The following is a 144,179-nucleotide window of genomic DNA, read 5'->3' as shown; positions in this document are numbered from 1 at the left end:
CTAGGCATCCATCACAAATCAAGGTCGGCCATTGATTCTGAGTTCTGAACGATGTCCGCTAGAGCTTTAAGAAAAGTCCTCAATCAACAAGAATCAGCTAACAATCTTAACAACGATTTGTCGGACGTTGATGAATCCGAATCTCCCCCTGATTCACCTCAACCCTTTTCTAATCCCTTCGATCTCCTCAACGACCAAGACCAACAAGAACAGGTTCGTTTAATTCAATGGATGTTTTTAGTTCTTTATCCTATCTACAATAGTTAAATTTGTATTATTATTATTATTATTTGGTGATTAATTTTTGGTGTAGTAAGTATTTGTTCTGTTTTAAAATCTTTTGAATTGAATAGATAGGGTTCTTGTGTGATATATTAAGAATATCAAGTTTATTAGTAATAGCACTTGCTATAATATTATTATTTTCTAGTAATATTAGTTTTATAAATTACTTGTTCTTCTGTCTTAATTAAGGACTCTGCCCAGCTCAAATTTGGACGGATAAACCCTAGAAAACTGTGGTTAAATATTATGGAGTATAAAGTGAACAAGAAGAATAATCACTTGTTGGGCCGAAGGACTTCACTCACCAAGTCGGGTAGGGTCGGGTAGGGCCGGTTAGAGTCATTAATCAGTTCTACTATGTGTGACTAATCTAATCTAATTATTATTGGATTATGATAGATAATGTAAATGAGTTGATTTGTATTTATCTAGAATAGATTTAGAGTCTTGGTATGATTATAATTAGTTAATTACCGAGTTATGGTTATAAAAATGCATCGAGCCTATGATGTGGTTAAATATGATGTAATTGAGGTTTTGAGTTATTTTTCTTGTTTGGAGAGCTTATTCCAAGATTTTTTTTTCTGTGTTTTCGGTTTGTGTTCATCGGTTTGAGACTTGAGAAATTACAAGATTTCATATAAGAATCATGTTCTTAGTAATTGTGTATTTCAAGTTATAATTTTTTTTCAAGTTTCAGATCATATTTACTCAGGGAACAAGCTAAAGCATGTTTATTTAAGTTTATTAAGATTTGGATGAGTGTTGATCAAGAAAGTGTGACATAAAGATATGCCTTGGAGAAAAGGGCTAAATAATACGATTTTAGCTGGTTTTCTTATTTGATTTTATTTGGTTTCATTATATTGTTTAAAGAACATATCTGGAGAATTATCGTTCTGTTTTATGAGTTCACAAATTTGGAGATGTTCTCGTTTTTTGTTCGTCTTTACGCTTGTGTTGATGCTAACATTCTTGAGTTCTTTATCAACAACTGTGTGCCTTTTCTCTTAGTTTTTATTATCAAAGTATCAAGATTTACAATAATCCACTCTAGTTACACATTTAAGGTTCTTCATTACTTCATACATAGTGGTCGATAGCGAATAGCGACAAGGCACTGATAAGATCCGATTCTAATTAATGGCAATATAAATTGGAATTGAAATTGATAGGAAGAAGATGATCCAATCGGATCTTATAGACTCGATAACAAACTCCGAAGAGTTCCAGGGCTACGCCCTCTCTCTGTAAATAGAGCCTAACAAACTTACGCCTTTTCTTATCCCCCTCCCCAAGTAATTACTGACTCATACTTATACTATATTATTTGCACTTACCCCCCTCCTACAATAGACAATTAACATTTAGACTAGAAACTAGAACATGATTCCTATCAGGCACCTATAGGCTACGTAGCGAATAGCGACCGCTATTTTATAAATAGCGATACACTAGAAAAAGAATTTTGAAAATTTTTATATGTATATATCAAAATACTCTTGTATATGTGCTATTTTACATGTATATTTAACAAAAACCTATAAATCCAGCTATTTTATAGCTATATCTAATTGCTATTTACATAAAAAAAAACCTAACTGTCACTATTCACGCTATTGGTCGCTATGACCCACATAGCGACACTTGGTCGCATCGCTACATAGCGCGCTATAGCGGTCGCTATAGCCGCTATTGACAACTATGACTTCATATTATTTATCATTGAACTTGTATGTTACAAGAAGGAATTTGTCACATCTTGTTTGAACTTTTTTTCAACATATGTATTGTTTGTTCATGCTATTATATAATCAATATCCATTGCAGGAAAGTGAGCCGAGTGATGTTGAAACATCCTCTACAGTGAAAAAAGAAGACGATGATGATAAGAAAAACACTGCTACCAATGCCGCACCGTCAAATAAAAAATCAAAGAAAAAGAAAAAGAAGAAAAACAAAACAAAGGAGTTATCTTCAAATACAGACGACGCGGACTCGTTAGATTCTATATTGAACGATTTATCTTTTGGAGTTGATTTATCCGGTGGTCGACATCAGCCTTCAAATGGGAAACCGGAAAATGTAAATGGTGCAGGGAAAAGATGCACGACAAACATACTGCAAGTGGATCCAAAATTTCTTAGTGCAGATAACGAGTTAAGGAGAATATTCGGGTCAAAAGTAGTTAATTCGTTTGAAAAAAGTAATCGAGCGGGAAGTTCTAGACAACTGGGTCGTCCGAGGAGACGTGTAATTCAAAAATATAAAAAAACAATTATTATATCTCCTTCGGATCATTGGCCTCGATGGGATGGATCTCTATCCATGGAGCTACTTGAAAACAAAAATGGATGCAATTATTTCAGGCAAGTTTTATTTGTTAGAGTAAAATGCCATTTTCGTCCCCAAGGTTTGGCCAGTTTTTGCGACTTTCATCCAAAGGTTTGTTTTTCCACTTCTGGATCCAAACGGTTTAAAATCTTGCCGTTTTCATCCGGCTCGTTAACTCCATCCATTTTTCTCCGTTAAGTCAGGGCCCAGGGGTATTTCCATCTTTTTTGCTAGCTTAAAGGGCAATTTAGTCTTTTTCAGGGGTATTCGGTCTTTCTACATAAAGTGAAAAAGATCTGAGTTGCCCTTTAAGTTAGCAAAAAAGACGGAAATACCTCTGACTTAACGAAGAAAAATGGATGGATTTAACGAGCCGAATGAAAATGCCAAGATTTCAACCTTTTGGATTTAGATGCGGAAAAACAAACCTTTGAACAAACGTCGCAAAACTGGCCAAACCTTAGACGAAATTGCATTTTACTCTTTTTGGTATATCCATAATTTCATTGGTACATATTTCTGTAATCTGACCTTTTGTTTCGGTGCCAACGTGTCATTTCAAATAGATATGTGCATTCATCTACCTACAGCCTGGCTCAACAACAATTTGAAGCTGCCAAATCATCGCACGATCTTAATACCATAGCAAGTATTCTGCTACGCTATCCGTATCATATAGATTCACTCATAACTCTAGCCGAATATTTTAAATTTTCTGGTGAACTTCAAATGTCGGCAGATTCAACCGCAAAAGCTCTATATGCATTAGAATGTGCATGGCACCCTTTATTCACCCCGTTACAGGGTAACTGTCAACTGAAATACGAACACGACACAAATAAACCGTTTTTCACTACCCTTTTTGCTCACATGAAGAACATGGATAGACGTGGTTGCCATCGCTCTGCGCTCGAACTCTGCAAGTTATTAATCTCTCTTGATTCAGATGATCCGATGGGTGCTTTATTTTGCGTTGATTATTTCGCGTTAAGATCCGAGGAGTATAAATGGTTAGAAAGGTTTTCCGAAGAATATAATAGCGATAATTCTATGTGGTTATATCCAAACTTTTCGTATTCTCTTGCGATTTGTCGGTTTTATCTTGAACGTGAAGAACGTTTGAAAGAAACAGAAACGAAGGCGACTTCAAGTGATCTTATGAAACAGGCTTTAATGCTTCACCCTTCGGTTGTAAAGAAGTTGGTGGTCAAAGCTCCGTTGAAAGAACAGGTATGGTCAAAGATAGTCAACCATAGGTTTTTCGGAAAAGATGAAACGGGAAGTGAATCGTTGGATCATTTGATTAATATATACGTGGAGAAGAGTTATATCATATGGAGACTCCCCGAGCTGCATAACTTTTTAAAAGATACAGCGTTATCAGTAATCGAAAAGATGGAAATTAATCAAAGTGAAGCTCGGGATTGGGCATGTGTGAGAGAAGAAGCATTCGCATCCAATAAGAACGAGTGAGTTACGACTTATGAGTATACATTCTTCATTCTTGATTATGAATGCTACATTAAAAAAAATATGTTTGATGATTATGATTGTTTTTACAGGTATTCACACTTGATGGTGTCTGATTTTTCGGATTCAACACCGACCATCCCACCAGAAAATTTGCAAAATTTTATGGTGGATCCAAGGTTGTTAGAAATGCATAATAATGACGGTAACCATAACCAAGAAAACGGTGATGGTGTTGTACGTCTTGAGGTTACAGACCAAAATGCGTTGGCGGTTTTGTTAGAGGCTATGATGCCATGGGTTGATTATGAAACAGGAGAAGGAGACGACATGCCGCAAGATAATGAAGATTAAACTTCATGAGAGTTGGAAGTGGATGGTGTTATATTTCCTTTGATGAGATGGTTTTCATTTTTGAGGTGAATAATCAGATTTTTTATGTCAATTGGAAGATGTTGATGAGGATTGTTATTTGTTACTTAACAATTTGTTGGTGGTTACTTGCATTTAGAAGATGGTATTTATAATTTGTTTGATTGTTAGTTAGTTATGTGATGATTTGATCGCTTATTGTTGTTTGGATAAATAAACCAAACAAATTTAGACCATAAATAACTAAACCACTCAAAAGGTGATGCCACGTCAGCTCCACATAGGCTAAAGTATCAATTAACTATGGTGCAGTGGTTTATCTAAAAAATAAATATAGAAAAAAATAAAAAGAAATAAGAAAAAGCTTGATTGGTTGAAGCACCCCCTTGGCCCCACGCCTTTACCTTTTGTGCTGGCCAGTCCAATGGCGGAAGCACTAGACCTGGCGGTCGGGTCGGATCGGGTTGGGTTGGGTCATGGGTCAAAACGGGTTGGGGTCAAAGTGGGTTCGGGTCAAAACGGGTCAATTATAAAAAATGGTTGTTTTGGTTCGGGTCGAAACGGGTCCGGGTCGGAACGGGTCCGGGTCAGAACGGGTTCGGGTCAAAGTGGGTTCGGGTCAAAACGGGTCAATTATAAAAAAGGGTTGTTTTGGTTCGGGTCGAAACGGGTCCGGGTCAGAACGGGTCCGGGTCGGAACGGGTCTGGGTCAGAACGGGTTTCGGGTCGGGTCAGGTTTTGCTTTTTTTTTTTTTTTTTTGCAATATAACTTTGGTGTTTAAACGGCTCGTAAATACTGTTATTACATGCTTAGTTGCTTAGTTGTTATACAGATTTCATTTGATTTCAAAACCATTCTATAGGCCTATACGGTGCAATTCCATTATAGGTCTATACATATGCGTTGTGTTCGATGATTTAATTGTTCACAGTTGACTGTGCAATACTTAGTTCAATTGATTTCACAACAATTCACATTTTCCTACAATTACAAGTTGCAAAACTGAAATGAAACGAAACGAAACAAAAAAAATTTGAAAATATTGAAACCGTGTCGGCCTGAAACCCGTTGCGATCCGAAACCCGTCGCGATCCGAAACCCGTCCTGTGCGGAAACTCGTGTCGGCCTAAAACCCGTTGCAATCCGAAACCTGTCCCGTGTGGAAACTCATGTTGGCCTAAAACCTGTCCCGTGCGGAAACTCGTGTCGGCCTAAAACCCGTTGCGATCTGAAACCCGTGTCGACCTAAAACCTGTTGCGATCCGAAACCTGTGTTGAAATGTGTTTATTTTCAATTTAAATGTCAAACATATAACTCATATTAATATTTTCTAATGCATATTTTTTTATGAATGGACTTGTTATGATGTGGGCTGCTGGAGTGTTGTGGACTCATGATCGTGTTGGGCTGGACTCGTTGCTATTTTGGGCTTATTATATTCTTGAGGAGTTGATGGGCTAAAAGGGCTGATGGATTTATGGCTGTCTATGACCTGATGTTGCTGTTGCTATATAAAGGCTCATTGTGTTCAATTCTCTGGACTCTCCTCAAGTGGCGACTTAGAATTTTGTCTATCTGAGAATCTTGTTGATTCTCTGGTATGGTGAGTCTGTTTGGTCATTGGAGAAGATCATCGTGATAGTGATCTTCTGAGAGTATAGAGAGTTGTGTTCGTCTTAGATCATGTTATGTATTTTCTTGTTCAGAATATTCAAGGGTTAACAATCTTTGGTTTGGGTATTTCTGTATTGTGTCTGTTTGATACCATATTTTTGACAACCTGTCCCGTGCGGAAGCTTGTGTCGGCCTAAAACCCGTCCCGTGCCGAATCCCGTGTCGGCCTAAAACCCGTTGCGATCCGAAATCCGTCCCGTGCGGAAACTCGTGTCGGCCTAAAACCCGTTGCGATCCGAAATCCGTCCCGTGCGAAAACTCGTGTCGGCCTAAAACTCGTTGCGATCCGAAATCCGTCCTGTGTGGAAACTCGTGTCGGCCTAAACCCGTCCCGTGCGGAAACTCATGTCGGCCTAAAACCCGTTGCGATCCGAAACCCATCCCGTGCGGAAACCCGTGTCGGCCCGAACCCGATCCGAACCGACCCGTTCCGATCCAAAACCCGCCGTGTGCCAAAACCCGTCTCGGTCCGAAACTCAATTCGAACTGATACCGTTCCGATCCAAAACTTATTTCGTGCCGTAACCCGTCTTGTGTGGATACTTGTGCCGGCCCGAAACCCATTCTGATCCGAAATCTAACCCGTTTCTTTAAGGTGCTAACCCACATCGACCCATTTCTTTAAAGTTGTCGACCCGCTTTGACCCGAAAATAACAAGATGAAATTTCAATTGACCCGTTGTGACCCGTTTAGTTAAAATATCTTACCCAAACTAACCCATATAATTTTAAAAACAACCCAAACTAACCCACTTGAAAGCCTTTGGGTCAAGATTGCCACCTCTAGGAAGCACCATTAGCGCCCCCATCTCACTTGGCCGTAATGGAATAACAATGAATGACTAAAATGATGGGGGTAACGCTGAGGCAATGGCGCCTCCACTTAGAGAGCAAAAAAAAAACATGTAGAATCATATAGATACTATATTTGTCCATGTGTTAACACTCGATCGGCTCTCAAATCTTAGCATTTCGGGTATATGGTACTTGGGATCATCAACATACTTACCTTAGCTAGTATGCTGTAATCGGGTCATAAACTCTTTTTATCTTTGATTGAGTCGTCAACGCCAATCATGTACCAATTGCATATTTCTTAACACAGTCTTTATTTTATGAAGATTCAAAAACAACACAACTAGTCTTTTCATCTCAAACTTGTCTAGAAGTTCACGACATCAAACGCGAAATAAGCATGGGCGGATCTTAGTGGAGCTGTGGCAGGGCCACGGCCCTGGCAAGTTTTTCGGCCGTAGTGCTAATTTTCCGCATTTCGATCGAAATTTTGTATATATACTATGTTCGGCCCTGGCAAATTTTTCGGCCGTAGTGCTAATTTTAGTGTCCGTGTCTTCTGGCCCTGGCAGGTTTAACGGGCAAGATCCGCCAGCCACTGGAAATAAGATCGAAAAAAGCAACATCAAGGAACTAAATGAAATGAAAAAACATCCAAATCTTCACCCTCACTTCAAACCTAAGCTGAAACAAAGTGAATCTGATATCTTCGCGTTCGTAAGAAAATAATCCTGCAATTCGCTTGATCCATTCTTTAGAGAGACATCACTGCCTTGAATCTCCGATCCCTTTAACTGATGCTTCCAGCATTTTATAGGTTTAGTTACACAATAACTCGGGTTTTCTTCTTCTTCCGCTTCACTCATATCATTGTATACAAGCTGCAGGCCAGTTTTGTAACGTAAAAAGTGAGATGATTTTATGTATGCCAAAACCACAATTGACTAACAACTAAAGATCAACTAATTAAAAGAGAGAATCAAATAATGAGAATGTGGTACCTTTATAATCATTTGCAGCTGCGAATGAGGACCAGATGATACATGTACTGTCTTTGGAAGAGGTGAAAGCCATAGCAAGGCCTCCACCAGATCTCTGTCAATCTTCTCTAGTGATTTTATTTGTATCTCCAAGTGTTGCAGATCATATAAAGGTGATACTAATCTCTCTCTGTGTAATTCAGGTATCACCACTTCCTAGTTCATGATCATACACACACAAAAATAAACGTTATTAGCTACAAGACTTCATAAATTTACCCCTTTTAAGTATCAAACAAGTTGATTGTGATATTAGTTATATTATTAACAAGAGTAACCTTTAATTATTCATCTAGATTAATCAAAATAACACCTAAACTTCATAACCACTATCATGATATAAAATCAACTGGTGATAAAATTTTAGAGAAATTGGCTGGCGCATACAAACTTTTTACAGTCAAGGAAAAAGAAAATAATAACTGGTTTTCTCATCATTATACCTTTAAATAAAATATTTCGCTCGTGAGCTAGTCCGGCTCACTAAAAGTATAAACCGAGGCGCGTTTAAATGAGCTTGAGCCTAATAAAACTTGTTTAGCAAACGAGTCCAAGATACAGGACTTATTGAGCTCATGGTAGGCTTGCGAGCTTAAACAAGTCTATGGTACGGTTATATATGTAACATTTATTTTAAACATTAGATATATATTTAATATTTGGGCCATCTTCTCCGGTGAATTCCTTTGGTCCGCATGCCTTGAACTGTTTAAAGCTAAAAACAGCCTTGGTAGCATCTTTGGGAGCTTCAGTTCTCGACTCCTCGGATGATTTGCTGACGTTTTCATAGACATCGCTCACAGCCTTAGCTACTTGTTTGGCGATGATAGCAGGAAGACATCCGTCTCTCTTTTCTTGGCGGGTAAGTGGGGTTCGGTGTCTGGATGACGACATGGTTGCAACAGACATCGTCGTAGGTCTCAGACACATCAAAATCGAATCTCACCTCACACGTCTACTACTTACTAAAGCTCAGGAACACGTCGAAACACGTATTACATAAACAGATAGGCACATAACCATAGATTCACGTAGTCACAGAAGCACATAAGCACGTAGGCACGTAGGGCACAGAGACACATAAACACAGAAGCACATACACATTTAATCACAGAGGCAGTCAGAATACAGAAACCTATCATTCAAAGCTCGCGTGTCGATCGCGTACAATATATCGAATAGTTATAGCATATCGAGTAGTATGGCATGTCGAGTATAGTATATTATAAGCGTATATCGCAGCATAATTTCGTCTAGGTTTGCAGCGACTTGTTAGCGTATTGAGATAGAAGAGCAACGCGAGTCGTGTGTGTCGATCGAAGTGATAGCAAAATCGAAAAATTTTCTAAAATTTTTAAACATGTAAACAGATAAATACACATAACACGCATAAAATCGACAAATCATCAGAGTCAGCAGTTGCGGGCTCAGAATCGAAACACATAAAAATCGAGAAATAGATTGTCTGCGGCTATTAGACATCGACTACCCAAAGCGATTCGACTATTCTCAATAGATTTGTCGTCACATTTCGACTTTCGGGATCGTGTTTCCGCCTCGATTCTTGGGCATTCAGCACGTATTCCCTAGGTCATACTCATGAGTTCAGGTCGTTGGAGTCCGTCGAGGCCTTGGTGAGATAAATAAAAGTCGGAACAAGTTGTCAAGGTTAGGGTTTCACCCCTAGCTTAGCAACTTCTTCCTTGTTTTATTGAAGTTGAGGGGATTATTCATCAAAATATGGATTTCACTCCTGATTTGGTATAATCTCCCGTTGAACAAGCCTTCGTTATTGAAAAAGCGTAATGAAGAGATTATTGATAAGTTGATAAAACACCATTGATCCAGCAATTTAGTCGAGAGTTTGCGGTTTTCACACCTAATCTTGACTAAATCGCTTTCTCATTATTGAAAATTCAAGTGCGGTGATGATGAGAATTAGCAGGATATATAGCACATAAGCTTGGTCTGTTGGTTCCTAACTATAGTCTAGGTCTCTAAGACTTCGACCCGGACTAGGTCGAGTCTAGCCTAATTCCCTATAGCTATGGCTCTAATACCAATCTGTCACACCCCAACCGATGGCGGAATCATCGGGGCATGGCACTGAGTGAAACAAATTGTCCAGAAGTTTCCATAACAACTATTATTACTATTCAATTTATATAATACGTCCCATACCGTACCTCAAATAGCAAACAAATTATTACAGATAACATCTAGTCAAATATTTTGTTCCGACAACTCAGATTTAAATATAAATATTGTTTATCTATGTCTAGAGACTCGATCTGCAAGATCTACAGACAACTATTAGAATGATTAGTAAGTCGGCTCAAGCTTCGTTTCTATCGGTTTTGAAGGCATTGAGTGTAAAATAGTTGAAAGAAAGTTGGAAAACCATCTTTCAATCCTTTTTACCGTGTAAATGTTTAGATCTATCACAGATCTTTGTTTGTTTATGTGGAAAATCGGCTAGATCCAAGTGATTCTTGGTGGATTGAAGTCAAACATGAAGTTCTTCAAGAACACCATGATGACATCATCCTAGAACACTTAAATCTTGATGATTTCACGGGTAGAAATCAAGATTTGAAAGATAGAAAGGTGTAGGAGTGCGTGTAGATCAAGAAAGTACAAGATTTAGGATGAAATCTTACCGGAATCGAGAGAAATCTGAGAAAAGGATGAGAGCACGAGCTGGTCGGTCAGAGCTTTCCAAAAGTGGTAAGTATGACAATGACAGGGGTATTTATAGGCTGCCAAATGAGGAAAGGGCTGGCCGATCGGCCAAGCATCCCGATCGGACAGCAGTCCGATCGGCTGGGCTGTTCGATCGGCTGAGAGCCTGATCGTTCAGCTGCCTGATTCGAGTGTTCGGTGCGACGATTTTTGATATTTCGATTTCGATTGCGATTGATGAGAATACGATAGAGTTTCCTATTCAAATTACTTTTAATCCCAACCACTATATCTAACATACAATCATCTATATCTCGCGCTATCTCTTTTCTACCCATTATCATGATTCGATTTCGATTGAGCTTCGAGTTCCGATTCGATTGTTCACCACATATAACGTAAATAAACATGCACAAGTAACACATAAGGCACACACACGTGTATATTAACACCAAAATTCGCGTAATTCGAGTCTCGAGTTCGAAGATGACTAGATTAGTTCGATTATTGATTAATTGACTTTATCGCATTGTTACTTCCTATCATTCACAGTCGTAAAGCGGTTCGCGTCGATAAATAAACTTCGATTAATTCGATTCTAATTAATTACTCCACATAATACAACTAACGTAAAAACCTAAAATAGACTAACTACGGTCAAAGGAGTCAATCTTGACTTTGACTTTGACTTTCGGTAACACGGGGTGTTACAGCCTCCCCTTGTTTAGGGAATTGCGTCCCGAAATTAGGCTGAAAGCTGCACAACACCGTGAATCACGTTTGAGAACTTTCTCTCTCTAGACTTCATTTGAACAACTGCGGGTACTTTGCCTTCATGTCGCTTTCGAGTTCCCAAGTGAACTCTGCGCCTCGTTTGCCTTCCCATCGGACTTTCTCAATAGGAATACGCGAGCGCCTGAGTTGCTTGGTTTGGCGATCCATGATTTCGACAGGCTTCTCCACGAAGTGTAGCGTTTCGTTTATTTGATGGTCGTCGAGAGGTACAATCAGATCATGCTCAGCCAGGCATTTTCGAAGGTTTGACACATGGAAAGTCGGGTGGACGTTACTAAGTTCCTCCGGTAGTTCGAGTCTGTAGGTGACTTTTCCGATCCTTTATAGAATCTTAAAAGGCCCAACATATCGAGGCGCTAGTTTCCCTTTCTTGCCGAATCTGACCACACCCTTCCAAGGTGATACCTTTATGAGTACGTAGTCGCCAACGTCAAATTCAAGGGGCTTGCGTCGTTTATCGGCATAACTTTTCTGTCTATCCCGAGCTTTCAACAAGTTGTCTCGGATTTGGAGGACTTTGCCAGTCGTTTCTTGTAATAGCTCAGGACTGGTTAATTGCGAATGACCGATCTCGTGCCACACAATAGGCGATCGACATCTTCTTCCATATAGGGCCTCGAATGGTGCCATCTGGATGCTGGTATGATAATTGTTGTTGTACGAGAATTCGACTAACGGCAGGTATGTATTCCAGTTGCCACCAAAGTCTATGACACATGCACGGAGCATGTCTTCAAGAGTACGGATCGTTCTTTCAGTCTGTTCGTCGGTTTGAGGATGGAATGCGGTACTTAAGTTAAGCGACGTACCAAGAGCTGCTTGAAATGTTTCCCACAATCGCGAGGTAAACCGAGCGTCGCGGTCAGAAATAATGTCACGAGGCGTACCATGATTACAGATGATCTCGTCGGTGTAGATTCGGGTTAATCGCTCTACCTTGTAGTCTTCTCGTATCGGCAAAAAGTGGGCTGATTTGGTCAAACGATCAACGACAACCCAAATGCTGTCGTGACCTGATGACGTGGGCGGAAGTTTGGTTATGAAATCCAAAGCTATACTCTCCCACTTCCATATGGGGATTGGTGGTTGTTCGAGTAAGCCAGAGGGTCTTTGATGTTCAGCCTTGACCCTTGCACAAGTCAGGCATCTTCCGACATAGAGAGCGATATCCCTTTTCATACCCGGCCACCAGTACTTGTAGCGAAGATCCTGGTACATTTTATCGGCACCGGAATGAATAGAATACCGAGATTTGTGGGCTTCGTCCATTAAAATCTTTCGCAATTCGGTCCGCTTAGGGATCCAAATTCGGTCCAGAAAATAGAAGATCCCATTCGATTTGCTTACAAGCTGAGCTCCATCGTGATAGATTCTCTCCTTCTTCAAGGTGCGTTCATTAAAACAAGCATGTTAGGCTTCGCGGATGAGGGTTTCGAGATCGTGTTGGGCTTGGGTATTACGAATACTGAGCAAATAACTCCGTCTGCTGAGCGCGTCGGCAACGACATTTGCCTTGCCAGGGTGATAACGAATCTCACAGTCGTAATCGCTGAAGAGTTCTACCCATCGACGTTGACGCATATTGAGTTCTTTTTGATTAAAGATGTGTTGTAAACTCATGTGATCGGTGAAGATCATACACTAGGTACCATACAGGTAGTGTCGCCAAATCTTTAATGCAAAAACAACCGCGCCTAGCTCGAGGTCATGGGTTGTATAGTTCTTCTCGTGGATTTTGAGCTGTCGAGAAGCGTAAGCTATAACCTTGTCTCGTTGCATGAGAACACAACCAAGACCAAGGTTGGAAGCATCACAGTAGACAATGAAACCGTCGTTCCCATCGGGCAATGTAAGAACAAGAGCACTGCAAAGCTTATGCTTGAGGGTTTGGAAAGCAGACTCTTGTTCGATTCCCCAAACAAAAGACCTGTCTTTATGCGTAAGAGCGGTAAGCGGCACAGCGATCTTTGAGAATCCTTCGATAAATTGTCGATAATAGCCCGCTAATCCGAGAAATGAACGGACTTCAGACGGGTTCTTTGGCGTAATCCAGCTCTTAGCTGCTTCAATCTTCGCAAGGTCAACATGGATACCTTGACTATTCACGATGTGACCCAGAAACTGAACCTCCTCCAGCCAGAATTCACACTTGGAGAACTTGGCATAGAGTCGATTCCTTTGGAGTAACTCGAGAACCAAACGTAGATGTTGCGTGTGTTCGGCTTTCGATCTGGAATAGATCAAGACATCGTCGATGAACACGATGATGAAACGGTCGAGATAAGGCTTACACACGCGATTCATCAGATCCATGAAAACCGCGGGTGCGCTGGTTAAACCAAAAGGCATAACAACGAACTCATAGTGGCCGTAACGAGTGCGAAAAGCGGTCTTGGGTATATCTTCTTCCTGAATGCGCAATTGATGGTAGCCTGAGCGTAGATTGATCTTTGAGAAACACGTAGCACCTTGTAGCTGGTCAAACAAATCGTCGATGCGGGGTAGGGGATAACGGTTCTTGATGGTTAACTTATTCAATTCCCGGTAGTCGATACACATCCTGAACGACCCATCCTTATTTTTAACGAAGAGGACTGGTGCGCCCCAAGGAGAGGTGCTCGGGCGAATAAAACCTTTTTCAAGTAATTCCTGGAGTTGGTTTGAGAGTTCCCGCATTTCGGATGGCGCGAGTCGATAAGGGGCTTTGGCTACGGGGTTAGCTCCAGGAATGAGGTCAATACGGAAGTCGATATCACGACTTGGCGGTAGTCCAGGAAGATCATCAGGGAACACCTGAGGAAATTCACGAACCATGGGAACGTCTTTAACTTCTGTCTTCCTTTTCTTTTCCTTCTCCGCCACTACAATGTTAGCCAAGAAAGCTCTGTATTCCTTACGGAGATACTTTCTAGCTTGGACACACGACATGAGCTTGAGACCTTTCGAAGCAGTTTCACCATAGACACACAATAAATCACCATTCGCGAGCGAGAATCGAATCTTCTTGTCGAAGCACACAACTTCAGCATGGTTTTCGCGAAGAAAGTCCATGCCTACTATGATGTCAAAACTTCCGAGCTGCATCGGAATGAGGTCGATTGGAAAAATGTGATTGTTGAGCTCGAGGGTACAATCACGAAGAACAGAATTAACGACGACAGTTCTTCCAGTAGCGACTTCAACTTCGAATAACGAGGGGAGATAAGAGCGCTTACGACTAAGGAGCTTCTCGAATTTAAACGACACAAAGCAGTTATCGGCTCCAGTATCAAACAAACATGACGCATAAATACCATTCACAAGGAACGTACCATTAACCACGTTGTTGTCAGCCTAGGCTTAACGAGCATTGATGTTGGAGGTTCTGGCGCGTGCTGCTTGTTGCTGCTGCTGAGGCTGTTGCTACTGCTGCTGGGGCTCTTGCTTCACAACCCTGTTCGGGCACATGTTTGCAAAATGATTAGGATCACCACATGCAAAGCAGACTCGAGCATTGATCACGGGTGCCTGATGTCACACCCCTAATTTTTCCACGTGTCACCGGTGGGCCCGGTGGGGAGTATAGTGACGTAGTTAATATCATCATAGTCAAACAACACAATATTTAAATGCACAGCGGAAGCAAAAGATAAATATATTACAAACCGATATAAAGTAATATCAAGTATTACAAACGGGATGTAAAGGGTCCACAGGCGGATCAAAAAAACAACTTAAATATTGTTCAACAGACTTTAGGCGCCTAGAACTTGCAAGATTCCTTATTAACGCCCTGAGCAGCTTCCAGCCTATTACGTACTTGTACCTGTCACTTAGACTTTGGAAAATACGTCAGTTTTCACTGGTAAATACACTCAACTGGCTCATTTGAAAAGAGTTTATGAAAATTGGTTTAGGCGCACAAGGCACAAAACTATTTTGACACTTGATTAAGATGCACAAGGCAAGATTAATCTTTTATACTTGGGACAAACTATATCTCATGTTATCAGTTTTACATAACTTGCTCTACATACGGGGCCCGGTTCTATGCCGGTTCAAGATTAACCGACACACCACTATTCCCTTATTGGGAATCCCTTATTGGGTATAATCAATTAATAAGCATATAGCATCTGTCAGGTGTATGCCTACACCCCGTGCTTAGGTCGTGGCCATTGCATTTAATGAGTCAAGGATATCCAGGACACGGTCGCATTAACCCCCAATGTTTCAGTCAAGAAATACGAATTAAAAACAGGTTATTTGGATTTCCCGACTCATTGGTCTTCAAATCCCATACCTGACCATGCGGTATTTATATTACCGTATCCCAAGCCCGTAATAGGGGAAATAAGTTAAGAGTATTTACCTGAGCTAGCTCCTGTCTTAAATAGCAAGAATTATAATAACTCAGCCGTATTTACTTAAGTAAGCGTAGGTACAATTTACCGGAAGGCTCTAGTCTGGAATGATGGTATAAATAACCAATTAGAATACTAACGGGTCTTCATTTAAGCCTAAGCTTAGGCCGGTTAGTTTTAAGGATGATACGGTTCAAGCGCACGATTAAGCGAAGACCGGATAGAATGTGATTTAGACCCGACAAGTTTGAATACTTGTATAATATGGGTATACTAAACACATTCTGGATTTTGAGACAAAAATGATAACGTTTGACCCGTTTCGGTCAATTTATGCAAACTAGTTACATAAACCGAACCGAATGCTAAAAGAGCGTTACGGGTATCCAAAAGAGTCATATGCAAGTTCCCTGAGATAATATGCTTTAAATATGATATAATATCAGTAAGTTATGTTCTATTATGCCCCGGATGAATTTAAACTCAATTTATGCCTTATAAGGGCATTTTGGTCATTTAAGAGATTATAAAAGAGTTAAATTGGAAATCTGAGTTACAGGTCTGATTTATACAGTATATATACTTAATTTGACATATTATAACAGTAGGGTATGACCCGTTTATGAAACTTATCATTTAAAATCAAACTATGCACCGTAGGGGTATTTTGGTAATTTCACAAGGGCTAAAAATGTCAAAACTGGAAACCTGAGCTCAAAAACTTATACTTACTGTTATTATATAAAAATATGCTAAATACTTCAGTAGGTATAGATCTTATATGCTTAATATGGTTATAGTACATACTATGCGTTAAAAACGCTTAGAAAGGCGATTTAGAGCCGTTTCCGGGTTTTTAAAAGAAAGCTGAGATTTTTATATTTCCAGAGTGCTCAAAATAATTTATTTAACAAAAAAAATCAGTAGAAAAAGGTTTGGGGTCAAAAGGATTTATAAAACTCATTTTACGGCTTAAAAGGTCAAAACCGGTATTAACCGAATCAAGCTTAGAGACCTATGATACGATCAGCCAAAAATTAAATAAAAATCTTCAAAAATCCCAAAATATTATATAACATCAGTGGGTAAAAAGTTTTATATCAAAAAGTGGCCTTAAATAGGTTATACGCTAAATGCGCCGTTTATTTAACATAAAGCTATAGTTTTACGATATCGGACATAACTCGAAATCTGGACCTCCAACTGATATCAAATTTTCGGTGCAAGTTTATAAATCAGTAATAAAGGTTTCTACTCTTTCACTTTTCCAAAAATCACGTTTTATAGCAAAAAGGGCAAAATAGTCAACTTTAAGCATAAATCGGAAACATGCATATGAATCGGTTAAGCATGGACTCAAGATGTAAAATTCCAGAGAGATAAACATAAATATAAAAATTGGTCCAAAATAAGCTCTAATGCAGATCTCAAACATGCATGCACGGATCCGAATCGAGAGTCAAAGAAAAAGTCATTTTAGGAGACTTTCGGTTCTGATCCGGGTTCAAACTGAAAATTTGTCGAGTTGATCATGATGAAACATGTTCTTACATTATTTACAAAGTTATTTTGATGATCAAACAGGTTGCATGCGATCTACACTGTTAATTATGCTAAATTTTGCAAAAACCCATTCTGTTGACTTTTTAAGAAAAGCTTTGACTCGTCAATCATCATGCTTAGAGTGGGAATCTGAAAATACCCTTTTGAGGGTTTGTTACCCATATGAATACCAACTATTAACAAGATTCAATTGGACTTAGAACCGATCAATTCGTGACCAATTCTAGAAGTCAACAAAAGTCAATTATTAGTGTTCTAGGCTAAAATAGATCAAGACAAGGATCAATACATAAAGGAGCACTTACAATCACTGAGTGAACGATCAAAGAACACCAGAAAGACCCAAGATGGTTGTGCAAATCAGATTGGAACATGTTTGGGTGTTTGAAGTTGCAAAAAAATGTTGCAACTAATGGAAAGAACATGCATCTATAGGATCCTTGGAACGAATTAGATGTTGCCAGGTGTTAAACCACTTATAAAATTCTGTGGGCTGCCCCTAGTATCGATTTTGTGGGATTAGAAAGCAGCTTGTACATGAAAACAGCAAGAACCAGGCTGTTAACAGCTGGTTCTGCATCAGATCAGCCTACGCGGCCCGCGTATGGGGGTCAGCAGACTTCACGCGGCCCGCCTGCAGGTCTACACCAACAAAACAACTTTCTGAAGTTACAGAATCAGTCCCTGTGAGCCTTTAAAGTCACTTTAGGCACGTTTAAGGCCCGTTAACCTCATATACAGGCCCCACTATGATGTTTAAACTTAGGAGACATGAAACATGTTCAAAAACATGTCGGATGTCGGTTCGTTTGGCCGTACGGTTACGATATGCGTCGAATTACGACGAAACACGGACGGATGCTAAAAACGAACCAAACGACGCGACGAAAGGAATTTTATCAAGGCGATCACTAAAATAAAATATTTTAGTGCTTACATAAATTTTTGGGGGTCCGGAGATGTTCAGATTGTGGGATATGCGCGAAAATGCAAACTTGTGCACTTTTTGACACTTTTAGTCCCTGCATGACCTTAAAGTTTATTTTTGCGCACCAGACACCTCTAAGCCTGAATATAAGCTAAAGAAATGATAATTAGGGCATGTTTAACTCATGGACACTTTCCGGAAGGTCCGCTACCATACGAATCGACATACTTTTACAGTTGGACGCAAATAGTCCTTAAATTGCGCAAAGTAGCGCGAAATGCCGTTTAATGTTATTCAAGCCTTCCATGACCCATATTTATCCTTACCAAGCATATACTTAAATATTAATACGCTCTCGCTCGCTTAGACGGTCGCCGAAAGGCATAGATTCAAAAGTTGACGTTTTAGGCCCCTCTATTGCGCAAACTTGCGCATTACAACATTTAATAGCATTGAAGCCTCATCTAATCCATATTAAGCATTCTTGAAAGTATTATTAAACATCACGATGCTTCGGGTTCGTTAAAAGGTCATTCAGAGGTATAATTAAACATATTGACACTTTTAGCCCCTCTAACTTGCAAAGTTGCGCGTAACTTTACTTATAGGCATAAAAACCTTAGATGGCCATCATTTGGCATCCCCGAGAGTATAATTAAATATTATTAAGCTCCCGGTTTGTTAGGAGGTCACTCAGAGGTAAGAATTAACATGTTGACGCTTTTAACCCCTTTATTGCGAAATCTTTCGATTAATTACGCAAACGACTACACTTATTCATCAAGTGGCACGTTTGTGAATATAACCATCGTGAGAGGTTATTTGGAAACTTATTTTAGGTATGCTAACACTTCCAGCCCTTTTATTATCAAAGTTTTTCGACTTTTCGAAAAATTAGTCCCTTAAATTCAACATTGGACTTTATTAGGGTTTATTACACGTGTCAATATATCACTGGACGTGATTTTACGAGGTGTTACATCCTCACCCCCTTAAAAGAAATCTCGACCTCGAGATTTGCTAAAATGCTGGAAGTACCTTTTGTCACATAACGGACTTAACTTCTATAGCATATCTGGAGTCTCTCTAAGCTCCCAATCTGACCTCTATATAATAGGTTCATGTATCCTTTTTGAGGTTTCTCATCCTGGCGATCCGCATCCGATACAGGCTTATCTTTATATCACAAGTCTGCCCACCGTTATGTGATAGTGCTTCTTGACTTGTTGGCGAAACATATCCTTTAATCCTTAGGGTGTAATACATTGCGAGCTCCACCAAGTTCCTTAAATAGGTTTTAGCTTATAAGTTGTTTGATCTTGATACATTCGATTCCTTCGAATGATTTCATATATTCAGAGCTTAACTAGTCTGATAATTTAACAAACTGGTACACCTTTCAGGGTGATACCTTTTGTTGAACTCTATTCCTTAACAAGAACTTAGGAGGGTTGTTACTTTTATTAAATCTTGATTTTCTGCCGAATACTGGCAACTTACAGAAAATTAGGGATTCGCATGATCTTATTCGTTGCTTCCAATGCAACTTTCAGATCCTGATAAGTGGACTTCCCAAAGCCTCGTTCATCCAACGGATGTTTTAATATTTCATTTACACAAGGTTTCCAAAGGGGCCACCTCGATACCTATATAGCAACTATTATGGAAAAGCTTATCTTAAGGTGATATGGTTATTCCAACCACTGCTTGACTAATCTCGAAGAATAGTTGTTCCTTACAGCTAGTCGAATAAATCGACGATCCTGGCAGAAATTGGGGATTCCTAGTTATTGTCTAAATAGGGTTGCGGTAATCAATGCATAAGCAAGATGAACCGTCTTTCTTATTTACTAAAAATCGGAGTTCTTAGAACTTTGAATTTTGGCTTTACGAAACCTTATCTAAAACTTATTGATTTGGCTCTTAGTTTTTCCTATTTCGCTGGTAATAACAGATATAAGATTCTTACAATATCTGCAGCCCTAAGCGGGATGTTTGTCCTAACATCCTCTTGCCTCTCAGAAATGGTAACTCTTATAAAGAAGCTAATTATGACACATAGAGATGTCAGAGATTTCCGCATTCTCAGGCTTTGGCTCATCCATCGCTGTCGGTGTCAGATAAATGACACATTCCCTTTACCATTGCAAAGATGCCCTAAGTAGAGATACTTATAAGGACATTTTTATATTGGATATCTTCTTTGAATACTACTAGTCGACTTTAGTACAATATGACCATTGGGATATCTTCGGGGATCCCATGCATTAAACCTCCATACTGATCAGGCATGGAAGCAATCTATGGGACACACTAGGATACACAAATCCTCATATGGTACTCTTATCAAACATAGTTTGGCATTCGCAGACGATAGAAAACAATGAGAAAAATAATAAAATAAAATAAATAATATATATTGTCGTACTCTTTCTGGGGAAGAGTACTCCAGATTCTTATGAAAGGATTATCTCCGAGGATGGGAGAGAGGTCATTAAAGATTCCATTGGTAAATTATACCTCATATTTAATATATGGAGTCCTTATGAATGTAATCCAGAGTCTGTTAAGCTTATGGTTTGCTAAAGGTTTATTATCCCTTGCATCAATGTAAAAATACTTGGCAGTCACTATCAATGCTAAATGGTAAAGGACGTACCTAATGCTATTATCGATGTGCACTGTCTCAGGTATTCAACCGGTAGTCCAGTCGGTTCCTTTCTTATCCTTTCCAGACCTAGCTGTTCCTTTCTTGGCAGCCTTAGGGCAATTAGTACTGATGTGCCCCTTTTCACCACAGCTGAAACAGTTTGCATCCTTCATGTCCCTACATTCGTGGGACTGGTGGCCAGCTCTTTTACAGATGCCACATAGCTTTATCTTTTGGTTTAATCGACACTGCCCCCAACGTCTTCTTTTGCAGGTTTTGCATGTAGGCTTTTTGTTGGAATCCTGTTGGTTATTGTTGAGCTTGGATTTGCTCTTCTTAGGATTCTGAGAGTTATCCTCCTCCCTTTGTCTTTTGTCATTAGTTTCATTCATGAACGACTTTTGTCTCACTATATCTAGAGTGAGAGACAAGGATAGATCTACAGCTGATCTGTAGTTGATTGGCCTTGAAGCCTTAACATCCCCTTTTATTTCTGGTGCCAAACCACCGATGAAACGCGCAATACGTTTTGGTTCCGGGGTAATTAAATAGGGTACCAGTCTAGATAGGGAGTTGAAGTCGGTAACATATTGCTGACAATTTAGGTTTTTCATTGTGAGAGTCAGAAAATCTGTCTCCACCTTTTCCACTTCGCGTTGTGGACAGTAGTTCTCTTTGATAAGGTCCACAAACTTGGACCATCCCATAAGGTATAGGGGAATTTTCCCCGTGGACTGCATCATGGCCCTCCACCATACAAGAGCCTCTCCCTTAAAAGATTGTGAAACAAATTTTACTACGTCCTTATCAGCACAATCGCTGATGTCCACCACCGTTTCCATTTCCTCAAGCCATTCCATAGCATCAATTGCCCCTTTTTCGCCATTGAAATCTCTGGGTTTGCATGAGACGAAATATTTGTAGGTGCACCCGCCCTCAGTTGAACGGGGCTTATCATAGAGTACTAACTCCTGAGGTTCGCTCTTTTCATCTGAAGAGTGAACGGAGCTCTCCTTACGAGCTGATGTATGCGTTTCCGTGTGGATCCTTGAGTGAGTGACACTCGGTTCCTTTTTGTTCTCAAGGACCTTATCCACAACTTCACTAATTGCTGCGCTAATCAAGGCCTGAAGAGTAGTGCCATTAACATTTATATTTATATTTGCATCCTTGTTTTTAGCCGCCGTATTGCTGTGTGCTTCGTCGGAAACCTCCATTCTGGAGCTTTGGTACTAACACCAAAAATAACATATGCTTAGATGCAAGTTATTATGGAATCATCGTAATGGATGATTTATAAGGTCATGGTATTACTAAACCATAATGGCTGTTAGGTTTATAACTTCCTTATAGTATGCTACTAGAAAGTATGTCAATTATATTTAGCCTAGGTCAAAAAGGACCATCAATTGTGTTTATGGTTTGGACCGAGTCCAATACCTTTTGACTGGGGATCACAATGTCACAACTGTCCTTGTCATAACGACAATCTTTAGATAGTTGGAAGGCTTGTCATGAAGGACATTAATAATCATAGGCCCGAAGGCCTTGTCACAAAGGACATACAAAATATGGCACTTAAGGAATTAATATATAAGCTGCAATCTTATTGGATCAGAGATCTTAAGGTTCGAACATAGTTCTTCACCTTTGGACAGATAGTCAGAGACTACAACCGTCATCTTTTGGAAGATAATTTATTTTGCCACAAAGGCTAGTCAATGTACATCATTCTGACTAACTAGATGATTGTGAGCCCCAGAGGAGTCAGCCGTGGTGAAGCTTTGAAGGCTAACTAACCATGTAATAATAATTGTTTAATTATACAACGAATTGTCGAACGTGGCGATTAAATAGTCATGGTGTAACTCAACCATATGGACCAATAGATAGTATTAAATTTATTTGATTATGCTTGGCCTAGGTTTTTAGATAAACCATCTTTGGAGTTTGAACGGAATATAATCCTTCATATTTATTAGACAGGGGACATACGTCACGACTGTCAATGTCGTACCGACACTTTATATAGCACAAAGGCTTGTTCCAAAGGACCTTTTTTTTTTTTTAATGGCACAGACGCCTTGTCACTAGGGAAGTTTTAAAACATAATCAATGATTCCTTTGGATTGGAAAATTCCATAACTCATTGTTTTGACAAGAAGTTATGAAATAAAACTATCTTTTTCATGTATGCGTCTTCGCCCGTAGGTATACATCCCAGGTGGGTGTTTAGATGTGTACATTATGTTCGACGTTTATTAGCCATAATTCCGCGATTATATAGGCTAATTAAGGGGTTTGGAAGTTCCTAATATAGAGATGACAAGCGTGATTTTATCGCATCACTGTTGTCGGGAGTGTTAACACGTTTTCAAGTGTTAATCAGGATCTGAATCTCTTCTAAACAGGTTTTACCATCTTAGCAAGGTCTTCAATGACATTCAAGCTAGGTCAAACCTTTTAAGATTCTTTTTTAATACATACACTTAACAGAAAAGGAATAATATTTATTTTATTCAGGATTTTTATCGTGAATCCTAATTTATAAGTTAGTAATAGCACAAATGGCCTAGTCGAGTAGACAAGTTTAATTTATAAGTCATGATTTCTGAGAATCGAGGCATTACAATTTATCCTAGTTATAAAACATTACGGATATTAAGGTGGCACAAAGGCCTAGTCACAAGGACATTTATAAATTATAAGCTAGGATTTCAGAGAATCAAAGCCTTGAGGTTTGAACTTAGTTCATTACCTTTTTCTGACAGGGAGTCATAGCTACCACTGTATTTTGGCTCATGTAGAAATGAGCAGGGCCCGTAGGCACTATATTACCACGTATGGTTAAAATATATCATCTTAATTGATGATGTAAACCCAGGATTCAGAGATCATTAAACTGGGTTAGGAATCTTTTGAAGAATCCTTAATAACGTGTGTGATTTCCAACGAATCACATCTGCCGAGAGTGTTAACATGTTTTCAGATGTTAACTGGGATACGAATCTTTTAAACAGGTCTTACCATTTGGCCAGGTCTTTATAATGACACTCAGGCTAGGTTTCACTCTTAAGATTCTTTTAATATTTATCGCAGAACAATTTCTAAATTGAACTGTTTATAGGGATCTGAATCTAAATTGAGGAACTGCCATCTTGGCCGGTCTTAGTATGACACGAGGCTAGGTCTTGTCCTTTTTAGATTTTTCCATTTTATTATAATGGTAGATCTTATAACAGAATTGTTATTTTAATTTACTTCATATATTATATTCATATATAATGATATAAATGAAATTTAGATAAAACATCCCAATGGTTTTTAAAAGAGGTATAGAATTGCCCTAAAAGAGACTTAAAAGAAATGATGTTGTCCTCAAAGGGACCAAAAGATAAATATCGTTATAAAGACTTTTAAGGAAACGATCTTCAGTAAAAGGAGTCTCTTCTTCATTTTTGTTCTGAATGTCCTCTCCTTGGTCGTACGTTAATCCTGGTCGCGGTACGAAGCCCAGCATTTCAAGGCTCCAGACGTGGAGAATTTCTATTACGGCTTCTTTGCTTGGCGACATATCCAACAAAAATTTGGAAGCAAAAATTCTAGATTAGGATTGAGAATATTCCTAAGTTAAGTCTAGACTCAGAAGGTCAAGGAATGTGCTATTGTGTCATTGAGATTAAACACTAAGGGCTAGTGTTTAATTCACTCAATGTTGGCTCTGATACCAACCTGTCACACCCCCAATTTTTCCACGTGTCACCGGTGGGCCCGGTGGGGAGTATAGTGACGTAGTTAATATCATCATAGTCAAACAACACAATATTTAAATGCACAGCGGAAGCAAAAGATAAATATATTACAAACCGATATAAAGTAATATCAAGTATTACAAACGGGATGTAAAGGGTCCACAGGCGGATAAAAAAAAACTTAAATATTGTTCAACAGACTTTAGGCGCCTAGAACTTGCAAGATTCCTTATTAACGCCCTGAGCAGCTTCCAGCCTATTACGTACTTGTACCTGTCACTTAGACTTTGGAAAATACGTCAGTTTTCACTGGTAAATACACTCAACTGACTCATTTGAAAAGAGTTTATGAAAATTGGTTTAGGCGCACAAGGCACAAAACTATTTTGACACTTGATTAAGATGCACAAGGCAAGATTAATCTTTTATACTTGGGACAAACTATATCTCATGTTATCAGTTTTACATAACTTGCTCTACATACGGGGCCCGGTTCTATGCCGGTTCAAGATTAACCGACACACCACTATTCCCTTATTGGGAATCCCTTATTGGGTATAATCAATTAATAAGCATATAGCATCTGTCAGGTGTATGCCTACACCCCGTGCTTAGGTCGTGGCCATTGCATTTAATGAGTCAAGGATATCCAGGACACGGTCGCATTAACCCCCAATGTTTCAGTCAAGCAATACGAATTAAAAACAGGTTATTTGGATTTCCCGACTCATTGGTCTTCAAATCCCATACCTGACCATGCGGTATTTATATTGCCGTATCCCAAGCCCGTAATAGGGGAAATAAGTTAAGAGTATTTACCTGAGCTAGCTCCTGTCTTAAATAGCAAGAATTATAATAACTCAGCCGTATTTACTTAAGTAAGCATAGGTACAATTTACCGGAAGGCTCTAGTCTGGAATGATGGTATAAATAACCAATTAGAATACTAACGGGTCTTCATTTAAGCCTAAGCTTAGGCCGGTTAGTTTTAAGGATGATACGGTTCAAGCGCACGATTAAGCGAAGACCGGATAGAATGTGATTTAGACCCGACAAGTTTGAATACTTGTATAATATGGGTATACTAAACACATTCTGGATTTTGAGACAAAAATGATAACGTTTGACCCGTTTCGGTCAATTTATGCAAATTACATAAACCGAACCGAACGCTAAAAGAGCGTTACGGGTATCCAAAAGAGTCATATGCAAGTTCCCTGAGATAATATGCTTTAAATATGATATAATATCAGTAAGTTATGTTCTATTATGCCCCGGATGAATTTAAACTCAATTTATGCCTTATAAGGGCATTTTGGTCATTTAAGAGATTATAAAAGAGTTAAATTGGAAATCTGAGTTACAGGTCTGATTTATACAGTATATATACTTAATTTGACATATTATAACAGTAGGGTATGACCCGTTTATGAAACTTATCATTTAAAATCAAACTATGCACCGTAGGGGTATTTTGGTAATTTCACAAGGGCTAAAAATGTCAAAACTGGAAACCTGAGCTCAAAAACTTATACTTACTGTTATTATATAAAAATATGCTAAATACTTCAGTAGGTATAGATCTTATATGCTTAATATGGTTATAGTACATACTATGCGTTAAAAACGCTTAGAAAGGCGATTTAGAGCCGTTTCCGGGTTTTTAAAAGAAAGCTGAGATTTTTATATTTCCAGAGTGCTCAAAATAATTTATTTAACAAATAAAATCAGTAGAAAAAGGTTTGGGGTCAAAAGGGTTTATAAAACTCATTTTACGGCTTAAAAGGTCAAAACCGGTATTAACCGAATCAAGCTTAGAGACCTATGATACGATCAGCCAAAAATTAAATAAAAATCTTTAAAAATCCCAAAATATTATATAACATCAGTGGGTAAAAAGTTTTATATCAAAAAGTGGCCTTAAATAGGTTATACGCTAAATGCGCCGTTTATTTAACATAAAGCTATAGTTTTACGATATCGGACATAACTCGAAATCTGGACCTCCAACTGATATCGAATTTTCGGTGCAAGTTTATAAATCAGTAATAAAGGTTTCTACTCTTTCACTTTTCCAAAAATCACGTTTTATAGCAAAAAGGGCAAAATAGTCAACTTTAAGCATAAATCGGAAACATGCATATGAATCGGTTAAGCATGGACTCAAGATGTAAAATTCCAGAGAGTTAAACATAAATATAAAAATTGGTCCAAAATAAGCTCTAATGCAGATCTCAAACATGCATGCACGGATCCGAATCGAGAGTCAAAGAAAAGTCATTTTAGGAGACTTTCGGTTCTGATCCGGGTTCAAACTGAAAATTTGTCGAGTTGATCATGATGAAACATGTTCTTACATTATTTACAAAGTTATTTTGATGATCAAACAGGTTGCATGCGATCTACACTGTTAATTATGCTAAATTTTGCAAAAACCCATTCTGTTGACTTTTTAAGAAAAGCTTTGACTCGTCAATCATCATGCTTAGAGTGGGAATCTGAAAATACCCTTTTGAGGGTTTGTTACCCATATGAATACCAACTATTAACAAGATTCAATTGGACTTAGAACCGATCAATTCGTGACCAATTCTAGAAGTCAACAAAAGTCAATTATTAGTGTTCTAGGCTAAAATAGATCAAGACAAGGATCAATACATAAAGGAGCACTTACAATCACTGAGTGAACGATCAAAGAACACCAGAAAGACCCAAGATGGTTGTGCAAATCAGATTGGAACATGTTTGGGTGTTTGAAGTTGCAAAAAAATGTTGCAACTAATGGAAAGAACATGCATCTATAGGATCCTTGGAACGAATTAGATGTTGCCAGGTGTTAAACCACTTATAAAATTCTGTGGGCTGCCCCTAGTATCGATTTTGTGGGATTAGAAAGCAGCTTGTACATGAAAACAGCAAGAACCAGGCTGTTAACAGCTGGTTCTGCATCAGATCAGCCTACGCGGCCCGCGTATGGGGGTCAGCAGACTTCACGCGGCCCGCCTGCAGGTCTACACCAACAAAACAACTTTCTGAAGTTACAGAATCAGTCCCTGTGAGCCTTTAAAGTCACTTTAGGCACGTTTAAGGCCCGTTAACCTCATATACAGGCCCCACTATGATGTTTAAACTTAGGAGACATGAAACATGTTCAAAAACATGTCGGATGTCGGTTCGTTTGGCCGTACGGTTACGATATGCGTCGAATTACGACGAAACACGGACGGATGCTAAAAACGAACCAAACGACGCGACGAAAGGAATTTTATCAAGGCGATCACTAAAATAAAATATTTTAGTGCTTACATAAATTTTTGGGGGTCCGGAGATGTTCAGATTGTGGGATATGCGCGAAAATGCAAACTTGTGCACTTTTTGACACTTTTAGTCCCTGCATGACCTTAAAGTTTATTTTTGCGCACCAGACACCTCTAAGCCTGAATATAAGCTAAAGAAATGATAATTAGGGCATGTTTAACTCATGGACACTTTCCGGAAGGTCCGCTACCATACGAATCGACATACTTTTACAGTTGGACGCAAATAGTCCTTAAATTGCGCAAAGTAGCGCGAAATGCCGTTTAATGTTATTCAAGCCTTCCATGACCCATATTTATCCTTACCAAGCATATACTTAAAAATTAATACGCTCTCGCTCGCTTAGACGGTCGCCGAAAGGCATAGATTCAAAAGTTGACGCTTTAGGCCCCTCTATTGCGCAAACTTGCGCATTACAACATTTAATAGCATTGAAGCCTCATCTAATCCATATTAAGCATTCTTGAAAGTATTATTAAACATCACGATGCTTCGGGTTCGCTAAAAGGTCATTCAGAGGTATAATTAAACATATTGACACTTTTAGCCCCTCTAACTTGCAAAGTTGCGCGTAACTTTACTTATAGGCATAAAAACCTTAGATGGCCATCATTTGGCATCCCCGAGAGTATAATTAAATATTATTAAGCTCCCGGTTTGTTAGGAGGTCACTCAGAGGTAAGAATTAACATGTTGACGCTTTTAACCCCTTTATTGCGAAATCTTTCGATTAATTACGCAAACGACTACACTTATTCATCAAGTGGCACGTTTGTGAATATAACCATCGTGAGAGGTTATTTGGAAACTTATTTTAGGTATGCTAACACTTCCAGCCCTTTTATTATCAAAGTTTTTCGACTTTTCGAAAAATTAGTCCCTTAAATTCAACATTGGACTTTATTAGGGTTTATTACACGTGTCAATATATCACTGGACGTGATTTTACGAGGTGTTACACCTGAGCTGCTTGTTGGCCTTGCGGGGCTGGGAGTAGAGCTTGATGAGCAGTGGCTTGAACTGGGGCTTGACGAGGACCATAGCGACAATTCACAGTGAAGTGACCGTACAAATTGCAATGAGCGCAGAAACGACAGGCAAGACCCACCGGATGATGATATGAGCACGTCGGGCAGAGCGGGTGGGGACCTGTGTAAGCACGCTTTGCTGGCGGCGCTTGAGTAACTGGTGCTGGTTGATGATGAGACTGTTGCTGAGCCGGTACGGCTTGCAGAGGAGCAGCAGTGGTAGTGACAGCACAGTTCTTGTTGTTGGAGCTGCTGTTGTTGTTGTACTTCTTCCTGCGGCGTGATGACTTTGATGGTTGAGCAGTGGCGGTTTTGGCGGTCGATGCAGTGGTGGCTTGATGCAGAGACTTGGAGGGCTTATCCTAGAAACCAGCTTTTACTCGCTTGTCGTTGATCTCGTCGGCAAGCAAGTAAGTCTCTTCAATTGATGAGGTCTTCGGGGCGTGAACAAAATCGGCAACACAATCGGGTAGAGCTCGAATGTACTTCTTGATGGCCATGTCTGACGTCTTGACTTGATCGGGACAAATGATGTTGAGCTGTTTAAAGCACGCAGTTAGGGCTGCGTTATCTCCATCCTTCTGCTTAATGTTCCAAAACTCGTCCTCCAGCTTTTGGCGTTCATGGGAAGGGCAGAATTCATCCATCATAATGGTTTTAAGCTCTTTCCATGTCAGCTCATAAGCTGCATCATTCCCGCGTTTGTTTCGCTCGGTCGTCCACCAGTCTAGAGCTCGGGACTGGAAGACGCCGGTTGCGTTTAGGGTACGGAGATTTTCTGGACAACCGCTTTGGTGCAGATGACTTCGATGGAATCAAACCATTGAAACATAGCTGTTGGGTCATCTTCTCCGGTGAATTCCGTTGGTCCACATGCCTTGAACTGTTTAAAGCTAAAAACAGTCTTGGTAGCATCTTTGGGAGCTTCAGTTCTCGACTCCTCGGATGATTTGCTGACGTTTTCATAGACATCGCTCACAGCCTTAGCTACTTGTTTGGCGATGATAGCAGGAAGACGTCCGTCTCTCTTTTCTTGGCGGGTAAGTGGGGTTCGGTGTCTGGATGACGACATGGTCTGCAACAGACATCGTTGTAGGTCTCAGACACATCAAAATCGAATCTCACCTCACACGTCTACCACTTACTAAAGCTCGGGAACACGTCGAAACACGTATTACATAAACATATAGGCACATAACCATAGATACACGTAGTCACAGAAGCACATAAGCACGTAGGCACGTAGAGCACAGAGACACATAAACACAGAAGCACATACACATTTAATCACAGAGGCAGTCAGAATACAGAAACCTATCATTCAAAGCTCGCCTGTCGATCGCGTACAATATATCGAATAGTTATAGCATATCGAGTAGTATGGCATGTCGAGTATAGTATAAGCGTATATCGCAGCATAATTTCGTCTAGGTTTGCAGCGACTTGTTAGCGTATTGAGATAGAAGAGCAACGCGAGTCGTGTGTGTCGATCGAAGTGATAGCAAAATCGAAAAATTTTCCAAAATTTTTAAACATGTAAACAGATAAATACACCTAACACGCATAAAATCACAAATCATCAGAGTCAGCAGTTGCGGGCTCAGAATCGAAACACATAAAAATCGAGAAATAGATTGTCTGCGGCTATTAGACATCGACTACCCAAAGCGATTCGACTATTCTCAATAGACTTGTCGTCACATTTCGACTTTCGGGATCGTGTTTCCGCCTCGATTCTTGGGCATTCAGCACGTATTCCCTAAGTCATACTCATGAGTTCAGGTCGTTGGAGTCCGTCGAGGCCTTGGTGAGATAAATAAAAGTCGGAACAAGTTATCAAGGTTAGGGTTTCACCCCTAGCTTAGCAACTTCTTCCTTGTTTTATTAAAGTTGAGGAGATTATTCATCAAAATATGGATTTCACTCCTGATTTGGTATAATCTCCCGTTGAACAAGCGTTCGTTATTGAAAAAACATAATGAAGAGATTATTGATAAGTTGATAAAACAGCATTGATCCAGCAATTTAGTCGAGAGTTTGCGGTTTTCACACCTAATCTTGACTAAATCGCCTTCTCTTTATTGAAAATTCGAGTGCGGTGATGATGAGAATTAGCAGGATATATAGCACATAAGCTTGGTCTGTTGGTTCCTAACTACAGTCTAGGTCTCTAAGACTTCGACCCGGACTAGGTCGAGTCTAGCCTAATTCCCTGTAGCTATGGCTCTAATACCAATCTGTCACACCCCAACCGATGGCGGAATCATCGGGGCATGGCACTAAGCGAAACAAATTGTCCATAAGTTTCCATAGCAACTATTATTACTATTCAATTTATATAATACGTCCCATACCGTACCTCAAATAGCAAACAAATTATTACAGATAACATCTAGTCAAATATTTTGTTCCGACAACTCAGATTTAAATATAAATATTGTTTATCTATGTCTAGAGACTCGATCTGCAAGATCTACAGACAACTATGCTCTAAACTCTTATTCTAGTTTCGCCTTCCTAGCAGATAAGCATCTTAAACACCTGTCACATACGTTAAAATAAAGTCAATACATATAATGTAAAGGTGAGCATACAAGTTTGATAATAGCATATAGAGTTCGAAATAGTTTACGCATAACCAGCACGTACACAGAGGAAAACGAAGCATGTTAATTATCGACATGGATCTATCGATACCAATGACTGCGGGTTGATTGCCCGAGGCAGTTCGCAATACATGATTACCACCGTAATCCATGCAAGTAATTGTCCTTAACAACCCCCGTGTGAACGGGTGCTGAGTCCAAACTATAGTACTATCGTCGTTAAGGCAGGTAGACAGCATTCCACGTGTAAACATAACAACAAGCATTCATTTAGTCACGTAATACATGCGGTAACGGTTAGCGTTTAAAGTAATGGAGTAGTGTGTTCGATTGTGATTTAGAATAGGTAACGTATGTAACACCCAAAAGTGCTAAAGCAAAAAGGGTTCGAGTATACTCACAGTGATTGATGGATTGAAGGGAGCACTTGAGAGTAGGGTTAGCCTGAATAGTTCGATGGCATAATGATAAGCAACGCGTAAAACGGAAAACAAGTGTTGGAGGGTCGGACAGTATGGTCGATCGGACGGTAGTCCGATCGGACGGCTGGCCGTTCGATTAGACAGTCCGTTCGGACAGTTGTCCGGTCGGTCGATAGGCCGATCGGATGGCTGTTCGAGTGGATTGTTTCTTCCTTTGAGAAGAACGTGTTTGTGTATGATAGTTTGACTTTTGAAGTTTTCGTTGTAGCATTTGAAAACATTGAAGTACCTTTACCTTTCAGGTCGGTCGATCGAACGGTCGTTCGTTTGGCCGGCTATCCGATCGGTTAGGTACTTCAGTAAATAGGTTCTCAGCAGGATGTCACTGGATCGGACGGCTGTTCGATCGGGTGGCACTCCAAGTGCATTGAACATGTTGAAAATCGACTAAGTGTTGAAGTATAGTATCTCATGATCCGAAGAGTAATCCAATCGGAAGGAAGTTCAATCGAACAACAGTTCGTTCAATACTAGACTTCAATGAACTGTTCAAGTGTGGGACCATGTGTTAGCCGATCGGCTGGCCTGGTCGATCGGCTGACTGTCCGATCTGCTAGCTGTCCGTTCGGACAGTCAGTCCGGATCGGTCAGCATCCTGACTTGATCCGCCTGTTCGTCTAACACTTGGCTGTTCTGATTTGTTTGACGTTATATCGAGGCATTTTGACAACGAGTTGAACCATGGACCCTCGTTCTTACTTGTTTCTCCTGATCGGACAAGAATCACCCAAATCCGTCCGGTGAACTGTTCGGGACGGAGTTTAATGTTTAACCCGAAGTCGGTTAACCTCATGGATAGAATCTAAATCTTGAACCGTACAACTACTAGAATGATTAGTAAGTCGGCTCAAGCTTCGTTTCTATCGGTTTTGAAGGCATTGAGTGTAAAATAGTTGAAAGAAAGTTGGAAAACCATCTTTCAATCCTTTTTACCGTGTAAATGTTTAGATCTATCACAGATCTTTGTTTGTTTATGTGGAAAATCGGCTAGATCCAAGTGATTCTTGGTGGATTGAAGTCAAACATGAAGTTCTTCAAGAACACCATGATGACATCATCCTAGAACACTTAAATCTTAATGATTTCACGGGTAGAAATCAAGATTTGAAAGATAGAAAGGTGTAGGAGTGCGTGTAGATCAAGAAAGTACAAGATTTAGGATGAAATCTTACCGGAATCGAGAGAAATCTGAGAAAAGGATGAGAGCATGAGCTGGTCGGTCAGAGCTTTCCAAAAGTGGCAAGTATGACAATGACAGGGGTATTTATAGGCTGCCAAAAGAGGAAAGGGCTGGCCGATCGGACAACCTGTCCGATCGGACAGCAGTCTGTCCGATCGGCTGGGCTGTTCGATCGGCTGAGAGCCTGATCGTTCGGCTGCCTGATTCGAGTGTTTGGTGTGACGATTTTTGATATTTCGATTTCGATTGCGATTGATGAGAATACAATAGAGTTTCCTATTCAAATTACTTTTAATCCCAACCACTATATCTAACATACAATCATCTATATCTCGTGCTATCTCTTTTCTACCCATTATCATGATTCGATTTCGATTGAGTTCGATTGAGCTTCGAGTTCCGATTCGATTGTTCACCACATATAACGTAAATAAACATGCACAAGTAACACATAAGGCACACACACACGTATATTAACACCAAAATTCGCGTAATTCGAGTCTCGAGTTCGATGATGATTAGATTAGTTTGATTATTGATTAATTGACTTTTTCGCATTGTTACTTCCTTTCATTCACAGTCGTAAAGCGGTCCGCGTCGATAAATAAACTTTGATTAATTCGATTATAATTAATTACTACACATAATACAACTAACGTAAAAACATAAAATAAACTAACTACAGCCAAAGGAGTCAATCTTGACTTTGACTTTGACTTTCGGTAACACGGGGTGTTACAGGCTCGGCTCGGTAAGAAAGTGAGCCTAGCTCGGCTCAGCTCGGTTTGACTCGATGGTAGTTCGGCTTGTCTTAACTGGGATTATTTTACTTGTAATTATATTTTATTTTTATATACATTTTATTATAATATATTACAAAACCTAATTATTATTTACATTATTAAGAATTCTAATTTGATATCTACGACATAGTTGAAAATTGATTACAAATCTAATGAAGTAATATTGTATTTTGTTGAAATTTAAAACTTATTTTTTGTAGTTGAACTTGATTTTGGTTTGTAATGTATTAGGTTGAGCTTATTTTTTATATGCTCTTTTGAATTATTAAATAATATTTTAGACTACTAATTTTGAGAGCTATATATTAATTTTTTTAAATCGAGCTAAACTAAGTCGAGTCGAGCCAGCACGGTTTAAAACCAAGCCGATCCCGAGCTTAGATTTTCAGCTCGGTTTTAAATTCAAGCCGAGCCAGCTCGCTTTATAATAGGGGTGTGAACGAGCCGAGCCCGAGCCCGACTAGGCTCGAGCTCGGCTCGTTATGTTTTAATGAAGCTCGAGCTCGAGCTCGGTTCGGTTCGAGCCTACTTCTCTGAGCTCGAGCTCGGCTCGCGAGTAAAACCCAAAGCTCGAGCTCGGCTCAACTCGGCTCGAGCTATTTCGAGAACAACCTCAAATGAGCTAAAAGCTCGGCTCGAGCTCGTTTCAACAACGACTAAGCGAGCCAAAGCTCGGTTCGAGCTCGGCTCACCAATGTTATCATCATCATTATGTATACTATATTATAATGCATGAGGGAGGGGCATTTTAAGATACCCAAAAAATAAGAACTTTTCCCCCTCTTTATTTATAGAATGACCCCTAAAATGAGGGTAGTTTGGTCTTTTAAATATTATCTATTTTTTAGCCCCTAAAATTATTACACTTAAATCCTTAAGGTTTTAACAAAATTATAGATAATTAGTTACAATTCACTCATCCATAACAAACTAATCATTCTTTTACGTATTATTGACATATCTTCTAAACTATACTGTTTAAAAAAATCCAAAGATAGCATGACGACCTACACATTTTTGTCGACGTTTCGGTAGTTGTCTTGTTAAATATCGACGCACAAATTAAAAGGTACAAGTCGATTATGCGTTAATATACAAGTTATTAATACTTGTGATCTAATGTGCCTAATCTACAAAGATAGGCTCCATCTATGCAAACAAAAACAAAAGGAATTAAAAGTATCGTAACATAAAATGAAGATATTTTCTGTCACATTTTATTTTATTAAACTGCCTAATATCTATACTTAGATATCTTATAAAAACTTAAAACTAACCACAACAAACTTCCTAAATAAAGGGGTGAAAAATCTAAAATTAAACCCTAATGCACTTCTATAGTTACTACTATAAATATAGACGAACACTCCTATATCTATTGCTAAACAAAGTTAAAAAAATGGATCCAGATCTGAATTCAATTGTTGCGAAAGGTAAGTTTGTTATATCGCAGCAGTGAATATTTTTTTTTCTTTTATTTACTTTTATGTGAATGTTAACTTATTTGATTTTTCAGATTCAGTTGCATGCTGAACATGCTAATTTAAACAACACATTTATCAAACAAGCTTCTAAGGTATTGATTTTGCTGGTTTTTAAGTATTATTTTTGCGTATATCTTTCATATTAAAATGTTCGTTATGTTATTATATGTGTGTTTTATTGCAGGATGATGGTGATAAAAGTATTGATATTATTTCTTATGGTGCAATGTTTAGTCCATACAAGTTTAATCTTCAATGTGAATTTAGTGAAGATGTAATTTTAAGGTTTATTTAATCTTTTTTTAACTTTTGTATTTAATTTTTGTCATTCATAGGGATCAGAAGTTTGAGACTCAAAGAAAGAGACCCAAGAGACTCTCTTAATGGAAATGGAGTGAGATTATTAATTTAGACGATTCTGAGGACAATGACAAATAAGAGGAATTAGAAGATATTGCCGACTCAAGCACAAACCAGAGAACCCGATTAAAAATACATCGAGTGTCAATTCAGAAGCGAAACAGATTTCATGCAGTCTAATATGAAATCTATCAAGTGTTTTTATATTATTTTTTTCATTTTCAGTTGTTATGTTTGACCTAGACGTATGAATAAAGTTTATTTTATATTTGAACCTTATCTTTGGTGTTCATATAATGCAGTTATTAACCATACTAATAAAGTTCAAAATAAAGTTAATATCCTAAATTTACAAGTCAACTGAACTTATATAAGTTAATATCCTAACGTTGAAATAAATAGATATTGCAGTTAGATATAGTCAAGCTGAAATTATAAAATATTGCAGTTATTCTTGGATATTAATCTAATAATTTGCATTTCTTAATTAAAAAGTAATAAAGTAATAAACTTTAAAGCTAAACTAAAAAACTGAACTTACTATGATATAAAGTTAATAAAAATTAATTATTTTATAAACTTTTTTATAACAAGTAATATAAATAAAATACTCCAGAAAATTACAATTTTTACTAGATAAATTCTAAACTGGGTTGCAAATTTTTAGGAATTATAAGTTCAACTATATTGTTATAGATAATATTAGTCAGTTCTAAAAGAATTATTTACCAACTTGACTAGATACATAGTAGTAGATTGTGTTGCATATTTTTAGGGATTATTAGTTAAAAGTAGACTCATATATATATAAGATTAGTTAGGAACTAAAAATTGAACTTAATATGATATAAAGTTAATAAAGATATAAACTCTTGTCATCCTATTTTTTTATAAAAACAGTTATTGAAATTTTATAAAAATATAAATTTTTATATTTGTAAAAAACCAAAATTTAACAATTTAAGTTAAAGCTCTAAAACGTACTTACGAGTCAAATACTATTTTTTATTTTTATAAAAACAAAAATTTTAAACTTAAAGTTTATTGGATGGGTACTATGTGGATATTTATAAAAAGTTATGAACTTTAAAGAATAAAATTATACCCTATAATTTAACCAATAAAATAAACAAACTTTACAATTATAACAACTTATCTTTTATTTTTTGTCTTTTGATTATTAATTTTTATAAAAAAACATTATTTTTTGTCTTTTGATTATTGATTTTTATAAAAAAAGCAAAACTTTTACATATGTGTAAACTTATGACATATATCCACCACAATAATGTTATCATAAATATTATACTATACGAATAAGAAAACTACCAGAAACGACCACAATGCAAAGTGTCGCCCCCGCCGCATCGCGCAGGTACCCTGCTAGTTATATTATATATAAAAAAAAACTAAAATTTTGTTTAGGCTCGTTTGGGCTCGCGAGCCTAAACGAGCTTTGTATTTCAGGCTCGAGCTCGGGCTCGATAACTAAACGAGCTCTATTTCAGGCTCGAGCTCGGGCTCGGGCTCGTTAAGGCTCGACTCGTTCAAGCTTTTAACTGAGCCGATCACGAGTAGCTCTCGAACCTCTGGGCTTGTTTACACCCCTAGTTTATAATCAAGCCAAGCCCAAGCTTGTCGTGACTCAGCTCATGAACAACCCTAAATTAGATAATATAAATTTGTTTTATGCTAAAGACCATCCACAACAGTCATGTGGGTGTAAAAAAAATGTTGTTACTTCAGCGTCACCTAGGCATGTAGGAGGGACATTCACACTCATTTGGTTGCTTGATGGGTTGTAGTGACCATATAAGTACTATGTAAAGATTGTGTATTAATTACTTTTTAAGTTTTTTTTGGGTAAAGAATTACTTTTTAAGTTGAAATATACTTATTAATTATTTTACCACACTCACTCCCAACAATATTATCATTTTAACCAAGTTTCTTGAGGCCGCACTCATGCCCAACCCACCTGGTCATGCCACTCCCACGCTCACCCGATGCGGTGTTCCAAGCCCATATCACCCATGTGAAGTGCCTCACACCCACTTTTCTATTACACATGGCCTAAAGTTTATTATTTTTTTCTACTTAAAATTAATATTAGAGAGGATAAATACAAATTTTCTGATATAACATTTCCCTAATATTATTTTGTTAAAAGACACTTAATCTAATTGAATGTGTATATATCAAGATAAGTCCTGTCCGATATTATTTTATCTTTATTTAAAGTGTACTTTTATTCATAAATCAAAACAAGAGCATATTGACATGTTATATATATGTATACCAGTTGCATATTTCTTGCCATAGTCTATTATAAAGATTCATGAACAATATAACTAGTCTTTAATCTCAAACCAGTCTAAAATCACATCAAATGGAAAATAACATGTTCAAATCTTCAACAACATAGCTAGTCTTAAATCTCAAACCAGCCTAAAATTACATCAAATGGAAAATAACATGTTCCAATCTTCAAGGATCCAAATGAAATGATAGAACATCCAAATGCATCAGTAAACTGAAATAACATGGTCACGTCTTCAGTTCCTCACCCTCACTTCAAACCTAAACTGAAACAATCAAATCTGCTATCTTTGCATTTGTAAGAAAATATTTCTGCAACTCGTTTGATCCATTCTTGAGAGAGACATCACTGCTTTGAATCTCCAACCTCTTTAAGTGATGCTTCCAGCATTTTATAGGTCTAGTTGCACAACACGGGTTTCCATCTTCTTCCCCTTCAATATAATGGTTGTACACAAACTGCAGGTTTTGTAAGGAAAAAAATGATGTCAGTTTTATGTACCAAAAAAATGGCATTTGTAATTTGTTTAAACAAAATAACCATTTGTTAAAATTTTTGGATGCTTGTAGTATCTTTTCTCTCAAACAAACCAACAACCGTTTCATAAACGCGACCGATTGAGTTTATCTCAATGTTGTTAGTCATGCTTAGAGAGGGGACAAAAGATTAAAAAAAAATTAAGTTTATGCTTTTAATCGGTTCCTCCACCAGTTCTTTTAAATTAAGCACTTGACCAACTTTACAGGTTATTATAAACTTACTATAAAATTTGTGCTTTAGCAAAACCACAATTAACTTACAACTAATGATCAACTAAAAGAGAGAACCAAATAATGAGAATATGGTACCTTTATTTGCAGCCGTGAGCGAGAAGAAGATACATGTAGAGTGTTTGGAAGAGGCGAAAGCCATAGCAAGCCATCCACTAGATCTCCATCAATCTTGTCTAAAAATTTTATTTGTACCTCCAAGTGTTGCAAACCAAATAATGGTGAAAGTAATCTCTCCCTGTGTAATTCAGGCATCATCATTTCCTAATCATCCATGATCATACACACAAAAAAAAAAAAAAAAAAAAAAACTTCATTAGCCACTTGAGGTATCAAACAAGTTAACTGTAATATTTTTTTTATTGATAAAGGAGTGCTTTTTGTTTTAAAGTTCAAGATATCCAAAATAATTTGTATCTTCTACAGTAACAAAATTTAGGCATTTTATTAAAAAAATGATTAAGTGTTTCTGTAAAATGTTACATAATGTTGCTATGGCCAACATAATATTTCATCCCCTCCCTACCCCATATAAACTATGTAAACTGATCATCACTTTTACCATTTTTCATATACAATCAGCTCATAATCAAAATAGTAATGGATGGGTGGCCTAGATTCACTTTTAAAACATGTGGAGATCAAGAAATGTTAAAAACTTTATGCTTACAACTTTGGACAAATTATCTAAATCTCTACATTTGTATTACTTCTATGCATTTAGATAACTTGTGAAATTGCACTTGTGTTGTATTGCAAAGAAGAAAAAAAAGAGTATACCTTGGGGTAGTTGCAAATCAATCTCAAAGCTTTGCAGTGACCAAAGAACGAAAGCATATTCCGCCATTTACAAAATGACGCATTGTCGTAAGTAGTCCATTGGATCATAGAGAGGGTTGCGATACAACTACCTCGAGTAACCATCTTGCCAAACTCTATCACATTCCCATGATACATGAAAGAAATCAATTGTGGTGTGTCGATATCCGCCTCTTCCAAGCCATTGCAGCTACATAATTCCAAAATCTGAATCTTTTCATGCCAAACCTTAATCTTCTTTAATGAATTACAACGCTTGAGCCTTAATCTCTCAAGGCGAGTCATCTTAGCAAGTTGGGACTCTAACCATTGATCAGTAACCATCTTGTCGCGTTCCATATTATTAGCATTCCCATATCGATACGTGAATGAAATCAATTGTGGTGTATGGATCTCGGCTTCTACCAAGCTAAGGCAGCTACATAACTCCAAAATCAGAAGCTTTTCATGAATAACTTTTATCCTCCTTAATGTGTTACAAGCTTTAAGCTTTAATCTCTCAAGACGGGTCATTCTAGCAAGTTGGGTCTCTAACCATTGATCAGTAACTAAGGCTGCACCCTTTAGTGAGAGATCTTTGATACATTTTGAAGCCAAGAAAGTAATGTTGCAAGGCATACCTCCATGAGCCGATTCAATCCCTTCATACGCAAAAGATTCAAGGGATGTCGCTCTAACTTCAATAGAAGTTAGTGCATGACAATGGCGAAACTCAACTCTTACTAGTTTGTCATTACAAATCCTAATGTGTCCAATGTCTTGACATCTATTGAGAACAAAGGTTTTAAGTTCACTTAAAGTATAGACATGTTCTTCAATCCAATAGCCCCCATTCACCACATTGTTTAACGACAAATACTTGATATTTCGACACTTCAAAACATCAATGTCACAAGGCTTAGGGTCTCTCTTATCTGAAGAGAAGAAGAACGAACGAAGATTCGGACCGTCTATCTTAATGCACTTAACATCACAAGAATGTAGCTCAATTTCCCTTAGGGTTTTGCTCGAAAACTCGGCGTCTTTTAGAATCACACATGATTTTAATAACACAGTAGTTAACGAAGGACAGACTTTAATCAGGCCACATAAATCTAAATGTAACCCTTTTAACCTCAAAACATGTAATGTTTTGGAAGCAAACATATCCGGCAACACATAATCAGCAAACCCTAAATTAAGTTCCATACATGTAACACCATTCTTAAGAACCATCAAGATTGCTGTATCAAATCTACTATCAACCGATATCAATTCAAAATTGGCATTGACCCTAAATTCAGATAAAACGGCATTGATTTCACGTTGCCTAATCGAGTTAAGAACATGTTGGATGAAATCTTTTGTCATGGAGGCCAACGTACCGTGATATGTTCTAGCAAACCTTTTTTGATCGAATTCGATTACCGGATACGAACCCCAAAGAGCGAAGAATTTCTTGGACAAGATGGAAAGCCTTGTGACATCTGTTGTTGTGAGGAAAGACATGATGTGGTGGACGATGGGTTCGGGTAGATCGGATATATTAATCGGATCCATTGTTCGTAATCTCTTTTTTGTCATATGATCGTAGCAAAGAGCGTCGTCACCTTGTTGTTTGTAGTATGGGAAGAAGAACCCTCGATGCTTGTGCGAATGAAGTAGTACCTCGATTTGTTGGTGTTGGGCTTTTAGGTCATGGGAAAATATATATGTATATATGGTGAGATTGCAGCCCGAATCTTTATCAAATTCAGATCCCGGTTGTTGATAATCAAATAAAATATTAGGTTAAATTAGATGATATATTTTGATTTTCCTTGGGCACAAAGTATTTAGATTTATTTTCAGAATATATTTTATTTTATCTTGAATACTTGCCCTAAAATCAAATGTATCTTTTTTGCTTATGCAATGGAAAATAATAATAATAATAATAATAATAATAATAATAATAATAATAATAATAATAATAATAATAATAATAATAATAATAATAATAATAATAATAGACCAGCCAAATTTTACAAAAACTTAAACGTTATACTTTTTTGTTTTATAAAAAATGAACTTGTACTTTTTCATCCCTCAAGTATACAGAAGAGTGAGAATCCGCCAAGACGCGAGGTGGATCAATCTTCGGACAAAAAAAATGATGGCCTAACATTTTATTGGCGACCCATGGGACCAAAACAAAAAAATTGACGGAGTTAACCCAATGGACCAAAATGGCAACGCTTGAAACTATTTAAACTAAAATGGCAACGTTTCAAACCTTTAGACTAAAGTGGCAAAATGGACCAAACCACAACCATTCATTAGACCACCTGGTGGCACCCCCGCCACCTAAGCCCCTATAGCGCCCCACACCCCATTTCGTAGGCGCCAAAGGTGGCGCCATTGATGAATCGTTGGCAAACTAACGGCCGCTAACAGCTCTTTTTGGTGGGGCCATCTCATATTATATTGTTGTACAACCATAAGATCTAAAAAAATTACTTTTAATTTTTAATATTCACACTATATATATCCTATCATTTTTACCTAAATCATACCATTTTTACCATCTATTATCAATAATTTTTATACAAACTATCCGTATCACATAATGTTCCCAACAACCAAAACGCATGAGACTACAACAATCCGGTTTGAGGTAATTTTGCAAACAACGAGCATAAGATTTGCAACTGTGTATAAATTCAATGTGTGAGCTGTTGATGCTTGTACTTCTTGCATTTTGTTTGGTTTATAGGTTATTATGAATTTTGTGTTGAAAGATTGTTAAATTGTGTTAGGTAGAAAACCATATGCTTAATTTCATGTCGTGTGATTGCCGAACATTGTGCAAAAACAAATTAAAAACACTTATTATGTAGAACTCAAGGTGAAATTGTTAATTTTCCTATTTTTACTTGGTAACCGGGAATTGTTAGCATCCGGTATAATTTTTAGGCAGTTTTTTCTGTCTTACTGTCATGACGTTTAAAGAAAATTGGGGAGCTTGAAATTTTTGTTCATGTTAAGTTGTTTTTGTTTTTTTGACGTTTTTCAGGTTTCTATGTTCACCCAACTTCACGTAACTGTAACTTTTTATTTTTTATATCATGAGTAATACATAATTTTAGTTATAAGAGCTATTTAGAGATTTATATAACCTAGTTAATAATGGTACATTGGTTCCCGTTTATTTATTTGACTTTATAAATTAAACTATGTTAGAACCTTATGTATTACACGGATTGAATAAATATAATTGTATTTATATACTAAATAATAAAACAATATATATTTAAAAACTCCGCTTATTGGACGGATTGAATAAATGTAATTTTATATATTAAATAAGAAAAAAGTTAATATACTTTATAACCCCGTGTATTGTACGAGTTGAATAATTGTAATTTTATATATCAAATAATAAATGTAAAGTGGAGAGTTCAAATGAGAAGAAATTTTTTCTAAGAAGAAAAAATAAGAAATTTCAACCAATAAGAATGCTTTATTTTACTTCATTTAATATAAGTATTTAATGTTACTATAAAGGTACATTGGTAAATCTACATAGATCATTAATTTCTAGTCTTCCTCTTTAATAGCTAACTAAATTAAATTTTTTGTAACTTATCTTCAAAATATATATTTTTTTCAAAAAAATAAAATAAAATAATTTAAAGTGTAGGATAAATCACGAGTTGTGTAGGATAAATTACGAGTTGTGTAGGATAAATTTCAACGTGTAGGATGAATTTCGAAATATGTAAGATAACTTTTGATATGTGTAGGCAAAAAAAGTTGGTGTGGAGGATACTAGTCTTTATGACTAATTAATTAGTCAAAAAATGATAATAAATGAGATAAGTGAAAAAACTATTTAATGTTTTACAAAATTACCCTTTACTCTTTTTCTTCTCAATTAAATTTTCTTCTCAAATGAACCTTCCCCTAAAGGTAAATTGGATTAAATAATCCCAGTTTTCTCGATTTGGCTGATAATAATCCCAACTCAGTTATTGGCCGATAATAATCCGAACTGGTCCACTTTTGGCCGATGATAGTCCGCCGTTAAATATAACTTAACGAAGTTAAGCTTTTTTCCGAATTACAAACTGATGTTTTATGGATTTTGATCAGAACAAGGATATGAGTCGATTTATGTAAAACTTACCTCGAAACGTGTAACACCTCAAAACCCGAATGTCTATATTGTCGTATGATCATATAGGACACATCATGAAATAAGCAACTAGGCTATTTAACCTAGTTAAATGGGTAGTCAAAACTATTAAATGACGAAAGTTTGTGCCAATTATGTTTTAGTGGCTAACACAAGGGACTAAAGTGGGTTAAAATGAAAGTTGAATTAATATATGGAAATTTCACACACACAAACACACACTTCGTGTGTTCTAGAACGAGCAGGATCTCCATGGGAGCCAAAACCCTAACTTTCATCTAATCCATCAAATTGAAAGGCTAAACGAAGCTCAAATTCAAAACCGATCATGAATTAATGATCACTTTCACAGGGGAATCATAAGGTATGTCTTAAAACCTAGATTGGTGATCTTGCACGAAGTGGGTTAAGTTCTAATCCGTGAATTGGTATGAAATTGAGTATGAGCATGTGTTAGAATCATCATATAGAATGTGGATTATGCATGGTTTGGGTTAATTTGATGTTTAGATGTGAAACCCATTAGTTATAGCAAGAATGCTGACTTGAATCATCATCCATGTCTAATTCTTGTTGAGTGTTGATTGTATTATGTGGGCATGATGAATTTTGTTAGGTGAATTGAAATAAATATGGTGTTGATATGCTTGATGTTTATGTATGAATGATATATGCTAATTAGTAGGAGGATTGGATGAATTATGTATGAAATAAGAAGAATATGCATAAATTAGTTATACATTATGCTTAGGAGGTAGTATGCACACTAAGAATATGATGAAATTATGAGGTAATTGAGATTAGATCACTTGTAAAAGATTAACAAAGTAGTTATGAAGTGGGTTTTTGTATAATATGATGAAAATGATGATATGCTCATGTTAATGATGTTTGAAGTCTTATATGTGTGTGAATGTTTTAAGAATTTCGGCTAGGATTTGATAGATTAGCATGTTATAAGATCGAATGATAAACTCGACATAAGATCCGTAAGATGGAAGGGGTCGCGATGAATGATAAATAAGCTAACTATCTTGCGAATTATATATAATAGTTTGACGCTTGACAAGCTATGCGGAAGTTTGGGAAAGAAGCGGGTCAAACGGAACATATACGCATGGGAAGCATATTTGGATACAAGGTAAGTAAAGCTTACACCCTTTTTGTAGAATATATATTCATTATTTAGATTAAGAGCATGGTAAGTTATTATATGAAGAATGATGATTCGACAAGTTTTGATACGGGTCGGAACATGTGACTATGTTAAGAAACTAAGTACGGGGATTGAAAGGGGTAAAAAGGGTATTACGGTAATTTTGATTATGAGTTAACGAAGAAATAAGTTACAAGGAGGAAATAATGAATTATTACAACCCCATAAGGATGAAATGGTCCTTTTGGCCAAACCGGCTAAATGGTGGAGATATCACCATTTGGCGATATTGACTAATGGTTGTTTTGTTAAGTATTATGAATTCACAGGATGAATAGCGAAAGGATTTGTATTGCTATTAACTAACAATTTAGTGGATGAAGTACTAAAACGGGTCATAGCTTTGACCCGAGCCAGGTACGTGCGATTAGAGTTGTAGTTAAGTCGTATGATTGGTTAAATATGCAATGAAGTCCTTTGTTGTAAAGGTTGGAACAAAGTTGACTAAAACGCCCTTGGTGGGTATGTCGGGCAAACGATCTTCAAAATTGTTTAGGAACAAGTTGTTTGATTTAGTAAAATGTTTTGGTCAAGTATGAAAGTGAAGAGTATGTTTTTCGGTAAGTCATAGACCATTTAATGCGCAAATACCCATAACGGGTCAAAATAAGCTTTTGAGCGAAAATGGGTTAAGAGGATGCAAGATATCCGATAATTTAATCTTTTATGGTAGACAACGTTGAAATTATAAGGTTCATGAGATATTGAGGTCAAATAAACAGATAATTTTGATAAATGCATGAACGGGTCAAAACTTTGTAAAAAGGTAATAAGTCGAAAGCTTGAAAGTCTAAAATTTTGTTAATCCGGATGTTGGATGTTAACTCCATGTGATGGAGAATTAAATTACGATCGCGTAGGAAAAAGAATCAAACGGATCAAAAACGAGAGAGTTGTGCTCGTTTTCGTAAAATTGGGTTGTGCTGGGAATATGCAGCAACAGCTGCAAACATTCTGATCATAATGGGGGTCGCGCGACGCGACGGCGAAGGCAAGTGGCCGTCACGCGACGCGACGGGCTCCAGATTTTAGAAAAAAAATTATTTTAATTGTAAATGCAATGCGAACCCGTTAAGACCATTTTTAAACGCTTATATACTAAGTATGATTAATTTATTTCATGTTTTAGGAAAGATAGGTACGTATGTGTGTATGTATTTACGCAAATAGGAACATATGGGCGAATGCACGTATGTAGACATGTATGAACATATGTACGTATGTAGGTACGTGTGTATGTATGTATTTATGCAAGTAGGTATATACGAGCGTATGCAAGTATGTAGTCATGTATGAAGGTATGTACGTATGTAAATATGTGAGTGTGCACGTATGCAATCAGGTATGCATGGATTTGCAAGTTTTCAATACTATACAGTATTGACGTTATTAATAAGTGTGCCTTGCGAATAAGTGTAACGGAGGTACATTAAAGAAGTCTCACCAGGAATCATATACTCAAATGGAATGCTTAATTGACTAATTGTAAAGAGATTAAAGGAATGAAACGTAAAACGAGGATGAATCTTGTTCATGTTTGTAATGTGTGCTAATGTATGTGGTGAGTGCAGGTAGTGCGAATCAAGGAGGATCATCACGAGGAGTAGAATCGAAGATCGGGTCATAGGATATATTGTACGGGAACGGTTGCGTATGTAATATAATAAACATAAGTTATGTTTTTATCTAGTAAATGAGTCGATCGATGAATTTATGTAAAAGAATTATTTTGGAAATGAACTTCTAGTAAGTCAAAACGTTTATAATGAAAGAAATTTTTATGGTACGAAATTCTGCTGCGACTTTTGGTCAAATACGAATTAGGGCCTTACAAATCGATTTTAAAACGGCTTGATTTTTGTTAATTAGAAGTTTAAACACTCGAATTGAAGCACTGTTTTCGTCGTTTGGGGCAGTATTTCGAGGTAAATTTTACATCAATCAACTTGTATCCTTGTTCTAATCAAAAGCCCTAAAACATCAGTTTGTAATTCGGAAAAAAAAAAACTTAACTCAATTAAGCTATATTTAACGCAGACTATTATCGGCCAAAAGTGGACCAGTTCGGATTATTATCAGCCAATAACTGAGTTGGGATTATTATCGGCCAAATTGAGAAAGCTGGGATTATTTAAATCCAAATTGCCAATAATAAAAAAAATGTATCCCTAAAAATCATGTGTATTACACGAGTTGAATAAATGTAATTTGTATAGTAAATAATAAAACGTTATATCATTAAAAACCATGTGTATTACATGGGTTGAATAAATCTAATTTTATATATCAAGTAAAAATTATAAATTTAAATACTAACGGATATACTCGATACGTGATGGATAGGGTAATTGCGGATATGGTTATTGAAAAGAAGATACATTATTCAATAAGCAAACAAAACATGCATTTGAGTGATAAAATGTTGATACCGATTCCGACAATTTGATTTATGAATTATGTAATTAAATCGATATCATTTTTTTAATAATGAAATAAAAATAAATAAATATTAATACAAAGTTTGGTTTTCGTGATAAATAATTTGCTTTATTTAAAGATATTTTAAATTAACAATTTAAATTTAAGAATAATATTTTATTTAAAAAATAGAAGGATATTGTTTGAATTCAAAGAGGATAAGATTTAATATTAATTAATTAATTATTTATTTATTTAATATAAGATAAATAGAAATTATTTAATATAAGATAAATAGAAAAAAGATGCGGAAATGTCTCTAATGGATGACACATGTTGTACATTGATTGATTTCTTTTAAGAATGAATCAAATGCCGAGGTGCACAAAATAACCAGTTATTAACCGAAATCGTAACCGTTCAATGATCTGTTTAGGAATAACCGGTTAGTGGTTATATTTAACCGTAGATTGGTAACCAGTTATAAGTATTTAGCATAGGAACCTGTTATTAACCGGTTTTTTTAACCGATAGACCGGTTAACCGAAAAAAAATGAAAAATAAAATAATGAAAAATAATCGGTTAACAATCGAAAATAGCCGGTTGATTAACCGAACCGGTTAAAGTAATTAACCGGACCAATTAAAAAATAATCGGTTAAAATCAAAAAGTCAAATTAACCGGTTATTAAAATTAACGGGTTTGTGCACCTCTGGTCAAATCAAATGGGTTGTGAGCTTGGGCCGTTAGAATTAAAAGAGACATGAATCCATGATGGCTGCAGCCCATAACACAAAACAGCCCAGGATATAATAATAAGAAGAAATTAAAAGAAAAAGGGGGCAGTTTCTAGGTGACCCGGAAACCCGATATCGACCCATATGTGACATCTCTGCTCTGCCCCTGTTAAATCGTCTGAATCCACGGGCAGATATACGGGCAGCCGTTGAGAAACTCATAGATTCCAATCGAAGGTAACAATTTTGATCCTCTGTTAGTTAGTTGTAGTGATTCTTTATGTATATGATTAGATTATGAGTATTGCCCTGATATTCTTGGATTATTCAAGGCCAACTTGAACATTAATAATCGAGCAAATAAATTTGATCTTCTTCAATATACATACACATTATAAGAGATTTGGTGTTTTTATGCGTATCTAACTGTTTAACCATCCGTTATTACTACTTGAACATTCACGGTTGAAGGAGCGTAAAATGAATGGTCGATTCTCGCTAGGTATCTTTTGATTTTCTAACTGTTGTGTTAAGTGAGATGTGTATGCTGTTGTTTGCTGATGATATGTTTTTGATTGATTGAGTACATTGTGGGTTGATTGTTGGCTTAAATGGCGGTGGTTTTGAGGTTTAATTTAGGTTTTAATGGAGGAGATTGTTGATGTTAATCTATTTTTGCTTTTTAGATGCCTAAGTAGCTAGCTGTACATGCATGATTGTCTTGTTATCCCTTGTTTTTTTTAAACCAACCCGACCTGACCTGACCCGAAACCCGTTCTGACCCGGACCCCTTTCAACCTGAACCCAAACAGCCCTTTCTTAATCGGCCTGTTTTGACCCGACCCGACATCTTGTTAGATACATTGTAGGTTATCAGCATAGAAACCAATGCTCTTCTATAGTCTTTGTTCTTTTTCGTCTAAGTATGATCTAACTGATGTCGGTTGACAATGCAGCTGATGTGGCAGGTGGCAATACATTAAGAGGCACAAAACGACCATCTCTTGTCACACACACCAAATAAAGAAACCATGGAACACCCAAACCAAGAAAAACCACTAAAGTCGACAGAAAAACATACCCATCTCCAAAATCCACATCGACATGTCATCAAAGATCTCGTATGGTTCTCTCTCATCGCTACATTTTTCAAACTTCTCCTGATCCCAGCTTATCACAGCACGGATTTCGAGGTCCACCGTAACTGGCTAGCCCTCACCCACACCTTACCATTATCTCAATGGTACACCGATGAGACCAGCCCATGGACCCTTGATTACCCACCTTTCTTCGCTTATTTCGAGCGTTTTCTCGCCCTTTTCGCATCTCTCGTGGACCCCACCATCACCGACCTCTACAATGGCCTAAATTACAAGGCTCCTTCGGTCATCATATTCCAGAGGCTCAGTGTAATAGCGTCAGATACAACATTAATTTACTCAGTTTACAACTTGACTAAGAACATGGAACTAAAGAAGCGATTTTTGATCTGGATTTTGGTTGTTTGGTCACCTGGGTTGTTGATTGTGGATCACGTGCATTTTCAGTACAACGGGTTTCTGTTAGGGATTTTATTGATTTCGTTGGGGGCGCTTCAAAACGGGAATGACTTGTTTGGTGGGTTCGTTTTTGCAGTTTTGTTGTGTTTTAAACATTTGTTCGCGGTGGCGGGACCCGTTTATTTTGTGTATTTGTTTCGGCATTATTGTCGTGGCGGGATTGTAAAAGGTTTTGGCAAGTTGGTCACTATGGGAACGGTGGTAGTTGGTGTTTTCATGGCGGCTTATGGACCATTTGCATATTATGGACAGGTAAAATATCTATATTTTGTCATAGTAAAGTTTCACGTATTTGTGATCATTTCGGTTCCTAGAATCGTTACTGTTTTTGTTATATGTTAACGTATTTTCATGGAGATGATAACATATTTATATAACCTTAAAATCAAAGGTTGGACCCATTCTACCCCCAAGCTTTCATACAATGTCAAAAGTAACCCTTTAACATTCTAAAAGTCATTTTGACCCCCCTCAAGTTTCTAAAGTTTTGAGTTTACCCTAAAACTAATTTCTTACGTTTTTATTTTATGTACGTGTCGATAAAAATTCGAGTTCGTCTATGCTATAACGATGTACGTTTTGACGTAAATTTTCTTTGGAAACAAATGGGGTCAAATATAATACATTTTCATTGAGGGTATAGATTTGAATTGAGTTACTATACGTTTTGATATAAATTTAGTTCGGAAACGAGTCGGGTCAATTGTAACCTTTACTTTATCACACCGCGTACGACGCCACCGCACATGTTTATTTTATGTACATTTTTAGTTGGTCTATGTTTCGACATAAATTTTATTTGGAAACAAGCCGGGTCAAATATAATACATTTTCATTCAATGGTATGAGTTTGGACTACTCTACATTTCAACGTAAACTTAGTTCTAAAATGAGTCGGGTTAATTGTATTCTATAATTTATCACGTTGCGTATGGCGCTTCCGCAACGTATTAAATTTTAGGATAGTGTTTCACTAATTGATTAATAATATAATGTCTTATGTGTTTGTAGATACAAGAAGTTCTGAGGCGCATGTTTCCTTTTGGTAGGGGACTTTGCCACGCGTATTGGGCTCCGAATTTCTGGGTGTTTTACATACTCGCCGATAAAGCACTTGCATCCGTACTTTCAAAATTAGGGTTCCATATCCAACCACCAACCGCTTCATTCACCGGTGGGCTAGTTGGGGATTCTTCTCCGTTTGCCATACTACCTACGGTATTATTACCTTGTGGAAACGTCTTCCATGTATAAAGATGTTTAACAAAATGCATCATAGAATTAATTGTGAATTATGATATGCAGATCACACCTTCAGTCACGTTCGCCATGGTCCTGCTTGCCATATCTCCTTGTCTTGTCAAGGCGTGGAGAAATCCCGACCCGAAGATGATTGTTAGACAGGTGGCGTATGCATACACATGCGGTTTTTTGTTCGGATGGCATGTGCATGAGAAGGCGTCACTTCACTTTTTAATTCCCCTTGCAGTCGTTGCAGTAGAAAGCATCGAGGATGCACGCCATTACTTCATATTATCTATAGGTATGGTTTTCGAAGCCTTGCTCAATATTTATAGAGTAAAACACGGATGGTCTCTGTGGTTTACCAAAATTTTGGATTTGGTCTCTAGCTTTCCAAAGGTACATAGATGGTCTCTGTGGTTTGCACTTTGTGATGCATTTAGTCCCTAGCCAACAAATCTAAAGGTTTCAGCATGTCCAAGTTAGGGACTAAATGCGTTACAAAGTGCAAACCACAGGGACCATGGCAAAGTTGAGGACTAAATGCGTTACAAAGTACAAACCACAGGGACCATCTGTGTACTTTTGGAAAGCTAGGGACCAAATCCAAAATTTTGGTAAACCACGGGGACCATCCATGTATATTACTCATATTTATATTTTTAAGTGGGTTTTAACTTAATTTAGTTTTTGTTTGGGTGCAGTTTCTGTGTACTCATTGTTCCCTCTTCTCTATGAAGCTCAAGAATACCCGATAAAAGTGACCTTACTTCTTTTACACGTTGCTTTAATGTGGTTCGGGTTTTCTGAATCAGGGTCCGTTTCAAAAAATGGCGGTCTTGTTAATAGATGGATAGTAAGGATGTATTTGGTTGGTTTTGTGGTTGTGGAGGCATGGGGACAGTTTCTTCATCCTTTGGTTTTCGGTGATAGGTTTCCGTTTTTACCCCTCATGATGATCTCATTTTACTGTGCATTAGGGATGATGTACTCTTGGATTTGGCAACTTAGATGTATTGTTAGGTCTCCTTGATGGTGACAATATAAAACTTTATTAACAGGGAAAATACAGGTTACAGAGAGACGAGACGAGTATGGTTCCATATAATTGGACTATCATTTTGTGTTGTGATATTGCTAATTTTATTTAACCCTTATGAGATATAATTGTTGTTATATTGGAGTTTTGTTTTTCTATTTGTGCTAAAGTATATGCTGATTTTCTTTAATTTTCAAATTCTAGTATTTCTCATAAATGTGTCCATTTTGTATGCAAGTATTTTGGCAATAAAATATATAAGCTGGATGCATCAGTGTACAGGTGGACGTGTAGTCGAAACTTGTTGCAATAGCGAAGTTAGACGCATTGTACCAACGGTAGATGTACTGTTGTAATTGAGCTAGACATACACTCACATTACCGAGCTTTGAACGGTCATTGTTCTTGTCTTAGCGATACTTGTGATTAGTAGAGTAGTATCTCCGAATTCAGTAGACAATTAGTGGCACTGGCATCTGTTGACGGTTTCTGGCCTAACGGGATATTATAACTAAGTTATGCTTTCTATACCAAAATTTGTAAGTTTGCATGTGTGATTATTGTGTTTTTGAATCAAAATAATCAACTGATTTGTGTATAGTAAAGTTTTTATATGATAATAAAAATTGTGTTTTTTGTATGAAAGAACGGTTCTCTTATAGTCGTATGTCTTTATTGGGTTTGTGTATAATTGTATAAAACAAGTGGGCGGGTCTGGTTGTGTAAGAGGTCTAGATAGGCTGGTTTAAAAAAAACAAGCCGTATAGATTCCTGTCAAGTGTCAACACTGACTGGATCATAGTGGTGGGTGGTAGCATGGACGACAAACAGCAGGTGGTAGGTGTGGTGGCAATGGAGGTGACGACGTTGATGATGTAGCTGACAACCAGTTGTGGTGGTAAAACAAGTATACATGTCCATATATTTTATTGCAACACATTTTTCAGTTGGATGTCCATAAGAATTCTAGCCGCAGAAGACAGGTCAAAAGCAACTAGCGGGTCGGCACTACTTTGCTGCCCAAGATCTTTGATGAACACGCTATAAATAAACAATAATCGACACTTTGATTTCTGAATAATGATTGTATGTAATCCTAAACTTGAAACATCGTGACTCCTAGTGAACCGACATGTCGATTCATACATATTGAATTTCCAACTTTATTGTTGACACACACAACCCTTAGACTTCACATAATTATTTAATAGACTTTTAGCTAGGTCTTGTCCTTTTTAGATTTTGCCATTTTATCACAATGGTAGATCTTATAATAGGAATGTTATTTTAAATCTAACAATCCCTTTAAAATTTTAAACAAGTACATGGTTGCCCTAGACGGGACTTCTAACCGAAATGATTTACCCATGCAAAGGTCAATCAGAAAAATAATAAGAAAATAAATAAAGGACAAAATAAAACAAAATAGAATTTGTCCTATGTTCTTGTCTAGACTCGAGAATGTGCAATTGTGTAACTGAGATTAAACACAAAAGGCTAGTGTTTAATTCACTCACTGTTAGCTCTGATACCAACCTGTCACACCCCTATTTTCCACATGTCACCGGTGGGCCCGGTGGGGAGTATCGTGACGTAATTGATATCATCATAGTCAAACAACACAACATATAAATGCACAGCGGAAGCAAAAGATAGATTTATTTCAACTGAATGAATTGTAATGTTTAAGTATCACAAAACAGTCGAAACAGATCCACAGGCGAATCAAATAAAAAGGAAACTGTTCAACAGACTTTGACATCTAAAGCTTGCGAGACTTGAGTAATGATGCCTGGAGTAGCCAGCCTATTTCGTCTAGTACCTGCACTTAGCCCTTTTGGAAAATACGTCAGTTTGCACTGAGCATAACTCTTAATCTAGACCTCAAACTGATGCGGTTTATTTACTTAAAAGCTTCTTAATTACGCTAATGAGCATAACTCTTAATCTAGACCTCAAACTGATGTCAAATTCTAGGGACAAGTTTATAAATCAGTAGTGAAGGTTTCTATTCTTTCACTTTATCAAAAATCATGTTTTAAGGTCAAAAGGGCATAATAGTCAACATTTAAGCATTTAACGGAATCATGCATATGAATTGGATAACCAATGAACCAAGTTGTATAATCACAGAGGGTTATACTTATAGGTAACTTGGTCCTATTAAAGCTCTAAGGCATTCCTAATTCATGCTCAAACGGGTCATAACTGAAAGTCAAAGCATAAGTCAAACTATGCGACTTTCGGTCCCGAACCGAGTTTAAACTGAAAATTGTCGAGTTGAACATGTTTAGACATGTTCTTATTTTAATTACCAAGTTATATGAGTGTCAAAACAGGTTTCATAGCTTACACATCGATAATTCTGTGTTTATTTACAAAATAGCTTCCTGTTGACTTTTTGAAACTAAGTTTGACTCGACAATTGACCTAGTTAGAGTGGGAACCAGAGGGTGCCCTTTTAAGGGTTTAAGGCCCACATAATTACCAACTCATAGGTACTTTCATAATGAAAATTGACTGGAGTAATTAAGATTAATGACGAAGTCAAACCTTAATTATGACGGTTTGACTTTTAGGAATATAAGCTAATTAAAATGAGTAAGCAGGGATTAAGGCTCTTACTTAGGGTCCTTGCTATCTTTTCTACACTTCCAAGTCTTCTCCTAAAGCCAGGTAGCTCCAGAAACCAAGTTATGAAGTTGCAAGTGAATGAGCACTTGAACAATGAACTTCATGCCCCTTTTATAGGTTTCTTAGATCATTAAGATCATGCCAAGCAAGTCTATAGATGTTATGGGTTCATTCCAAGTATCCCTAGGTCCTTCAAAACCATCAAACAAGCTCCATGTATGAAAAACCATGTTTCTAAGTCGGTTAAACCGGCTGTACAGGCAGCTGTGAAGAAATTCTGCATCTGGCAGTGCCAGGCGGCCCGCGTAAGGAACCTGCCTGGGCTTACGCGCCCCGCGTGGCTGTTCTGATCCGGTTACAAAGTTTCAAATATTGCATCTTTAGTCCCTGGTCATTCTAAACTTATTTTTAACATGGTTTCTTGCACTATAAACCCCCAAACTTGACTTTTAAGGACCCCAAGTTATAAACCAACTTTGTTAAGTCCCCGGTAATTCAAATGTTCACCGAAAAGTCTTGAATTTCAACGTTGACGCTTTTAACCCCTCGTATACGAATATTGTCATAACTTTCTCATATTTAATCGAAACCTTGTGAAATTTTTATCACACATTCTCGTGAGTATAATTTATCATTACAAAGCTTCGGGTCTGCTAAAAGATCACTCAGAGGTATACTTTAAACATGTTGACACATTTAGCCCCTGTAGTTTGTAATTCCTCACTTTCTTTCACAATTAGCTTCGTATGATCCATGATTTATTCGTTTAAGGGTATATACATCATGTAGGGTTATTGAAAGACATATTTACTCATCATTGACATTTTGAATCCTTTCACACACATAGGTTCCCTGTTTGTCAACTTTAGTCCCTCTAATTCATTCCTTTACACGTTTTAAGTCCATGACACGTGTCGATATAATATTGGACATGAATTTTCGAGGTGTTACATCCTCACCCCCTTAAAACAAATCTCGCCCTCGAGATTTACTGAAATAAATGAGGGTACTTCTCTTTCATTGTGGATTCTAACTCCCACGTGTATTTGGGACCTCTACGGGCATCCCATTTGACCTTTACAATAGGTACATACTTCCTTCGAAGCTTCTTTACCTGTCGATCCTCAATCGATACAGGTTTTTCCAAAAATTTCAAGCTCTCATCTATATGCACATCTGTGTGTGGTATGACTAGCGATTCATCAGCTAGACATATCTTCAGATTGCAGACGTGGAACACATTGTGAATAAGCTCTTCAGGTAAGTTTAACTTATAAGCCACTGTTCCTACACATTCGATGATCTCGAATGGTCCTATATGCCTCGGGCTTAACTTACCTTTCTTACCAAATCGCATCACCCCTTTCCAGGGTGATACCTTAAGCAAAACTTTATCACCAACCTCAAACTTGAGAGGTTTCCGCCTTTTATCAGCATAGCTCTTCTGCCTATCTCGGGCAGCTTTCAGGCGATCACGAATCTGGACAATCTTGTCCGTCGCTTCGAGGACTATTTCAGGTCCTGATAATTGAGTGTCTCCTATTTCTGTCCAACAAATAGGTGTTCTACACTTTCTACCATATAATGCCTCAAAGGGTGTAGCTTGAATGCTCGTATGATAGCTATTGTTATAGGAGAACTCAACCAATGGTAGGTGCTTATCCCAGCTACCTCCTAGATCAATTACACATGCACGCAGCATGTCTTCCAGGGTTTGAATGGTACGCTCACTCTGCCCATCCGTCTGAGGATGGTAAGCCGTACTGAAGTTTAAGCGCGTGCCCAAAGACTGTTGGAAACTTTTCCAAAAGTGTGACATGTATCTGGTATCTCTGTCAGAGATAATAGCCACTGGTACTCCATGCAGAGATACAATCTTATCAACCTACAACTGGGCTAACATGTCAGAACTGTAAGTTTCCTTAATAGGTAGGAAATGTGCTGACTTAGTCAGTCTATCTACCATCACCCAAATAGTATCATTTCCTTTCTTAGTCTTTGGCAACTTGGTGATGAAATCCATCGTCACCATTTCCCATTTCCAAGTGGGAATTTCAGGCTGTTGTAGCAAACCCGACGGTTTTTTATGTTCAGCTTTAACTTGAGCGCATGTCAAGCATTTAGCCACATAGGCAGCTATAGACTTCTTCAAGCCTATCCACCAATAATTCGCCTTTAGATCCTGGTACATCTTATCAGCTCCAGGATGAACGGAATATTTGGAATTGTGGGCTTCCTGGAGGATAACTTCCCGAAGTCCTCCATAAACAGGAACCCATATTCGTCCATTTAACCTTAGGATTCCGTCCTTACCATAGGATAACTGCTCTTCAGTTACTCCTAGCTTTTCCTCAGGATAGTTAGCTTCCAACACAGCTTCCTTCTGTGCAGCTAACAACCTTTCATTTAAACTGTTCTTTATCTCAATGCTCTTGGCATTGATTCTTATAGGCTTAACCCTTTCCTTTCTGCTTAAGGCATCGCCAACCACATTTGCCTTGCCTGGATGGTATCTTATCTCACAATCATAATCATTCAAAGTTTCCATCCAACGTCGCTGCCTCATGTTCAAATCCTTCTGATTGAACAGATGCTGAAGGCTTTTGTGATCAGAATAGATCACACACTTAGTTCCATACAGGTAGTGCCTCCAAAGCTTAAGTGCAAATACAACGGCACCCAGTTCCAAATCGTGGGTGGTGTAGTTCTTTTCGTGCACCTTTAGTTGACGTGAAGCATAGGCAATGACCTTGCCTTTTTGCATAAGCACACACCTCATCCCGGTGTGTGATGCATCACAATATACTACAAATTCATCTATTCCATCTGGCAACGTCAGCACTGGAGCGTTGCTTAACTTCTGCTTCAGAATGTCGAAAGACTCTTACTGCTTAGGCCCCCAATCAAACTTACTATTCTCGCGGGTGAGAAGAGTCAGGGGTGCTGCAATTCTTGAGAAGTTTTCGATAAATCGCCTGTAGTATCCTGCCAGTCCTAGAAAACTACGAATTTCTGTAGGCGTCTTCGGCTCTTGCCAGTTCCTAATAGCTTCAATCTTAGTGGGATCTACTTGGATACCATGCTCACTAACCACATGTCTAAGGAATTGGACTTCACGAAGCCAGGATTCACACTTAGAAAATTTGGCATAGAGCTTTTCTTGATGAAGCAGTTCAGAATGCAGTGGAGATGCTTCTCGTGGTCAGCTTGACTCTTCGAGTAAATTAGAATGTCATCGATGAAAACGATGACGAATTTATCTAAATAAGGCTTGCAGGCGCGATTCATGAGATCGATGAATGCGGCAGGTGCATTAGTGAGCCCAAAAAGCATCACTAGGAACTCGTAATGACCATAACGAGTCCTAAATGCAGTCTTGTGTACATCTTCATCTTTAACTTTCAATTGATGATAGCCTGACCTCAAATCGATCTTAGAGAAGTAGCTTGCTCCTTGCAATTGATCGAACAGATCGTCGATCCTGGGCAAAGGATACCTATTCTTGATAGTGACCTTATAAGCTCACGGTAATCGATGCACAGACGCATCGACCCATCTTTCTTCTTGACAAATAGGATTGGCGCTCCCCATGGAGACGAACTAGGTCTAATAAAACCTTTGGCTAGCAAATCATTTAACTGCGTCCTCAATTCCTTCATCTCTATTGGTGCCAACCTATAAGGTGCTCTAGCAACAGGTGCGACTCCGGGGATGATGTCAATTCTAAACTCCACTTGTCTATCTGGTGGCAAGCCAGGTAGTTCTTCAGGGAAAACTTCAGGGTATTGAGAAATGATTGGAATATCTTCAACCTTGGGCTTCTGCTCATCAATAGTCACTTGTGCCATATGAATGACACAACCCTTCTTCAGGCATCTAGATGCCTTGAGTATAGATACTTGCCCAGGTAATCCATACCGGGTATCTCCTTGAATGGTAAGTGACTCACCAGATGGAGTCTTGACTACCACTTGCTTTTTATTGCAAACGATCTGGGCTTGGTTATGCGATAACCAATCCATGCCCAATACTATATCAAATCCGGCTAACTTCAAAGGAAGCAAGGACATAGGAAAAGAGTGGTTCCTAATGGATATAAAACATCCATCTAAAACGGTTGAGGCGGTTTCTAAGGTACCATCAGCTAATTCCACCTCATATTTCACACTTAAGGTTTTAACAGGTAAATTCGGCAACTTACATAACTCATCATCTACGAATGACTTATCAGCTCCTGAATCAAATAACACTCTTGCATAGATATCATTTATGAGGAAGGTACCTGTGATCACGTTGTCGTCCTAGATAGCCTCATGTGCATTCATATGGAAGACCCTAGCATTGGTCTTGTTGGCTTCCTCAGGCTTCTTGGCGTATTTAGGGCAATTGGTCTTAATGTGCCCTTTCTCGTTGCAGCCATAGCAGGTAGCATCTTTAATTTTCTTGCAGTCAATAGTCTTGTGCTCTTTAGATTTGCACAACCCACATGCAGGTGGTCCTGATTGAGACTTGGTCTCAAGCCTGCACTTTCCAAAGTGGCGTTTTTGGCAAGTTGTGCACTTTGGCTTTTCTTCAGTTCGCTAACTATTCTTTCCAGACCCAAACTTCTTGGAATCAGTGTTTCCCCTGTGCTTCTTTTCCGACCCTCGTGAGCTATCATCCTCACGCTTCCTCTTACTCTCTTCAGAGTTCTTGAGCGATCTCAGCCTGACCGCATCTAAGGCGAGGGATAGAGATAGATCAGCTGCTGATCTAAAAGTAGCAGGTCTTGAAGCCTTAACACTGGCTTTGATTTCTGGGGCTAGACCCCCCAATGAAGCAAGCAATCCTCTTGGGTTCTGGTGTCACAAGGTAAGGAACCAATCTGGACATGGTGTTAATACTTGTAAGATAGGCTTGGCAATCTAGGTTCCTCATCACCAACGATAAGAAATCCGATTCAATCCTTTCAACCTCATGCTGAGGGCAATAATTCTCCTTAATGAGAACAACAAACTGCTCCCATGACATATTGTAGAGTGGGATCTTCCCAGCAGCTTGAATGAGAGACTTCCACCATGCCAGTGCCTCTCCCTTGAACGATTGGGATACATACTTCACTATATCCCTTTCAGCACAACCGCTGATATCAACTACAGTGTCCATTTCATCTAACCAAGTCATACAATCTATTGCCCCTTTCTCCCCAGTGAAATCCCGGGGTTTGCAGGAAACAAAGTACTTATAAGTACAAGACTTGGTACGTGGCTCATCATCGAACACTATTCTCTTGGATGGAATACTGTGTTGGTTTGAGGAATGTTCGACATCCTCTTTCTAAAGGCCCATCCTTCTTAGAGGGTGGCTTGCTATGAGCTTCCGAATGGGTTTTAGGAACAGATTTAGAGTGGGGTACCGAAGAGGTTCTACTATGAGTCCCACTATACTCCTTGAATTGCTCATCTACAGCTTTAGATACAGCTATATCAATCAGTGTACGAAGCTCCCCTCTAGTTATATTAACCCTATCATCATCGTGGTTTTCCAGGGGATGACTGTTCACTTCCTCTGACCTAGCCATGTAGCTTTAATTGCTACATAAAATCAAACAAGGACAAGGTCTATACGGAAACTTATATAGTTCTATCGTCTTAAACGATTTATTAACCATGGTTTTAATACACATTTTAGTTAATAATTATTCAGGATCTTTATCATAACCCTAATTATAAATTAATAATAGCACAAAAAGGCCTAGTCACGTAGACAGATTTAATTTATAAACCAGGATCTTACAGAGTCGAGGTATTAAGGTTGAATCAAAGTTCATCACCTTTTCTTGACAGGGAGTTGTAGGCTACCACTGTCTTTAGTCCCAGAGGACGTTAATTATAGCCCGTGGGCACTTCATCCTTAAGGGATGATTATATGAATTAGGGAATTTAGAATAACCCTTTTTAATAATGACTTATGTGATTTTATCGAATCACCTTTGTCAAGCATATTAACATGCTTTCTGATGTTAACAAGGTTTTGAATCCTTTGAATAGGTTGTACAATCTTGGCCATGTCTGCAAATGACAATTAGGCTAGGTTTTACCATTTTGATCATGTCTACAATGACAATTAGGCTAGGTTTTACCATCTTGACCATGTCTGCAACGACATTTAGGCTAAGTTTTACCTTTAAGATTCTTCTAATATTAAACGCAGAGCAATCCTAAATTGAGATGTTAACAAGGATCTGAATCTAATTGAGGAACTACCATCTTGGCCCTGTCTTAGAACGACACTTGAGCTAGGTCTTGTCCTTTTTAGATTTTGCCATTTTATCACAATGGTAGATCTTATAATAGGAATGTTATTTTAAATCTAACCATCCCTTTAAAATTTTAAACAAGTACATGGTTGCCCTAAACGGGACTTCTAACCGAAATGATTTACCCATGCAAAGGTCAATCAGAAAAATAATAAGAAAGTAAATAAAGGACAAAATAGAATTTGTCCTATGTTCTTGTCTAGACTCGAGAATGTGCAATTGTGTAACTGAGATTAAACACAAAAGGCTAGTGTTTAATTCACTCAGTGTTAGCTCTGATAGCAACCTGTCACACCCCTATTTTCCACATGTCACCGGTGGGCCCGGTGGGGAGTATCGTGACGTAATTGATATCATCATAGTCAAACAACACAACATATAAATGCACAGCGCAAGCAAAAGATAGATTTATTTCAACTGAATGAATTGTAATGTTTAAGTATCACAAAACAGTCGAAACAGATCCACAGGCGAATCAAATAAAAAGGAAACTGTTCAACAGACTTTGACATCTAAAGCTTGCGAGACTTGAGTAATGATGCCTGGAGTAGCCAGCCTATTTCGTCTAGTACCTGCACTTAGCCTTTTTGGAAAATACGCCAGTTTGCACTGGTAAATACAACTTAACTGACTCATTTTGAAAAGAGTTTGAAAATTAATTTGAATGCACTTCGGCAAAAGTATTTTATAACTTGGGACAATTATTCAAAATAATCTTGTATACAGTTTTACTCATTTGTCGTCCATTAGGGCCGGTTTGTAAGGCCGGACTTAAGTTAACTGACACACCACAGGTATAATGCCCACAAGGTCGATTCCTTATAGTGGGATACCGGTTTTTACATAATGCATCTGTCAGGTGTACGCCTACACCTCGTGCTTAGGTCATGGCCGTTTCTTTGAATGATGCCAAGGATATCCGGGACATGGTCATTTAACCCCCCAAGGGCCATACACCAAATAATACATATCAAACAGGTTATGTAAATACATCAATCACAATACGATTTAAATGACTACATACACTCGACCAAGCGGTACTTTTATAGTACCGTATCCCAAGCCCGTATAGGGAAAATAAGTTAAGAGTATTTACCTGAGCAAAGTATAAATCAAATACAGCAAGTGCACGTAGCTTTTGCTGGGCTCCTAATCTGGAACGAAGGTTTTTAATAACCTATTAGAATCCTAACGGGTCTTTAATTAAGCTTAGACTTAGACCGGTTAGTTTTCAAAAGGAAGACACGGTTCAAACGCATGATAAAGCGAAGACCGGTTTAGAATGTGGTTTTGACCCGACAAGCTTGCATGCTTGTTTAATATGGGTAACTTAAACACATTCTGGATTTTGAGACAAAAACGATATGGTTTGCCCCGTTTCGGCTAATATATGTAAACTAGTTACATAGACCGATCCGAACGCGAAACATGCGTAACGGGTAACCATAAGAGTCATGAACATGTTCCACAAGTTAATATGCCTTAAATATGTTGTGACATCAGTAGGATGTCTTCTATTATGCCCAAAACGAATTTAAACTCAAATTACGCCTCATAAGGGCATTTTGGTTATTTTAAAAATTATAAAAGGTTTTAAATACCAAACCGAGTTACAGGTCTGATACAATCAGTGATTATACTTAATTTACTAAGTTATATCAGTAGGTTATAACTTATATGTGAAATCTATCCTTTATAACCAAATTATGCATCTTAAGGGCATTTTGGTAATTTCACATAAGCCTAAAAGGTCAAAATCGGAAATCTGAGCTTAAGACCTTTGTTTACTGTTAGAATGTAAATATTTACTAAAATCACAGTAGGCATCAAACCTTATATTTATAAAATGGTTTTAGTACATATTATGCGTTAAAAACGCTTAAAAAGGCGATTTGGAGCCATTTCCGGGTTTTCAAAGGAAAGCTGATATTTTTATTATTCCAGAAGGCTCAAAATACTTTATTTATCATATTAGATCAGTAGAAAAAGGTTTGGGGTCAAAAGGATTTGTAAAACTCATTTTATAGCCCAAAAGGGTAAAACCGGGAATTACCGAATTAAGCTTAGAATCCTAAGTTATGCTCAGCCTAAAAATAAAAATCTTCAAAAATCCCAAAATATTATATAACATCAGTGGGTAAAAAGTTTGGTATCAAAAATTGGGTTTAGATAGGCTATATGCAAATTATGCGGTTTATTTACTTAAAAGCTTCTTAATTACGCTAATGAGCATAACTCTTAATCTAGACCTCAAACTGATGTCAAATTCTAGGGACAAGTTTATAAATCAGTAGTGAAGGTTTCTATTCTTTCACTTTATCAAAAATCATGTTTTAATGTTAAAAGGGCATAATAGTCAACATTTAAGCATTTAACGGAATCATGCATATGAATTGGATAACCAATGAACCAAGTTGTATAATCACAGAGGGTTATACTTATAGGTAACTTGGTCCTATTAAAGCTCTAAGGCATTCCTAATTCATGCTCAAATGGGTCATAACTGAAAGTCAAAGCATAAGTCAAACTATGCGACTTTCGGTCCCGAACCGAGTTTAAACTGAAAATTGTCGAGTTGAACATGTTTAGACATGTTCTTATATTAATTACCAAGTTATATGAGTGTCAAAACAGGTTTCATAGCTTACACATTGATAATTATGTGTTTATTTACAAAATAGCTTCCTGTTGACTTTTTGAAACTAAGTTTGACTCGACAATTGACCTAGTTAGAGTGGGAATCAGAGGGTTCCCTTTTAAGGGTTTAATGCCCACATAATTACCAACTCATAGGTACTTTCATAATGAAAATTGACTGGAGTAATTAAGATTAATGACGAAGTCAAACCTTAATTACGACGGTTTGACTTTTAGGAATATAAGCTAATTAAAATGACTTAGTAGGGATTAAGGCTCTTACTTAGGGTCCTTGCTATCTTTTCTACACTTCCAAGTCTTCTCCTAAAGCCAGGTAGCTCCAGAAACCAAGTTGTGAAGTTGCAAGTGAATGAGCACTTGAACAATGAACTTCATGCCCCTTTTATAGGTTTCTTAGATCATTAAGATCATGCCAAGCAAGTCTATAGATGTTATGGGATCATTCCAAGTGTCCCTAGGTCCTTCAAAACCATCAAACAAGCTCCAGGTATGAAAAACCATGTTTCTAAGTCGGTTAAACCGGATGTACAGGCAGCTGTGAAGAAATTCTGCATCTGGCAGTGCCAGGCGGCCCGCGTAAGGGCCCTGCCTGGGATTACGTGCCCCGCGTGGCTGTTCTGATCCGGTTACAAAGTTTCAAATATTGCATCTTTAGTCCCTGGTCCTTCTAAACTTATTTTTAACATGGTTTCTTGCACTATAAACCCCCAAACTTGACTTTTAAGGACCCCAAGTTATAAACTAACTTTGTTAAGTCCCCGGTAATTCAAACGTTCACCGAAAAGTCTTGAATTTCAACGTTGATGCTTTTAACCCCTCGTATACGAATATTGTCATAACTTTTTCATATTTAATCGAAACCTTGTGAAATTTTATCACACATTCTCGTGAGTATAATTTATCATTACAAAGCTTCGGATCTGCTAAAAGATCACTCAGAGGTATACTTTAAACATGTTGACACATTTAGCCCCTGTAGTTTGTAATTCCTCACTTTCTTTCACAATTTGCTTCGTATGATCCATGATTTATTTGTTTAAGGGTATATACATTATGTAGGGTTATTGAAAGACATATTGAAAGAAGTAAATCTGGAACCAGCTATTCCAGACCCTCTAATCCACACTCGACCTTTAGGCGAAATAGAAGAGTGGTGGACGAACGACTGGCAATTTCAAAACATAATCAATAGTCCTTATACCTTTCTCCCTCGGTTTGATCCAGAACCTATCCCCAATCCGCCAATGAGCAACGAAAACTTAGCCGAACTCCGCCAGTTTGGTGAAGAACTGATAGGTACAGGGAATAGGATCCGGGAAATAGGAGAACAAATTTCCTGGAAATACGACGAAAGGGAGCGTCGCTACTGACATGCCAGTTGACAAAGAAATAGTGGGTTACGAAGCTGTGGTTGTATAATAACAAGTAGTAACAAACATATAACACTGTAAAATAGAAATAAAACGTCGTAAGATAAACAATGTGTAAGGATGCCTATATAATCTATAAAACTAAAAGTCGAGAAATCGAAAATTTTGGCCATATATATATATGTGTTGTAAACTTTTATGTGTATATGTGTAATTATTTGTTATACCAATTATTGATATTAATAATTTACACTTATAATAATTACCAGATGGAAAACGCTAATGAACCAGTAAATGAAGTAAACCAATCTGAGCAAAATCAGGAAAATCAATATATGACTAGGCAAGATATCAAGAATATCGTTGCTCAAGGGATAGCCAATGCTATTCCGGCAATCATGGTTGTTGCTCAGAAACCTGCTGAACCCCAACAAATCATTCCTAGTAAATGTACTCCGGAAGATAACGGCAGTAACAGCATAAATGGAGGCGGCAATCATGACAATAATAATCCACAGCAGGCCCCACTTCCTAAGAAAATGAAAACTGCAACGCCTGGTTGCACTTACAAAGAATTTCTTGCTTGTAAACCCACTGAATTTGCAGGCAACGAAGGAGCAACTGCAGCACTGCGTTGGTTAGAGAAAACCGAAGCAGTAATTGCAATAAGTAAATGTGACATGGACGATCAGGTCATGTATGCGTCAAATTTGTTCAAAGAAGGGGCGCTAGAATGGTGGAATACGGTACTTCAAGCTAAAGGAAGAAATAGGGCTTATGCCATGAATTGGGAAGAATTTAAGCAGTTAATGGAAAGAAAATTCTGTCCCGAGTATAAAAAGGAACAAATGGCAAATAAGTTCCTGAGCCATCGTATGGTAGGCATAGATTGTCGAGGATATACTTCGACATTCTTTGAATATGCGAAAGTGGTACCAACCCTGGCTTCGCCAGAACCGGTGCTTATTTCCCGTTATATTTGGGGGTTAATTGGCGAGATCCGTAACATCGTTAAAGCTGCGAGACCACGCACTATTGACGATGCTGTGGAATTAGCTAACACCCTAATTGATGAACTGGTACGCACAAGAGATGAAAACAGGAAGACGGAATTGGCCCAGAAAATTACCCAAGGATTTCGTACGGGTAATAATAACAGCTTCAAAAGAAGAGGAACAGGGCAATCTGCAACCCCGCCATTCTGCAGAAATTGCAAAAGGAAACATTTTGGAAGATGCAATGCAATCTGCAATTTTTGCAAATCTGTAGGACATAGTGAAGAAAACTGCAGAAAGAAAACCATAATCTGCTTTAACTGTGGAGAAGCAGGGCATTTCAAAACAGAATGTCCTAAATTGGTTAAACCAGCAGACAACAAAGGCAAGCCAGCTGACGGAGCTACCAAGAAGAATGCAAGAGCCTTTCAATTGACTACTCAGGAAGCCGAACTAATTCCTGACGTCATAGCTGGTACGTTTTTAGTTCACGACGTCTATGCAAAAGTACTATTCGAATCTGGTGCAAACCAAAGTTTTATCAATACTTCATTTTGCCAAGCTCTTAATTTACCCTTAACCACCCTTAGGCAGATTTTTACAGTCGAAACGGCAGATGGGAATTCTGTTAACATAAATAAGGTTTTGCAAGAAGGAAAAATAGAACTTTTAGGTCATAAGTTCTCTGCAAACCTGTTACCTATGAAATTAGCCGGATTCGATGTAGTGTTAGGAATGGATTGGTTAGTAACCAACTGTAACATCCCGAAAAATATAAAACTTTATAATAATATAAAGTTTAAATAAATGAGGAATTTCCCTCTAGAAATTTTTAACTTAGTTAACTAACAAGCCCAAGATTAAGTTACATTAGGGTTAAAACAAACAAAAGCTATGTTAACAAGTTAAGGGGCCAATATTGTCAAAAATGGAATTTAATTTACTAAGTTAGTAAATTAAAAATAAAAATAACCCAAACACCCCCAAAAGCTACACTCTGGTCGACCAGAGAAACCCCAGGGGCGACACCCACCATTCCAAACCCTAGTTCACAAGAAATCCTGCAAATTGAAGGCCTTAATCAGTTAGAAATCGAAATCCAAGCATAGAATCGTGATCACCTTGTCGAAGGGATCCTAAGGTATGTTGAATTAGGTCATTTTCATTCGATTCAAAGTTCATATATGTGATCAAAATCGAATGTAGAGCTTGATTATGTGTAGTAAACATGAAATTGGATGTAATGTAAGGTTTAGGGACAAACCCTAGATGATTTCTTGTCAAATTCTTGCATGATAATTGTATAAGATCAAAATCACCATAGTGGGTGATTAGCATGTTAGTAAAACTTGATGAACACTAGGATTAAAACTCTTGTTCTAGTGTAAACTGAAATTATGAGGATAACTCTAAATTGTTAATGTTAACATATAGACATGTAGTCAAATTGAAGTTAATTTTGGTGATAAACTCGAGTCACGAACTTGGTTTAGATCATACAAAAATCTGACCCGTTAGGTGTTTGATAAAATGCCTAAAAGAGGGTAAAATGCTAAAAGTCGGGCAAAACGCAGATTTGAATACATTAAGAAATAATGCGTTAAAGCTTACGAAAGGGGTTCTAATTTTTGTTATAAATTGAACTCTTTAGGCAAGGAATCCGGAACGTCAAGTGGACACGCCGGAAGTGATACCCGCGGAAAAGGTGTGCTTTAAAGGTACGTGACTTTAGTCTCGTTGCATTACGTAATAACGTTTAGTTTTAAATGTATAAATGATGTCGAATTGTAATTGATGCGTTGATGTATCGTTAAGTGGCGAAGTTCACTAGATCATCAAACGGGTCAAAATAAACATTAGGACTTTGGTTTGGTATGATAATAAAGTGATGGTTTTTCACTAGATAGTCAAACGGGTCAAAATGTTACGTGAAAACGAATCACATGAGTAGAGACTTGAAAGTCTCATAATTTGCAAGATGATAGATGGTAACGCATCAACAAATGTGGTCATGATATTCAAAGTCTACGAACCCGGTATAACGGGTCAAAACAATAGAAGTTGATAGAAGGTCTCGTTTGAAACGGGATGCTTGAATTCCGAGAAAACAAGTGCTTAGTTCGGAGAATACACGAAGCCATGGTATGGCACGTATACTCCAAGGTCATAAGCCCGAGAAGTTGGGTAACTAAGTCTAATGGGTCCTAGGGATGGAATTATGGAACCATGTTCCTTGTTAATGGGTTGTAGAAATTGAAACCAAGAAATTATGAGCCGAACGTTGGTATCTCGGTTTTTCGTGATGTATAAACTATTTGGTTGGGTCCGCAATCTTATTACAGACTCATAGGCGAAAGAATCGACGAAATCGGATTAACGAGTAAAAAGTTATAAACCTTTAAAGTTAAAAATGGTTAAGAGGCAAGAATGCATAACCCACCGTAACTTACGGTGACACCGTAAGTTACGGTGGACATCAAAAGCCTACGGTGTGAACCTTCTGATTTACGGTAGAAACATAAACATTCCAGGTTCACCGTAACTTACGGTGACACCGTAAGTTACGGTGGAACCCAGGAAAAACAAAAAAATTTATTATGTTTTGTTTGATGCTCGAGTTATTAAATTTCGTTTATACATATGGCATTATTGTCAAAACTAATATTTTAGTGTTTGACCTTAGGTATGGATGAGTTCCCTCGGATGATAATTAAGCATGCTTGGCAAGAACCGAACACGTGTTTTGAAGCTTCCGCACTAAATATAACTATGTCTAGAACTCTATTATGTTGCAAATACTTTTGTTAAACATGTCTTAAATCCCTTAAACTAGTGGTTGTTTACTAGCAAGGGATAACTTTTAACTTGTTAAGTTCTTTTGTACAATGCTTTGGTATTACAACAAGTATGTATGGCTCTCAAAGAAAACGAAGTACTTTTGTAAACTTTATTTGTACCTTAATCAATATAATTATTAGTTATATTCCGTTCAAATATTAAGGGTGTTACAAGTTGGTAATCAGAGCTTAAGGTTGTCAACAAAAGTGTTCGGTTCAAGCTTGATCGATCGTCCGGTAAGAATTAACTTATTATGTTAACAAATCATGTCTTATATATGAATGAGAAGGAAATTAAAGTGCATGGGAAGAGTGTGTTAACACACTTAAACCCGGGAAGTGCTCCAAACTTAAACGGTTAAAGCAAGTTGAGAACTTGACTAAACCAAAACAAAAGAAGCAATGTTATAAACGAAATGTTTAACGTTAAATGTAAACATTTCAGTTTCAAAGATGACGGATAAGGGAAATGACGAAGCGGTGCCAAGAGTCACCGAACAAATGAGAGAAGTGATTGCTGAAGAGGTAGGAAAAGCAATCGAGAACAGCTTGTCGGGTTTCATCGATAAAATCCAAAACACGGTGTTATCAGTGGTGGATGAAAGAATAAAGAAATTGGAGGATAATGCAAATTTAACTAAGGAAAAGTTGGGAGAGCGTAAGGGTTGCTCGTACAAGGAATTTATGGCATGTAAACCACCACTCTATCACGGAGAAGTGGATCCGATAGTGTGCCAAAGATGGTTGAGTGATCTTGAAGGGGTGTTCGAGAGAACCCACTGTGATACAAGTGACTTCGTAGCCTATGGCATGGGTCAACTGAGGGGCCAAGCAAAAGACTGGTGGGATAATAAGAAAAAGGAAATTGGTAGCGAAGAAGCGAAGGCGATGACATGGGACGAGTTTAAGGTACCCTTCCTTAAACATCACAGTCCCAAAGCGGTCATCAATCGAATCAAAGAAGAATTTATCCAGCTTAGGCAGAAGGGCGAATCCATTGATAAGATCACGGGAACCTTTCTTGACAAATTAAGGTTTTGTGATGAATTGGTGACGACCGAAGAACAGAAGGTGTATTATTATTATAATATGCTAAGCGCAGAGTATCGGGAGTTTATGACTCCCTTAAAATACGAAACCCTCACCGAAATCATCAACGCCGCTCGGGAAAGAGAGATAGAGTTGAAGAAACAAATAGAGAGGGGTGAAAGAAGGACGCAAGTGGTTAATCCAAGTCCTACGAAAAAGGCACGCGTAAATGACTCATCAAAGAAACAAGAAGGAAAAAGTAGCTCGCCAAGCTGTAAAGTGTGCGGAAAGGGACACAAGGGTGAGTGTCGATTTAAGGACAAGCCATGTCCTATTTGTGGGAAGACAGGGCACACGGCTGCATTGTGCCCGGGGAAGGTGTCGGTATGCTACAAATGTTATCAGCCGGGTCACAAGAAATCCGAGTGCCCGGAATTGTCCGGAAAGAGGTAAGACAAGAGTGCGCACACCAAAGCGCCAAAAGCAAAAGCTAGATCTTTCCAGTTAACGGCAGTGGAGGCGAAAACGGAACCCGACGTGGTCTCAGGTATATTTGACATAAATTCAATCCCTGCACATGTGTTATTTGATACGGGTGCGAATAAGTCCTTTATTTCACATGGGCTTATTCGACATCCTTCCTTTGTACTAACAAAATTACCTATGCCATTAGAGGTAGAAATAGGTAACAACAAAAACTTCCTTGTATGTGATATATGTCGAGGATGTAAGATAAGCATAGATGATGAGGAATACCCGATAGATTTAATTCCTATGTCCATGGGAGAGTTCCAAGTAGTGGTCGGAATGGATTGGCTATCCCGACATAATGCGAAAGTCATGTGTTTCCGCAAGGAGATAAAACTAACATCTCCAAGTGGGAAATCGATTATCATACGTGGCGAGAAAGAAGGAAAACCTGTTATGTGCTCGATGATAAAAGCTTACAAGCTCATGAAGCACGGATGTAGGGCATTCATGATATACGCGAATGAACCAAACAAAGGGTCGCTAAAGATTGAAGACGTGCCGGTAGTACGCGAATACGCCGATGTGTTCCCGGAAGACCTACCGGGAATACCGCCGGAACGGGAGGTAGAGTTCGGGATCGAGTTGATTCCGGGCGCGAAACCCGTGGCCAAGGCGCCGTATCGGCTTGCACCCTCAGAATTGCAAGAGTTAATGTCTCAAATTCAAGATCTCCTCGACAAAGGCTTTATTCGCCCAAGTGTGTCACCCTGGGGCGCACCGGTGTTGTTTGTTAAGAAAAAGGATGGGAGTATGCGTATGTGCATCGATTACCGCTAGTTGAACAAACTCACGGTGAAAAATCGATATCCACTTCCAAGAATTGACGACTTATTCGATCAATTGCAAGGTGCTAAATGGTTCTCCAAGATCGACCTTAGATCGGGGTACCACCAGTTGAGAGTCAAGGAGGAAGATATACCGAAGACGGCTTTCCGTACGCGGTACGGACATTACGAATTCCTGGTGATGTCCTTTGGGTTAACAAATGCGCCCGCAGCCTTCATGGACCTCATGAACCGGGTCTGCAAGTCTATGTTAGATAAGTCGGTAATAGTGTTTATTGACGACATTTTAATATACTCAAAGGACGAAGCGGAACACGCAAGACATTTGTACGAAGTCTTGGAGACGCTCAGAAAAGAAAAGTTGTATGCAAAATTTTCAAAATGTGCCTTCTGGTTGCGAGAGATACAATTTCTCGGGCACGTCATTAATGCAAACGGGGTGTTGGTAGACCCGTCAAAAATAGAAGCCGTGGCGAAATGGAATCCACCGAAGAATCCTACGGAAATCAGAAGCTTTTTGGGGCTTGCGGGTTATTACCGGAGGTTCATACAAGATTTCTCCAAAATTGCCATACCACTGACCAAATTAACCTGCAAGGAGGAGAAGTTAATGTGGGGCGAGGACCAAGAAAAGGCGTTTCAAACGCTTAAGGAAAAATTGACGCAAGCACCGGTATTGTCATTACCGGATGGAACAGATGATATGATAGTTTACTCGGATGCCTCGCATTCGGGGCTTGGTTGCGTTCTGATGCAACGAGGCAAGGTTATAGCCTATGCCTCAAGGCAGCTGAAAACTCATGAAAAGAGATATCCTACTCATGACCTCGAGTTAGCGACAGTGGTGTTCGCCTTGAAAATATGGAGGCATTATCTGTACGAGGTAAAGTTCACTATTTTTACCGACCACAAAAGCTTAAAGTATTTCTTCGATCAGAAGGAATTAAATATGAGGCAAAGACGGTGGTTGGAGACTGTCAAGGACTTTGATTGTGATATACATTACCATCCCGGGAAGGCTAATGTAGTAGCGGACACGTTAAGCCGAAAGACAGATTATGCGCCTATTCGAGTCCGATCGATGCAACTAATTGTGACATCGGGATTGCTCGACCAAATTCGGAAATCTCAAGGTGAAGCAATAAAAGAAGAGAATGTGAAAAAGTAAAGAATAGTAGGGCAGTTAAAAGACTTGGAGGACGACAATCAAGGATTAAAAACTCGATTTGGGAGAATTTGGGTCCCAAATACATGTGGAGCCAAAGCACTTTTACTTGACGAGGCCCATAAATCTCGTTATTCGATACATCCGGGGGCGACCAAGATGTGTAATGATTTAAAACAAAATTATTGGTGGCCCGGAATGAAAAGAGATATCATGAAGTATGTGGAGAAGTGTCTGACTTGTTTACAAGTCAAAGCAGAGCATCAAAAACCATACGGTAAGCTGCAACCATTAGACATTCCAGTTTGGAAGTGGGAACAAATTACGATGGACCTGCTGACCAAACTGCCCAAAACTAGCCGTGGTTTTGACGCCATATGGGTAGTTGTGGATTGCCACACCCCGATTTCCACGTGTATCACCGGTGGGCCCGGTGGGGGATTACCGTGACGTAGTTGGCAACAATATAGTCAAACCACACAATTATATGAATGCACAGCGGAAGCATAAAGATAAATATAATTCAACCTTTTGAATGTAATATCAAATGTATTACAGAAGTCGAATTGTATCCACAGGGGATCATAAATAAAATAAAGTATTGTTCAATTAGGTACGGCATCAAGTTTGCGAGACTATTCGTGATGCTAGGAAGCTATTACCAGCCAAATTTCGTGTAGTACATGCACTTAATCTTTTGGGGAAAATACGTCAGTTTACACTGGTAAATACGTTCAACTGACACATTTGAAAATGTTTATTAAAATTGATTTGAATGCACAAGGCACAAACTCTTTTATAACTTGGGAAAATTATTAAAATCTTGTGAACGAATTACATGTCCTTTTATGCGTTCAGTAGCCCAGATCCTGTTCGGGTTAAAGATTAATAGACACACCACATTTGCGTAAAACCGTAGTGTAAAAACCAACGGCTACGTCTTTTAATAATAATAATGTCGACATAATATACCGGGTGTACGCCTACACCGGGATGTCGAGGTCGTGGCCATTTCGTAAAATGATGCCAAGGATATCCGGGACAACGGTCATTAACCCCCCAAAGGCTTTTAAGTAACAAGACTGTTTAAATGATCCGATCACATTATTCAATTAACCACCTAAGCGATGGAAGATATGATGCTCAATCAAGCGGTATTAATATACCGTATCCCAAGCCCGTATAAGGGAAAATAAGTTAAAGTATTTACCTTTGCAAGTATATTCCTTAATGGATTACGTCACAGATAGCTTTTACTGGGGCTCCTATTCTGGAACGAAGGTTTTAATTAACCTATTAGAATCCTAACGGGTCTTTATATTGGCCGTAGCCTAGACCGGTTGGTTCCGAAATATAAATATGGTTTAATCGCGCGAAAAGGCGAAAACCGAGAATGGAGTGTGATTCTGACCCAACAAGTTCAGAGACTTGTTTTATATGGGTTTAAGGTTCACACTCTGGATTTCGGGGTCAAAATAATATGGTTTGACCCATATCGGCTAATTTATGAAAACTAGTTTCATAAGCCGGATCGTGCGCGCAATAGGCGCAACGGGTAGCCGTAGGAGTCCTACGCTTGTTTCCTAAGTTAATATGACTTAAAGAGGTTGTGGTATCAGTAGGATACCTTCCGTGGTGCCCGTAATGAGTTTAAGTTAATATTACGCCCCGTAGGGGTTTTTCGGTCCTTTTAAAGAGCTTTTCGAGTTCTACAGGAAATCTGAGTTTCCCGAACAGTTTATAAAGTCTAAAATACTTTATTTATTATTTAAAATCAGTAGCAACTGGAATCGGGTCAAAAGACCTTGTAGAACTCAAGTTTTGGCCGAAAAGGTCATATTCGGTATTTACTGAACCGTAGCCATAACCGCAGGTTATGAGCAAGGTAAAAATTATTAAAAATCTTTAAAATTCCAAAAATATCATTTTACAACAGTGGGTAAAAGTTTTGGTGTCGAAATCTTGGTTTAGATAGGCGTTATGCTAATTGCGCCGTTTATTACAAAAGTTTACTTTAATTGCGCTATTTAGCATAACTCCCATTCTAGACCTCGGATTGACATGGAACTTAACTGACTCATTTTGAAAAGAGTTTGAAAATTAATTTGAATGCACTTCGGCAAAAGTATTTTATAACTTGGGACAATTATTCAAAATAATCTTGTATACAGTTTTACTCATTTGTCGTCCATTAGGGCCGGTTTGTAAGGCCGGACTTAAGTTAACTGACACACCACAGGTATAATGCCCACAAGGTCGATTCCTTATAGTGGGATACCGGTTTTTACATAATGCATCTGTCAGGTGTACGCCTACACCCCGTGCTTAGGTCATGGCCGTTTCTTTGAATGATGCCAAGGATATCCGGGACATGGTCATTTAACCCCCCAAGGGCCATACACCAAATAATACATATCAAACAGGTTATGTAAATACATCAATCACAATACGATTTAAATGACTACATACACCCGACCAAGCGGTACTTTTATAGTACCGTATCCCAAGCCCGTATAGGGAAAATAAGTTAAGAGTATTTACCTGAGCAAAGTATAAATCAAATACAGCAAGTGCACGTAGCTTTTGCTGGGCTCCTAATCTGGAACGAAGGTTTTTAATAACCTATTAGAATCCTAACGGGTCTTTAATTAAGCTTAGACTTAGACCGGTTAGTTTTCAAAAGGAAGACACGGTTCAAACGCATGATAAAGCGAAGACCGGTTTAGAATGTGGTTTTGACCCGACAAGCTTGCATGCTTGTTTAATATGGGTAACTTAAACACATTCTGGATTTTGAGACAAAAACGATATGGTTTGCCCCGTTTCGGCTAATATATGTAAACTAGTTACATAGACCGATCCGAACGCGAAACATGCGTAACGGGTAACCATAAGAGTCATGAACATGTTCCACAAGTTAATATGCCTTAAATATGTTGTGACATCAGTAGGATGTCTTCTATTATGCCCAAAACGAATTTAAACTCAAATTACGCCTCATAAGGGCATTTTGGTTATTTTAAAAATTATAAAAGGTTTTAAATACCAAACCGAGTTACAGGTCTGATACAATCAATGATTATACTTAATTTACTAAGTTATATCAGTAGGTTATAACTTATATGTGAAATCTATCCTTTATAACCAAATTATGCATCTTAAGGGCATTTTGGTAATTTCACATAAGCCTAAAAGGTCAAAATCGGAAATCTGAGCTTAAGACCTTTGTTTACTGTTAGAATGTAAATATTTACTAAAATCACAGTAGGCATCAAACCTTATATTTATAAAATGGTTTTAGTACATATTATGCGTTAAAAACGCTTAAAAAGGCGATTTGGAGCCATTTCCGGGTTTTCAAAGGAAAGCTGATATTTTTATTATTCCAGAAGGCTCAAAATACTTTATTTATCATATTAGATCAGTAGAAAAAGGTTTGGGGTCAAAAGGATTTGTAAAACTCATTTTATAGCCCAAAAGGGTAAAACCGGGAATTACCGAATTAAGCTTAGAATCCTAAGTTATGCTCAGCCTAAAAATAAAAATCTTCAAAAATCCCAAAATATTATATAACATCAGTGGGTAAAAAGTTTGGTATCAAAAATTGGGTTTAGATAGGCTATATGCAAATTATGCGGTTTATTTACTTAAAAGCTTCTTAATTACGCTAATGAGCATAACTCTTAATCTAGACCTCAAACTGATGTCAAATTCTAGGGACAAGTTTATAAATCAGTAGTGAAGGTTTCTATTCTTTCACTTTATCAAAAATCATGTTTTAATGTTAAAAGGGCATAATAGTCAACATTTAAGCATTTAACGGAATCATGCATATGAATTGGATAACCAATGAACCAAGTTGTATAATCACAGAGGGTTATACTTATAGGTAACTTGGTCCTATTAAAGCTCTAAGGCATTCCTAATTCATGCTCAAATGGGTCATAACTGAAAGTCAAAGCATAAGTCAAACTATGCGACTTTCGGTCCCGAACCGAGTTTAAACTGAAAATTGTCGAGTTGAACATGTTTAGACATGTTCTTATATTAATTACCAAGTTATATGAGTGTCAAAACAGGTTTCATAGCTTACACATTGATAATTATGTGTTTATTTACAAAATAGCTTCCTGTTGACTTTTTGAAACTAAGTTTGACTCGACAATTGACCTAGTTAGAGTGGGAATCAGAGGGTTCCCTTTTAAGGGTTTAATGCCCACATAATTACCAACTCATAGGTACTTTCATAATGAAAATTGACTGGAGTAATTAAGATTAATGACGAAGTCAAACCTTAATTACGACGGTTTGACTTTTAGGAATATAAGCTAATTAAAATGACTTAGTAGGGATTAAGGCTCTTACTTAGGGTCCTTGCTATCTTTTCTACACTTCCAAGTCTTCTCCTAAAGCCAGGTAGCTCCAGAAACCAAGTTGTGAAGTTGCAAGTGAATGAGCACTTGAACAATGAACTTCATGCCCCTTTTATAGGTTTCTTAGATCATTAAGATCATGCCAAGCAAGTCTATAGATGTTATGGGATCATTCCAAGTGTCCCTAGGTCCTTCAAAACCATCAAACAAGCTCCATGTATGAAAAACCACGTTTCTAAGTCGGTTAAACCGGATGTACAGGCAGCTGTGAAGAAATTCTGCATCTGGCAGTGCCAGGCGGCCCGCGTAAGGGCCCTGCCTGGGATTACGTGCCCCGCGTGGCTGTTCTGATCCGGTTACAAAGTTTCAAATATTGCATCTTTAGTCCCTGGTCCTTCTAAACTTATTTTTAACATGGTTTCTTGCACTATAAACCCCCAAACTTGACTTTTAAGGACCCCAAGTTATAAACTAACTTTGTTAAGTCCCCGGTAATTCAAACGTTCACCGAAAAGTCTTGAATTTCAACGTTGATGCTTTTAACCCCTCGTATACGAATATTGTCATAACTTTTTCATATTTAATCGAAACCTTGTGAAATTTTATCACACATTCTCGTGAGTATAATTTATCATTACAAAGCTTCGGATCTGCTAAAAGATCACTCAGAGGTATACTTTAAACATGTTGACACATTTAGCCCCTGTAGTTTGTAATTCCTCACTTTCTTTCACAATTTGCTTCGTATGATCCATGATTTATTCGTTTAAGGGTATATACATTATGTAGGGTTATTGAAAGACATATTGAAAGAAGTAAATCTGGAACCAGCTATTCCAGACCCTCTAATCCACACTCGACCTTTAGGCGAAATAGAAGAGTGGTGGACGAACGACTGGCAATTTCAAAACATAATCAATAGTCCTTATACCTTTCTCCCTCGGTTTGATCCAGAACCTATCCCCAATCCGCCAATGAGCAACGAAAACTTAGCCGAACTCCGCCAGTTTGGTGAAGAACTGATAGGTACAGGGAATAGGATCCGGGAAATAGGAGAACAAATTTCCTGGAAATACGACGAAAGGGAGCGTCGCTACTGACATGCCAGTTGACAAAGAAATAGTGGGTTACGAAGCTGTGGTTGTATAATAACAAGTAGTAACAAACATATAACACTGTAAAATAGAAATAAAACGTCGTAAGATAAACAATGTGTAAGGATGCCTATATAATCTATAAAACTAAAAGTCGAGAAATCGAAAATTTTGGCCATATATATATATGTGTTGTAAACTTTTATGTGTATATGTGTAATTATTTGTTATACCAATTATTGATATTAATAATTTACACTTATAATAATTACCAGATGGAAAACGCTAATGAACCAGTAAATGAAGTAAACCAATCTGAGCAAAATCAGGAAAATCAATATATGACTAGGCAAGATATCAAGAATATCGTTGCTCAAGGGATAGCCAATGCTATTCCGGCAATCATGGTTGTTGCTCAGAAACCTGCTGAACCCCAACAAATCATTCCTAGTAAATGTACTCCGGAAGATAACGGCAGTAACAGCATAAATGGAGGCGGCAATCATGACAATAATAATCCACAGCAGGCCCCACTTCCTAAGAAAATGAAAACTGCAACGCCTGGTTGCACTTACAAAGAATTTCTTGCTTGTAAACCCACTGAATTTGCAGGCAACGAAGGAGCAACTGCAGCACTGCGTTGGTTAGAGAAAACCGAAGCAGTAATTGCAATAAGTAAATGTGACATGGACGATCAGGTCATGTATGCGTCAAATTTGTTCAAAGAAGGGGCGCTAGAATGGTGGAATACGGTACTTCAAGCTAAAGGAAGAAATAGGGCTTATGCCATGAATTGGGAAGAATTTAAGCAGTTAATGGAAAGAAAATTCTGTCCCGAGTATAAAAAGGAACAAATGGCAAATAAGTTCCTGAGCCATCGTATGGTAGGCATAGATTGTCGAGGATATACTTCGACATTCTTTGAATATGCGAAAGTGGTACCAACCCTGGCTTCGCCAGAACCGGTGCTTATTTCCCGTTATATTTGGGGGTTAATTGGCGAGATCCGTAACATCGTTAAAGCTGCGAGACCACGCACTATTGACGATGCTGTGGAATTAGCTAACACCCTAATTGATGAACTGGTACGCACAAGAGATGAAAACAGGAAGACGGAATTGGCCCAGAAAATTACCCAAGGATTTCGTACGGGTAATAATAACAGCTTCAAAAGAAGAGGAACAGGGCAATCTGCAACCCCGCCATTCTGCAGAAATTGCAAAAGGAAACATTTTGGAAGATGCAATGCAATCTGCAATTTTTGCAAATCTGTAGGACATAGTGAAGAAAACTGCAGAAAGAAAACCATAATCTGCTTTAACTGTGGAGAAGCAGGGCATTTCAAAACAGAATGTCCTAAATTGGTTAAACCAGCAGACAACAAAGGCAAGCCAGCTGACGGAGCTACCAAGAAGAATGCAAGAGCCTTTCAATTGACTACTCAGGAAGCCGAACTAATTCCTGACGTCATAGCTGGTACGTTTTTCGTTCACGACGTCTATGCAAAAGTACTATTCGACTCTGGTGCAAACCAAAGTTTTATCAATACTTCATTTTGCCAAGCTCTTAATTTACCCTTAACCACCCTTAGGCAGATTTTTACAGTCGAAACGGCAGATGGGAATTCTGTTAACATAAATAAGGTTTTGCAAGAAGGAAAAATAGAACTTTTAGGTCATAAGTTCTCTGCAAACCTGTTACCTATGAAATTAGCCGGATTCGATGTAGTGTTAGGAATGGATTGGTTAGTAACCAACTGTAACATCCCGAAAAATATAAAACTTTATAATAATATAAAGTTTAAATAAATGAGGAATTTCCCTCTAGAAATTTTTAACTTAGTTAACTAACAAGCCCAAGATTAAGTTACATTAGGGTTAAAACAAACAAAAGCTATGTTAACAAGTTAAGGGGCCAATATTGTCAAAAATGGAATTTAATTTACTAAGTTAGTAAATTAAAAATAAAAATAACCCAAACACCCCCAAAAGCTACACTCTGGTCGACCAGAGAAACCCCAGGGGCGACACCCACCATTCCAAACCCTAGTTCACAAGAAATCCTGCAAATTGAAGGCCTTAATCAGTTAGAAATCGAAATCCAAGCATAGAATCGTGATCACCTTGTCGAAGGGATCCTAAGGTATGTTGAATTAGGTCATTTTCATTCGATTCAAAGTTCATATATGTGATCAAAATCGAATGTAGAGCTTGATTATGTGTAGTAAACATGAAATTGGATGTAATGTAAGGTTTAGGGACAAACCCTAGATGATTTCTTGTCAAATTCTTGCATGATAATTGTATAAGATCAAAATCACCATAGTGGGTGATTAGCATGTTAGTAAAACTTGATGAACACTAGGATTAAAACTCTTGTTCTAGTGTAAACTGAAATTATGAGGATAACTCTAAATTGTTAATGTTAACATATAGACATGTAGTCAAATTGAAGTTAATTTTGGTGATAAACTCGAGTCACGAACTTGGTTTAGATCATACAAAAATCTGACCCGTTAGGTGTTTGATAAAATGCCTAAAAGAGGGTAAAATGCTAAAAGTCGGGCAAAACGCAGATTTGAATACATTAAGAAATAATGCGTTAAAGCTTACGAAAGGGGTTCTAATTTTTGTTATAAATTGAACTCTTTAGGCAAGGAATCCGGAACGTCAAGTGGACACGCCGGAAGTGATACCCGCGGAAAAGGTGTGCTTTAAAGGTACGTGACTTTAGTCTCGTTGCATTACGTAATAACGTTTAGTTTTAAATGTATAAATGATGTCGAATTGTAATTGATGCGTTGATGTATCGTTAAGTGGCGAAGTTCACTAGATCATCAAACGGGTCAAAATAAACATTAGGACTTTGGTTTGGTATGATAATAAAGTGATGGTTTTCACTAGATAGTCAAACGGGTCAAAATGTTACGTGAAAACGAATCACATGAGTAGAGACTTGAAAGTCTCATAATTTGCAAGATGATAGATGGTAACGCATCAACAAATGTGGTCATGATATTCAAAGTCTACGAACCCGGTATAACGGGTCAAAACAATAGAAGTTGATAGAAGGTCTCGTTTGAAACGGGATGCTTGAATTCCGAGAAAACAAGTGCTTAGTTCGGAGAATACACGAAGCCATGGTATGGCACGTATACTCCAAGGTCATAAGCCCGAGAAGTTGGGTAACTAAGTCTAATGGGTCCTAGGGATGGAATTATGGAACCATGTTCCTTGTTAATGGGTTGTAGAAATTGAAACCAAGAATTATGGTATCTCGGTTTTTCGTGATGTATAAACTATTTGGTTGCTTCCGCAATCTTATTACAGACTCATAGGCGAAAGAATTGACGAAATCGGATTAACGCGTAAGTTACGGTGGACATCAAAAGCCTACGGTGTGAACCTTCTGATTTACGGTAGAAACATAAACATTCCAGGTTCACCGTAACTTACGGTGACACCGTAAGTTACGGTGGAACCCAGGAAAAACAAAAATTTTTATTATGTATTGTTTGATGCTCGAGTTATTAAATTTCGTTTATACATATGGCATTATTGTCAAAACTAATATTTTAGTGTTTGACCTTAGGTATGGATGAGTTCCCTCGGATGATAATCAAGCATGCTTGGCAAGAACCGAACACGTGTTTTGAAGCTTCCGCACTAAATATAACTATGTCTAGAACTCTATTATGTTGCAAATACTTTTGTTAAACATGTCTTAAATCCCTTAAACTAGTGGCTGTTTACTAGCAAGGGATAACTTTTAACTTGTTAAGTTCTTTTGTACAATGCTTTGGTATTACAACAAGTATGTATGGCTCTCAAAGAAAACGAAGTACTTTTGTAAACTTTATTTGTACCTTAATCAATATAATTATTAGTTATATTCCGTTCAAATATTAAGGGTGTTACAAGTTGGTAATCAGAGCTTAAGGTTGTCAACAAAAGTGTTCGGTTCAAGCTTGATCGATCGTCCGGTAAGAATTAACTTATTATGTTAACAAATCATGTCTTATATATGAATGAGAAGGAAATTAAAGTGCATGGGAAGAGTGTGTTAACACACTTAAACCCGGGAAGTGCTCCAAACTTAAACGGTTAAAGCAAGTTGAGAACTTGACTAAACCAAAACAAAAGAAGCAATGTTATAAACGAAATGTTTAACGTTAAATGTAAACATTTCAGTTTCAAAGATGACGGATAAGGGAAATGACGAAGCGGTGCCAAGAGTCACCGAACAAATGAGAGAAGTGATTGCTGAAGAGGTAGGAAAAGCAATCGAGAACAGCTTGTCGGGTTTCATCGATAAAATCCAAAACACGGTGTTATCAGTGGTGGATGAAAGAATAAAGAAATTGGAGGATAATGCAAATTTAACTAAGGAAAAGTTGGGAGAGCGTAAGGGTTGCTCGTACAAGGAATTTATGGCATGTAAACCACCACTCTATCACGGAGAAGTGGATCCGATAGTGTGCCAAAGATGGTTGAGTGATCTTGAAGGGGTGTTCGAGAGAACCCATTGTGATACAAGTGACTTCGTAGCCTATGGCATGGGTCAACTGAGGGGCCAAGCAAAAGACTGGTGGGATAATAAGAAAAAGGAAATTGGTAGCGAAGAAGCGAAGGCGATGACATGGGACGAGTTTAAGGTACCCTTCTTTAAACATCACAGTCCCAAAGCGGTCATCAATCGAATCAAAGAAGAATTTATCCAGCTTAGGCAGAAGGGCGAATCCATTGATAAGATCACGGGAACCTTTCTTGACAAATTAAGGTTTTGTGATGAATTGGTGACGACCGAAGAACAGAAGGTGTATTATTATTATAATATGCTAAGCGTAGAGTATCGGGAGTTTATGACTCCCTTAAAATACGAAACCCTCACCGAAATCATCAACGCCGCTCGGGAAAGAGAGATAGAGTTGAAGAAACAAATAGAGAGGGGTGAAAGAAGGACGCAAGTGGTTAATCCAAGTCCTACGAAAAAGGCACGCGTAAATGACTCATCAAAGAAACAAGAAGGAAAAAGTAGCTCGCCAAGCTGTAAAGTGTGCGGAAAGGGACACAAGGGTGAGTGTCGATTTAAGGACAAGCCATGTCCTATTTGTGGGAAGACAGGGCACACGGCTGCATTGTGCCCGGGGAAGGTGTCGGTATGCTACAAATGTTATCAGCCGGGTCACAAGAAATCCGAGTGCCCGGAATTGTCCGGAAAGAGGTAAGACAAGAGTGCGCACACCGAAGCGCCAAAAGCAAAAGCTAGATCTTTCCAGTTAACGGCAGTGGAGGCGAAAACGGAACCCGACGTGGTCTCAGGTATATTTGACATAAATTCAATCCCTGCACATGTGTTATTTGATACGGGTGCGAATAAGTCCTTTATTTCACATGGGCTTATTCGACATCCTTCCTTTGTACTAACAAAATTACCTATGCCATTAGAGGTAGAAATAGGTAACAACAAAAACTTCCTTGTATGTGATATATGTCGAGGATGTAAGATAAGCATAGATGATGAGGAATACCCGAGATTTAATTCCTATGTCCATGGGAGAGTTCCAAGTAGTGGTCGGAATGGATTGGCTATCCCGACATAATGCGAAAGTCATGTGTTTCCGCAAGGAGATAAAACTAACATCTCCAAGTGGGAAATCGATTATCATACGTGGCGAGAAAGAAGGAAAACCTGTTATGTGCTCGATGATAAAAGCTTACAAGCTCATGAAGCACGGATGTAGAGCATTCATGATATACGCGAATGAACCAAACAAAGGGTCGCTAAAGATTGAAGACGTGCCGGTAGTACGCGAATACGCCGATGTGTTCCCGGAAGACCTACCGGGAATACCGCCGGAACGGGAGGTAGAGTTCGGGATCGAGTTGATTCCGGGCGCGAAACCCGTGGCCAAGGCGCCGTATCGGCTTGCACCCTCAGAATTGCAAGAGTTAATGTCTCAAATTCAAGATCTCCTCGACAAAGGCTTTATTCGCCCAAGTGTGTCACCCTGGGGCGCACCGGTGTTGTTTGTTAAGAAAAAGGATGGGAGTATGCGTATGTGCATCGATTACCGCGAGTTGAACAAACTCACGGTGAAAAATCGATATCCACTTCCAAGAATTGACGACTTATTCGATCAATTGCAAGGTGCTAAATGGTTCTCCAAGATCGACCTTAGATCGGGGTACCACCAGTTGAGAGTCAAGGAGGAAGATATACCGAAGACGGCTTTCCGTACGCGGTACGGACATTACGAATTCCTGGTGATGTCCTTTGGGTTAACAAATGCGCCCGCAGCCTTCATGGACCTCATGAACCGGGTCTGCAAGTCTATGTTAGATAAGTCGGTAATAGTGTTTATTGACGACATTTTAATATACTCAAAGGACGAAGCGGAACACGCAAGACATTTGTACGAAGTCTTGGAGACGCTCAGAAAAGAAAAGTTGTATGCAAAATTTTCAAAATGTGCCTTCGGGTTGCGAGAGATACAATTTCTCGGGCACGTCATTAATGCAAACGGGGTGTTGGTAGACCCGTCAAAAATAGAAGCCGTGGCGAAATGGAATCCACCGAAGAATCCTACGGAAATCAGAAGCTTTTTGGGGCTTGCGGGTTATTACCGGAGGTTCATACAAGATTTCTCCAAAATTGCCATACCACTGACCAAATTAACCCGCAAGGAGGAGAAGTTAATGTGGGGCGAGGACCAAGAAAAGGCGTTTCAAACGCTTAAGGAAAAATTGACGCAAGCACCGGTATTGTCATTACCGGATGGAACAGATGATATGATAGTTTACTCGGATGCCTCGCATTCGGGGCTTGGTTGCGTTCTGATGCAACGAGGCAAGGTTATAGCCTATGCCTCAAGGCAGCTGAAAACTCATGAAAAGAGATATCCTACTCATGACCTCGAGTTAGCGACAGTGGTGTTCGCCTTGAAAATATGGAGGCATTATCTGTACGGGGTAAAGTTCACTATTTTTACCGACCACAAAAGCTTAAAGTATTTCTTCGATCAGAAGGAATTAAATATGAGGCAAAGACGGTGGTTGGAGACTGTCAAGGACTTTGATTGTGATATACATTACCATCCCGGGAAGGCTAATGTAGTAGCGGACACGTTAAGCCGAAAGACAGATTATGCGCCTATTCGAGTCCGATCGATGCAACTAATTGTGACATCGGGATTGCTCGACCAAATTCGGAAATCTCAAGGTGAAGCAACAAAAGAAGAGAATGTGAAAAAGGAAAGAATAGTAGGGCAGTTAAAAGACTTGGAGGACGGCAATCAAGGATTAAAAACTCGATTTGGGAGAATTTGGGTCCCAAATACATGTGGAGCCAAAGCACTTTTACTTGACGAGGCCCATAAATCTCGTTATTCGATACATCCGGGGGCGACCAAGATGTGTAATGATTTAAAACAAAATTATTGGTGGCCCGGAATGAAAAGAGATATCGTGAAGTATGTGGAGAAGTGTCTGACTTGTTTACAAGTCAAAGCAGAGCATCAAAAACCATACGGTAAGCTGCAACCATTAGACATTCCAGTTTGGAAGTGGGAACAAATTACGATGGACCTGCTGACCAAACTGCCCAAAACTAGCCGTGGTTTTGACGCCATATGGGTAGTTGTGGATTGTCACACCCCGATTTCCACGTGTATCACTGGTGGGCTCGGTGGGGGATTACCGTGACGTAGTTGGCAACAATATAGTCAAACCACACAATTATATGAATGCACAGCGGAAGCATAAAGATAAATATAATTCAACCTTTTGAATGTAATATCAAATGTATTACAGAAGTCGAATTGTATCCACAGGGGATCATAAATAAAATAAAGTATTGTTCAATCAGGTACGGCATCAAGTTTGCGAGACTATTCGTGATGCTAGGAAGCTATTACCAGCCAAATTTCGCGTAGTACCTGCACTTAATCTTTTGGGGAAAATACGTCAGTTTACACTGGTAAATACGTTCAACTGACACATTTGAAAATGTTTATTAAAATTGATTTGAATGCACAAGGCACAAACTCTTTTATAACTTGGGAAAATTATTAAAATCTTGTGAACGAATTACATGTCCTTTTATGCGTTCAGTAGCCCGGATCCTGTCCGGGTTAAAGATTAATAGACACACCACATTTGCGTAAAACCGTAGTGTAAAAACCAACGGCTACGTCTTTTAATAATAATAATGTCGACATAATATACCGGGTGTACGCCTACACCGGGATGTCGAGGTCGTGGCCATTTCGTAAAATGATGCCAAGGATATCCGGGACAACGGTCATTAACCCCCCAAAGGCTTTTAAGTAACAAGACTGTTTAAATGATCCGATCACATTATTCAATTAACCACCTAAGCGATGGAAGATATGATGCTCAATCAAGCGGTATTAATATACCGTATCCCAAGCCCGTATAAGGGAAAATAAGTTAAAGTATTTACCTTTGCAAGTATATTCCTTAATGGATTACGTCACAGATAGCTTTTACTGGGGCTCCTATTCTGGAACGAAGGTTTTAATTAACCTATTAGAATCCTAACGGGTCTTTATATTGGCCGTAGCCTAGACCGGTTGGTTCCGAAATATAAATATGGTTTAATCGCGCGAAAAGGCGAAAACCGAGAATGGAGTGTGATTCTGACCCAACAAGTTCAGAGACTTGTTTTATATGGGTTTAAGGTTCACACTCTGGATTTCGGGGTCAAAATAATATGGTTTGACCCATATCGGCTAATTTATGAAAACTAGTTTCATAAGCCGGATCGTGCGCGCAATAGGCGCAACGGGTAGCCGTAGGAGTCCTACGCTTGTTTCCTAAGTTAATATGCCTTAAAGAGGTTGTGGTATCAGTAGGATACCTTCCGTGGTGCTCGTAATGAGTTTAAGTTAATATTACGCCCCGTAGGGGTTTTTCGGTCCTTTTAAAGACTTTTAAAGAGCTTTTCGAGTTCTACAGGAAATCTGAGTTTCCCGAACAGTTTATAAAGTCTAAAATACTTTATTTATTATTTAAAATCAGTAGCAACTGGAATCGGGTCAAAAGACCTTGTAGAACTCAAGTTTTGGCCGAAAAGGGCATATTCAGTATTTACCGAACCGTAGCCATAACCGCAGGTTATGAGCAAGGTAAAAATTATTAAAAATCTTTAAAATTCCAAAAATATCATTTTACAACAGTGGGTAAAAGTTTTGGTGTCGAAATCTTGGTTTAGATAGGCGTTATGCTAATTGCGCCGTTTATTACAAAAGTTTACTTTAATTGCGCTATTTAGCATAACTCCCATTCTAGACCTCGGATTGACATGGAACTTTAAGGACATGCTTATAATTTAGTAAGCATGGTTATGGTCCGTTCACGTGTCCGAAATACTCGTTTTATTTTAAAAAGGGCGTTACGGTCAACTTTTAGGCGATTAACGGAAATGCGTAAAAGACTCGGACAAACAATGAACCGGTCACAGAGGGTTATACCATCATGTAACCTGGTCCTAAGAGAGTCCTAAGGCATATCTATACCTCACTAAAACGGGTCAGAACTGAAGTCAATGCAAAAGTCAAACTTTTGCGACATTCGGCTCCGAACCGGGTCAATATAGCAAATGGTCGATTCAAACGAGCGTAGACAAGTTTATATACTTAATATCATGTTTTATAAGTGTCAAAACAGGTTTCATATCATCTGCATTACGATTTATACAAGAATCGCTAATATAGCTTTCTGTTGACTTTTTGTGTGCACGTTTGACTCGACATTTGACATAGTTAGAGTGGTGATCAGGGGAAACCCTTTTAGAGGTTTATTACCCACATAAATACCAACTCATAACTACTTTTGATCCGTCATAAGACTGAGCCATTACGGATTTATTTTGAAGTCAAACCGTAGTTACGACGGTTTGGTTTTTAGCTACATTACTAAGTAAAATTGAATCACAAAGGATCTAAACGACTTACAGAAGCTTAGGCTTGCTTAGAGAACAAAGAAGAACACTTGAGAGCTTGAGAAATGAGCAGAAGGTGTGTTTTGAAGTGTGATTTAGTTGTGAACCAAGCATGCTTATTTATAGTGCATGAAAGGCCTCTAGATCATCACACATCAGTCTACAAGTGAGTATGGATGATGGGCAGGTGGCCCTTGATGCTAGGAGGCAAGTAGAGGGCACCCATGCTTCACTTATTGCTCATTTGGTCGTTCACTAGCTCAAAAGGCAAGTCTGTCCAAACATTCTGCATCTGGGCGTCCCACGCGGCCCGCATGGGAGAACCATGCATCTAGTACGCGGGCCGCCTGAGTTCAATATCAGACGCGTACAATTTAGGAGGCTCGCGGCCCGCCTCAACTTAACCAAGAATGTAATGCGGCCCGCGAGAGGGTTGTTTTTCAAAGATTTTAAATCTTTTGTAATGATTATCAGAATTTGGTAATTAATAACGAAATCTTTCGTAATTATTAACCTGACCTTTCGGGTTTGAAGGGGTAACTTTGCGGTTTGGCCCTCGATTATTTACAACTAAGGGCCTCATGTTAATTACCCGCATTGTTAAGTCCCCGGTTAGTTTATTAATTATTCTGAAAGCCTTAACTTTCATTGTTGACGCTTTTAACCCTTCTTATACGAATTTGACCACAACTTTCTTGTTTTAAAACGGAACTTCGCGGAATTTATACAGTATATTCTAGTGAGTGTATTATACTGTTACAAGCCTCGGGATCGTTAAAGGGTCACTCAGAGGTATAATTAAACATGTTGACACAGTTAACCCCTGTAGCTTGTAATCTCTCACTTTCTTCCGCGTTTCGCTTCCGTACGATCCATGATTTATTCGTTTGAAGGTACGAGCATCATTTAGGGTTACTATACAGTATATTTACCCTTTTTTGACATTTATAACCCTCGAATTTATATACTTTCAAGGTTTGTTGATATTAGTCTTTTATTTAATATTAATGCCACGTGTAATCAAATGACACGTGTTAACACATTATTGGACACAAAAATTCGAGGTGTTACATGGATCGATTGACAAAAATTGCACATTTCATTCCGATTCGTGAGACTTATACATCAGAGAAGATGTCAGAAGTGTATACCAATGAGATTGTGGCGCGTCACGGAGTACCGATATCTATAGTGTCTGATAGAGATACCCGGTTTACTTCGGATTTTTGGCGTGGTTTCCAAGAGCAAATGGGAACCAAGTTGTTCATTAGCACTGCTTACCATCCCCAAACGGATGGGCAAAGTGAGAGAACAATACAAACGTTGGAAGATATGTTGCGTGCTTGCATTATCGACTTTGGGGGCAGTTGGGATGTCCATCTACCCTTAGTCGAATTCTCATATACCAACAGCTATCACGCGAGTATTAAAATGGCTCCGTACGAGATGTTATATGGTAGAAAGTGCCGAACCCCAGTTTGTTGGGGAGAAGTTGGTCCGCGGGGGTTAGCTCAGACTGATATAATCCGAGCTACAAATTGTAAGATCGACTTGATCCGCACTCACTTAAAAGCAGCTCAGGATCGACAAAAATCGTATGCGGATAAACGAATGAGGCCAATAGAATTTCAAGTGGGCGATAAGGTAATGTTGAAAGTATCGCCGTGGAAGGGGATAATTCGATTTAGAAAAAGAGGAAAGTTAAGCCCAAGATTTATTGGGCCATTCGAAATCGTGGAACGGGTTGGAAAGGTAGCATACCGTCTCGAGCTACCTGAGGAGTTGAGTGGAGTACACAGCACATTCCACGTGTCACATCTCCGTAAATGTTTAGCGGACGAAACTGCTCGTGTCCACTACAACGATATCGAGGTGGATAACAGCCTCAACTACGCGGTAAGGCCAATTGCAATTCTAGATCGTAAAATGAAGAGTTTGAGAAACAAAAGGATCAACCAAGTGAAGGTTAAATGGGAACACAGGAAGGGTGCGGATACTACATGGGAGTCCGAAGAAGAAATGCAACGGCTCTACCCTACGTTATTCGGTACGTAATTCGGTTTCGGGGACGAAACCCTCTTTAAAGGGGGTGGACTTGTAACATCCCGAAAAATATAAAACTTTATAATAATATAAAGTTTAAATAAATGAGGAATTTCCCTCTAGAAATTTTTAACTTAGTTAACTAACAAGCCCAAGATTAAGTTACATTGGGGTTAAAACAAACAAAAGCTATGTTAACAAGTTAAGGGGCCAATATTGTCAAAAATGGAATTTAATTTACTAAGTTAGTAAATTAAAAATAAAAATAACCCAAACACCCCCAAAAGCTACACTCTGGTTGACCTGAGAAACCCCAGGGGCGACACCCACCATTCCAAACCCTAGTTCACAAGAAATCCTGCAAATTGAAGGCCTTAATCAGTTAGAAATCGAAATCCGAGCATAGAATCGTGATCACCTTGTCGAAGGGATCCTAAGGTATGTTGAATTAGGTCATTTTCATTCGATTCAAAGTTCATATATGTGATCAAAATCGAATGTAGAGCTTGATTATGTGTAGTAAACATGAAATTGGATGTAATGTAATGTTTAGGGACAAACCCTAGATGATTTCTTGTCAAATTCTTGCATGATAATTGTATAAGATCAAAATCACCATAGTGGGTGATTAGCATGTTAGTAAAACTTGATGAACACTAGGATTAAAACTCTTGTTCTAGTGTAAACTGAAATTATGAGGAAAACTCTAAATTGTTAATGTTAACATATAGACATGTAGTCAAATTGAAGTTAATTTTGGTGATAAACTCGAGTCATGAACTTGGTTTAGATCATACAAAAATCTGACCCGTTAGGTGTTTGATAAAATGCCTAAAAGAGGGTAAAATGCTAAAAGTCGGGCAAAACGCAGATTTGAATACATTAAGAAATAATGCGTTAAAGCTTACGAAAGGGGTTCTAATTTTTGTTATAAATTGAACTCTTTAGGCAAGGAATCCGGGACGTCAAGTGGACACGCCGGAAGTGATACCCGCGGAAAAGGTGTGCTTTAAAGGTACGTGACTTTAGTCTCGTTGCATTACGTAATAACGTTTAGTTTTAAATGTATAAATGATGTCGAATTGTAATTGATGCGTTGATGTATCGTTAAGTGGCGAAGTTCACTAGATCATCAAACGGGTCAAAATAAACATTAGGACTTTGGTTTGGTATGATAATAAAGTGATGGTTTTCACTAGATAGTCAAACGGGTCAAAATGTTGCGTGAAAACGAATCACATGAGTAGAGACTTGAAAGTCTCATAATTTGCAAGATGATAGATGGTAACGCATCAACAAATGTGGTCATGACATTCAAAGTCTACGAACCCGGTATAACGGGTCAAAACAATAGAAGTTGATAGAAGGTCTCGTTTGAAACGGGATGCTTGAATTCCGAGAAAACAAGTGCTTAGTTCGGAGAATACTCCGAACCATGTTCCTTGTTAATGGGTTGTAGAAGCCCGGGAAGTTGGGTAACTAAGTCTAAGCCCGGGAAGTTGGGTAACTAAGTCTAATGGGTCCTAGGGATGGAATTTTGGAACCATGTTCCTTGTTAATGGGTCCTAGGGATGGAATTTTGGAACCATGTTCCTTGTTAATGGGTTGTAGAAATTGAAACCAAGAAATTATGAGCCGAACGCTAGTATCTCGGTTTTTCGTGATGTATAAACTATTTGGTTGGGTCCGAATCTTATTACAGACTCATAGGCGAAAGAATCGACGAAATCGGGTTAACGAGTAAAAAGTTATAAACCTTTAAAGTTGAAAATGGTTAAGAGGCAAGAATGCAGAACCCACCGTAACTTACGGTGACACCGTAAGTTACGGTGGACATCAAAAGCCTACGGTGTGAACCTTCTGATTTACGGTAGAAACATAAACATTCCAGGTTCACCGTAACTTACGGTGACACCGTAAGTTACGGTGGAACCCAGGAAAAACAAAAAATTTTATTATGTTTTGTTTGATGCTCGAGTTATTAAATTTCGTTTATACATATGGCATTATTGTCAAAACTAATATTTTAGTGTTTGACCTTAGGTATGGATGAGTTCCCTCGGATGATAATCAAGCATGCTTGGCAAGAACCGAACACGTGTTTTGAAGCTTCCGCACTAAATATAACTATGTCTAGAACTCTATTATGTTGCAAATACTTTTGTTAAACATGTCTTAAATCCCTTAAACTAGTGGTTGTTTACTAGCAAGGGATAACTTTTAACTTGTTAAGTTCTTTTGTACAATGCTTTGGTATTACAACAAGTATGTATGGCTCTCAAAGAAAACGAAGTACTTTTGTAAACTTTATTTGTACCTTAATCAATATAATTATTAGTTATATTCCGTTCAAATATTAAGGGTGTTACACCAACCATGCTTGAATCCTTTGTGATAAGAATTCCATAGTAATTTGTACCCCCTGTAGGATCGTATTCTGACCCGAACGAGTCGTTCAGAGGCTTTCTCCTTGGTTTCAGGTGCGGAATTACAAGAAACTAAGGTAGAAACAGCAGGCAAATCACTTTAACTACTTGTTTTACTAATATCAGACGTTTACAGCTCAAATCTCGCACCGGCAAAGCTTCGGCACGATTTCTTACACAATGTTCCAACTGTTACAAACTGTTCAGATCGCTAATGGGGTATATATAGGCTTCTGGGACCGCTTATTGGACAGGCCCAATAAGCGGCCCATACATGTCATTGGAGCGGTTCATGCAATCATGTCCAATGAGCGGTCCAAGTTGTTTTGCCGTTCGAGCGGTTCAGTCCACTAACCATTCGAGCGGTTCAGCCCATTAATGACCTAAAAAGCGATCCAATTATATACAACCTATACAATCACTATTTCTCATATTTACAATCATTTAACAACCATTCCTATTCTGAGACTCTAGGACTTGAACGAAGATGTAGTCGACAGACAACTGCACCAACAGACTCCCCCTTGAATGTTGACGGAATCTTCAGTGAGAGTCTTCAACAAGACATTCTTGGACATAGTTCGGTCTTCTTCAAGAATTCTGCCTGGATCTATCTTTCTTTGGCTATAACCTTCATCAGACTCCCCCTAACACCCTGCTAGGATAGTCGTCTGGGATTTTGTTACCACCATCGAAATTATCTCCTGGCTTCTCTCTGTTCAGTTCATCATCTCTGGTTCTGATATGTCTCCTGGCTATCTGTAGCAACAGGATCAGAAACCTGCAAAACTCAACCATACTTTCACAAAACAGAATAATTGTGATTCAATCTAATGAATCAACTTAATCATGTGATACTGTTTTCAATTAACCACAGATTCACAAATTTGAAACATTTCAATTTCTGATTCAATCTAATGAATCATTTTAAACATTTCAAACGACTTACCCAACCTGTCTGTTCATCAAGTTTAGCCTTTGAAATTTTGAAAATCAGCTCTTCACCATCAGTTGTCGAAAATCTTTTTGAATTTTCAAAATATGAAACATAAATGTAAAAACAGAAATTTAAATGCAAAACAAACATATTTTTGTGAGTTTGTGCAAGAGGATGATATCAGTTTTTGAGACATAACACAAGCACCGTTAAGCTTTTAATCGTTTTAAGTTCTAAACGATTCACGTAGATTGACGATATAATTGTCCTCTTAAATTTTCTTACAATTTTCAATCTATTCAGGATACTATTTAGGTATTTTATGAACTTAGTTCAATTCATGTGTCCCACCTCTTGAATATACTCCCGTATCCAGAATCCCAATATTCAGTCTTACAGGTATGAACACTACAATGATGTCTGTACATAAATTAGGGGAAAGATGCGAGAACTGAGGGATCTCAGGTCAGAACTTCCGTTCAGCAGAGAGATATCAGCTTCGACTTAGCAGTGTGTCCCCTTTAGAGGATCTTTTCAGCTACAACAGATGATTATCAATTTTATTGTCTAATCAACTGAGGGCTTTATGCTATATTTCAAGCATTTTGTGGAAAGTATTAGCCAAGGACTAGGTCAGAACTACCGTTCAGCAGAAGTCCCGGAATAATACCCCAGACATCATAGAGTATAAACACCTAGTATATCAGAATACGAGACCTTTCAAACGAGATTTCAGGGGTTACCTATATATCCAAGTAGTGTTCCCCACGAATTTCATAAGTTTGAAATTTTAGGTTTATATCCCGAATAAATCTACTAAATGTACAAAAACCTATCGTCACATCATCAGTGAGACCGTTTATCACATTTGGCATTACATTTCTTTAGCATGCTGTGATAGTCTAACTGATTTACTATCATTTCCTCTTGTTTCGCAACAACACTCATTTTTAAATTTTTAATGTTTTTGACATTTTCAAATTTTCTAATTTTTTTAAAAATTTTTCTCCCCCTAAAATCAAAATATGTTTCAATTTTGATTTTCTGGGAAAATTTGAAACAAACTGTACAAACTTGACAACCTGATGAGAATCACTTCAATTCTCTATCCACCTGGCATAAACAATCAGAACTCCCCCTCACAACAAACTATTTTCCCATTGTGATTTCAAAACACTTAAGTTTGTTTTAATCAAAATGGCTTTTCCGGAAAACTTAGTTTGTTTACCAAACAGTTTAGGTACGGGGTTACTTCATCATCTTGTTTTCTAAACAAAAGTAGGAAAATCCAAGTACAAGTTAATGTCCTTGATTTACCATATGCAGTCCAGAATCCTCTGTACCACTTGTAAAACATTCACAAACACAACCAAACCTCTTTACCGTTTGCATGATTGACGTTACCGAATAAAATTCAAGAAAGATGTCGATTCATGATCCACAATACCATCTTGGGATCTCCGGCAATTCCTGCAAAACCTTCAAACACAGATTTAAAAAGATGCCGATTCATGCTCCACTCTTACAAACCTGGGAGCTCCGGCAATTCCTGCAAAATCTTCAAACACAGATTTTAAAAAATGCCGATTCATGCTCCACTCTTACAAACCTGGGACCTCCGGCAAGTCAGGTTTTTTCTATTTGAAAAGTTTCACCCAAGCCTGACCAGCCTTGGGTGATTTTGAATTCTTGTTCAACAATGGTGGAAAATTTTTCTCATCCATTGTTAAACTAGAATTCTCGACCTTTACCTCAACACATGGCTCTTCTGGTTTTACCATACCAGAATCATTGCCTGAATGTGGCTTGTCTGACTTTAATGAGTCAGATTCATCGCCGACATGTGGCTCCTTTGTTTTCAAAGAAACAAATTCATCACCAGGAAGTGAAAACTTCACTTTCTTCTTTTTCTCCTCTTATGTCCTCAGATTTGCATCTGACGAATTCGGTTTTCTTGACTTTGCATCCGAGGGAGTTGATTCATCAGAACTTATATTCTTTCCAACGGATGAACCCCGAGGACAAAATTCATTTCAGTAATGAAGTTGGCTAGTTATTCAAGAAAACAAGAAGTAGTGTATATGATTTCCGTAGTCATTAACACTAAAAGTAAGAAACTTCAGGACATCCCTGTAGTCTCAGAATACCCAGAAGTCTTTCCAGAAGAATTACCTGGATTACCACCCGATAGAGAAGTAGAGTTTAGAATTCATCTAATTCCTGGTACTACACCAATAGCTAAGGCACCTTACCGATTAGCACCCACTGAAATGCTAGAACTGAAAAAGCAATTATATTAATTATTAAGCAAAGGATTTATACAACCAAGTTCCTCTCCATGGGGAGCTCCAGTGTTGTTTGTGAAAAAGAAAGACGGATCGATGCGGATGTGTATTGATTATAGGGAACTGAATAAGGTTACAATTAAGAATCGATACCCATTACCTAGGATTGATGACCTTTTTGATCAACTCCAGGGAGCTAGGTATTTTTCTAAGATAGACTTGCGCTCCGGATATCATCAGTTGAAAGTACAAGAGGAAGACATACCTAAAACTGCTTTCAGAACTAGGTATGGTCATTATGAGTTTACAGTCATGCCCTTCGGACTAACAAATGCTCCTGCAGCATTCATGGACATGATGAATCGGATTTGTAAACCATACTTAGATAAATTCATAATTGTCTTCACTGACGATATACTTATTTATTCCAAAAGTCGGGAAGAACATTGTGAGCACCTACATGCACTCTTAACTTTGTTAAGAAAGGAAAAGCTTTACGCCAAATTATCGAAGTGTGAATTCTGGCTGCAAGAAGTACAATTCTTAGGTCACATGGTGAATCACGAAGGAATTCACGTAGATCCTGCTAAAATAGAAGCAATCATCAAATGGAAGGTCCCGCAAACGGCTATGGAAATTAGAAGTTTTCTAGGCTTAGCTGGATACTATAGACGATTTATTCAGGATTTTTCTAAGATAGTTGTACCCTTGACTAAGCTAACCTGTAAAGCAATTAAGTTTGAATGGGGACCTAGACAAGAAGAAGCCTTTAAGATTTTAAAGCAAAGGTTGACAAATGCTCCAATTTTAGCCTTGCCAGAAGGAACTGAAGATTTTGAAGTATATTGTGATGCTTCAAAATTAGGATTTGGATGTGTGTTGATGCAACGCAAAAGGGTAATTGCATATGCCTCCAGGCAATTGAAGAAACACGAAGAAAATTATACGACTCATGATTTAGAATTAGGAGCCATAATTTTTGCCCTTAAGATTTGGAGACATTATCTGTATGGAAGTAAATTTACTGTTTATACAGATCATAAAGTCTAAGGTACATATTTGGGCAAAAAGAATTAAACATGAGGCAAAGAAGATGGATGGAAATACTAAGCGATTACGACTGTGATATTCAATATCACGAGGGAAAAGCAAACGTAGTTGCAGACGCCTTAAGTCGTAAGTATCATGAGAAGCAACGACGATTTCGTATGCTTATATTAAATCTACAATTAGATTTAATGGAACAATTGAAGAAAGTTCAGGAAACAGCAATCAAGGACGATGCTGAAGGAATGAAAGGTTATATAAAAGAACTAGAGCAAGGAAATGATGGAATTTGGAGATTCCACCAGAAAAGAATTTGGGTACCTAAGCAGGGAGATTTAAGGAATAAGATTCTAGAGGAAGCCCATAAATCTAGGTATACCATGCACCCAGGTAATAATAAGATGTACCAAGATTTAAGGAATAATTTTTGGTGGATAGGAATGAAAAAGGATATAGCTGAATATGTATCTAAGTGTCTTACTTGTTCACAAGTAAAAGCAGAACATCAGAAACCTTCAGGACTACTACAACAATTAGAAATGCCGGTATGGAAATGGGAACTCATAACAATGGATTTTGTTACTAAGTTACCTAAAACCAGAAAAGGTAATGATGCGATTTGGGTAATTGTGGATCGATTAACCAAATCAGCTTATTTTCTACCGATGAAGGAAACCTTTAGCATGGAAAGGTTAGCCCAATTGTACGTAGATGAAGTAGTATCCTTACACGGAGTCCCACTCTCCATTGTATCGGATAGGGATAGTCGTTTCACTTCCCACTTCTGGACTAGTTTCCAAGCAGCAATGGGAACCCGACTAAATTTAAGTACTGCATATCATCCTCAAACAGACGGACAAAGTGAAAGGACGATACAAACCTTGGAAGACATGCTCCGAGCATGTGTAATTGATTTCGGTGGTAATTGGGATAACCACTTACCCTTAATTGAATTCTCCTATAACAATAGTTATCACTCAAGTATCGAAGCTGCTCCATTCGAAGCACTGTATGGACGCAAGTGCAGAACTCCAGTTTGTTGGGCAGAAATAGGAGAAAGTCAATTATCAGGTCCTGAAATTGTACAAGAAACCACTGACAAGATAACTCAAATCAAAGAAAGACTAAAGACTGCTAGAGATCGCCAGAAAAGCTATGCAGACAATCGCCGCAAGCCGCTCGAGTTCCAAGTCGGAGACAAGGTACTTTTAAAAGTTTCTCCTTGGAAAGGAGTAGTACGATTCGGTAAGAAAGGAAAAATGAGTCCAAGGTACGTAGGACCTTTTCCGGTAATCCAACGAATAAGACCAGTTGCTTATCGTTTACAACTACCAGAAGAACTAGCTGGAGTACATGATGTGTTTCATGTATCCAATCTCAAGAAATGTCTATCAGACGAATCCCTGGTAGTACCTCTTCAAGATGTAGAGATAAACGAAAGGTTAAAATTTGTAGAAAAACCACTGCAAATAGAAGACAGGAAAGTCAAATTTCTCAAACACAAGCGACTAGTGCTGGTCAAGGTCAAGTGGGATTCAAAAAAAGGACCCGAATACACCTGGGAGCTGGAATCAGAGATGAAGCGCAAATATCCACACTTATTCCAATAAATCTCGAGGACGAGATTTTAAATAAGGTGGGGAGAATGTAAGGACTCTCAAAATTTCCTAAAAATACTCGTATTTATAAACCAGGACCCCTGAAACCCTAAACCACATTGAAAATAAGAAAAAAATAAAGTTTTTGAGTTTCAGGCGGGCCACGTAAAGAGTAAGCATAGCCTTACGCGGGCCGTGTTAACTAGGAGGTTATCAGAAAGCGTTTAAGGGTCTCAGACGGGCCGCATAAAAGACAATCCATGTCTTATGCGGGCCGCGTCAACTTGAGGTTGACCGGATAAGTATGCCGGGGCCACGTGTTGACCAGCTGGGGGACCTACGAATGACCAATCAAACCTACGCCTAGACTGGGCGGCTAGGCGGGCCGCGTAAATATCACATGGGGGTTTACGCGGGCCGCGTAAAACCTAAATTCAGCTATAAATAGCCTGTTGCATGCACAGTTCACTGGTGTCGATCATAATTATCAGTAAACGAATTCTCACCACTTTAAAGTCGAATTCTCAATTAGTATAGCGAAGCGCTGCCACGATACCGGGTATTAACTCGATCGCTATTACGATTCAACGCCCGATCGATTGAAACTATCCAATGAATGTTTAAGTGCTGCTCAAATTAGGGTTTATACTTTGTCATTCGTCGTGATTCCGACAGGATGTTTGAGTGCTGCCCGAACTCGGGCTATACTCTGTCATTCATTGTGAATCCGCTGGATGTTTAAGTATCGCACTTTGTCAATCGTTGTGAGGGTTTAATCTCGTGAATTGTCGTAAATGTTGTATTAGTTACTAACCCAGTTGTGTGCATTGTTATTTAAATTAGGTTAAACAAGGCTAATCAGTAGGCTTATACACTGCTCGTTAAATCTGGAATGTGAGTTATTCTCTTTTTATCAACTATTTTACAAAACTCCAAGTTATTTTCAAAGTTATAATTACAGGGATTAAGTCTTTGTATTCACCAAATTACAGCCGGTATGTGGGGTTTTGTATACATTACTTGATAATCTTCACCATTGGGGCAGCCAAGAGTGATATGACCATAGTCACAGACACCATTGGACAATGAGAGGGCCAATGGGTCGAGTGACAAAATACCATGGGTAGTTGGTTAATATTAGAAACATTGTAATTGCTCTTAATACTGTAAATTATAACAAATGTGTCGTTTCCAGTAACTGAATGATTCCCTCAGTATTTCCCCGCTTACAAAACGTTTTTCAAACATGTTTCAGGTGATCTGTTGTGATCCAAGAAAAGTGCAGTGAAGCACTACAAGCTTAGAAAAGTGGCTCAATGTAAATAAATAAAGAAACATGTTTTGTAAAATAAAGATTTCCCCGTGAAATCACCTTATTGTAAATTACAAGGTTTTATCCCTAAAATATGTAAACGGGCAGTTTTAATATTAAAAGATCCTGTATTAAAGACTTCCGTTGTCGCTTAAATCAAATACCACAGGATTTCCTGCCTCGCGGCTCTGGACCGGGTCAAACCGGGCCTAGGGCTGTGACATTTAGTCCCTCTAATTCATTCCTTTACACGTTTTAAGTCCATGACACGTGTCGATATAATATTGGACATGAATTTTCGAGATGTTACACCGTCCGACCGGACCACTGTCCGAACGGATTGCCGTCCGCACGATAGACTGTCCGATCGGATTACCATCCGAGCGAACTGCTATCCGACCCACTCACACCTTGTATCATTTTACGCGTCTCTTATCGTTATGCTATCATTCTGATCAGGCTAACCTTACTCTCTAAGCGCTCCCTTCAATCCATCAACCGCTGTGAGTATACTCGATCACTTTTTGCTTTACGCACTTTTCGGTGTTACATACGTTACTTATACAAAAACACATCGAACACACTACGCAATACTTTAAACGCTAACCGTTATCGCATGTTATACGTGACTTAATGAAGGCTTGTTTGTTATGTTTACATATGGAATGCTGTCTACCTTCCTTAGCAACGATAGTACTATAGTTTGGACTCAGCACCCGTTCACACGGGGGTTGTTAAGGACAATTATTTGCATGGATTACAGTGGTGATCCTGTATTACGAACTGCCTTGGGCAGTCAACCCGCAGTCAACCCGCAGTCATTGGTATCGATAGGTTCATGTCGATAACTAACATGCTTCGTTTTCCTCTGTGTACGTGCTGGTTATGCGTAAACTATTTCGAACTCTATATGCTATTATCAAACTTGTATACTCGCCTTTACACTATGTGTATTGACTTTATTTTAACGTATGTGACAGGTGTTTAGGATGCTTATCTGCTAGGAAATCGAGGCTAGAATAAGGTCGTAGAGGCAACAAATAGTTGTCTGTAGTCTGTACAAATGAAATCTGAGTTGTCGGAACAGAACTATTTGCCTAGATTTTGTCTGTAATAATTGTACTATCTTTTATGACATGGTATGGGACATGTTGTTTTAAGTAATTGATAAATATAATTGTTATGGAAACTTCTGGACAATTTGTTTCGCTCAGTGCCACGCCCCGATGTTTCCGCCATCGGTTGGGGTGTGACACTTTGAACCACGTCTTCAAAAATTGCAGCACAAACTTTGTCTTGAACATGAACATACCTTTCATGCCTTCGCACATTCTTTGAGTATCATCTTTAACCAGTACACCATCTTCTTTTGCTTTGACCGATCTATCTTTGGATGGTAAATCATGAACTTCAACTGGTCTCCTTTTCTTGCATCCCTCTTCTTCTTGAACATAGACACCACACTGCTTATATTCATGGTGATTTGAAAAACCTTCATGTTTTTCCTTATCTGATTGTGCTCTTTTCGATTTAAGCTTTTGAATCTCCTTGTTTATAGTATCTGCAAATGACTTCTCTCTTTCATGCATCTGCCTTTCAAACTTTGTTACCCTTTTCCTCAACGTAGTCTTAAGTTCTTGTTTCTTCAAATCATCGCCATGAAGCATATGCATATCTATCTTTTAAGACTCCGATTCTCTTTTCATGTCTCTTTTTGTTTTTGTCCTTTCATCTTTTGGGACTTGATTCCTTTAAATGAATTGAATATTTCCAATCTTCCATTAGATTGGTTCTTTCTTCATAGGCTTTCAATCTTCCAATTGTCTCACCTAGAGTTACCATCTCTAGAATAGTGACTTGTTCAATGGTTCCAACAATCTGAACGAACCTTGTAGGCACGCAACTTAACTGTTTTCGTACTGAAGGTGGTTGATCAAACGTTGATCCAATACCACTTGCCCTTATGACAATACTATTTAGCCTTGTGACAAACAAATTGATAGTGTCTTCATCCATTTGCAACATCTCAAACTCTTTGTTGAGTGTTTGAAGACGTGCCTTCTGCATTCGATCTTTAGTGCATCCCAAATCTCTTTTTCACATTTACAACTTGCAACTTGTAATATTATATCTTCCGGTATTGCTTGAAATAAATACGCGAACACCGTCATATCCTTCTTTTCATCCAGCTTCGTATCAGCACTAGGTTTTATCATTTCGCACAAATTGTTTGCCCCAAGTATGGTTTTTATATAGATTGCCCACACAATACAGTTTGTGGACTTTAAAATAAGACATCGAAATTAGAAAAAAAACGAACCAACTTCCTTATGTATTACAATCTCTTTATTATTCCCCCTTGATTCTAACATGATCTCCTTCCCAATAATCTTCACTTTGACAACTTTAACAACTACTAAAATAACACATGCCTACAGACCGTAACAACCTGCTGCAACGCGCGACGAAGCTTATATTATAGTTGATTCTTTAATTTATGCCTTTCTGGTTTGGTTTCGGGCTATGGGCTTAAAAACCTACCCAAGCCGTATTTCTTAGCCAATGGGCCGGCCCATGGTAGCAACCGACCCTAGAACCCAAGTAAAAGACGTTCATTATGCTTTTTAGGGTTTCAAAATGCACCCAAACCGCCTATTTAATCAAATCATCTTCCTGAGCTCAACCATCACAGCCTCACAGATCTATATCAGCTTCTAAATCTATAGCTCTATTCTCTGTTTTTTTTTTCAAAATTATTCATTAGCTTCCAGATTATAAATTGGCATGTAGCACCCCGGGCTTCTCCGAAACAATAATTGAATGAAGAAGAAAGCCCCAATGCTCGTGCTATATCAGATCTATTGCCGTCGAGTGTTGCAGTTCAGCCCTTTGTACCTTTTCAATGGCCGCTTCTGTGTCAAATTGACGGCTACACATCATCAATAATCGTTCTAATTTCTCTAACTTTTTTCAATTGTTATTGCCTCACCTCACCTTAAGCGTTTTTCCTAAATGAATTAACTGGAAAGAGGTCTAGTCATGGAGGCATATACTCAACCCTAGGCGGTGTTAACGTGGAGGTTTTATATTTTTCATTTGTTTTTCCTCTAAAATTATCCGCTATAAATTGTGTTCTTAATTGATTTGTGTCGGCAATGATTTGAATGATTTATCCGCGCTTCTGAGAGTAATCAATGAAGTAAAGGATTTAAAATGGTTGAATTTCTTAATATGAGCCGACTATTTTTTTCATGTAAATATGCAGTGATGATTGAATACACAGCTTTAAGCCAGTTCTGCTTCAGAAAATTCATGATTGATAGAGCTGTTATTTACTCTGAGCTCAACTAAATGTGTTTTTTTTAATTGTTTTCCGGTGATGATATAATCCGATTGTATGAGGTACGTGGATCCAAGACCCTGTTTACAGGGAGAACCACTTGGTTGAAGCTGTATTTCAAATGATATTACTGGATTTTACTGAGGATTATTAATTTTAATTATTATTATTATTGAGTTTAAACTATACTTTTTACCCTGGATTATTTAACGGGTTTGGAGTCTGAAAAAACTCAGAAAGTATTGTGTTGTCATCAGCTTCTTCTTTCGTAACATTCACGAGACTGGAGTTAAATAACAGCACTAAATTGTTTCTCGTATTTTCAACTTTTTTGTTCTGTTTTGTGGTATTTAAGTGATATTTAAAAACTTTTTGTTAGCCATTTTGCAGTGATGATCTGATACGTGCAGATTGAAGCCAGTACTCTATACGTGTTCATGTAGCTTGTTTTGTGGTGGATCTCGCTGCTACCTGATTTACTACTTGAGGATTATGTTTTAAAGTATCTTGTTTATAGTGTAAACTGTAAATTTGACTGTACTTCTATGGAGCCTGAACTATAAACATACAAATTTTTCCACCATTAGTTAAGGTTACCACACATGTAATACTGAATCCTACCAGCCATAATACGCCTACGCAAACTATATTGGTGATGAAAGAGTAATTTTTTTCATCTTATAAATCTCACAATGCAACAAATGAGGAATAGCGACAGAATAAATAAAGTCTTAGTGTCTTTTTAAAATAACTCTTATGGTATAATTGCTCTAAAATATTCCTAAACCAATCATATACTAACCAGGTTGTAATATGGTTGTGCATTATGTTGTGCATACGTAATCCTCTTTGGAAATAATAAATGTGCCGAGCTCGAGCTTTGGAAACAAAGCTCGAACCGAACCGAGCGTGAGCGCAAGCATTCATATATTAAATGAGTTCGTATAATTAACAATTACATCATAATAAGCATTGTCTTGGGTAAGTAAATCTAACTCAAAGACACTACAAACGATTGCTTGTTAAAAAAAACTGCACAAGTTTCCACTCAGCATTGTGCGCAATAAAAATCCAAGCAATCTGCAGAAAGAACGGAAAGTTTTCTCTTTTCAAAAGTGATGCAAAAAATGACCTTGAAATATCTATAATTCACATATTATTAAGCAATATCTACACTTACAAATGCAGCTGATATTGCCAGGTTAATCCGAATGTCCACTTCAGACTTGGTGAACCTGAGAAAATAAGAACATCCTCCGTCGTCATTTATAAACAATACAAATTTGTATCGTGCAAGGTTTCTAAAATCATATTCTGGTTAGTTTTGGCAATAGAACGTTTATAAAGCTTAGAATTAGTGAAGCAAACTTAGTTCAGATACTATTGAGAGAGTAAATGAAGCTAAAAACTGACATGAGGCTAATAATAGTTGTGAATATAGTATGAAAAAGGTTATATTATATTTGTATCATACCAGCAAGATCTCCACCCAAAACATGCCCAGAACCTGCCAAAAAAAAAAACGCTCATCACAACAAAGATCTGTAAGAGAAGTTCAATGAAAGGATAGAAAGCTCTCATCAGTGAGTGACCAGGTATTTTCATTGCACAGTTTAAATACTTAAAAAAGTTGGTGTACGCTTCCCACTTGAGAATTGCATAAATTCATCATCATCCTACAATAAATTATCCAGATTAAATCTTGATAAAATAAAACTTCATCCCACTTGAGAATTGCTAAATACCCTGCTTTTGTAGGCGAGGAGAGTAAACCTTTTTATTTAAAAAACAGCAGAAAACACTTATCATAATGTTATAAATAATAATTAATATATTTATTTATTATATAAAATAAAAAAATTGTGTGTGTATAAGTTCGTTTAGGCTCGCGAGCCTACTCGAGCTCGAACTCGGCTAATTGACTTTGTTTTTTTCGAGCCGATCTCAAATAGCTCTGCTCTTTACACTTCTACAATAATATAATACTGAGATGACAAATATTATACATCAAAGATAACGTGGGAGTATCTATTGCCCAACATTCATCATCATCACTATCAACTGCCAACAATTACAAAAGGAAAGTAAAAATATACAATATTATATGGATTTTGAAATTATTAACCTTTTTAAATTATGCATATTGAGCCCATAGTGGCTAACAATGCTCTGAGAACTTGAGAAGCTGCAAGAGCTCATTGCAAAGAGAACTTTTCTTGTGCTCAAACCTTCGATAAGCACAACATAACCCTACAATACTTTATGTTAAAATAGCATAAAATAGATTACAAAGCATCAGATTATAAACCATACAAAATAAGAAGTGGTATACATAAATAATGTTATAGAAATATAATACGTATCTACTTAATCAACAAAAAATTTACCTACTCACAAGCAAATTACCCTATTGATGTTCAATGAGCTAGTACATCCTCCTCCAATACAAACTTGTGCAACTGAAAACCTCTACATATAAAAAAAATATAATAATTCACACCTCAATCTCACATAGATATCAAAATTTCTAGAAACTGTCAAAGTGATACACAAACATATCAATCTAAATAAAAGGAGCATAGTAAGTGAGACGCTAAGATTATCAACTTTCTAGTTTGTCGTCCATGGCCCCTTGCTTTGGGCAGTACTAATGTTGGCTACTCGGGCGATAAAGGAGCAAATATCGGAGATACTGACCTGGACATGTTAAGCATAGATGTAAATATAGTAGGTCGATGAAGGAAAAAAACAATGGAGATAAGCATTTTGAGAAATTCATATATATACACATGCACAAAACACTTTCAAAAAATCATCAATCAATATGTATGGGTCTCTTTAATTGAAGTATTGAACAATATAAACTCACAAACAAACAAAAATTGTACAGTCGGAATCACTGAAACAAATGAAAGTACTTTTTTGAATCCTAAAAAAACTTCTTGATTTTAATAAATCCTAATAATAATTCGATCATAATAAAACCTGGATATTCAACAAATGAAAAGCAATCGAGCAACTGATTACTCGGATCCTTTGATAATTAAAAAGCATCCTCAGATCAATCAATTGAAGAGAAGATCGAAAAGAAAACTAATAAAAAAGAACAAATATTAGGGTTAAAGGATGTAGAAGTAGAAGATGAAGATATAAGTATATAACCTTTTTCATACTACAAACATCAACGAAACAAATTAAATAACTTCAAAAAACATATCCAAATCAAACATGCAGACCATTATTTAAACGATAACAAAACAAAACAAAAATAAAAAAACATTGATTCTTTATATAAAAAGTAGACTATAAACATACCGTTGATGTAAGAGATACCGTGAACTGTTCTTCAAAATCGCCAAATTCTCTATCGATCAAAACACACGATATACAAAATTACAAAGAATGAAGAATCAAATAAACAACAAAATAATGAAATCACACTGGTTACCGTCGATTGAGATACATACCTTCGCTCTTTTCATCCTAGCCACCGATTTCGATTTCCGATCATCCCATGGAAGCGAAGTCATACTATCCGGAGAAAAAAAACGATTTTCCTGGAATCAAACATAGAGAAAATTCATACTGGTTACAAAATTAGGGTTTATATGGATGTTCAAAAAATGAAGATGAGAAAGATCGTACGTTGAATTAAAGACTAAAGATGAGAAAGACTGTACCTTGACATGAAGAAATTGGAGTTTGATTCGGAACAGATTGTACATAGCCGCCGATTAGAAGGGTAAAGACTTGCATTTAAATGAAGAGGTTAGGGTTTTTGTGTGAATCGATTAGATAATGGTTGTTTGTCACACCCCAACTAATGGCGGAAACATCGGGATGAGACGAAGTGTGAAGATTGCTAGAGACATCATAACGCTATTTGTGACAATATTTAGATGATCCCAATTTCATTTCATAGCTTCAATAGTCAACATTACATAAAATCCAATAACAACAAGTTCCAAAAGTAATACATAACAACATAAGCAAAATTTATACAACATATTAAACCTAAACGTCTATATGTGTATCTAGGCATCAACGCTACTTCTTTTCATAGCATCGTCATCATCAACCTGTAACATGTTTAAAAATACAATTCAATGCAAAAGCAAAGGCGAGTATACAAGTTTGGTACGTACATAGCAAAAGATAAGTTTTAAACAATTCCTCATAGCAAGCATGTGATTCAAGATAAACATTTAAATATGGCATGTGTCTAACATATCAAACCAAGGAAACGCAATATGCTCATGACATTACCGATGATAAAGGGTGGGTCGTTAATCCTATAGCGCTACATATGTCACGGTTTGGCTCGTACGAAGTTAATGATAAATTCAACACATAAGTATCACCCAAGTTTAAAGTATCAAGCCATCACGTATACAAGCATGTTATAGGAATGTTCATGTGTTTAAGCAAAATGTTCATGTGTAAGTTTTTGATAAGTAAACATGTTACACCCCAAAAGTGGTGAAAGTAAAAAGGGGGAAATACGAGTATACTTGTAACGCCCTGCTCTTTTGTACTTTCCATTTATGGGAAGTTTTGTTCATATTTCTATTTTTGGAAACATTGTATTCTTGTAATCGTTCCTTTCGTTGTAATCATTGTCAAACCGAGACTGAATCATTAATGAAACTTGTATTTTGTTACATTTATGTTGTACGCACTCTAATTATGCCCGTATGTTCGATTGGTGAATCAAATTGTGCTTGAACGTTATTCTTGGAAACTATGTGCTAAACTTGTAATTGAACTAAACTTATGCATTGAACGTGTTTTGAACGAGAACGATACTTGGTTATGACATTTATACGCTTAATTATACTTTGATTATGATCTTCGTACTTGATTACACCTTATACTATGCCTTTATGACCAAACAAGTCCCTAAACTATCAAAAAGGCATCAAAAAAGAATCAAACTCAAACTTCAGGGGCCTAAATGTCAAAATATCAAACTTAATTTCATAATCCATGTGCTAGCGTAGCGCGACGGGTATAGCCTGGTTGCTAGCGCTACGCGAGCGCCTTGTTTCGGCAGACTTGTGTTTTCTTTCAAATTTCGCACGAAATCCAACTCTCCAACCTCACCCAATCACCTTTAATCCACCTCTAATCACCTCCAATCACCTTCTAACTCTTCCATTATAAATACTCACCTTCTCCAACCCATTTGACACTTTCACAACTCTCTAATCTTCACAAATTCACTCTCAATCTGCAACAAATCTGAGTTATGGACAGATTCTTGTAACTTCACTAAAGTGAGTGTAACTTGCTTATTTCTTAGCCAAATCACTTGGTTATTCTTCCTATTGCTTTGTTATGTCCTTGGGTTTGAATCCTTGGTTTTTCCTTGGAAGAATCAGGCTTGGATTTGCCCTAAAATGGACTAAAACTTTCTGTTTTGTTTACTATTAATCAACAACATGTTATTTCTTATCCAACTTGTGTCTAACACATCTCACACCAATGTCCTAATGCTTACAACCTCTCTTATGGTTGGTTAAGCTTAAAAACATGGTTGAGACACTTAAATCAGAGGTTAAAACCTCACAAACTTTCTGTTTTAATTAGGGTTTTACCCACAAGTAGTGTTCAAGTGTGAAACTTGATGTATGTGAGATGGTTGGTTTAGCCTAGGCTATCCTTCATAAGAATCCGCTCATTACTTGATGTTTTTCTATAGATTAGTTGTTGTTATTACCTTAATACATGTATGTTCATGACCCTCCTTGTTGTTTATAACAACAAGTGTAGTGGTGAACAATAGAGGTACCTAAATGGAAGCTTGTTCTTCCTACCTCATGTATGTATTCTATGACACAAAGAGGTACCTAAATGGAGACATTAATCTCCTACCTCATGCTTGAATCATAAGACTTGTAAACTATATAATATCTAAGTTATTCTATATGTATACATCTAAGTAACTAAGACTTGATGATGACTTAATAGTTATTTGTTAAGTGGACGTTACATCATCTATGACCATGCCCTTGTTACGACTCTAATGGATCTTAGAATCCATGAAATCATACCAACTCTTTTGAGTTTCAATAGTGTCAAGGACAAGAGTTATGTGTACAAGATGATTATTTTCACCTATGCTACTTTCTATATATTTTAAAAAACTCCGAATCTATAATCTTCTGTTATACGCCAAACTCACACACCTTTGCTTTCCCGTGTAGAAGGACAAGGTGCTCCGAACTAATTCATCTACAAACTTGCTCTCGGAATTTCAAGTCACCACTTGTAAACCGTGAGTATACTCGTACTTTTCCCCTTTTTACTTTTTCCACTTTTTGGGGGTGTAACATGTTTACCTATTGAAACTTACACATGAACTTTTGTCTAAACACATGAACATTCCTATAACATGCTTGTATATGTGATGGCTTGATACTTTAAATTTGGGTGATTCTTATGTGTTGAACTTATCATTAACTTCGTACGAGCCAAACCTTGACATATGTAGCGCTATAGGATTAACGACCCGCCTCTACTGAAACTTTGGTTATGTCATGAGCAAGTTGCGTTTTCTTGGTTTGATATGTTAGACACATGCCATATTTAATGTTTATCTTGAATCGCATGCTTGCTATGAGGAATTGTTCACACTTTTATCTTATGCTATGTATGTACCAAACTTGTATACTCGCCTTTGCTTTTGCATTGAATTGTATTTTAAACATGTTACAGGTTGATGATGATGAAATGAAAGAGGTAGCACGATGCCTAGATACACACTTTAGACGTTAGGTTTAATATGTTGTATCGAATTTTGGTTATGTTGATTTGTTACTTTGATTAAACTTGTTGTTATTTGGATCTTGTATTAATGACTACTTGGAGTTTGGAAATGAAATTTAGATTATTAAATTATTGTCACAAATAGCGTTATGATGTCTCGAGCAATCTTCACACTTCGTCTCATCCCGATGTTTCCGCCATTGGTTGGGGTGTGACAATACTCACATTGGTTGCGTATAAAGATTTCTTGAATTAACGGACGAGAAAAGATTGGGAAACCCAAGAGAACGAAACGGTTATCCTAAATGATAACGAGCTTGTTAATATTTATTGGTTAAAATAAATAATCCTAATAAAAAGGAGGGAAAACAATAAGGTGAATTTTACCGATGTGCCCTTTTATGTTTATATGCAAGGCACATTTTGTGTTTCTTAGATTCGAAAGATCCGGGTGAGGTCGGGTATTGTCCCCATTCGGAAGGTTAGAAGTTTACCCGTCTATATATTATTACGTATATGTATGATCACCGTATAAACATTTGTATTTGATTTTTTTATTATTCTGATTTATTTAATTAATAAAATATCCTTAATAATAAGGTTTATTTAGTTAGTAATAAAATGTTTTATTAACTGATCAAATTTTTAGAACCAAATTGATTCAAAAGAAAAAAAAGAAACAAAATGGTTATCTTCTTTATTATAACAAATTAACAACATTTAAAACTGTTTAAACTCAACATCTTAATAACAAGGTAGCATGTGGGTCGGGTCGATACTGTCACCCGCGTGGTTGTCGGAGTTGTCAAAACCGAGACTCCCATGGTTTGTTACTGACATCAGACCAATTGATTGTTATGTAGAATCATCATTCTTTAAAAAAATATCAAATTGCCTCCAATGGTTATCTTGTTCACTCATTACCCAGCCGAACACCCATTCAACAAGCAACCATACTCAATTTTCTTATGAACATGAGTTATAGAATTGGTTGTTTTTAAAATAGAGGAAACGAAAATATAAAAGAACAAAAGGTTATATAAGTGTACTGAACGAGACGAGTTCCTGTTGCGAACTTCAGCCGAGTTCTGTTGTCGTCTTCGTCTCCGGCGAGCTTCGATCTCCGGCGAGGTGCAACATACTCGAAACAAACTGATCTAATCCGATACTGACCGAAACTCGAACCAAACCGCTGCCGTCCGTCATCGTCGCCGGCAAGAGGAAGGGCCGACCATCCTTCTCTCTCCGCTAAAAGATCCCACCGGCCACCGCCAGTTCACCGTTTCCCCTGTTGCCGGAAGTGCGCCCCTCTGCCATGCTCCGTCGTACTCCGGATGTCTCCGGTGAAGGTACGAGTTCTCCGGTAACCGGCATCGTCACAGACGAATATGAAGGGTGTGTGTTTTCTTTTATGGTCTAAACCCTCAGGGGAATAATGGGTTCGTATATAAGAATTTGCTAATAAAAGGTAATAAATGGGTTCTTAAATTTGCCCAAGTTGCGAGGTTGTATTGATCCGGGTTTACGTCCAGGTTCATGATATTAATAAGTATGGAAACCATGTATTAGCTGTCTATCACGAGAAAATAGGGAAGATTGAAAATTTTGCAAGGTTCGATGATGGAATAATGGGCGGCAATTGTTTTGAATTCATAGCTATGTATGTATGTATGGATATTGAAAGTGGATAACATAACAAAAGTGGTGGTGGAGTGGTCATGCGTTCTCTTTTCTTTCTTTTTTTTTCTTTTTTTTTTAAGTTAAGATATATATATATATATATATATATATATATATATATATATATATATATATAACTTAGTTAGTTACTACAACTAACTAGGTTAAATGGAAACTAACTTAGTTCTATATATATATTTAGTTAATATTCACTGCTAAGCATCTAGTTTATAAAAGCACAAATAGATAAATGAATGAACTAAGTCATAAGGAAATGTTGGTTCCGTTCTCTTATTTAAAGTTCGGTTTCAAAACGGGTCGGATTTTTGGATCCCATTTTGTTGGATGTTACATTGTTACTTGAAGATAAAGGTCAGTGATTTGAAGAGATGTCATAGTTCACCGAGAATAATAGAAAGATGATGAAGTAGAACAACAAAGGGGAAGGAAGGTTTCAGGGCACGAAGAGAAGCGGCGGCGAAAGAGGAAGGATGGAGAGGCTAGGGTTTAGAACAGGGATTACAAAAGGAGCGTGATTTAGATGGTATTTATATCCGGGTCAGAACCCGGATCCCATGTCTGCCCATATCAAGAAAAAAAGACCCGATTTTTTTCCCTCCCAAACCCACATCTAGATGCCCTTATCACACGCCACATCAAATTAGAAGCTCTTATAACGCGCCACGTCAGCCCTTATTTAACATGTTTATTAGATATAATAGATTAGTGCAAATTATGATTAGTAATGTTTTTGTTGAAACTTTTATTTTTGAAAAAATGATATAGCATGATTATACTTTGAATACCTTGAATCATCAGTAGAGTAATTTTGAATACACCCATAGAAAACTTGTAGGGATTAGTAAAATTTGGAAACGCATGGGTATGTGAGTACAATTGACAAAAAAAATACTTATTCGGTGGTTAGTGCGTTCTTTATCTCTTGGAACTACTCTTAAGTCTTAAACAAAGCACGACTTTGTTTTCTTCGTGTTTTTTTTTATCAACTTGTATAACACATAAATGGAGGTTGCAATTGTTATGGGTGGTTTTCTGAACCCATATCTTGAAATCATATCCTGTCTTTATTATTTCTGATTATGACCATGATACCGAATCAGGATATTGGTAACATTCTGATGCCGTATCCTGGCAGTTACTAATTATTCACGTGCAGGTCATGGCTGTAGGTTCATAACGTTCATGTGGACTCATTCTCTTGAAGACTCGCTCTAATCAGTTGGAAAAGGAACGTTGAAGCCGGAAGAAGAGGTCTCTAACGTTCAAAAGGGAATATTCCGGAGTATCCCTAGTTTATAGAAAAGTTAGTTCAATATTTGTAACTATAAATAGAAGGCCAGATCGATAGGAACGCACACTTCACACTCTGTTCTCTCGAACTCACACCTTTTTTCTCTCTATTACGCACTAACACTCAACACTTGTAATCGCTGTAACACTTAGTGTCGATCTAAGCCATATCCTGCATTGTATCCTGAACATTGAAGTAATAAGAAGAACAAGGCAGCCGACTATTGTCAGCTCCCGAGGTTTTATGCCGGAGATCTAGATTGATTAAGGGCTTTCCTCGTATATCATGTGTCCATTTTTACTTTTTCAGCTCATTGTTGTTTGATTGTTGATATAGTTTCATATCCTGGGACTATATCCTGAAACTGTTCTTGCAAACTAACAAACCAACATATTTTCCACAAGCATTGCTAGCACACTACCTCACAAAACTAATTCGATCACTTAACTGCTCAGGTAATTTTTGACCAAAACAGCAATGTGAATAGAATTCAACATAGTAATGTTCTTTTTTCAAGTGTCCCCTTATCACATAAAAAGACATTTTGTCATGAGTCATCTTTCGAGGCCCTGTGTGGCACACCTGGTTGTTCGGGCCTGTCTGTCCTCTTATGACATAGGTCACTAGTTTCGGCATGCCTTAGATTAATTAGGAGAGCGACAACGGCTCTATATTAGTGGTGCGTTCACTGTGTAAAAACGACTAGCCAGCATTTAACTATAAACCCTTAGCAAATGTTGTGTTCAAACATTTGGCCCGTAACACTCTCCCACCATAATTTCATGCATGTCCTCATGCTTGTGCCTAGCAATCCTATATTTGCGCCAACACTTCTAGAAACATTTAATCTTCTCCTGATAAGATTAAGTAATATTCAATCCGGATGAGTTGGACCCCCGATAGTTCAACAAGCAGTGATCTTTACCCGGACCGGTCCAAGGGTTGTATCTGAATTTAAGTAGCACAAATAAAAGCCAATAGGTTTCAGGCATACGGGAGCACCGAAGGTTGTTGCCAGGTTGATGCATCACTGGTAAACCAAGGTTTTGGAAACAATCAAGGAGGTCTTATTTTCGAAAGATCCGGGTGAGGTCGGGTATTGTCCCCATTCGGAAGGTTAGAAGTTTACCCGTCTATATATTATTACGTATATGTATGATCACCGTATAAACATTTGTATTTGATTTTTTTATTATTCTGATTTATTTAATTAATAAAATATCCTTAATAATAAGGTTTATTTAGTTAGTAATAAAATGTTTTATTAACTGATCAAATTTTTAGAACCAAATTGATTCAAAAGAAAAAAAAGAAACAAAATTGTTATCTTCTTTATTATAACAAATTAACAACATTTAAAACTGTTTAAACTCAACATCTTAATAACAAGGTAGCATGTGGGTCGGGTCGATACTGTCACCCGCGTGGTTGTCGGAGTTGTCAAAACCGAGACTCCCATGGTTTGTTACTGACATCAGACCAATTGATTGTTATGTAGAATCATCATTCTTTAAAAAAATATCAAATTGCCTCCAATGCTTATCTTGTTCACTCATTACCCAGCCGAACACCCATTCAACAAGCAACCATACTCAATTTTCTTATGAACATGAGTTATAGAATTGGTTGTTTTTAAAATAGAGGAAACGAAAATATAAAAGAACAAAAGGTTATAGAAGTGTACTGAACGAGACGAGTTCCCGTTGCGAACTTCAGCCGAGTTCTGTTGTCGTCTTCGTCTCCGGCGAGGTGCAACATACTCGAAACAAACTGATCTAATCCGATACTGACCGAAACTCGAACCAAACCGCTGCCGTCCGTCATCGTCGCCGGTAAGAGGAAGGGCCGACCATCCTTCTCTCTCCGCTAAAAGATCCCACCGGCCACCGCCAGTTCACCGTTTCCCCTGTTGCCGGAAGTGCGCCCCTCTGCCATGCTCCGTCGTACTCCGGATGTCTCCGGTGAAGGTACGAGTTCTCCGGTAACCGGCATCGTCACAGACGAATATGAAGGGTGTGTGTTTTCTTTTATGGTCTAAACCCTCAGGGGAATAATGGGTTCGTATATAAGAATTTGCTAATAAAAGGTAATAAATGGGTTCTTAAATTTGCCCAAGTTGCGAGGTTGTATTGATCCGGGTTTACGTCCAGGTTCATGATATTAATAAGTATGGAAACCATGTATTAGCTGTCTATCACGAGAAAATAGGGAAGATTGAAAATTTTGCAAGGTTCGATGATGGAATAATGGGCGGCAATTGTTTTGAATTCATAGCTATGTATGTATGTATGGATATTGAAAGTGGATAACATAACAAAAGTGGTGGTGGAGTGGTCATGCGTTCTCTTTTCTTTCTTTTTTTTTCTTTTTTTTTAAGTTAAGATATATATATATATATATATAACTTAGTTAGTTACTACAACTAACTAGGTTAAATGGAAACTAACTTAGTTCTATATATATATTTAGTTAATATTCACTGCTAAGCATCTAGTTTATAAAAGCACAAATAGATAAATGAATGAACTAAGTCATAAGGAAATGTTGGTTCCGTTCTCTTATTTAAAGTTCGGTTTCAAAACGGGTCGGATTTTTGGAGCCCATTTTGTTGGATGTTACAGTCTCCCCTACTTTAGGAGATTTCGTCCTCGAAATCTAAGAGGAAGACTTCTAAAGATTCAAAAGAAGGAATAATTGAGACTTGATCATAATGTTTTTGTTTAAAATAAATTGTTTTATAAAGAGGAACGAGAAGGTTTGACGTTTTACATAAAACGGGGGTTTTTTTTTTTGGAGGTAACGGCCAACTACATGTCTTTTTACATAAACAAGAATAAAAGATAGTGTTGAAAGGTCTCTAACCATGAATGGGAGCGTAAGGGTGATGTGAGTATTGGAAAGACGAAAGTAGTGTGCTAAGAATGAAGTCTCGTCGGGATAATCGGATATAATGCGTTTGTGAGTTGTTTAAAGTTTAAATTAGGTCCAAAAGGTCTGCAAAACACTGAATTTCTCATGGCACGCTTTACGAAAGTTTGATAACATAGTGAAAACACTTATATATAGGACGTACCAGCGGCGTATCCACCATGTTTTAACCATATTACGTCTGTCTCGTATTCGGTGTCATGTTACGCTCCATGTCTTACCATACGCAGTAGTACACTCTATGGTTTTCATGCGCTTACTACTATAATCCCGTGTGCACCCGCGATTATACCAATCGTCGCATGATCCGCATAGCTTTTACTAGTTGCGTATGAATCAAGGTATACATAAATTGAAGATAAGATTGTGTGTGCATAGAAATGTAGCATGTAAGCACGTTTGCGTTTCAAATAGTATAAGACCAACGTAAGCGAGTCCCTCAGGTTTCGCTCGCGTACATGTGCGAGTGTATAAATTTTGAGTAAAACGAAAAGCATGATCATGGTATAAGTTTAAACATGAATACGCATGTGAGCATAAACACAAATCGCATGACAAGAGTAAGATTACCAGTATAAGTATGACGTGTATGAAAAAAAATGAGTATAAATGTGAGTACAAATATGAGAATACGTATAACCACAAAGCATATGAGTACGAATACGTGAATATAGCTGTAAAACATGAAGGTTTAAGTATGAACAAATTATATGTGTATGAATATAAGTGTAACAAAGTTGCATAAGTGCAAATAAAAACATATATCGTATGAGTATGAATATGAATAAGAATGTAGTATAGACATGGATGTAAGGGCAACGTAAGTGTATAACTGTGAGTGTATGTATAAACGTAAAACGTATGAATTTTGAATCATGAGTATAACATAAATGTGTAAGTGTGAACATAAGTAAAGGCATAGAATGTATAAGTATGGATGTAGGAACTAATGATTTTGTTTATAGTATAAATCGAAATGCATGAGTTTATGCGCGTAAAAGATTTGAAAGTTTTGAGTATGAAGAAAAAGAGAATGAGTGACACGTATGAGATTGTTGTGAGCTACTGTCTAAAACGTGTAAAGTGATATGCATAAATAGGTGTTTGCGCAAACGTGGAGTTTAAAATAGATTGAATTGTTACGAAATATATACTCTAGTTTGTGAATGTAAAGAGAGTATAAAACGTCTATTGGTTATGTGAAAAAGGTACTTTGGAAATGAATGGAAATGCTACTACGGTTTTTAAAAGAATTTACATAGTTGAAAATTTGTCGTCCTTATGAAGTTTCCTTGCCCACGTGTTTTGAATTTAATTGGCGTATCGAGCGAGGTCTTGAAAAGTTCTTGGGATTAACAAGTTTGCATCGTTTTAAGTAACTTTGTATTAGAAAATTTTGAAGTTTACAAGATTCTTGTGAAAAAGTTAATCCTTAGAAAAAGGAATTTGGTATATGAACTTAGTGATCGTGAAAGGTGTCCTTAATAAAATGTTTTTTTTTTTGTTGATCTTGGAAAGAGTTTTGATAAACGATCGGATAATATTTGTAATATTTTGTATGAAAAGTTGATTTGTTTATCAATTAAAAAAAATAAAATAACGATCTTCAGTATAATGATGCGAGATGAGTGTGTTTTAGTAATTACGTGGAATACGAATATTTGTGAGCAATAAATTTATTAGACCGACTAGGTTGATAAGTAGCATTTCGCAAAATTTTGAAAATCGAGGAATAAGCGTTTGGGGGCATAAGATAAGAATTTTGTGTGTGAGCTATATGAAAATAGATTGTAAGATAAGAAGTTCGTTTATAGAATCAATGCATTTTGGTATAATTAGAGATTTGACTAATGATAAGCGATTTAGATATAAACATGATCGTGTTTACATAATATAGTCTATTAAAAGGAAGTATCGTTAACGATCACCTAGGTAAGGGAATCACCCCTAATCCGTTGGCGAGGTCGTTGTAAGATAAGAAAAAGAAGTGAAGTTAATCGTCAAGATAAGGAAATCACTCCTATCTTGTTGATATATCTCCACTTGTAGTAGCAAAAAAATGTAAATAAAATTACGAGAAATTATGCATGCTAATGATGTATAAGCATATAAGGAGCAATAGCATGATGCATGCGCAAAAGTGAAATCTCAAAAGTGGTTCAAAATTGACAAAAGATCGAAAATAATAAAGCGTGAGTTTGATAAAAGAAATTTGGATGGTTCCAAAATGGAACGTTGACTAACCAAAGTGGTCGAAAGGTCTTTTGAATCTGAGAGCATGCTTTGGCCTAATAGGTGGTATACTCTCGCCGACAAGTAGGTTAACGGCATTCACCCTTCCGGTTACTACATGCCCCAATTCAATCGAAAAATTCGAGACTTGGCGAGATTTATGTAAAATCAAGGAGTGGGACTAGTCGACTAGATGCGGGTTTCACCCCTAGCTTGACGAGTTCGTACCCTAAGTGTGGTTGGTACTCGTCGGGTCAAAATTTAATTTCGACACGTTAACGAGGGTCCACTAGAAATTGGATTTGAAATTTGAAATTTGAAATCTGAAATCTGAAATTTGAAATTTGAAATTTGAAATTTCCATTAAGATGTGGATTTTACTCCAAACTTAATGGTGTAATTTCGTGCAACAAAAATAAATCAAGCGGGATGAGAGTTGTTTACCAAATTGTGGGTTTCATGCCTATTTTGGTAAACTTGTCTCTTTTGTACAATATTAGTGTTTTCGAGTTTAAGAAAAATCGAGTAAAATGCCTTAGGGAGAGCGTATGTTAAAAGGACAAACGAACAAGCATAAACACATAAGAAGGCATGTCGAGAGTAACACATAAGGATTAGAACAATAAAAAAATGTATCAACACATAATATAACAAGTATCGAACATAATAAACAAGCATTAACACACAATGAAACAAATATTAACACATAAGGATCGCATGTCGAGTATTAACACATAAGTGACACATATGTTTAAAAGATCAAAGGAGAATAAATAAGGCAAATAAAGTAGCATGCAAGTAGTTTCAAGTAAAACATACGAATAAAGCTCAAAAACTATAGACTAGGTTAAAGCATTTCTACTTTTCCTAATCCCTATAGTTATGGCTCTGATACCATCTGGTATCAGAGTACTCCTACTATAGACTAGGCAAAAGTAAGGCAATCCTACCTAATTCCCTATAGTTATGGCTCTGATACCAATCTGTCACACCCCAACCAATGGCGGAAACATCGGGATGAGACGAAGTGTGAAGATTGCTAGAGACATCATAACGCTATTTGTGACAATATTTAGATGATCCCAATTTTATTTCATAACTTCAATAGTCAACATTACATAAACTCAAATAACAACAAGTTCCAAAAGTAATACATAACAACATAAGCAAAATTTATACAACATATTAAACCTAAACGTCTATATGTGTATCTAGGCATCAACGCTACTTTTTTTCATAGCATCGTCATCATCAACCTGTAACATGTTTAAAAATACAATTCAATGCAAAAACAAAGGCGAGTATACAAGTTTGGTACGTACATAGCAAAAGATAAGTTTTAAACAATTCCTCATAGCAAGCATGTGATTCAAGATAAACATTTAAATATGGCATGTGTCTAACATATCAAACCAAGGAAACGCAATATGCTCATGACATTACCGATGATAAAGGGCGGGTCGTTAATCCTATAGCGCTACATATGTCACGGTTTGGCTCATACGAAGTTAATGATAAATTCAACACATAAGTATCACCCAAGTTTAAAGTATCAAGCCATCACGTATACAAGCATGTTATAGGAATGTTCATGTGTTTAAGCAAAATGTTCATGTGTAAGTTTTTGATAAGTAAACATGTTACACCCCAAAAGTGGTGAAAGTAAAAAGGGGGAAATACGAGTATACTCACATTGGTTGCGTATAAAGATTTCTTGAATTAACGGACGAGAAAAGATTGGGAAACCCAAGAGAACGAAACGGTTATCCTAAATGATAACGAGCTTGTTAATATTTATTGGTTAAAATAAATAATCCTAATAAAAAGGAGGGAAAACAATAAGGTGAATTTTACCGATGTGCCCTTTTATGTTTATATGCAAGGCACATTTTGTGTTTCTTAGATTCGAAAGATCCGGGTGAGGTCGGGTATTGTCCCCATTCGGAAGGTTAGAAGTTTACCCGTCTATATATTATTACGTATATGTATGATCACCGTATAAACATTTGTATTTGATTTTTTTTTATTATTCTGATTTATTTAATTAATAAAATATCCTTAATAATAAGGTTTATTTAGTTAGTAATAAAATGTTTTATTAACTGATCAAATTTTTAGAACCAAATTGATTCAAAAGAAAAAAAAGAAACAAAATGGTAATTAACAACATTTAAAACTGTTTAAACTCAACATCTTAATAACAAGGTAGCATGTGGGTCGGGTCGATACTGTCACCCGCGTGGTTGTCGGAGTTGTCAAAACCGAGACTCCCATGGTTTGTTACTGACATCAGACCAATTGATTGTTATGTAGAATCATCATTCTTTAAAAAAATATCAAATTGCCTCCAATGGTTATCTTGTTCACTCATTACCCAGCCGAACACCCATTCAACAAGCAACCATACTCAATTTTCTTATGAACATGAGTTATAGAATTGGTTGTTTTTAAAATAGAGGAAACGAAAATATAAAAGAACAAAAGGTTATAGAAGTGTACTGAACGAGACGAGTTCCTGTTGCGAACTTCAGCCGAGTTCTGTTGTCGTCTTCGTCTCCGGCGAGCTTCGATCTCCGGCGAGGTGCAACATACTCGAAACAAACTGATCTAATCCGATACTGACCGAAACTCGAACCAAACCGCTGCCGTCCGTCATCGTCGCCGGCAAGAGGAAGGGCCGACCATCCTTCTCTCTCCGCTAAAAGATCCCACCGGCCACCGCCAGTTCACCGTTTCCCCTGTTGCCGGAAGTGCGCCCCTCTGCCATGCTCCGTCGTACTCCGGATGTCTCCGGTGAAGGTACGAGTTCTCCGGTAACCGGCATCGTCACAGACGAATATGAAGGGTGTGTGTTTTCTTTTATGGTCTAAACCCTCAGGGGAATAATGGGTTCGTATATAAGAATTTGCTAATAAAAGGTAATAAATGGGTTCTTAAATTTGCCCAAGTTGCGAGGTTGTATTGATCCGGGTTTACGTCCAGGTTCATGATATTAATAAGTATGGAAACCATGTATTAGCTGTCTATCACGAGAAAATAGGGAAGATTGAAAATTTTGCAAGGTTCGATGATGGAATAATGGGCGGCAATTGTTTTGAATTCATAGCTATGTATGTATGTATGGATATTGAAAGTGGATAACATAACAAAAGTGGTGGTGGAGTGGTCATGCGTTCTCTTTTCTTTCTTTTTTTTTCTTTTTTTTTTAAGTTAAGATATATATATATATATATATATATATATATATATATAACCTAGTTAGTTACTACAACTAACTAGGTTAAATGGAAACTAACTTAGTTCTATATATATTTAGTTAATATTCACTGCTAAGCATCTAGTTTATAAAAGCACAAATAGATAAATGAATGAACTAAGTCATAAGGAAATGTTGGTTCCGTTCTCTTATTTAAAGTTCGGTTTCAAAACGGGTCGGATTTTTGGATCCCATTTTGTTGGATGTTACATTGTTACTTGAAGATAAAGGTCAGTGATTTGAAGAGATGTCATAGTTCACCGAGAATAATAGAAAGATGATGAAGTAGAACAACAAAGGGGAAGGAAGGTTTCAGGGCACGAAGAGAAGCGGCGGCGAAAGAGGAAGGATGGAGAGGCTAGGGTTTAGAACAGGGATTACAAAAGGAGCGTGATTTAGATGGTATTTATATCCGGGTCAGAACCCGGATCCCATGTCTGCCCATATCAAGAAAAAAAGACCCGAATTTTTTCCCTCCCAAACCCACATCTAGATGCCCTTATCACACGCCACATCAAATTAGAAGCTCTTATAACGCGCCACGTCAGCCCTTATTTAACATGTTTATTAGATATAATAGATTAGTGCAAATTATGATTAGTAATGTTTTTGTTGAAACTTTTATTTTTGAAAAAATGATATAGCATGATTATACTTTGAATACCTTGAAACATCAGTAGAGTAATTTTGAATACACCCATAGAAAACTTGTAGGGATTAGTAAAATTTGGAAACGCATGGGTATGTGAGTACAATTGACAAAAAAATACTTATTCTTAGGTTAGTGCGTTCTTTATCTCTTGGAACTACTCTTAAGTCTTAAACAAAGCACGACTTTGTTTTCTTCGTGTTTTTTTTTATCAACTTGTATAACACATAAATGGAGGTTGCAATTGTTATGGGTGGTTTTCTGAACCCATATCTTGAAATCATATCCTGTCTTTATTATTTCTGATTATGACCATGATACCGAATCAGGATATTGGTAACATTCTGATGCCGTATCCTGGCAGTTACTAATTATTCACGTGCAGGTCATGGCTGTAGGTTCATAACGTTCATGTGGACTCATTCTCTTGAAGACTCGCTCTAATCAGTTGGAAAAGGAACGTTGAAGCCGGAAGAAGAGGTCTCTAACGTTCAAAAGGGAATATTCCGGAGTATCCCTAGTTTATAGAAAAGTTAGTTCAATATTTGTAACTATAAATAGAAGGCCAGATCGATAGGAACGCACACTTCACACTCTGTTCTCTCGAACTCACACCTTTTTTCTCTCTATTACGCACTAACACTCAACACTTGTAATCGCTGTAACACTTAGTGTCGATCTAAGCCATATCCTGCATTGTATCCTGAACATTGAAGTAATAAGAAGAACAAGGCAGCCGACTATTGTCAGCTCCCGAGGTTTTATGCCGGAGATCTAGATTGATTAAGGGCTTTCCTCGTATATCATGTGTCCATTTTTACTTTTTCAGCTCATTGTTGTTTGATTGTTGATATAGTTTCATATCCTGGGACTATATCCTGAAACTGTTCTTGCAAACTAACAAACCAACATATTTTCCACAAGCATTGCTAGCACACTACCTCACAAAACTAATTCGATCACTTAACTGCTCAGGTAATTTTTGACCAAAACAGCAATGTGAATAGAATTCAACATAGTAATGTTCTTTTTTCAAGTGTCCCCTTATCACATAAAAAGACATTTTGTCATGAGTCATCTTTCGAGGCCCTGTGTGGCACACCTGGTTGTTCGGGCCTGTCTGTCCTCTTATGACATAGGTCACTAGTTTCGGCATGCCTTAGATTCATTAGGAGAGCGACAACGGCTCTATATTAGTGGTGCGTTCACTGTGTAAAAACGACTAGCCAGCATTTAACTATAAACCCTTAGCAAATGTTGTGTTCAAACATTTGGCCCGTAACACTCTCCCACCATAATTTCATGCATGTCCTCATGCTTGTGCCTAGCAATCCTATATTTGCGCCAACACTTCTAGAAACATTTAATCTTCTCCTGATAAGATTAAGTAATATTCAATCCGGATAAGTTGGACCCCCGATAGTTCAACAAGCAGTGATCTTTACCCGGACCGGTCCAAGGGTTGTATCTGACTTTAAGTAGCACAAATAAAAGCCAATAGGTTTCAGGCATACGGGAGCACCGAAGGTTGTTGCCAGGTTGATGCATCACTGGTAAACCAAGGTTTTGGAAACAATCAAGGAGGTCTTATCCTAAAAATGAGATTAGGGCGGAGCTCGCGATCTAATACTCGCAACTTACAAAAACCATCGCCGAAGCGACCATATGTGTTATGGGGCTTGGATGAGAAAAAAAGTGCTGCCACGTAGGTGACACGTATGTACACTTTTTTCTGAGTCAGAATTTCCCAAAGAGGTGTAATGGTAGAGGCTTGGTTGGGGCTTGGTTGAGGAGTATGTAATCATTGTTTAATTATTATTATAATTTATTTATATTAGTTTATATATTAACAAATATAATGTAATATTATTAAATACACTTGTAATTTAAAAAGTTATAAAATTCCATTAAATTTTAAATTAAAAAATATATATACAACGTAAGAAGAAAAAAAAACGAAAAAAAAACATATTTTTAAAACCAAAAACATCAAAAAAACAAATAAAATAAATATAACTAAGCCGAATCCTCTTCTGAGTCCGAGCCCAACTCTTGAGAATGATAAGGCCAAACGTGCTCAGCCAAATCCGCACGAAGGGCGTTTACAAAGGTCATCAGAACGAATTTCCGCGCGATTTCGAAGCCTCTGCTCGTTGCTTATCGTACAAGGAGGTCGTGGAACATCACCTTAATAGCTTTGGCATATCACCTTACCTTCATCCTCCAAAATCATATTATGTAGAATCAAGCACGCGTACATAACATCTCTTATTTTTTTCTTTTGCCCACATACCTGTCGCATTGAAAGTGATCGCCTAACGCTTCTTCAGAACCCCAAATGCACGTTCAACGTCTTTTCATGCGGACTCTTGTTTTTTTTTTGTGAAAAGTTTTCTTTTGTCGTCGTGTGGGTGTGAAAACGCCTTGACAATAGTGCCCTATACCATCGGACAAATAGTATCCATACTTGTACTCTTGATCATTCACATAGAAGACTTGCCCAGGTGCAACTCCATTAACAATATCATTGAAAATCGGTAATGAATGAAAAACGTTGATGTCGTTGTTGGATCCGGCTGTACCAAAAGATCATATGATGTCGCGACTTCAAGCATAATGCTTGGGCCTGGATGATCGCCTCGCTCATGCTGACCTCGCCAAGCCGTTGGACAATTTCCCCATGAGTAATGCACGCAATCGATGCTTCCAGGCATACCGGGAAGACTGTGGACTTGTTCATGCACCTCGAATATTTGTTGAATGTCGCTCCATGTTTGCCTCCTAAGATATCTCTTACCAAATAATCGTATCACACCTATAGATAATAATAATAATAATAATAATTTAATAGACTAGTATTGAAGATACTACTACTAACAATAACAACAATTAATAACATTTAAAATACTACCTTGGCAAAAATATTCAAGACTATCGCGCGATACTTTTTCTGACATTTTTAAGTATTCATCCCACGAGTCCGGTGAGGTCCCGTACGCAAGTTGACGAATAGCTGACGTACATTTTTGTATACCCGAAAAACCGAGTACTCCCGTAGCTTCACGTATTTTTTGGAAAAATTCAAACGAGTTTTGCAAATCTCCAACTACTCGTAGAAAAAGTCGCCGACTCATACGAAAACGTCGCCTACCGTTTTCTTCCCACCGTTTTCACCTTCTTCTCCGTTTCTCTTCTTTACTAGAAAAAACCCAAGATCTTCTTCCTTTTTTTCTCCAAACTTTACCATAATTCTCCGATGGCATCCTCCTCGGACCCTCCTAAATTAAAGAAGTAAGCAGGTAAACGGGGAGCGTCGTTGTTGACCGTCGCCAAAATTTCTATGAAGTAGAAAAGATTTCGAGACCTTTTGACACAATTATGAGCTATGCGAAGAACGGGAGGTTGAGTTTCCGGTCGAGGTCTGTACGATTGCAAACCCTCCCGACGACAAGATCTCTTTATATTCTAAGTTCTTCCATGGTTGCAACTTTCGTATTCCGATCACAATTTTTTATTCTTCTTTGTTAACTATTTATGGGTTTCACATATCCTAGATGCATCAGATGGAGAGACGGATGGCCCATTTCGAGTTCTTTTGTAAGGTGTTGGGGATTGAACCCAATTGTGAAATGTTTCTTGCTTTCTACAAGTTGAGTGGGCGAACCAGTTGGTACCAGTTCCACCAACGAAGTGGGTAACGACACATTGGTATTCCTCTGCAGAGGTTTCACGATTGGAAAAAAAAGGAAGTTTTTAAGTCTGTGCCGTTGTCATGTCAACCTTGTGGTTATGACTTTCCTCTCTTTGGATGCCAAGATTGAGTTGTTGACGCAGATGCCCGCACCTATCAATCCAATCAAGGAAACCGTGTAGGTGGCGTTTAGAATGAGTAGGTTGTGGCATAAGCATAACAAATACCGGATTTATGCTGTTAACGATAAAGGTATGTAACTATACCCTTTCTTCTTTTATCTTTTTAAATGGTTGTTTCTCGCAGAAACGAATGATGTTTACAATGCTTTGTTTGAGGATGCTATTGGAACCAAACCATTAGTAAAGGTTCGGTTTAAATTTCAGCCGTTTGGATTCAATAACAAAAAACCATTATTAATGGTTTAACTCACGATTTGACTTAGAAACCGTCAAAACCAGACTCTGAAAACCCAGTCAATGGGCCCGTGTTAGCAACGGATTCTAGAACCCAATAAAAAACTTTCATTGCACTTTTAGGGTTCCAAAGTGCACCCAAACTGCCTATTTAATCAAATCATCTTCCTATGTTTAACCATCACAGCCTCAATCCTCACTCCAAGTATCTATCGGCTTTCTCTTTTCATTCAACGAAATGATTTATTCGCTTCCGGTTTATAAAGCTGCATGTAGCACCCCGGGCTTCTCCGAAACAATAATTGTATGAAGAAGAAAGCCCCAATGCTCGTGCTATATCAGATCTATTGCCGTCGAGTGTTGCAGTTCAGCCCTCTGTACCTTTTCAGTGGCCGCTTCTGTGTCAAATTGACGGCTACACACCATCAATGAACTTTTTATTCAGTTGCTTTTGCCTCACCTCACCTTAAGCGTTTTTCCTAAATGAATTAACTGGAAAGAGGTCTAGTCATGGAGGCATATACTTAACCCTAGGCGGTGTTAACGTGGAGGTTTTATGTTTTTAATTTGTTTTCCTCTAAAATTATCCGCTATAATTGTGTTTTTAATTGATTTGTGTCGGCAATGATTTGAATGATTTATCCGCGCTTCTGAGAGTAATCAATGAAGTAAAGGATGTAAAATGGTTGAATTTCTTAATATGAGCCGACTACTTTTTTTATAAGAATATGCAGTGATGATTGAATACACGGCTTTAAGCCAGTTCTGCTTCAGAGAATTCATGATTGATAGAGCTGTTATTTACTCTGAGCTTAACTAAATATGTTTTTATTATTATTTTTTCCAATGATGATGTAATCCAATTGTATGAGGTACGTGGATCCAAGACCCTGTTTACAGGGAGAACCACTTGGTTGAAGCTGTATTTCAATTGATATTACTGGATTTCACTGAGGATTATTAATTTTAATTATTATTATTATTGAGTTTAAACTATACTTTTTACCCTGGATTATTCAACGGGTTTGGAGTCTGAAAAAACTCAGAAAGTATGTGTTGTCATCAGCTTCTTCTTTCGTAACATTCACGAGACTGGAGTTAAATAACAGCACTAAATAATTGTTTCTCATATTTCCAACTTTTTTGTTCTGTTTTGTCGTATTTAAAAACTTTTTTGTTAGCCATTTTGCAGTGACGATCTGATACGTGCAGATTGAAGCCAGTACTCTATACGCAGATCATGTAGCTTGTTTTGTGGTGGATCTCGCTGCTACCTGATTCACTACTTGAGGATTATGTTTTAAAGTATCTTGTTTATAGTGTAAACTGTAAATTTGACTTTACTTTTATGGTGCCTGAACTATAAACATACATATATAGAGGGTTAGGTTCACCTATATATATGATAGTCTATTTGTTATGTTTTTTAGTTGTCGAGCTTTTTTCATGAAACTACCGAATCATTTAGATCAAAAGGTTTTAGCTTCTTAAATCTTTCTACTTAACCTAAATTAATGATATACCAGTAAACATTATAAGTAACAGAGCTATATTATACATCTTGAGCAAATCTAACTTTTATATTTGAATGACTACTAACCCAGAAAACTCACTAGTAGTACTAGCTGTTTGTTTGATATTTTGATAGTTGGCAACGTTGATATAAATTAGAGTAAATTACAAGTTTTGTTTTTAATACAAGTTTTGTTTTTATATTACAGGCGCTTTTTTTTAGCGCAAAAGTTTAAATATTTGAATCTTTCCTCTGTTATATCAATCTGTTATTTTGTTCTTAAAATTTCGTTAAAAGCATGGGCGGTGATGATAAAAACATTTCTCGATTCTGATTAAAACACAATTGGAATTTGATATTGGGTTAGTTAAAACATCCAATTTCTTCTTACCAATTGTAACTTGATGACCGAATTTGTGCGTGTCTGAGCCTCTCGTATTCATTACTTGTTTATAATAATTCAGTGGCGGTTGAATCTTTGCTTGCAAATGTGTAGGTTTTGCGATGATAAAACGTGCGGGATTTTGAAACGTTAAGGACAAAACTCGTAAACTTTTGTGCTAAAGGACAGCTTCTGTAATTTGGTGTAAACATAAAGGACAAAACTTGTAACTTACTCTATAAATTATATAAAGGGTTAATTTCAGTCAAAATTCTTTATTTGGAAAACTTGTTATATTTGTACTTTAATACTAACAAGGTTAATAATTTCAGTTAAGTCTATTTATATAAGAGCATTTTGTGCCTTTTACCAATCTAATTTAGAAAGTTAGGAACTAGAGTAAACTGCTAAAATCATCCTTGAGGTTTAACTCAAATTGCTAGCTCAGTCCAAAATCAACTTTTTTTGCTAAAACAGTCCCTGAGCCTAGTTTCTGTTGCTATTTCAGTCCAATAAATTAACACCGTTAGAACCTCCGTTAATGAATGGGTAAAACTGCTAAATTCGTCCATGAGGTTTGATTCAAGTTGCTAGATCAGTCAAAAATCAAGTTTTTTGAATTTGTTAATTATAAACTTATGTAGATTATAAACTTATTTAGGTATATAATTTTTCTAGACTTGCGTTAATTTTTTGAATTTGTTAATTATAAAGTTATTTAGATTATAAACTTATTTAGGTATATAAATCATTAATATCACAAGAGAAAAAAATCCTTTTGTTAGTTATTTTGAAAAATTATTTGTTAGTTATTTTGATTATTAATATTACTAGGTTATAACCCGGGAGGCTCCCGGGTAGGAAAAAATAATTTTAAATAATGGAGTTATGTCATTATGTTATATTAAAAATTATGTTTACGAATGTTTTACTAATTTATCTTATTTTATAATTTAATTGACCAAATTTAAGAACAATGGCTATTTGACCTTTTTTTATATACACAACCTGTTTCTAGCCGGTAACTAAAAAACACATACACCCAACAGTTGTAAAGATTTATCACCCAACTGAATACATCAAAAAAACATTAGGAAAAATCAAAAGCTCTCTGGTACTCTGACTCAAATTCGCTTAGCTTGGATCGATTTTTGAACCAGTTGAAAGAGGTAACTTTAATCTTATCCAGCATCCGGTCCAAATGCACTCTTTTACCTGAGAAAATTAATGCATTTCAGCCCTTCCAAACGGTCCATTTCGTCTGGTATTCTGTGATGCTCATTGTATCCATACGAAGTTGCCATTTCCTCCTAAAATGCAAAATGTAATTAGTTTAATTAAAATATTGAGGTCAGGCAAATAGACAATGATAGGATTGAACTTTGATTAATGTTTGCATCTTCTGTTGCTCGTGGCTCATTATAATATCAATCATATTATTCCTGATTATAACATCTAACAGTAGAAGATAACTCTGTTGAGATCAATGACCTTTTTGTATCAAACCTGCAGCAAAAAATATGGGTAAGGGTAAAGTTGTAATTTCGTTCCAAGGACAAAGTTGTGGGAGCACTACTGTTCAATCCAGTTTTTTACTATATTGTATATTATAATATAATGTAAAAAAACTACATGCTTCATAACTGACTTTGAGGCATTGGTGCTAGGATGAGCAAAGGGGAATTTTGGGTTTGAGAGAAATGTGGTTGTGAAGCTTTAAGGTTTGTTAAAGACAACACATATGATCCAATTGATATCAGGTCACCTATTGTAAAAACGGATCCGAAGCCGAAATTCGTATCAAACATATTAACCCGAACACAACCCGAAGTTTTGTGGGTTGACTCGAACACGACCCGTTCAACCCAAATTTTTTAATTTTTTTTGTGAAACTAATATATTAAAATTAAAATTTACTTAAAAACACTAATGTATATAACTCAATTATATTTAAATTATAAAATCTCTTGTTAATTTCTCTTTTTAAGCTATAATTATGACATACAATACACACTCTATTTAAATTATGACATAAAATATATTGTAAAAAAATTAATATAATATAAATGTATTAAACGGGTTAACCCGCCAATCCGATTGGGTTGACCCGAAACCGGCCCGTGAACATAAACGGGTTCGTGGGTTTAACCTGAAACTGACCCGAACCCGTTTAGACTAAACCTAAACACGTAAATTTCGTGTTAGGTTCCTGTCATGTTTTCGGGTCGTGTCAGAAATTCACACCCCTATATGAACCTATACTCAACAGAGACGTTCTAACATGTTTATCCAAACATAAAATGTTTTATAGAACACCTTTACTCAACACAAGTTAAAACCATGTCAATCAAAATCATAATCTTTGTACGAACCTTTACTAAACACAAATAATTAACTCGTATCAATCATACCATCATAATTAACACATACCTTTAAAAGGGCAAGAGGTCCTTTATGAGCCACCAAAATAAGAAGAGTAGAACCAACACCTAACATCAGTTCCACTTTCCAGCAACAATTGCCTTATTTCCTTAAAGAAAACTCTTAGACGCCCGATCTTCTTCCCAAACTCCGCCATTTACTGCTGAATCAAATGGTATCCGACTTAGAACTAAATAAGAGAAGATAAGTATCCTAGCCTGAAACGTCAAGAGAACATGAGAACATGCAACAAATGGATTATCAAGAAGCATTGGCCAAGCCAGCCTACATGGGTAATGGTCGACTGGGGTTGGCAACTTGAAAAAGAGATGACTCTTATTAACTTGCAGCAATTGGCGACTTTATACAGTCAAGAATTCATCTCAACATCGTCCGACGGACAGGGAAAGTCCAATAAAACAGTAGAACTCATTGCTGTCATCATAATATAAAATTACACTTAACCCTTTCACGTATCTGCATAAGACAATGAAAATTTTACTAAATACTTAACTTTTGATAGAAATAGAAACACAAGTGAGTGCAATGTGGTAACTAACTTACCCCAAGCGAGAAGTAGAACCTTTTCAAAGAGTACACCAGATAGCTCTAAACGCGCTAGACTGAACACAAAATAAAAAATATGCTTCAGTTGTAGGAAAATAATACGAAATGTTTGTTATTTCAACAGAGGAAAAAACTTGGTATAGATTTATAAAGCTCTTGTTCATTATAGTTGCGATCATCTAAGCCATGGTCAGTCTTCACAACTCTCTTCTTTCTTTGGCAATAAAGATTTCTTAGGTTGCTTTGCCAAAGTAACCTCAATATATATAATAGCACTTGTACGTATGGATAATGTGATAAGTAATCATAGTAGTACACAATATATTAAGAATTATGGTACACAAACATAGTCCAGTTATTACATGTTGATGGCACTTGCAGCAAATGGTGATGTCTTTTATATTAATAAAGTAAAGTTAATTAGCATTATTAAAAGTTACTTAAGTTCACTACATACATAATTTAACTACTGAAAATCATTGGAACATGATTACAAGTAATCTATTAAAGAGGCCAAATCCAGTGGGTTGAGAAGGCAATAACTATATTATGATGGGATCAGTGACCTCTTAACAGGGAGTTCAAGATATCTTACCTGATGTAAAGTAAATGTGTAACATAGCAAGAATGGTGATTAGCTTGCAAAAAGAGGCCAAATCCAGTGGTTTGAGAAGGCAATAACTATATTATGATGAGATCAATGACCTCTTAAAAGGGAGTAGAAGATATCTTACCTGATGTAAAATCGAAGGCCAATCAAAGGGCTGCTTCAGCAGTTTCTAATGTATGGCTTTTAAAATCTACACTAACAACATCTTTGTAAGTCTCTTAACATCACCACTCAACCATATATCTTCCTATCTTCCCTACACATTCATTTTCTACACTCAAAAAAACCACACAAAACAACCAACATGAAGACCATCACCCTAAGAACTCAACTCTACACCCCAACTCACTTCAATCTCATCACCAAAACCCCTCCAAGATTCAACCTTTCAAACACACCCATGATGCTTGACTCCCAAAAGGTCAAACCCACACCCAAAACCATCACATTTGACCCAATTAACAAACTTTTTGAGGATATAGAAACAACCCCATTACTTTTTGGGGATAAAGAAACAAACCCATAGTGAATTGAATCGGGTTCAAGCGCGAAGCGAGAGCTTCACGTATACGAAGCGCTCAAATTAAAAAAAAATTATATATATTGTACACATCAATATGACCTATTCTACTTGTTAATCAATAACAAACACAAAAACATGATTAAAAACACACTTAACACATAAAAAACATAGTTAAAACATAAATTAAAGTCGAAACACACTTAGGGTAAAGAAACAGGCCTCATTTAACCCTATTTAAAGACTGTTGGGCTTAAAAGATAGCCCAAATGTGACCTGATTGGGCTGAAGCGTCGCTTCAAACCATCATCGCTTCGCGCTTAAAGCGCGCTTCACAGCGCTTCACGTAATGTAACGCTTCAGACCAAAAAAAGCGATGTTTCCAGCGCTTCAGCGCTTCACGCTTAAAGCTCGCTTTAAGCGCGCTTTTTTAAACACAGAATTGAACAATATAAACTCACAAACAAACAAAAATTGTACAATCGGAATCACTGAAACAAATGAAAGTACTTTTTTGAATCCTAAAAAAACTTCTTGATTTTAATAAATCCTAATAATAATTCGATCATAATAAAACCTGGATATTCAACAAATGAAAAGCAATCGAGCAACTGATTACTCGGATCCTTTGATAATTAAAAAGCATCCTCAGATCAATCAATTGAAGAGAAGATCGAAAAGAAAACTAATAAAAAAGAACAAATATTAGGGATAAAGGATGTAGAAGTAGAAGATGAAGATATAAGTATATAACCTTTTTCATACTACAAACACCAGCGAAACAAATTAAATAACTTCAAAAAAAATATCCAAATCAAACATGCAGACCATTATTTAAACGATAACAAAACAAAACAAAAATAAAAAAAACATTGATTCTTTATATAAAAAGTAGACTATAAACATACAGTTGATGTAAGAGATACCGTGAACTGTTCTTCGAAATCGCCAAATTCCCTATCGATCAAAACACACGATATACAAAATTACAAAGAATGAAGAATCAAATAAACAACAAAATAATGAAATCACACTGGTTACCGTCGATTGAGATACATACCTTCGCTCTTTTCATCCTAGCCACCGATTTCGGTTTCCGATCATCCCATGGAAGCGAAGTCATACTATCCGGAGAAAAAAAAAACGATTTTCCTAGAATCAAACATACAGAAAATTCATACTGGTTACAAAATTAGGGTTTATATGGATGTTCAAAAAATGAAGATGAGAAAGATCGTACGTTGAATTAAAGACTAAAGATGAGAAAGACTGTACCTTGACATGAAGAAATTGGAGTTTGATTCGGAACAAATTGTACATAGCCGCCGATTAGAAGGGTAAAGAGTTGCATGTAAATGAAGAGGTTAGGGTTTTTGTGTGAATCGATTAGATAATGGTTGTTACTTGAAGATAAAGGTCAGTGATTTTCAAGAGATGTAGAACAACAAAGGGGAAGGAAGGTTTCAGGGCACGAAGAGAAGCGGCGGCGAAAGAGGAAGGATGGAGAGGCTAGGGTTTAGAACAGGGATTACAAAAGGAGCGTGATTTAGATGGTATTTATATCCGGGTCAGAACCCGGATCCCGTGTCTGCCCATATCAAGAAAAAAAGACCCGAATTTTTTCCCTCCCAAACCCACATCTAGATGCCCTTATCACACGCCACATCAAATTAGAAGCTCTTATAACGCGCCACGTCAGCCCTTATTTAACATGTTTATATATATATATATAGATTATTATTATTATTATCATTAAATGTTTACTAATTATATATTTAAGTATTTAAATAAGATAATACTTAATTTAATTTAAATAAAATTAGTTTTAAAAATATAAATGTAGCTTTTTTGAAGAGCGTAATTTAACTGGCCCAGCCTAATGATTTTATTTTGATGTTGTTGTTGTTATTACCATGTAAATATTTAGTATTTATTTAAGGATTTAAATAAGACAACAGTTAATTTAAACAATATTTAGTTATGAAAAATACAAACATTATATGTAAATTTAAATATTAAGAAATTTACATAATTTTTATTTGTTTTTATTTAAATCGTAATATTTAATGTTTAATTTTTATCAATTATTTTAATTTAATATTTGTATTATAAAGTTCTTTTATTCATTTTTTCTACTTAATTAAGTGGTTTCTTATTTAATAATACTTATCATTCAGGTGAGGTCGGACAACATGTCGTAACAGAACAAGTCTCATAAAAAGGATTATTTTGGTTTGAGTCAAAACGGGTTCGGGTCAAACCAGTGTTTAAGACAGGTCAAATAAAATTACGCTCTCCAAAAGAGCTACATTCTGTTTATATTTTTATAACTAAACACAAATTTAAATTATATATTTAGGGTAGACTTGTAATTTATCTTAAATTTTAAGACATTTAAGAAAATATATAATGCATTTGGTACAAGTATTGATACATTAAGAACCTGTCATTTACCATTTTTTTCTCTTGTGATATTAATGATTTATTCAACGAACATAAATATAACTAGACCCGCCTTAAATAAGTTTATAATCTTGTGATATTAATGATTTATATACCTAAATAAGTTTATAATTAACAAATTCAAAAAATTAATGCAAGTCTAGAAAAATTATATACCTAAATAAGTTTATAATCTACATAAGTTTATAATTAACAAATTCAAAAAATTAATGCAAGTCTAGAAAAATTATATACCTAAATAAGTTTATAATTAACAAATTCAAAAAACTTGATTTTGGACTGATCTAGCAACTTGAATTAAACCTCAGGGACGAATTTAGCAGTTTTACCCATTCATTAACGGAGGTTCTAACGGTGTTAATTTATTGGACTGAAATAGCAACAGAAACTAGGCTCGGGGACTGTTTTAGCAAAAAAAGTTGATTTTGGACTGATCTAGCAATTTGAGTCAAACCTCAGGGATGATTTTAGCAGTTTACTCTAGGAACTATAGCTGTAATTTTAGAAAGCTATGGACTAATGGTGGAAATGTGCAAACCACAGAGGCTATTCGGGCACTTTTCTCTATAAAATATATACAGTAATCATAATCTAATCTCTCTAGAAACCCAGTCCCCCTCCTTCAGCTCTCTCTCACTCTTTACAAATCACTGCCTTTGCACCAACAACCCCTCCATCAGATCTCATTTTCTGATCAAACCACCATCGGCGACAATGATACCACCGGAGCTCCAATCTATCCATCCATGCGCACCCCCACCTTCACCACAGTACCGAACCAAACCCTAACCCTAGCTCCACCAATAGCAGCAGTAATAATAATAATAATAATAATAATAACAATCGTAGATCGCTAAAAAACTCTCGGTTTTCTCCGTCATCTTTTGTTCACAATGCTAGGATCACCATCGCACTCGTTCCACCCGCTAAGTTTCTCCTCGATCTCGACAGTACACTGCATTTCTCCTCATCGGCTGCGTTTCTCCTCGATGGTGTTTGCTGAGGGTGAGAGAGGGGGGGGGGGGAAGTGGGGGATTTGTTATAAAGAGGGAGAAGTGGTGTTTGCTGGATACAGGGGTGGTGGTGGCGGCTGGGAAATGGCGGAGGTAGTTGTGGAGGTTGGTCGAAGAGAAAGAGGGAGAAAGAGATGGCTGAAAAAAGATATGGTTTTATATATAAAAAGTGAAATTACCTATTTACCCTCATGTGCAAGGCACTAGTTCTGACTTAACTTAAAATTTTAACCTTGTTAGTGTTAAATGATGAAAGATGTAACGAGTTTTCCAAATAAAGGATTGTAACTGTAATTATTGAAGTTAAAGGTATCCGTTGCAATCCGGTACAAACATAAACGACGAAAAGCGTAATTTACCCTTATGTTAAAGTGCTTGAATCCTTTCATTTTGGAGTAGCAAATTGTGGGTTTGGGATGAGGGTATAGTTATGTTTATGTGAGTATTAGTGCAAATTATGATTAGTAATGTTTTTGTTGAAACTTTTATTTTTGAAAAAATGATATAGCAAGATTATATTTTGAATACCTTGAAACATCAATAGAGTAATTTTGAATACACCCATACAAAACTTGTAGGGATTAGTAAGATTTGAAAAACGCATGGGTATGTGAGTACGATTGACAAAAAAAAAATACTTATTATTAGGTTAGTGCGTTCTTTATCTCTTGGAACTACTTTTAAGTCTTAACCAAAGCATGACTTTGTTTTCTTCGTGTTTTTTATCAACTTGTATAACACATAAAAGGAGGCTGCAATTGTTATGGGTGGTTTTCTGAACCCATATCCTGAAATCATATCTAGTCTTTATTATTACTGATTATGACCAAGATACCGAATCAGGATATCGGTAACATACTGATGCAGTATCCTGGCAGTTACTAATTATTCACGTGCAGGTCATGGCTGTAGGTTCATAACGTTCATGTTGACTCATTCTCCTGAAGACTCGCTCTAATCAGTTGGAAGAGGAACGTTGAAGCCAGAAAAAGAGGTCTCTAATGTCGCAACCCCCGATCCCAAATCCCCAGAAACGGGCGGTCACGAGCCAATTTCGGTGGTATCACGTTATTTGTCTAATTTGGCAGCGGAATTTACATCAGGACCGTAGTTAGGAAATATTTTATCAGAGTAAAATACCACATTTCCATAACATTAAACACATGGGTAAAACCCAAGTTTTCAGTACACACATCTTTATAGGGATACACCCTATTTTATTTAATAAAAACATCTATTTTATTCTTAGGTAACTTTATTGCCACTTTTCCAAGCCTTCAGTGCTGTCCAGCTGGCTTCTATTTGGCTTTCACATTTTGTTACCTGAAATGCGTTTTAAAAACATTTTGTCAGTGGGAAATACTGGTGAGTGAATCCCAGTTCAATCAAGTTTAAATAAAAACCATTGTACAGTATTGAGGGCGATCCCGCAATTACATTTGTTTCCAAGTTATATCAATTATCACCCGTGGTACTATCGTACTCAACTTGTGGAAATGTTACTCCTTGACCAGATGGCAACAAATTTTGTATACAAAACCCCAACATACCCACGATAATTGTATTCTTACAAATACTCAATAACTGCTTAATATATAATTAATCATGTGAAATTTTGTAAAAACAGTTAACAAAAGGTTTATGAAAAGCGGATAAACTCACATTGCTGTCTTAGGGTTTTCAGTAAGGATTTCCTGGGAATAATCTATAAATTACACAAATGCACGTGTGCTAGTATAATAACCCATTTTAACATTAGTAATACCCTCCCCGAGACGGCATTCCAATGACTACGTCGGGCAGAACCACGACAGCCGTTACGGAACCCTAGATCAATCGGGCAGAGTATCTAATACGTCTCCAGGGGTTATAATACTTACATCATAGCAGAACCTCGCTATTTAGGGGGTATAATACCCGCGTATAAAGCCTAATATTCAGAATTTGAGATTTGAGAAACGATTGTGAGCGAATTCGACTGAGATCCGAGGCCTCCTTTATATAGTTGCTGAAACTGGTCCTCATGCGGCCCGCGTAACACACAGATAGGCCTACGCGGCCCGCGTTGACTCCGGTCAACTGCGTAGCTTAGCTGGGTCATCAACTAGCTTGTCCGGGTGTTGGGCCACGTGGCGGCCCAGGGCCGTGCCAGATTTTGGGACCCTCGCGGCCCGCGTTAACTAATCGAAAATCTTACGCGGCCCGCCTAAACTAAAGAAATCAATGAAATCAGGTTTTAACCTCTATACCGTCCGCGTAAGGTTGAGGTGGGTTCTACGCGGCCCGCCTCAGCTTAATTAAACTTGTTTTTAATTTATTTTTAATGCTATATTGTATTTTCGGCTTGGTTTTCACATATGGGTATATTTTGGGACATATTGGGATGTTTTAAAATATATTAGGGTGTCGGGAAAATAATCGAGGGTGTCAGTTTAGCTAGGATTGTTACATATTCCCCACCTTATTTTAGAGCTCATCCTCGAGATCTACTGGAACAAATGTGGATATTTCCTTTGCATTTCTGATTCAAGCTCTCATGTGTATTCAGGTCCTCTTTTGGAGTCCCACTTTACTTTGACCAAAACTAATGTTTTATGCTTGAGATTCTTAACCTTCCTGTCTTCAATCTGTAGAGGCCTCTCTACAAACTTGAGTTGTTCATTTACCTCTATATCCTTAAGAGGCACTACGAGTGATTAATCAGCTAGGCATTTCTTGAGATTAGATACATGAAATACATCATGTATTCTTGCTATTTCCTCTGGCAGTTGTAGCTGATAGGCTACAGGTCCTATTTTTCTAATAATCTCAAAAGGTCCAATATATCTGGGACTTAGCTTCCCTCGTTTGATGAATCTTACCACTCCTTTCCAATGAGAGACTTTTAACAATACCCTATCACCTATCTGGAATTCTAATGGCTTACGTCTGTTATCAGCGTAGCTCTTCTGTCGATCACGTGCTGCTTTCAGTCGTTCCTTGACTTGAATGATCTTATCGGTTGTTTCCTGTACTATCTCAGGTCCAGATAGTTGCTTTTCCCTAATTTCTGCCCAACAGACTGGGGTTCTGCACTTTCGCCCATAAAGTGATTCGAATGGTGCAACATTGATACTTGTGTGATAACTGTTATTATAAGAAAATTCTATTAAAGGTAAGTGATCGTCCCAATTACCTCCGAAATCAATTACACAAGCTCTAAGCATGTCTTCCATTGTCTGAATTGTCCTTTCGCTTTGTCCGTCTGTTTGAGGATGGTAAGTTGTGCTTAGATTCAACTTGGTTCCCATTGCTTTTTGGAAACTTGTCCAAAAATGAGAGGTAAAACGGCTATCCCCATCAGAAACAATTGATAAAGGTATTCCATGTAATGAAACAATTTCATTTACATATAGTTTGGCTAACTGTTCCATACTGAAAGTTTCCTTCATTGGTAAGAAATGAGCTGACTTGGTTAGCCTATCTACAATCACCCAGATTGTATCATTACCTTTTCTTGTTTTGGGTAATTTGGTAACAAAATCCATTGTTATCAATTCCCATTTCCAAACTGGCATTTCTAGCTGTTGTAACAAACCTGACGATTTCTGATGTTCAGTTTTTACTTGAGAACAAGTTAAACATTTAGAAACATATGCTGCTATATCCTTTTTCATTCCCATCCACCAGAAATTTTTCCTTAAATCCTAGTACATCTTATCATTGCCTGGATGCATCGTATATTTAGACTTATGGGCTTCTTCTAATATACGGTGACGTAGGTTTCCTAATTTAGGTATCCACATTCTCTTTTTATGGAATCTCCAAATTCCATCTGTTCCTTGTTCTAATTCTTTAATCATTCCTTTTAATTTTTCAGTATCATCCTTGATTACTGATTCTTGTGCTTTTCTTATTTGATCGTTTAAATCTACTTGTAGATTTAATTTAACAGAACGTACCCTTTTTGGCTTTTCATGATATTTTCAACTTAAAGCATCTGCCATTACATTTGCTTTTCCTTCATGATATTGAATATCACAATCGTAATCACTAAGTAATTCCGTCCAACGTCTTTGTCTCATATTCAACTCCTTTTGCCCGAAAACATACCTTAACTTTTATGATCAGTGGATATGGTAAACTTACTACCATAAAGATAATGTCTCCAAATCTTAAGGGCAAAAATTATAGCTCCAATTTCTAAATCATGGGTTGAATAATTCTCTTCATGATTCTTAAGTTGTCTAGAGGCGTAAGCTATAACCTTTTGACGTTGCATCAACACACATCCATAACCTAACTTAGAAGCGTCACAATAGACTATAAAGTCTTCAGTTCCGTCTGGTAACGCTAGTACGGGTGCATGGGTTAATGTTTGCTTAAGGATTCTAAAGGCTTCTTCTTGTTTTGATCCCCATTCAAACTTAATGGATTTACAGGTTAACTTGGTTAAGGGAATGACTATTTTAGAAAAATCTCGAATAAACCTTCTATAATAACCGGCCAATCCTAAGAAACTTCTAACCTCAGTTGATGATTCAGGGGTTTTCCATTTAGTGATCGCCTCGATCTTTGTTGGATCCACGTGAATTCCTTTATGATTAACTAAGTGTCCAAGAAATTGTACCTGCTCTAACCAAAACTCACACTTGGAAAACTTAGCATACAACTTTTCTTTTCTTAATAGACTTAAAAGTAAGTGCAAATGCTTTGTATGTTCCTCTTTACTCTTAGAGTAAATTTGAATATCATCTATGAAGACAATTATGAATTTATCCAAATATGGCTTACATATTCGGTTCATCATGTCCATAAATGCGGCTGGGGCATTGGTTAAACCAAATGGCATGACAGTAAATTCATAATGGCCATACCTTGTTCTGAATGCAGTCTTAGGAATGTCCTCTTCATGTACCTTTAATTGATGATATCCTGATCTTAAATCGATTTTAGAGAAAAATCGAGCTCCTTGTAGTTGATCGAACAGATCATCGATTCTTGGTAATGGATACCGGTTCTTAATCGGACATTGTTCAATTCACGGTAATCAATGCACATACGCATTGATCCGTCTTTCTTTTTGACAAACAGTATCGGTGCTCCCCATGGCGATGAGCTTGGCTGTATGAATCCTTTCTCCAACAATTCGTCTAACTATTTCTTCAGCTCCTGCATTTCGGCTGGTGCCAAACGGTAAGGTGCTTTGGCAATCGGTGTTGTTCCAGGTAACAGATGGATTCTGAATTCAACTTCCCTGTCTGGCGGTAATCCTGGCAATTCTTCTGAAAATACATCTGAAAACCGAGACACTACTGGAATGTATTTTAATTCTTTTCCTTGAGTGTTAGTGATTATAGAAATCAAATACACTATGGACCCTTTTCTTATATAACTTGCAGTTTTCATCACAGAGATGAATTTAGTGGATCTAGATAGTTTATCTCCTTTAATTGTGATTTTTTCACCCCTTGGTGATTTTACTTGAATTGACTTTTGATCACATAAAATACTGGCTTTATTGGCTATTAACCAATCCATTCCTAATACAACATCAAATCCTGCCAGATTCATTGGGTAAAGGTTTACAATAAATTTTTGATTAAAATTTTCTATTCTTGCTCCCTGGAAGATTTCAGAAATTCTAACGGTTTCTCCATTTGCTGCCTCTACTAGACATTCTTGTGGTAGTTTAGTTAATGATTGATTTAGAAGTTTGTAAAACGAAGTATTTATAAAACTTTGGTTTGTACCAGCTATGACGTCCTGGATCATTTTGGCTTCATCTGCAGTTAGAACAAATGCTCTAGCATTTTTAGTGTTCTTATTGTTTGCAGGTGGAGCTAACTTCGGACAGTTTGGCTTGATGTGACCTTTTTCTCCACAAATGAAGCACAGTCCATTACTGGATTTCCTCCTGCAATCTTCTTCCTTGTGTCCTGGTGCCTTGCAGTAATTGCAGTGAGTGGAGCATTTTCCGGAATGCTTCTTCATACAGATCCTGCAGTATGGTGCAGAGGTAGATCCAACATTCCTACGGTTGGAATTCCCAGAACGAGATTCTTGAGTAAGCCTTTGGGTTAGGTTTCTCCTCTGATCTTCTTCTCTAGTACGGACTAGTTCATCAGTCAAGGTATTGGCTAGTTCTACAGCTTCTTCTATGGTTTGAGGTCTAGCTACCTTGACTACATGTCTAATCTCTCCAATTAATCTCCAGATGTAACGGGAGATTAATACCGGTTCAGGTGATACAAGGGTTGGTACTATTCTAGCATATTCAAAGAATGTGGTAGTATACCCCTTACTATCTACCCCGGTCATTCTAAGGTTTAGGAACTTATTTGCTATCTGCTCCTTTTCATTGGGAGGACAAAATTTCCTTTCTACCATATTTTTAAATTCCTCCCATTCCATGTTATATACTCTATCACTTCCTCTTGACTGGAGGATAGTGTTCCACCATTCTAGGGCTGAGTTCTTAAATAGATTCGAAGCAAACATTATCTTATCTTCTTCAGCAGCTTATTTTTAGAACAGCCTCAGTCTTTTCTATCCAGCGTAGAGCTGCAATGGGTCCTTCATTGCCCGAGAATTCTATTGGTTTGCAGGACCAGAATTCTTTGTAAAAACAACCATATGGCATGGTTCTTCTTCTTTTAGGAATGGGCACTTGAAATACGGGTCCATTGTTCACGCTGTGTTCTGGTTCAATTGGTCGCTTACTATTATGCTTACTTTTATTATTCGCTTCTTGAACCGTTTGAATAATAAATGGCATTGCATCTATGATTCCTTGTGCCACTATATGTTGAACGGCACTATTATCCATTTGGTTTCCATTGTTATTGTTGTTTGGATTCTCGTTATTCAGATTATCATTATTCGAGTGATTGTCGTTCTGAATATTATCATTCTGGTTTTCCTGATTCACTTCGTTGTCCATCTGAATTTTAAACATTTACCACATATTAATATCACCAATAATATTTGAATATAGCCAATCACATGTCACACACTTTTGGTCAAAAGCCGTCGATCATTGCGACTTACTCTATTCATATAGTATGCATCTATTACACACTAGTACTGAAATAAAAATTACAATACCGACTGAAATTTAAAACTACACTACTAGTAATAGGCATCCGTAGTTTTTTTTAACGGATACACACATATATCATTATATTATATTATTATTATTATAATTTCTACTGTCTCCACCATCGTTTCAAGGATATGGATTTATCCAAAAATCCATATTGCGCTCATCGTATTTCCATACGAGACGCTCTCCCACCTGTCTCATTCTTTCACTACTTTCTAAAATTTCCTCACCGAAAGTCCTAAGTTCTTGTACGTTTTCTGCACTCATTGGGGGTGCAAGTTCTAGGACTGGGTTTGGAATCCTGGGTGCGGGTTCCTGATATGGAGGTATAGGGGCCTGGTATGGGTAAGGATTTTCTAAAATCTCCCTAATGTATGCATCATTATCGAAATAGGTATCTAGAGGATCTAACCCTGGGTAGGCTCCTAGATTGGGCATTGGCACATCTTCGTTTATCGGGTAGCGTTGCACATAGTCCCTAACATCATCCCACCAGGGGTCGTAATTTGGGTCTAGGGGATTTGGTGCAGGTACCCTAGTTATCTCCTCCGGGTTGAAATCATGCATTTCTACTTGATTTCCAAGGTTTTCTATTTCCATGGGTTGATCAGGAATTGGTGGTTGTGGTTGGGGTGCTAGCATTTGCTCCAGGTTTGGGTCAGCTGCAGTGGTTGCTAAAATATGGATATTGGTTATACCCCTATTAAGCATATCCTGGGCATATGCATCGGTTTCTCTTTTTGCTGCGGCTAGTGCTCTCTAGTCTTGTAACTTTTTCATACGCTTCCTACGCTCATGTGCTCCCCTACTGAACCATCCCCTCTTTTTATGAGGAAATGGCTCTTCAGATTGAGCCTTAAATACGAATATTCCTTCTTCTGTATCAGCAGAGTACCCCGAGAGGGCAGGCTGAGAAGAGGCACCTTCGCTGCTAGGCGAACCAGACAATTGACGATACGCGTCAGATGGTCCTTGGTCGCTCATACTGTAAACTAACAAATAGTCAGATAACATATAACAAGAAAATACAATTATGCACGTATTTCTGTTATTTATTTCCTAACACTTCGAATTTTAATGTCAGCAGAACACTTCTGTGGCTGAATCAGTGGCATAGCTCTGATACCACCTTCTGTCGCAACCCCCGATCCCAAATCCCCGGGAACGGGCGGCCGCGAGCCAGTTTCGGTGGTATCACGTTATTTGTCTAATTTGGCAGCGGAATTTACATCAGGACCGTAGTTAGGAAATATTTTATCAGAGTGAAATACCACATTTCCATAACATTAAACACATGGGTAAAACCCAAGTTTTCAGTACACACATATTTATAGGGATACACCCTATTTTATTTAATAAAAACATCTATTTTATTCTTAGGTAACTTTATTGCCACTTTTCCAAGCCTTAAGTGCTATCCAGCTGGCTTCTATTTGGCTTTCACATTTTGTTACCTGAAACGCGTTTTAAAAACATTTTGTCAGTGGGAAATACTGGTGAGTGAATCCCAGTTCAATCAAGTTTAAATAAAAACCATTGTACAGTATTGAGGGCGATCCCGCAATTACATTTGTTTCCAAGTTATATCAATTATCACCCATGGTACTGTCGTACTCAACTTGTGGAAATGTTACTCCTTAACCAGGTGGTAACAAATTTTGTATACAAAACCCCAACATACCCACGATAATTGTATTCTTACAAATACTCAATAACTGCTTAATATATAAT

The 144,179-nt window shown here is 37.4% G+C and overlaps 5 protein-coding genes, 2 long non-coding RNA genes and 11 other non-coding genes across 29 annotated transcripts in view; 17 read left to right on the top strand and 1 right to left on the bottom strand.

Annotated features, from left to right (window-relative positions):
• LOC110926492 (transcription factor 25) overlaps window positions 1–4,639 on the top strand; it is a 4,672-nt gene extending 33 nt beyond the window's left edge. Inside the window, exons 1-4 of the mRNA XM_022170257.2 lie at window positions 1–213; window positions 2,116–2,654; window positions 3,186–4,088; window positions 4,182–4,639. The exon at window positions 1–213 is cut by the window's left edge and continues 33 nt beyond it. Coding sequence (XP_022025949.1) covers window positions 52–213; window positions 2,116–2,654; window positions 3,186–4,088; window positions 4,182–4,443 — 1,866 coding nt within the window. The 5' untranslated portion in view covers window positions 1–51 and the 3' untranslated portion in view covers window positions 4,444–4,639. The remainder of the gene's footprint in view (window positions 214–2,115; window positions 2,655–3,185; window positions 4,089–4,181) is intronic.
• A 43,845-nt stretch (window positions 4,640–48,484) lies between these two features.
• LOC110921289 (probable dolichyl pyrophosphate Glc1Man9GlcNAc2 alpha-1,3-glucosyltransferase) lies at window positions 48,485–52,381 on the top strand. The gene is made up of 5 exons (XM_022165579.2): window positions 48,485–48,620; window positions 49,340–50,194; window positions 50,954–51,160; window positions 51,248–51,485; window positions 51,889–52,381. The coding sequence occupies exons 2-5, from the start codon at window positions 49,415–49,417 to the stop codon at window positions 52,215–52,217; spliced, it is 1,554 nt and encodes a 517-aa protein (XP_022021271.1). The 5' UTR covers window positions 48,485–48,620; window positions 49,340–49,414; the 3' UTR covers window positions 52,218–52,381.
• A 17,087-nt stretch (window positions 52,382–69,468) lies between these two features.
• Window positions 69,469–70,497, top strand: LOC110923849. Its single transcript, XM_022167906.1, has one exon. It carries the CDS (start codon window positions 69,469–69,471, stop codon window positions 70,495–70,497), a length of 1,029 nt encoding a protein of 342 aa, XP_022023598.1.
• Window positions 70,498–82,190: 11,693 nt separating this feature from the next.
• On the top strand, window positions 82,191–83,219 carry LOC110923850. Its single transcript, XM_022167907.1, has one exon. It carries the CDS (start codon window positions 82,191–82,193, stop codon window positions 83,217–83,219), a length of 1,029 nt encoding a protein of 342 aa, XP_022023599.1.
• Window positions 83,220–89,386: 6,167 nt separating this feature from the next.
• Window positions 89,387–90,010, top strand: LOC110923851. The gene has a single exon (XM_022167908.1). The coding sequence runs from the start codon at window positions 89,387–89,389 to the stop codon at window positions 90,008–90,010; it is 624 nt and encodes a 207-aa protein (XP_022023600.1).
• A 12,269-nt stretch (window positions 90,011–102,279) lies between these two features.
• On the top strand, window positions 102,280–103,551 carry LOC110921818. The gene is made up of 2 exons (XR_002582664.2): window positions 102,280–102,683; window positions 103,334–103,551. It is a non-coding gene; the product is annotated as an uncharacterized LOC110921818 (long non-coding RNA).
• Window positions 102,384–102,540, top strand: LOC118489638. Its single transcript, XR_004887655.1, has one exon. It is a non-coding gene; the product is annotated as a small nucleolar RNA snoR134 (small nucleolar RNA).
• LOC118489632 lies at window positions 102,754–102,842 on the top strand. The gene has a single exon (XR_004887650.1). It is a non-coding gene; the product is annotated as a small nucleolar RNA U36a (small nucleolar RNA).
• On the top strand, window positions 102,860–102,951 carry LOC118489592. The gene has a single exon (XR_004887613.1). It is a non-coding gene; the product is annotated as a small nucleolar RNA Z223 (small nucleolar RNA).
• LOC118489600 lies at window positions 102,976–103,090 on the top strand. The gene has a single exon (XR_004887617.1). It is a non-coding gene; the product is annotated as a small nucleolar RNA Z278 (small nucleolar RNA).
• Window positions 103,145–103,253, top strand: LOC118489622. The gene has a single exon (XR_004887639.1). It is a non-coding gene; the product is annotated as a small nucleolar RNA snoR97 (small nucleolar RNA).
• Window positions 103,552–126,141: 22,590 nt separating the features above from the next.
• LOC118489639 lies at window positions 126,142–126,298 on the top strand. The gene has a single exon (XR_004887656.1). It is a non-coding gene; the product is annotated as a small nucleolar RNA snoR134 (small nucleolar RNA).
• Window positions 126,299–126,494: 196 nt separating this feature from the next.
• On the top strand, window positions 126,495–126,583 carry LOC118489630. Its single transcript, XR_004887648.1, has one exon. It is a non-coding gene; the product is annotated as a small nucleolar RNA U36a (small nucleolar RNA).
• A 17-nt stretch (window positions 126,584–126,600) lies between these two features.
• LOC118489589 lies at window positions 126,601–126,692 on the top strand. Its single transcript, XR_004887611.1, has one exon. It is a non-coding gene; the product is annotated as a small nucleolar RNA Z223 (small nucleolar RNA).
• A 25-nt stretch (window positions 126,693–126,717) lies between these two features.
• LOC118489599 lies at window positions 126,718–126,832 on the top strand. Its single transcript, XR_004887616.1, has one exon. It is a non-coding gene; the product is annotated as a small nucleolar RNA Z278 (small nucleolar RNA).
• A 54-nt stretch (window positions 126,833–126,886) lies between these two features.
• On the top strand, window positions 126,887–126,994 carry LOC118489623. The gene has a single exon (XR_004887640.1). It is a non-coding gene; the product is annotated as a small nucleolar RNA snoR97 (small nucleolar RNA).
• Window positions 126,995–127,688: 694 nt separating this feature from the next.
• On the top strand, window positions 127,689–127,821 carry LOC118489634. The gene has a single exon (XR_004887652.1). It is a non-coding gene; the product is annotated as a small nucleolar RNA snoR126 (small nucleolar RNA).
• A 906-nt stretch (window positions 127,822–128,727) lies between these two features.
• On the bottom strand, window positions 128,728–133,575 carry LOC110921817. Of its 12 annotated transcripts, none has more exons than XR_004886395.1 (8): window positions 133,164–133,574; window positions 132,949–133,040; window positions 132,797–132,845; window positions 130,756–131,558; window positions 130,481–130,668; window positions 130,201–130,351; window positions 129,152–129,276; window positions 128,728–129,080 (listed from the first exon to the last, which is right to left on the bottom strand). It is a non-coding gene; the product is annotated as an uncharacterized LOC110921817 (long non-coding RNA). The 12 variants fall into 12 exon arrangements; XR_004886393.1 differs by having other exon boundaries at window positions 130,201–130,668; window positions 130,756–130,814; window positions 131,493–131,558; window positions 133,164–133,566; XR_004886396.1 differs by having other exon boundaries at window positions 130,201–130,668; window positions 130,756–130,814; window positions 131,493–131,558; window positions 132,815–132,845; window positions 133,164–133,566.
• Between the last annotated feature and the right edge of the window lie 10,604 nt (window positions 133,576–144,179).

Source organism: Helianthus annuus, chromosome 17 (genome assembly GCF_002127325.2).
Source record: "Helianthus annuus cultivar XRQ/B chromosome 17, HanXRQr2.0-SUNRISE, whole genome shotgun sequence".
Classification (NCBI taxonomy): Eukaryota; Viridiplantae; Streptophyta; class Magnoliopsida; order Asterales; family Asteraceae; genus Helianthus; species Helianthus annuus.
Note: the sequence above shows the minus strand (reverse complement) of the source record. Positions and strands in the feature narration are given on the sequence as shown.

Bases quoted from the DNA above. Each gene is read 5' to 3' on its own strand.
- LOC110923851 (XM_022167908.1), top strand. From the start codon at position 89,387: ATGGCTCCGTACGAGATGTTATATGGTAGAAAGTGCCGAACCCCAGTT.
- LOC110921289 (XM_022165579.2), top strand. From the start codon at position 49,415: ATGGAACACCCAAACCAAGAAAAACCACTAAAGTCGACAGAAAAACAT. The intron at 51,161-51,247 runs GTATTATTACCT...TATGATATGCAG, and splicing joins CGTTTGCCATACTACCTACG to ATCACACCTTCAGTCACGTT. The intron at 51,486-51,888 runs GTATGGTTTTCG...GTTTGGGTGCAG, and splicing joins TTACTTCATATTATCTATAG to TTTCTGTGTACTCATTGTTC.
- LOC110923850 (XM_022167907.1), top strand. From the start codon at position 82,191: ATGACGGATAAGGGAAATGACGAAGCGGTGCCAAGAGTCACCGAACAA.
- LOC110923849 (XM_022167906.1), top strand. From the start codon at position 69,469: ATGACGGATAAGGGAAATGACGAAGCGGTGCCAAGAGTCACCGAACAA.